At 47.4% G+C, this 121,896-nt stretch overlaps 1 protein-coding gene across 1 annotated transcript; it reads right to left on the bottom strand.

The window, feature by feature from the left end:
* Positions 1-2,196: 2,196 nt before the first annotated feature.
* On the bottom strand, positions 2,197-106,676 carry lpar3 (lysophosphatidic acid receptor 3). The gene is made up of 4 exons (XM_068036598.1): positions 106,394-106,676; positions 80,714-80,925; positions 78,212-78,966; positions 2,197-7,880 (listed from the first exon to the last, which is right to left on the bottom strand). Exons 3-4 carry the CDS (start codon positions 78,945-78,947, stop codon positions 7,570-7,572), a joined length of 1,047 nt encoding a protein of 348 aa, XP_067892699.1. The 5' UTR covers positions 78,948-78,966; positions 80,714-80,925; positions 106,394-106,676; the 3' UTR covers positions 2,197-7,569.
* Positions 106,677-121,896: the final 15,220 nt, after the last annotated feature.

Here is a 121,896-nt window from a genome sequence, read left to right as displayed (position 1 = left end):
GAAATGGGTCAGAAGACTCACTATCATCCAGCACGAGCATGCCGTTATGGAAGTGTCAAACCAGTGTGATGAATTTCTCTGGGCAGCCAAATTTCGCCATTACCTTCCCAAGGCCCTCTCGATTGACTGTGTTGAACGCCTTGGTCAGGTCAACAAATGTGGCGCAGAGGTCCACGTTCTGTTCTTGGCATTTCACCTAGAACTGGCTAACTGCAAACATCATATCAGCGGTTCCTCGTCCTGTTCTGAAACCACACTGACTTTCTGGCAGCAGATCCTGGTCAAGATGTTGCACAAAGTGGTTCAGAAGGACTTTGATGTAGATTTTGCCGGCGATGGAGAGAAGTGAGATTCCTTTGTGATTGTTGCAAGATTGACGAGCTCCTTTCTGCTTGTACAGGTGAACAACGGAGGCATCTTTGTATTCTTATGGGATGGTTCCTTGCTTCCACACAGACTGAAGGAGTTCAGTGAACTTCTTGACCAGGCATTACCCTCCAGCCTTGTAGACCTCAGCTGGGATAGAATCAGTTCCTGGAGCTTTGCCACTAGACAGGAGTTTCACAACTTTTGCAATTTCTAACAGCTAAGGAAGGTCATCAAGAGAACAGTTGATGGCAACCTGTGGCAGCCTGTTGATTGTTGTTTCATTATGGATGAAGGCCGATTGAGGATGTGGTTAAAGTGCTCTGCCCACCTTTCTAGAATTTGGGCTTTTTCTGTGAGCAGTGTTGACCTGTCGGCCATGAGGATTGTGATGAACCAGTAGACTGGGGCCCGTGGACACATTTCAGAGCATTGTAGAATCTCTTCCAGTCTTTGTGGTCGACAGATGACTGGAGTATGTCTGCTTTCTGATTTAGCCAAGTGTCTTGCATCTCTCTGAGCTTGCATTGGACAGTCCTGCAGATGTTTCAGTAGGCAGCATGCTTAGATAGCCATGAAATTGAGGTGAGCCCGACAGAGGTGATGTTTCTCCTTATGGTGAAGACACTAGGTAGGTCACAGCTGGAGTACTGCATGCAGTTCTGCTCACAGAACTATAGGAAAGACGTGGATGAGGGCACAGAGGAGATTTAGGAGAATGTTGCTTGGACTGGAGAATTTTAGTTATGAGGGAAGTTTACATAGGCTAGGGTTGTTTTCCTTGGACCAGAGGAGGCTGAGGGGAGACCTAATTAAAGTGTACAAAATTATGAGGGGTCTAGATAGAATGGATAGGAAGGCCTTATTCCCCTTGTTGAGTGGTCCATAACCTGAGGATGGTGAGGATATAGAACTCATTGCATGAAGGGGAGGTAGAGGCAGAAACCCTTAAGAAGTATTTGGATATGCACTTGAAATGCCGCAACCTCCAGATCGATGGACCAAGAGCTGGAAAGTGGGACTAGGCTAGATGGCTCCTTGTCGGCTGGTACGGATATGATGGGCTGAATGGCCTCATTCTGTGATGTAAGTTTGTATGATTCTAGGAGAATATTTGTTAAGATCTGGAATGCACTACCTGAAAGGATGATGGAATCAGATTCAATAGGAACTTTCAAAAGGCAATTGGACACGTACTTCAAGAGGACTCATTTGCAGGGTCATGGGTGTGGGGGTAGCAGGGGGGTGTGAGGTTCAATTGGATAGCTCTTTCAAAGAGCTGGAACAGGCACAATGGGCTGAATGGCCTCCTTCTGCATTGTATGATGCTTTAACTGAATCCAGCATTCTGGCCAAATCCACTCTTTCAGGTAAGGTATTCCAGGGCTGATACTTCACATAAATAACTATTTTGCGTGCTTGACCCTAAATTTGACCTTCACAGCTCTGAACGGCATCCTCTTGTCCCACATCCGTGACATATCTCAAAATATTTGTTTCCACCTTCTTTCTCTCCCCCATTAAGTAGCCTATCTGTCTCTCTAAAGGTCCCCTCTGATTTATCTCCAAAAGGTGGAAGAGCTCGAGCTCATTAAATAAATTCTCATAGCTCTTCTGTCTGGTACTTAGGGAGCTGAAAAGCCCTTGCAGAAAATAGCTCGAATGTTTTCCTTGGTTCATAGATTGATAATCACTCTCCCAACTCACTGAGTCACCCAGTCTTAATTCAAAGCCGCTGTCACACTGCAAAAGCCGCATCTTAATTGACACACAAATTATTTTCAATTGACATGACGACGAAAAGACACAAAAAGAACACAGATGATCTTTATTAGAAAGCCAGCTTTCAGACAAAACATTCAGAATGCACAAACGTTACGTGATTAAAAATAAAACAACCTAAGAATCAGACCTTTAAGCAAAAATCCATCTGTACACTTTGAAACAGATCAAAGAGTAGAAAGCTTAAAGTTTCACTGCCCTGATTAGATTAACGAGACAAAGGCCCAGATTTTTCTGAAAACAATGATAAAGCCACTGAACGAAACTCGCCATTATTAATCTGCAAGTTGTGGAGAGGAAGAGATACTCCGTGAATTGCTGAATGCCACAAGTTACTTGTCAATTGTACGGCTCCACAATCAACTTCAGGAAAACGGCATCTCGCCATTAACCCCCATCATGGGTTTCATGAATCTGCAGCATTTTGGCTTTAATTACTCATTACACTTGTTCCAGGAAAATCATTTCTAGTAATTAACAGCACAAATACCCTTTTTATGACATAGTAATTGTTAATGACTGCCAATCAACCTCTCTTGCTCAGAAAGTGAACAATTATAAGTGTGGAACAGATTTAACTGGCTGAATTTTATAAGCCCTCTAGGGACAGCAGGGTGGTAGAAGGGGCGATAAAATTGCAAGGGAAGGCAGGGGTGGAGTGTCCGTCATATTCCCAATGCCATTCAACTTAGTCTGGGGTGGGAAAGGCCGAGGAAAGCCTCCTACCCAGAGGCCAATTGAGGCCCTGGCCACTTAAGGGCCTCTTCCCGCTGCCACTGGCATTTTACCAGTGGCTTGGGGGCCCTCTGTCACATCAAGAGGCCGCTCAGTAATTCTAGGTGGCCTCTGTGTGGGCTGGTGGGGGGAGGGGAGGAGGGGACCCTCCACCATCGGCAATCTATGGTCCACGAAGGATCCCTGGCAGCAAAGCCTGCCCCTGTGCTACCACCCACCCCGCTGCCCTCAACTACCCACCCCTCGCTGTGACCAGCCTGACTGGCCCTGGCTGAGCCCAGCCACATGTACCTGCCTTCCAGAGCTCCATGGCTGCTCCGGGTCCAATGGACTGCTGCAGTTCCAGCAGTGGCCACCGCTCATGGTAGCACTACTGGGACTGCTAAGCTGCCAGCTCTCTGATTGGCTGGCAGCTCTTGGAAACGCAAACCCTCTCTTTAATTGCCCGAATGCCGTAACATACAGCAGGGTATCCTCCAAGCTCACCTTTTAGGCTTAGCGCGGGACCCCTGTCGGCTTCTTAAAATCCATCCCAACTTTTCAGCTCTGGGACCTTTCAAATGTTCTGATGAAACATTGGATAGAATTTGAGTAATTCCAGCATTTTCTGTTTTTATTTGAGATTTCCAGCACCACAGTATTTTGCTTTTGAATTGGAAGTGTGGAATCTCATTCCATCCGGTTGTGAATCATTTTAAATTTTAAAATATGTGTGATGGAAATCACGCCTGTCAAATGGAAACATATTAATTTTGTCATATGGGATTACTTGAACCTTTTTTACTGGACACTGCACATAACTTTTTTTTTAAAAACAGAGCTAACCAGCTAACAGCATGTTTGCACATTTGCATTCTGAGAAACAGTTGCATAGAGAGACAATGGGAGTGCTCATTGATTCAATTAACAAGACTGGTCTGGGCAATAATGTTAATCAACCTTCTTTGTCTGTGAAAGAGCCAGAACTCCACACCCCACCAAGAGTGTCTAGAAAACTTTAAAATCAACAACCCTCCCAGAAGCTGCTGTTTCACACAAAGAGAGGATGACATGACCTACCTGCCAGCCAGACTGGGGACTTTTTTGAATTGTGCCACTCAGAAAAAAGCAGACTGCAATTTGAACAGAAAGGAGAAGGAAGGTCTCCCTCTCTCTCTGTCTCTCTCTCCAGAAAAGTCCCAGGAAAGCCACAGTGGTAGATTCTATGCTTCAAGACTACAGACAAGCATATCTTCGGCCTTCTGGTACCAGTAAAGCAAGCTTGAAATTGTGCACCGGGCCCCAGCGAGAACTCCAAGATCTTAACTTCAATTGAGGACATTGTCACCCAGTAACTGAATTCCATTTATTACAAATCCTACTTTAACCACACCCCCAACTCTTTCTTCCCCTCTATATTGCAGGGCTGAATGGCCTACTCCTGCTCCTATTTTCTATGTTTCTATGTATCTATTTGTGTGTGTATTTATCTCGTATCAATGCTAGCGTGGTTGTGTCGCGTATTTTAGTAATTTTAACCGAGTTAGAGTCATCAGGTTAATTGGCTTGATTGGCACCCCAACTACAAACATTCACTCCCTCCACCACCGACGCAGAGTGGCAGCAGTGTGTACCATCTACAAGATGCACTGCAGCAATGCACCAAGGCACCTTAGACAGCACCTTCCAAACCCACGACCTCTACCACCTAGAAGGACAAGGGCAGCAAATGCATGGGAACAACCACCACCTGCAAGTTCCCCTCCAAGTCACACACCATCCTGACTTGGAACTATATTGCCATTCCTTCACTGTCACTGGGTCAAAATCCTGGAACTCCCTCCCTAACAGCACTGTGGGTGTACCTACCCCACATGGACAGCAGCGGTTCAAGAAGGTGGCTCACCACCAGCTTCTCAAGGGCAATTAGGGATGGGCAATAAATGCTGGCCTAGCCAGTGACATCCCATGAATGAATAAAAAAAACTTACATCTTTCTTGTTTAAACCTAAGAAAACATGTCTGATTGGTTCATTTGCAATTACAATTAGAGAGCAGTGAGCAAAGACTCACTGAGGTGGTAAGTTAAAATCACTGTGTTTTAAGAGATAAACCCTGTTATGGCCAAACCAGCAAAGGGGCAAAAGGGGAGCCTGAGACCCCCTTCCTGACCCAGTCGTAACATATGACAAATTTTAAATTTTTTCTCTTACTTTTTCTTTTTGTCTTATTTACTCCTCTTTCTTCCCTTCTCTTTATTTCCCTTTCCGCACCTGATTTCACAATGAATTCATTCTCTCTGATCACCCTTCATCTCAGTCTTTCCTCTATTTATTTCTCAATCCTTAAATCTCATTGGTTAAGGAGATACTCTATTGATTCCGTCATTCACTGAGGTCCCAGATATCCTGGTGCTCTCACTTGCCATCGTCAACTCGCACTTCCAACAAGTTTGCAAAATTACTTTCTCTCTTTCTACTGTATCATCTTTGTGGGCAAAAGATGTTTAAAAAATGTTTAAAACAAGTCTAACAATGCCTTGTACCCGCAAACTCTGGGCCAATGTTTGAGTGGCTCATATTTTGTGCCTTGTGGTGTCACTGATATGAGGCCGCCTGTGGTATGTGTTGATCAGATTGTGATACAGGAGTGTTCTCTCAGGGTGAGGTACCCATCCCTTCTTAGGTATGTGACTCCAATGAACTGTGGGGAAGGATAATACTGATCCTCCATTAATGACAGGCCAGCACGAATCTGTTCCCAGTGGGTGTACGGAGAGAGATCACAGGCTAAGAATACTCTGAACTGTAAGTTACATGCATATCATCTAACTGCAACTAAATCCTGATGCATTAACTGCATAATAAAAGCAAAATACTGCAGGTACTGGAAATCTGAAATAAAAACAGAAAGTGCTGGAAATACTCAGCAGGTCTGGCAGCATCTGTGGAGAGAGAAGCAGAGTTAACGTTTCAGGTCTGTGACCTTTCATCGGAACCGGCAAAGGTTAGAAAAGAATTAGGTTTTAAGCAAATGAAGACAGGGGGAGGCGGGGGGATGGGTGGTGGTGGTGTGGGGAAGAGAACAAAAGGGAAGTTGTGATAGGGCAGAAGAGATTAAATATCACAAGATAAAAATCTTTGTCCCATGACAGCTTTGTTATTCCCCCAAGGTTAGTGAGGAGGCCTTTGCCTTTGTCATTTCCAGGTGGTCCGTCCACTTTTATTCTTATTCAGCTTTTCTGTAGGGGTTTGATACAAGGCTACAGCATTTCAGGAGGCCATTAAGACCACATTGCTACAGGACTCATGTCACGTGTAGGCCAGACTCAGTAAGGATAGCAGATTTCCCTCCCTGAAGGACATTAGTAAACCAGATGAGTATCTGGTAGTTTCAGGCTCACTATTACAGTGCCTCGCATTTTATTCCCGATTTATTAATTAATTCCACCAACTGCAGTGATGGGATTTGAAGTGATGCCTCTACAGCATTTTCAGGATTACTAGTCCAGTCATATTACCACTAGACATTGCATTCTGTCTTCTGCCTAAACGTCTATAGCTCTATTCCAAACATTTGCCTCTTTTGGCAACAGAAAGTAATTTTTTTATATGAAGTAGATTTGCATATGCTAATGAGTGAAAAAAAACCTTTAAAATACTTTGCATTCATATACCAGCCTGAACTGGCTGCAAACAGATTAAAATTCAACAATTAATTTTGTACAATGGAATAACATAAAAATTAATCACATAGACATTGCCGTATCCAGTATAAAAAATGAACCCAAGCCTGCATTTTTTTAGTTTTACACATATAGCAGGTTACATGCTTTTTATGTCATTAAGCTAAGTGACTTGGCATAGCAAAACATCCCATAAATTTTTGCACTCAATACGTGCGGCCCCAATTGTTGATCAGAAAATGCAATTTTGCCGAGTCTCAGAGGCAGCAAACAATTTTCTTTTATTTGTTCTTGGGGTGTGGGCGTTGCTGGCAAGATTTATTGTCCATTTCTAGTTCCATTGAGAAGGTGATGGTGGGCCTCCTTCTTGAACCATTACAGTTTGCGTAGTAATGGTGCTCCCTCAATGATGGTAGGTAGGGAAATGCGGGATCTTGACCCAGCAGTGGGTTCTGTGTGCCTCACTATTATATGCTTTCTACACCTCTCTGGTGCTGTGTCCCACATATTTTCTTCATTTACATTGACCTGAGATGCACAGGATCATTTTCAAGTGTGTTTCTCAGCGTGACTGAAATATTTGAGAAGCACTTTATGGGCCCTATCTTTGTCAAGTTGAATAAAATGTAACCTTTTTACAAGCAATGCATCTGACCCCACCCAGTGATAAAAGTCACAAGTGTGTGCTTCAAGCCCATATGCTGACTGAGTGTACCACATCAGTGCGGAGAAATGTTCAACACAAGACTTAAAACTAAGAAGTCCTTTTTAGAAACAAAGGTGTACTCATTTCTAAAGAAGCAAAACAGGTCCCTGGTACAATTCAGCAACTCGATCAATTCTCCACCACTTAGCTATGGCATAATACTAAATTTCAACTGTGATTGCAAAACACTGTTTTACACCAGTCTCTCAGTCTAGTGGAATTGTACATGTCCTGCGAGTGAATTGAGAAGCTCTCCACAGCACTATGAACTCTGCAACACATTGGCGTGAATTGGTTTGTTAACACACCAGGCTCTTCAGAATCCCCTATGATAATGATTATTGGCCAAGTCAGCATTTTCCGAGATGACACTGTGCCTGGTTGAAGTGGACTTGGAAGCATCCTGCTGTGTTTCAACCTTGTTCTTGCTGCCCACACAAAGCATCTGCTTCATAGCTTGCCACATTTCATGATCCTTGTAGGAGTAAATGATTGGATTCATCAGGGAATTGATCAAAGCCAGTAAAAGCACCCACTTCTTTACAGCCAGCACCTTGCAGCTGGTACAGTGAAGACCATCCAGAAGAACCACAATCAGGCCTGGAGTCCAGCAAAAAATAAAAGCACCTGAAAGAGAAATACAACATAAGAATTTGCGTAATGCTTAATACTTCAGTCCAACACCGTACACATATCTCCCTGCAGAATTAATTTTAGGAGGGAGGGAGCGTTTTGTGACAAACAGAATTCCAATAGAACACCACCCACCACAACCTTCCACAACATTTGAAAGAAAAAAGGACTTAGATTTAAAACCTTCATCGTAGAATCATAGAATGATTCAGGGTACAAAGGGGCCATTCAGCCCATTTTGCTTATATTGGCTTTTTGAAAGAACTACCCAAATAGTCTCACTCGCCCTGCTTTTACCCCATAGCATTGCAAACGTCCTCCCCTTCAAGCATTTTATTCCATTTTCTTTTGAAAGTTATTATTAAATCTGCTTCCACCACCCTTTCAGCCAGGGCATTGCAGATCAAAATAACGTGCTGCATAAACAGTACTTTTTTCCTCGTATCGCCTCTGGTTTTTTTTTGTCAATGACCTTAATTCTGTGTTCTCTAGTTATCGACCCCTCTGCCACTGGAAACAGTTTCTCCTTATTTACTCTATCAAAGCCATTCATGATTTTGAACACCTCTATTAAATCTCTGCTCTAACAAGAACAATCCCAGCTTCTCTAGTCCACATAAGAGAAGTCCCTCATCCCTGGTACCGTTCTAGTAAATCTCCTCTGCACCCTCACCCTCTGCACGTCCTTCCTGAAGTGTAGTGCACAGAATTAGCACTTGCCTCGGTTTTGTAACCCTTAAAACCGTTGCCTAACAGAGATCTATCAATCGCAGTTTTGAAATTTTCAACTGAACCCCAGCTTCAACAGGTTTATGTAGGAGACAGTTCCAGATTTCCACCAGCCTTTGTGTGAAGAAGTGTTTCCTGACATCACCCTTCTAAACATTATGTGCCCTTGCTTTGGGATCTCCTACCAGAGGAATTACTTTCTCTCTATCTACCCTATTAGCTCCTTTGATCATCTTAAACACCTCAGTTAGATCACCCCTTCAGATCACTCAAGGCAATACAGGCTTAGACTATATACCTTTCCTCATTATTTAAGCTTTTGGGATTTGGAAGATGTGATGCTGAGGTACAGGAGAAGAGGCTGCAGGTTTGTCATAATTATTCAATAACAAAGGCAAACAATAAAGATAAACTTGCATCAAATGTCACACTTAATGGGAATGACGTTCATGCAGTTGAGTGAGTGAGTAGCCCTAGACATTGTATATTAACTACCTAATCTGAAGTTGGAAAGACAGCTAAAACTTAGTACGGCATTTAGCATTTCACAGCAGAGTACTTCAAGGCACAGTTTAAATTATTCTGTGGCATGAAGAATAATTTTGTAAAACCAAGTAACCACCAGGAAGGATTTCGAAATGTATTTAAAATTCATCCACTTTTACAATTCACCCAACAAGATTCAAGTATCCATGATTCACTTGTTAATGATGCTTTTGCACAAATGCGCTGGTGTGAATCAGTCTCACTTTGCGTGGACGTCACTGTTATAGCATTAATTTAGGGTCAGGGTTCCACCTAATTCAAGCAAAGTGGAGCGGGACTCCCTGGAGTCAGTCCAGGACCAAACTCTACACATCGGGCCGGAGCCAATACCATCTCGTACCAACACTAAACCTGTAGTGTAAGTGTACCTTATGATGCGCAGGGTCCGTATATCATAGAGGAGTGGGCTGCAAAGTGGTGCTTGAGAAAGACTGACAGCTGTACACTAGGTAAATGGTTGGAGCCTGCACGATTCTGGAAATTCACTCATTCCCATCATGAGTAGATCACACATTGAGATACACCAACAACTTTCATTAATATAGTCTCTTTCATGTAGTAAGACATCCCAAGGTGCTTCACCATGAGTGTAATCAGGCATTTTTGACATCGAGGCACATAAGGAGATATTAGGGCAGATGATCAAAAGTTTGGTCAAAGAGATACGTTTTAAGGAGTGTCTTAAAGGAGAATAGCTGGGCAGAGAGGTGGAGAAATTTAGGAAGAGATGTGAGCAGCGATGGCAAATCCAGAATACATTGCCCACTTCTAATCGCCCTTCAGAAGGTGGTGGTGAGCTGCCTTCTTGAACCGCTGCAGTCCATGTGGGGTAGGTACACCCACAGTGCTGTTAGGGAGGGAGTTCCAGGACTTTGACCCAGCAACAGTGAGTGAACAGTGAGTGGCTTAGAGGGGAATTTGCAGGTGGTGGTGTTCTCTTGCATCTACTGCACTTGTCCTTTTAGGTGGTAGGGCTCACGGGTTTGGAAGGTGCTGTCAAAGGAACCTTGGCGAGTTGCTGCAGTTCATCTTGTAAATGGTGCACACTAAGACAGTGGTGTAGGGAGTGAATGTTTAAAATGGTGGATGGGGTGCCGATCAAGTGGGCTGCTTGGTCCTGGATGGTGTCGAGATTCTTGAGTGTTGTTGGAGCTGCACCCATCCAGGCAAGTGGAGAGAATTCCATCACACTCCTGACCTGTGCCTTGTAGATGGTGGAGAGGCTTTGGGGAGACAGGAGGTGAGTTACTCGCCACAGAATTCCCAGCTTCTGACCTTCTCTTGTCGCCACAGTATATGACTGGTCCAATAAAAACAAGAAATGCTGGAACCACTCAGCAGGTCTGGCAGCATCTGTGGAAAGAGAAGCAGAGTTAACGTTTCAGGTCAGTGACCCTTCTTCGGAACTGACAAATATTAAAAATGTCACAGGTTATAAGCAAAGCTGTGACATTTCTAATATTTGCAAGTGCCAAAGAAGGGTCACTGACCTGAAACGTTAACTCTGCTTCTCTTTCCACAGATACTGCCAGACCTGCTGAGTGGTTCCAGCATTTCTTGTTTTTATTTCAGATTTCCAGCATCCGCAGTATTTTGCTTTTATTTATATGACTGGTCCAGTTCAGTTTCTGGTCAATGATAACCCTCAGGATGTTGATGGTGGGGGATTCAGTGATGATAATGCTGTTGAATGTCAAGGGCAGATGGTTAGAATCTCTCTCTTGTTGGAAATGGTCATTGCCTGACACTTGTGTGGTGTGAATGTTCCTCACAACTTATCAGCTATAGAGTCATTACGGCACAGAAGGAAGCCATTTGGCTCATCAAGTCCATGCCGGCTCTCTGTAGAGCAATCCATTCAGTCCCATTCCTCTGTTCTATCCCTGTAGCCCTGTACATTTTTTCTCTTCAGATATTTATCCAACCCCATTTTGAAAGCCACGGTTGAATCTTCCTGCACCACACTCTCAGGCAGTACATTCCACATCCTAACCACTCACTGTGTAAAAATGTTTCTCCTCATGTCGCCTTTGGTTCTTTTGCCAATCATCTTAAGTCAGCGACTTTTGTTTCTTGATCCTTCCGCCAATGGGATCAGTTTCTCTCTGTCTTCTCTGTCCAGACCCTCATGGTTTTGAACACCTCTATCAAATCTCCTCTCAACCTTCTCATCCCTAAGGAGAACAGCCCCAGCTTTGTCAATCTATCCATGAAATTGAAGTCTCCCATCTCCGGAACCATTCTCATGAATCTTTTCTGCTCCCTCTCCAATACCTTCACATCCTTCCCAAAGTGTGCTGCCCAGAAATGGAGGTAATACTCCAGTTGAGGCTAAACTGTGTTTTCATACCTGGGCAATTTTCCACATTATTGGGTAGATGCCAGTCCCCCAAGACATCAGCGATATCTGGCTACCCCTCCACAAGAAACACATCACCCCATCTGCTCTGCAGCCAAGAACAACAGTATGTATCAACTTATAATAGCTGACCAATCAGCAGCAAGAACAATAGCATGTGCCAAGCTATCACAGAACACAATTAGCTGACCAATAGCAGCAAGAACAAGAACATGTAATGACCTATCAGCAATTAGATCCCATCCGCATTCCCATTCACTGGGATCTTTTCAGAAGCAGTTCGTTTGGCAGATGTCAAGAGAAAGTCTTGCAGGAGCTTCTCAGGAGAAATGCTGCATCAGTGTCTCCAGTTCTTACAATGGATTCTCAGGCTTATTCAAAGAGGTGGGACAGTGTGAGCTGGTAGCCTCTCTCTCTTAGCCGGCTTACATCCCAACTGAACTCCAAATAATATCCAAAAACAAAACTAGCTCTTGACCACCATAAATTTAGACATGTCACTTCTCTGTAAGCAACTCTGATTATCAGCTGTTTACTTAGCTTAAGAGGTGTGACTTCCAGTCAGTGTTTTTAAACAAATTCCCAAGTGTTTTTCCAGTGACCCTTTTTGAACATGAATCCTCAAAAAATATTAAAAGTAGAAGCACCTTCGTAACACCGCTCTCACCATGAAAACCTTCAAACAACATTAAAATTAAATCAATTGTTATTGTAAATTTCTTACATAATTCAAAGGCAGAATAACAGAATCTAATCAGAATCAGCTTTAGCCTCCCATCCCTTGGGGAAAAAAAGGAGACATTTTATTCAATGCTGTAATTTAACTTTACGCATCTCACATCCTTTCATGTATGCACTTCAAAACTAACTTCAAGTTAGTGATGTGTTTTAATTACTATTCTGACAGATGCAGCGTAGAAATATAAGCCTTTCTTTCCTTTTAGTGTCTCTGGAACAATGTAGCTCAGAAACTTAGCAATCTGAACCCCACTTCTGTAGAGAGCTACAGATAGGATCAGAGCATAAGGGTTAACCATGCTTCAAGTGCAGTGCTCACACACGTGCCAGTAATCATGTTAGCCGCACTCTGTCTGTGATATCATTGCATTGGCAGCATTCTTTTTTTTTAAGATTGCTAAACTGACCAATGGTTCTAAAAAAAAAACAAGGGTTTCCTTGGTTCCACTAACCCTACAATTTTGCTTCCTAACACCCATTATTACACATCCCTATGCATCACTCGCTATTCTACAGAAACAACATCCTTACAGCCTCCGGGCTGAAGTGTGTAATGGCCTAAATTAACCTAAAATGTTGAGTCATTGAACGGTTACAGCACAGAAGGAGGCCATTTGGCCCATCGAGCCTGTGCCGAATCTCTGCAACAGCAATTTAGGTTGAATCCTGCTCCCCTGCTCTTTCTCTGTAGTCCTGCATTTTTTTCCCCTTCCCTTTTGAAAACCCTGATTGAACCTGCCTCCACCACACTCTCAAAGCAGTGCATTCCACATCCTAAGCACTCGCTGTGTAAAAACATTTTTCCTCATGTCGCCTTTGGTTCTTTTGCCAATCACCTTAAATCTTTTGGTTCTTGATCCTTCCGTCAATGGGAACAGTTTCTCTCTGTCTTCTCTGTCCAGACCCCTCATGGCTTTGAACACCTCTATCAAATCTCCTCTCAACCTTCTCTTCTGTAAGGACAACAGCCCCAGCTTCTCCAATCAATCCACATAACTGAAGTCCCCCATTGCTGGAACCATTCTTGTAAATCTTGTCTGTACCCTCCCGAAAGACTTCACATCTTTTGACAAAGTGCGATGCTCAGAATTGGACACAATACTCCACCATCATCAAATAGCATTATCTCTGTTAAATACTCTCTCGAGTTAACATGCATTCCCTAAATGTATCTTCTCCCTTGTTTTCTTCCCACTCCAGGGACAAGAGCACATGATCCAGGTTGGCACTTCAATGCAGCACTGAGGGAGTGCTGCACTGTTGGAGGTGCTGTCAGGCGGGTCTGCCTATTCAGGTGGATGCAAAAGATCACATGGCACAGTTCAAAGAGCAAAGATGTTTTCCAGGTTTTTTTATTCGTTCATGGGATGTGGGCATCCCTGGCCAGGCCAGCATTTATTGCCCATCCCTAATTGCCCTTCAGAAGGTGGTGGTGAGCTGCCTTCTTGAACCGCTGTAGTCCATGTGGGGTAGGTACACCCATAGTGCTGTTAGGAAGGGAGTTACAGGATTTTGACCCAGCGACAGTGAAGGAATGGCGATATAGTTCCAAGTCAGGATAGTGTGTGACTTGGAGGGGAACTTGCAGGTGGTGTTCCCATGCATTTGCTGCCCTTGTCCTTCTAGTTGGTAGAGGTCAAGGGCTTGGAAGGCACTGTCTAAGAAGCCTTGGTGAGTTTCTGCAGTGCATCTTGTAGATGGTACACACTGCTGCCACTCTGCGTCGGTGGTAGAGGGAGTGAATGTTCGTGGATGGGGTGCCAGTCAAGCGGGCTGCTTTGTCCTGAATGGTGTCGAGCTTCTTGAGTGTTGTTGGAGCTGCACCCATCCAGGCAAGTGGAGAGTATTCCATCACACTCCTGACTTGTGCCTTGTAGATGGTGGACAGGCTTTGGGGAGTCAGGAGGTGAGTTACTCACCGCAGGATTCCTATCCTCTGACCTGCTCTTGTAGCCACGGTATTTATATGGCTACTCCAGTTCAGTTCCTGGTCAATGGTAACCCCCAGGATATTGATTGTGGGGGATTCAGCGATGGTATTCTCTCTTGTTGGAGACGGTCTTTGCCTGGCACTTGTGTGGTGCAAGTATTACTTGCCACTTAACAGCCTAAGCCTGGATATTGTCCAGGTCTTGCTGCATTTTTACATGGAGTGCTTCAGTAGCTGAAGACTGCGAATGGTGCTGAACATTGTGCAATCATCAGCGAACATCCCCACTTCTGACCTTATGATTGAAGGAAGGTCATTGATGTCACAGCTGAAGATGGTTGGGCCCAGGACACTACCCTGAGGAACTCCTGCAGTGATGTCTAGGTGTCCTGGCCAACAGTCTTCCCCAATAAGCAGCATCCAAAACAGTTTATCTAGACCATTAGGTCTTTTGCAGCTTGTGGGAACTTGCTGTGTGCAAATTGGCTTGCTGCATTTGACTATATTTACAGCAGTGACTGAAGACACTGGGTTCTTGTTCCACAGGTGACAGACACCCACCCCTGTACCTCACCATTCTTCATGCTGGCTGTAGATGCTGCCTCTGTGAAGCACATTGAGTCTGAGCCAGCTCCTGTCCTCGCCTGACATGCACAGACATGCTTGAGTGCACACGTTCCAGCAGGACCCATAGTGCACAGCAAGCTCCCATAGGAAGCGATCTGACAGTATCTAGACAGTAATTAGAATGTCTACATTTTCTATCAATGTATCAGGTGAGGTGGTTAAAGATTGTTCATCTCGAAATTCCATTGATTTTGTTTCGAAAAACAAACCCAATTATAAAGAGGAAATTACTTGCCTTTTATTTAACCCCGTGTCTGATCTTGAGCCTATTGTATGATTGCCTTTAAGAGTAATGTACCTTTAAGATCGTAGTATGCTAATGAGCCAAGAACCAGTATGTAGTCATGTGACTACATGCCACACTCTCTCTCTGCTACTGTAACACCAAGAGGCAAGTCCTGCAAATCAGTAGCTCTGTACTGTACGTATTAGTTAGCTGTTTAATAAAAGTCTTCAAACAGCTTGAACTCCACACATCTCATTTATGTTGCATCAGAGCCTACTTCCCCTTGGCAATTAAAATTCTGTCCCACGTCACTCAATGTAAAGTTATTTTGAGGAAAAAAAAATTCAGATTGCAACTGAAAGGGAGTTGAAATATTAGCGTTAGCAAGTCTTGCTGCAATTACATAGAGATTTGGTGAGACTGCACCTGGAATATTGTATACGGTTTTGGTTTCCTTACCTAAGGAAGGGCATACTTGCCTTAGAGGGAGTGCAACAAACTAGATTGATTCCTGGATGAGAGAGCTGTCCTATGGGGATAGATTGAGTAGACCGATATTCCCTGCAATTCAGAAGAATGAGAGGTGATCTCATTGAAATGTAGAAAATTCTTAGATGACTTGCCAGGGTAGATGCTGAGAGATTGTTTTCCCCTGACTGGGGAATCTAGAACAAGGGGACACAGTCTCAGGATAAGGGGTCCGGCCATTCAGGACTGAGATGAGGAGAAATTCCTTCACTCAGAGGGTTGTGAATCTTTGGAATTCTCTACCCCAGGGAGCTGTGGATGCTCAGTCGATGAGTATATTCAAGACTGAGGTCAACAGATTTTTCGATACTAAGGGAATAATGGGAAGGAAAGAAAAAGAGGGGGAAAAGGAAGACTTGCATTTATGTAGTGCCTTTCACAACCTCAGGACATCCCAACGTTCTTTACAGTCAATGAAGTACTTTTGAAGTATAGGCATTGTTGTAATGTATGAAATGCAGCAGCCAATTTGCGCACAGCAAGCTCCCACAAACAGCAATGTGATAATGACCAGATAAACTGGGCTGAATTTTACAGCCCCTACGATGTCGGGGGTCTTAGCAGTGGGGTTGCCCGGAAACACGTCCAACAGAGGCCCACGACGGGCCTTGACGCCTGATATTGCCAATGGGGGTGAGGCCTCGTGGTGGCCCCCGCTGCTCGGCGATGGGAGCCCCATTTAAATATTTAAATTTATTTAAATAAATGAATTGATTACTTACCCTCTCCCGCCATCCATCCCGGAGTAATATTGATGCCGGTGGCCGGCACTCCTGCACCTTCGGATCCCTGTCGGGGAATCCGAGACAGAACTCTGGTGGGGAGGGGGGAGTGGGTAATTTTCTCAGTGCGGGGTGTGGGGGGGGGGGGGAGGGGGGAGCAGCATGAGAGTATTTTAATTGGTCTAGGAGGTGGTGGGAAGGGGTAAAGTTTAAAGTTGATGAACTTTGCAGGGGGTAAGGTCGGGAGCACAAGGTAAGTGTTTTGGGGGGAGTGGGGGGAGAGGGCAGGCAATTACTTCTATGCTAATTGGGGAGGGGGTTGGTGGGAGAGGGTCAGGATCACTTTATGTACTTTTTAAAAATCAGTATTCCTGTAAAAATTTTAATTAAATGGAAGGTCTCCAAGCCGTTTAAAAATGGTATCAGCGCCTGCACAAAGGCAGCTGACGCCATTGCTGGGGACGGACCGCCCGTCCCCTCCACGTCATCGGGTAGGGGGCAGTCTGCCCCCACCATTTAAAGGAGCCGCCGTGTTTAATATCACGGTGGCTCCGCAACGTGTGGTCCGCACGGGCAGACCACCATCGTTTTGTCCACCACCGAAATAAAATCCAGCCCACTGTTGTTGTAACATTGATAAAATATTGGCCAAGACACTAGGGACTACTCCCCTGCTCTTCTTCAGAATAGTGCCACAGGATCTTTCACAACTGAGAGGGCAGACGGGGCTTCCGTTTAACATCTCATCCGAAAGACAGCACCTCTGACAGTGCAGCTCTGCCTCAGTACTGCACTGGAGCGTCGGTCTAGATCTTGTGTTGAGGTCTCTGGAGTGGAACTTGAACCCACGACCTCCAGACTCAGAGTGCTTACCCACTGAGACACAGCTAACACAAAAGTGGAATTGAGGTTGCAGATCAGCAGTGATCTTATTTAATGGCAGTGCATGCTCGAGGAGCCGTACAACCTACTCCAGGTCCCTCCTTCTTATGTTCTTCATACTGCAACACTGTGCGCTGGGCAGTGTTTTGCTCTGTTCCCTAAACTTAATGGAAACCAAACTCTATTCGAAGCTATTGTGCGAATTTTGTTTTTTTTGAAAGCTGCTGAATTACTACGTTACAATGAGAGATTAAACAGAGGGTGGAATTCTGTCACCGGGGAGGAAGACCCAAAGTCAGGTTGAAAAGCAGGTGCATGTCTGCCCTGGCAGGCAGCAGAAGACGAAAGGGAATTTTATTCGGGCCGTCCAATTAACAGACAGTAGGCGTGGGAGCTGACCAATAACGGGGAGCGGGCATGGCAAAGTCCCAGCACCTGAGAAGGGGGTGCCATATTTGAAGGTGAGGCAGCACAGGCTGAGGATAGTGAAAGACAGGCCAGACAAGGGTGGCGGTAACGCAATGGCAGCTGCAAGAGGAAATGAGACCCATCGTAACTTGCAGTGCTCACCTCTAAGCCCTCAAACTCCCCTTACTCTGCATGTTTAAGATGCACCTCGGACAGACCCATCAATCTTTATGCCTCCGATGTGTTCGCCAAGTTTACCCAGCCTCCAGATTGTCACTGCCGCACTTTATTCACTCTCACCCCCACTGTACGGCCCGCAATGGCTCTTAATTGCAGCCAAGATTGACCTGCGACTGTGCTCACACCTCCTTATGGCTGGAAAGGCTCTGAAGCTCCGTTCTTCCTATGCACCGCTCAAAAAATCTGAAAATCTCTGGAAAATTCCCATTAATTGGTTCCTTAGCAGGCTCAATTGCATGGCTGCCACTGACAAGCACAGTCTTCACCCAGCAGACGGCCACCTCCGGGAAACTTCAACAGTGGCTGAAACACATCAGGCATCCATCCCGGCATGTTCCCCAGCCATTTTGGCAGCCCACCTGCCTCCCAGCTTGTCAATCTGGGTATGAATGGTTCTGACAAAAGGTCATCAACATGAAACGTTAACTCTGTTTCTCTCTCCACAGATGCTGGGAGACCTGCTGAGTATTTCCAGCAATTTATGTTTTTAATTAAATATGTGTTTGCCAACAACGCAACCAACGATGGGCCGAAGGGCCTGTTTCTGTGCTGTATAACTCTATGACTCTATGACGAGTTGGCACAGTACTAGCGCATGTGCAAATACAGCCTCATCCACTGAAATGTCACTGTCTGCGACGTCTCGGGCAGCTGCCAGTAATAAAGATGCCGTTGCTAAATTTATCACAAAGAACAAATTCAATCCAAACCCCCTCAATGGTTGCGATCGCCACCTCCAGCCCACCCGCAACAGCACCCTGCCCCTTTTTGCCATCGCGCTTCACTTTGCCGCTTCCTCCTGCACCCATCTGCTCGCCGCTCGCTCCCCGCCTCGCAGCTGCCGTCCCTCAGCCACTCCCCCTTGGCCGCTCGCTCCAAGTTTCCACCACCGCCGCCCCTCCGGCCACTTGCTCCAGGTCACTCTGTTCCCCTCCTCTCAGCCCCTCGCTCCCTACCTTGTGATTCGGCAGCTCATTCCCCATTGCTTCTACAGTCGGCACGGTGGGGGAGTGATCAGCTGAGGGGAGGGGCGGGGGGGGAGAGCAGTGAGACTGAGAGCGAGCGGCCGCGGGGGGATGGGAGGGGGGGTGGGGAATCAGCGAGGGCAGGAGCGAGTGGCCGAGGGGGGCGGGGGGGGGGGGGGCGGGCGTGGAGGGAAGTGGCTGAGGGAAGGCAGCAGTGAGGTGATGAAGTGGTGATTGAAGCAGGGATGGTGGGAGGGGGCAGGGGACTGTTCAGGGGAATGGAGATGGCTATTGAGGGGTGAGAACATCATTGTGTGGTGATGAAAATCTGGCAAACGTTCGCACATGCTGATGACGCCTGCGATCGCTCTGCGCGCACTCTGCCTTGTCAGGAATCACATTGTTTTATTAAGGCAGAGTGAAGCTAAATCTAACTGGACTCCCCTATGGTCTAGCTGTCGAAAGGAGTATCAAGCAATGACCCCAGCTTTATACCCGTGTCTCCTTTTGTTTGCTAACAAAGGAAAATAGCACCTATTCACAACACTGGGTTGAAGGGACGCTACCCATTCCAACAATTATTCATTTGAGGATATTTCAAGGGCAGGTCACTAGGTGGCACCATTGGTTCAATAGCAAATATCGAACTGACGTTTAAAATCAGGAGAAAGCACCAAACAGGCAAAGATTTTCATGTTGACCTTTTATCATCAAACCAAAGGACTGGACAGTCATGGCACCGGCTGACCGACACTCAGCTCCCAGGCTCCTTGCCAAACAGATTAAGAGAACACCAGAAGCAAAATGCACCAGATGCTGGACATCTGAAATAAAAACTGAAAATGCTGGAAGAAGTCCAATGCAACGAGACCTGCTGAGCATTTCCAGCATTTTCTGATCTCGTTAAGGCAATATCAGGTCGGAATCTGAGTCACTAAAATGGGCAGAGTGAAGCGAAACTAAATTGAACTTTCCCCAATATTACACACTGAGAAAACCAAATACTACTGAAGGTCTGTGTTCCAAAACATTCCAGGAAGCTGCTGTAACACGGATCTGAGCTCTTGCTACAAAGGAGCCCTGTGATACTGAAAATCGTGGAAAAAGTAGGGATCAAAGTAATAGCTCATGATGTGTAAAGATGGTTTCTGTATCTAAAAAGGAGTTGGGGGAGGGGATTAATCACCTTTGACCTGTGACCCGGGATGTCACTGAATATTTCACAATTTCCTGAAACAGGTACTCATTGATTCCTAGAGGAGGAAAGACAGAATCTTCATATCAGACCATCGAGGCAAATCCGTGTACCAAAGGATTTCAAATCAAACTTACCATGATGACAGCAAACTTGTGCTTAGATATGGAACAACCTGCATTTAGATAGCGCATTTCACAACTTCAAATGTCAAAATGACATATTTTTGAACTGCAGTGACCAATTCAATGTTGCAATGACACCCAATTTTCATACAATCAGAAACCACGGTCAGCAATGACCAGATAACGTATTTTTAATAAGTGACAGTGACTGTGGGATTAATACATTACTTCCCCGACCTTCTTTGAAATACTGCCACGGGATCATTGGCATCCATCCGAGAGGGCAGATGGGACATTGATTAAAGCCGTCACCCGGAAAATGCCACATCCAACAGTGCAGCACTCCCTCAGTACTGTCCCTCCGACAGTGCAGCACTCCCTCAGTACTGACCCTCCGACAGTGCAGCACTCCCTCAGTACTGTCCCTCCGACAGTGCAGCACTCCCTCAGTACTGACCCACCGACAGTGCAGCACTCCCTCAGTACTGTCGCTCCGACAGTGCAGCACTCCCTCAGTACTGTCCTCTGACAGTGCAGCACTCCCTCAGTACTGACCCACCGACAGTGCAGCGCTCCCTCAGTACTGTCCCTCCGACAGTGCAACACTCCCTCAGTACTGACCCTCCGACAGTGCAGCACTCCTTCAGTACTGTCCCTCCGACAGTACAGCACTCCCTCAGTACTGACCCACCGACAGTGCAGCACTCCCTCAGTACTGACCCAGCGACAGTGCAGCACTCCCTCAGAACTGACCCACCGACAGTGCAGCACTCCCTCAGTACTGTCCTCTGACAGTGCGGCTTTCCCTCAGTACTGCCCCTCCGAAAGAGCAGCTCTCCCTCAGTACTGACTCTCCGACAGTGCGGCGCTGCCTCAGTACAGATCCTCCGACCTTGCGGTGCTCCCTCAGTTCTGACCCTGTGAAAATGCAGCACTCCCTCAGTACTGACCCTTGGACAGTGCAGCAATCCCTCAATACGTACGCTCTGACAGAGCAGCACTCCTTCAGTACGGCCCCTCTGACAGTGCAGCACTGCCTCAGTACTGCCCCTCTGACATTGCAGTGCTCCCTCAATACTGCCCTGTGACAGTGCAGCACTCCCTCAGTACTGACCCTCTGACAGTGCTGCGCTCCCTCAGTACTGCCCCTCTGACAGTGCAGCATTCCCTCAGTACTGCCCCTCCGACAGTGCGGCGCTCCCTCAGTACAGATCCTCCGACCTTGCGGCGCTCCCTCAGTTCTGACCTTGTGAAAATGCATCACTCCCACAGTACTGACCCTCGAACAGTGCAGCAATCCTCAATACGTACGCTCTGACAGTGCAGCACTCCCTCAGTACTGCCCCTCTGACAGTGCAGCATTCCCTCAGTGCAGCCCCTCTGACAGTGCGGTTCTTCCTCAGCACTGACCCTCCGACAGTGCAGCACTCTCTCAGTACTGCCCTCCGACATTGCGGCGCTCCCTCAGTACTGCCCTCCGACAGCGCGGCGCTCCCTCAGCACTAACCCTCTGACAGTGCGGAATTCCCTCAGCACGGACACTGAATTTCAGCGCTCCCTCAGTACTGCCCTCCGACAGTGCGGCGCTCTCTCAAAACAAACCCTCCGACAGTGCGGCGCTCCCTCAGCACGGACACTGAATTTCAGCGCTCCCTCAGTACTGCCCTCCGACAGTGCGGCGCTCCCTCAAAACAAACCCTCCAACAGTGCGGCGCTCCCTCAGCACGGACACTGAATTTCAGCGCTCCCTCAGTACTGTCCTCTGACAGTGCTGCAGTCCCTCAGTACTGCCCCTCCGACAGTGCGGCGCACCCTCAAAACAAACCCTCCGACAGTGCGGCGCTCCCTCAGCACGGACACTGAATTTCAGCGCTCCCTCAGTACTGCCCTCCGACAGTGCGGCGCTCTCTCAAAACAAACCCTCTGACAGTGCGGCGTTCCCTCAGCACGGACACTGAATTTCAGCGCTCCCTCAGTACTGCCCTCCGACAGTGCGGCGCTCCCTCAAAACAAACCCTCCGACAGTGCGGCGCTCCCTCAGCACGGACACTGAATTTCAGCGCTCCCTCAGTACTGTCCTCCGACAGTGCAGCGTCCCTCAGTACTGACCCTGTGACAGTGCGTCGCTCCCCCGATACTGACCCTCAAACAGTGCAGCACTCCCTCAGTACTGTCCTCTGACGTTGCAGCACTCCCTCAGTACTGCCCCTCTGACAGTGCAGCACTCCCTCAGTACTGCCCCTCTGACAATGTAGCACTCCCTCAGTACTGACCCTCCGACAGTGCGGCATTCTCTCAGTACTGACCCTCTGACAATGCAGCGCGCTCTCAGTACTCACCCTCCGACAGCGCAGCACTCCCTCAGTACAGACCCTTCCACATTGCAGCACTCCCTCAGTACTGCCCCTCCGACAGTGCAGCACTCCCTCAGTACTGCCCCTCCGACAGTGCAGCACTCCCTCAGTACTGCCCCTCTGACAATGCAGCGCGCTCTCAGTACTGACCCTCCGACAGTGCAGCACTCCCTCAGTACTGACCCTCTGACAGTGTGATGCTCTCTCAGTACTGCCCCTCCGACAGTGAAGCACTCCCTCAGTACTGACCCTCCCACATTGCGGTACTCCCTCAGGACTGACCCTCCGACAGTGCAGCACTCCCTCAGTACTGACCCTACAACTGTGCGGCACTCCCTCAGTACTGTCCCTCTGACAGTGCAGCACTCCCTCAGTACTAACCTTCCGACAGTGCAGCACGCCCTCAGTACTGTCCCTCTGACACTTCAGCACTCCCTCAGTACTGACCCTCTGACAGTGCAACACTCCCTCAGTACTGCCCCTCTGACAGTGCAGCACTCCCTCAGTACTGTGCTTCTGACAGTGCGACGCTCCCTTAGTACTGTCCCTCCGACAGTGCAGCGCTCCCTCAGTACTGACCCTCCGACAGTGCAGTACTCCCTCAGTACTACCCCTCCGACAATGGGGCGCTCCCTCAGTACTGACCCTGCGAAAGTGCAGCGCTCCCTCAGTACTGTCCCTCTGACAGTGCAGCACTCCCTCAGTACTGCCCCTGCGAAAGTGCAGCGCTCCCTCAGTACTGCCCCTCCAACAGTGCAGCGCTCCCTCAGTACAGATCCTCCGACCTTGTGGCGCTCCCTCAGCACTAACCCTCTGACAGTGCGGAATTCCCTCAGCACGGACACTGAATTTCAGCGCTCCCTCAGTACTGCCCTCCGACAGTGCGGCGCTCTCTCAAAACAAACCCTCCGACAGTGCGGCGCTCCCTCAGCACGGACACTGAATTTCAGCGCTCCCTCAGTACTGCCCTCCGACAGTGCGGCGCTCCCTCAAAACAAACCCTCCGACAGTGCGGCGCTCCCTCAGCACGGACACTGAATTTCAGCGCTCCCTCAGTACTGTCCTCTGACAGTGCTGCAGTCCCTCAGTACTGCCCCTCCGACAGTGCGGCGCACCCTCAAAACAAACCCTCCGACAGTGCGGCGCTCCCTCAGCACGGACACTGAATTTCAGCGCTCCCTCAGTACTGCCCTCCGACAGTGCGGCGCTCCCTCAAAACAAACCCTCCGACAGTGCGGCGCTCCCTCAGCACGGACACTGAATTTCAGCGCTCCCTCAGTACTGCCCTCCGACAGTGCGGCGCTCCCTCAAAACAAACCCTCCGACAGTGCGGCGCTCCCTCAGCACGGACACTGAATTTCAGTGCTCCCTCAGTACTGTCCTCCGACAGTGCAGCGTCCCTCAGTACTGACCCTGTGACAGTGCGTCGCTCCCCCGATACTGACCCTCAAACAGTGCAGCACTCCCTCAGTACTGTCCTCTGACGTTGCAGCACTCCCTCAGTACTGCCCCTCTGACAGTGCAGCACTCCCTCAGTACTGACCCTCTGACAGTGCAGCACTCCCTCAGTACTGCCCCTCTGACAATGTAGCACTCCCTCAGTACTGACCCTCCGACAGTGCGGCATTCTCTCAGTACTGCCCCTCCGAAAGAGCAGCTCTCCCTCAGTACTGACTCTCCGACAGTGCGGCGCTGCCTCAGTACAGATCCTCCGACCTTGCGGTGCTCCCTCAGTTCTGACCCTGTGAAAATGCAGCACTCCCTCAGTACTGACCCTTGGACAGTGCAGCAATCCCTCAATACGTACGCTCTGACAGAGCAGCACTCCTTCAGTACGGCCCCTCTGACAGTGCAGCACTGCCTCAGTACTGCCCCTCTGACATTGCAGTGCTCCCTCAATACTGCCCTGTGACAGTGCTGCGCTCCCTCAGTACTGCCCCTCTGACAGTGCAGCATTCCCTCAGTACTGCCCCTCCGACAGTGCGGCGCTCCCTCAGTACAGATCCTCCGACCTTGCGGCGCTCCCTCAGTTCTGACCTTGTGAAAATGCATCACTCCCACAGTACTGACCCTTGGACAGTGCAGCAATCCCTCAATACGTACGCTCTGACAGAGCAGCACTCCTTCAGTACGGCCCCTCTGACAGTGCAGCACTGCCTCAGTACTGCCCCTCTGACATTGCAGTGCTCCCTCAATACTGCCCTGTGACAGTGCAGCACTCCCTCAGTACTGACCCTCTGACAGTGCTGCGCTCCCTCAGTACTGCCCCTCTGACAGTGCAGCATTCCCTCAGTACTGCCCCTCCGACAGTGCGGCGCTCCCTCAGTACAGATCCTCCGACCTTGCGGCGCTCCCTCAGTTCTGACCTTGTGAAAATGCATCACTCCCACAGTACTGACCCTCGAACAGTGCAGCAATCCTCAATACGTACGCTCTGACAGTGCAGCACTCCCTCAGTACTGCCCCTCTGACAGTGCAGCATTCCCTCAGTGCAGCCCCTCTGACAGTGCGGTTCTTCCTCAGCACTGACCCTCCGACAGTGCAGCACTCTCTCAGTACTGCCCTCCGACATTGCGGCGCTCCCTCAGTACTGCCCTCCGACAGCGCGGCGCTCCCTCAGCACTAACCCTCTGACAGTGCGGAATTCCCTCAGCACGGACACTGAATTTCAGCGCTCCCTCAGTACTGCCCTCCGACAGTGCGGCGCTCTCTCAAAACAAACCCTCCGACAGTGCGGCGCTCCCTCAGCACGGACACTGAATTTCAGCGCTCCCTCAGTACTGCCCTCCGACAGTGCGGCGCTCCCTCAAAACAAACCCTCCAACAGTGCGGCGCTCCCTCAGCACGGACACTGAATTTCAGCGCTCCCTCAGTACTGTCCTCTGACAGTGCTGCAGTCCCTCAGTACTGCCCCTCCGACAGTGCGGCGCACCCTCAAAACAAACCCTCCGACAGTGCGGCGCTCCCTCAGCACGGACACTGAATTTCAGCGCTCCCTCAGTACTGCCCTCCGACAGTGCGGCGCTCTCTCAAAACAAACCCTCTGACAGTGCGGCGTTCCCTCAGCACGGACACTGAATTTCAGCGCTCCCTCAGTACTGCCCTCCGACAGTGCGGCGCTCCCTCAAAACAAACCCTCCGACAGTGCGGCGCTCCCTCAGCACGGACACTGAATTTCAGCGCTCCCTCAGTACTGTCCTCCGACAGTGCAGCGTCCCTCAGTACTGACCCTGTGACAGTGCGTCGCTCCCCCGATACTGACCCTCAAACAGTGCAGCACTCCCTCAGTACTGTCCTCTGACGTTGCAGCACTCCCTCAGTACTGCCCCTCTGACAGTGCAGCACTCCCTCAGTACTGCCCCTCTGACAATGTAGCACTCCCTCAGTACTGACCCTCCGACAGTGCGGCATTCTCTCAGTACTGACCCTCTGACAATGCAGCGCGCTCTCAGTACTCACCCTCCGACAGCGCAGCACTCCCTCAGTACAGACCCTTCCACATTGCAGCACTCCCTCAGTACTGCCCCTCCGACAGTGCAGCACTCCCTCAGTACTGCCCCTCCGACAGTGCAGCACTCCCTCAGTACTGCCCCTCTGACAATGCAGCGCGCTCTCAGTACTGACCCTCCGACAGTGCAGCACTCCCTCAGTACTGACCCTCTGACAGTGTGATGCTCTCTCAGTACTGCCCCTCCGACAGTGAAGCACTCCCTCAGTACTGACCCTCCCACATTGCGGTACTCCCTCAGGACTGACCCTCCGACAGTGCAGCACTCCCTCAGTACTGACCCTACAACTGTGCGGCACTCCCTCAGTACTGTCCCTCTGACAGTGCAGCACTCCCTCAGTACTAACCTTCCGACAGTGCAGCACGCCCTCAGTACTGTCCCTCTGACACTTCAGCACTCCCTCAGTACTGACCCTCTGACAGTGCAACACTCCCTCAGTACTGCCCCTCTGACAGTGCAGCACTCCCTCAGTACTGTGCTTCTGACAGTGCGACGCTCCCTTAGTACTGTCCCTCCGACAGTGCAGCGCTCCCTCAGTACTGACCCTCCGACAGTGCAGTACTCCCTCAGTACTACCCCTCCGACAATGGGGCGCTCCCTCAGTACTGACCCTGCGAAAGTGCAGCGCTCCCTCAGTACTGTCCCTCTGACAGTGCAGCACTCCCTCAGTACTGCCCCTGCGAAAGTGCAGCGCTCCCTCAGTACTGCCCCTCCAACAGTGCAGCGCTCCCTCAGTACAGATCCTCCGACCTTGTGGCGCTCCCTCAGCACTAACCCTCTGACAGTGCGGAATTCCCTCAGCACGGACACTGAATTTCAGCGCTCCCTCAGTACTGCCCTCCGACAGTGCGGCGCTCTCTCAAAACAAACCCTCCGACAGTGCGGCGCTCCCTCAGCACGGACACTGAATTTCAGCGCTCCCTCAGTACTGCCCTCCGACAGTGCGGCGCTCCCTCAAAACAAACCCTCCGACAGTGCGGCGCTCCCTCAGCACGGACACTGAATTTCAGCGCTCCCTCAGTACTGTCCTCTGACAGTGCTGCAGTCCCTCAGTACTGCCCCTCCGACAGTGCGGCGCACCCTCAAAACAAACCCTCCGACAGTGCGGCGCTCCCTCAGCACGGACACTGAATTTCAGCGCTCCCTCAGTACTGCCCTCCGACAGTGCGGCGCTCCCTCAAAACAAACCCTCCGACAGTGCGGCGCTCCCTCAGCACGGACACTGAATTTCAGCGCTCCCTCAGTACTGCCCTCCGACAGTGCGGCGCTCCCTCAAAACAAACCCTCCGACAGTGCGGCGCTCCCTCAGCACGGACACTGAATTTCAGTGCTCCCTCAGTACTGTCCTCCGACAGTGCAGCGTCCCTCAGTACTGACCCTGTGACAGTGCGTCGCTCCCCCGATACTGACCCTCAAACAGTGCAGCACTCCCTCAGTACTGTCCTCTGACGTTGCAGCACTCCCTCAGTACTGCCCCTCTGACAGTGCAGCACTCCCTCAGTACTGACCCTCTGACAGTGCAGCACTCCCTCAGTACTGCCCCTCTGACAATGTAGCACTCCCTCAGTACTGACCCTCCGACAGTGCGGCATTCTCTCAGTACTGCCCCTCCGAAAGAGCAGCTCTCCCTCAGTACTGACTCTCCGACAGTGCGGCGCTGCCTCAGTACAGATCCTCCGACCTTGCGGTGCTCCCTCAGTTCTGACCCTGTGAAAATGCAGCACTCCCTCAGTACTGACCCTTGGACAGTGCAGCAATCCCTCAATACGTACGCTCTGACAGAGCAGCACTCCTTCAGTACGGCCCCTCTGACAGTGCAGCACTGCCTCAGTACTGCCCCTCTGACATTGCAGTGCTCCCTCAATACTGCCCTGTGACAGTGCTGCGCTCCCTCAGTACTGCCCCTCTGACAGTGCAGCATTCCCTCAGTACTGCCCCTCCGACAGTGCGGCGCTCCCTCAGTACAGATCCTCCGACCTTGCGGCGCTCCCTCAGTTCTGACCTTGTGAAAATGCATCACTCCCACAGTACTGACCCTTGGACAGTGCAGCAATCCCTCAATACGTACGCTCTGACAGAGCAGCACTCCTTCAGTACGGCCCCTCTGACAGTGCAGCACTGCCTCAGTACTGCCCCTCTGACATTGCAGTGCTCCCTCAATACTGCCCTGTGACAGTGCAGCACTCCCTCAGTACTGACCCTCTGACAGTGCTGCGCTCCCTCAGTACTGCCCCTCTGACAGTGCAGCATTCCCTCAGTACTGCCCCTCCGACAGTGCGGCGCTCCCTCAGTACAGATCCTCCGACCTTGCGGCGCTCCCTCAGTTCTGACCTTGTGAAAATGCATCACTCCCACAGTACTGACCCTCGAACAGTGCAGCAATCCTCAATACGTACGCTCTGACAGTGCAGCACTCCCTCAGTACTGCCCCTCTGACAGTGCAGCATTCCCTCAGTGCAGCCCCTCTGACAGTGCGGTTCTTCCTCAGCACTGACCCTCCGACAGTGCAGCACTCTCTCAGTACTGCCCTCCGACATTGCGGCGCTCCCTCAGTACTGCCCTCCGACAGCGCGGCGCTCCCTCAGCACTAACCCTCTGACAGTGCGGAATTCCCTCAGCACGGACACTGAATTTCAGCGCTCCCTCAGTACTGCCCTCCGACAGTGCGGCGCTCTCTCAAAACAAACCCTCCGACAGTGCGGCGCTCCCTCAGCACGGACACTGAATTTCAGCGCTCCCTCAGTACTGTCCTCTGACAGTGCTGCAGTCCCTCAGTACTGCCCCTCCGACAGTGCGGCGCACCCTCAAAACAAACCCTCCGACAGTGCGGCGCTCCCTCAGCACGGACACTGAATTTCAGCGCTCCCTCAGTACTGCCCTCCGACAGTGCGGCGCTCTCTCAAAACAAACCCTCTGACAGTGCGGCGTTCCCTCAGCACGGACACTGAATTTCAGCGCTCCCTCAGTACTGCCCTCCGACAGTGCGGCGCTCCCTCAAAACAAACCCTCCGACAGTGCGGCGCTCCCTCAGCACGGACACTGAATTTCAGCGCTCCCTCAGTACTGTCCTCCGACAGTGCAGCGTCCCTCAGTACTGACCCTGTGACAGTGCGTCGCTCTCCCGATACTGACCCTCAAACAGTGCAGCACTCCCTCAGTACTGTCCTCTGACGTTGCAGCACTCCCTCAGTACTGCCCCTCTGACAGTGCAGCACTCCCTCAGTACTGCCCCTCTGACAATGTAGCACTCCCTCAGTACTGACCCTCCGACAGTGCGGCATTCTCTCAGTACTGACCCTCTGACAATGCAGCGCGCTCTCAGTACTCACCCTCCGACAGCGCAGCACTCCCTCAGTACAGACCCTTCCACATTGCAGCACTCCCTCAGTACTGCCCCTCCGACAGTGCAGCACTCCCTCAGTACTGCCCCTCCGACAGTGCAGCACTCCCTCAGTACTGCCCCTCTGACAATGCAGCGCGCTCTCAGTACTGACCCTCCGACAGTGCAGCACTCCCTCAGTACTGACCCTCTGACAGTGTGATGCTCTCTCAGTACTGCCCCTCCGACAGTGAAGCACTCCCTCAGTACTGACCCTCCCACATTGCGGTACTCCCTCAGGACTGACCCTCCGACAGTGCAGCACTCCCTCAGTACTGACCCTACAACTGTGCGGCACTCCCTCAGTACTGTCCCTCTGACAGTGCAGCACTCCCTCAGTACTAACCTTCCGACAGTGCAGCACGCCCTCAGTACTGTCCCTCTGACACTTCAGCACTCCCTCAGTACTGACCCTCTGACAGTGCAACACTCCCTCAGTACTGCCCCTCTGACAGTGCAGCACTCCCTCAGTACTGTGCTTCTGACAGTGCGACGCTCCCTTAGTACTGTCCCTCCGACAGTGCAGCGCTCCCTCAGTACTGACCCTCCGACAGTGCAGTACTCCCTCAGTACTACCCCTCCGACAATGGGGCGCTCCCTCAGTACTGACCCTGCGAAAGTGCAGCGCTCCCTCAGTACTGTCCCTCTGACAGTGCAGCACTCCCTCAGTACTGCCCCTGCGAAAGTGCAGCGCTCCCTCAGTACTGCCCCTCCAACAGTGCAGCGCTCCCTCAGTACAGATCCTCCGACCTTGTGGCGCTCCCTCAGCACTAACCCTCTGACAGTGCGGAATTCCCTCAGCACGGACACTGAATTTCAGCGCTCCCTCAGTACTGCCCTCCGACAGTGCGGCGCTCTCTCAAAACAAACCCTCCGACAGTGCGGCGCTCCCTCAGCACGGACACTGAATTTCAGCGCTCCCTCAGTACTGCCCTCCGACAGTGCGGCGCTCCCTCAAAACAAACCCTCCGACAGTGCGGCGCTCCCTCAGCACGGACACTGAATTTCAGCGCTCCCTCAGTACTGTCCTCTGACAGTGCTGCAGTCCCTCAGTACTGCCCCTCCGACAGTGCGGCGCACCCTCAAAACAAACCCTCCGACAGTGCGGCGCTCCCTCAGCACGGACACTGAATTTCAGCGCTCCCTCAGTACTGCCCTCCGACAGTGCGGCGCTCCCTCAAAACAAACCCTCCGACAGTGCGGCGCTCCCTCAGCACGGACACTGAATTTCAGCGCTCCCTCAGTACTGCCCTCCGACAGTGCGGCGCTCCCTCAAAACAAACCCTCCGACAGTGCGGCGCTCCCTCAGCACGGACACTGAATTTCAGCGCTCCCTCAGTACTGTCCTCCGACAGTGCAGCGTCCCTCAGTACTGACCCTGTGACAGTGCGTCGCTCCCCCGATACTGACCCTCAAACAGTGCAGCACTCCCTCAGTACTGTCCTCTGACGTTGCAGCACTCCCTCAGTACTGCCCCTCCGACAGTGCAGCACTCCCTCAGTACTGACCCTCTGACAGTGCAGCACTCCCTCAGTACTGCCCCTCTGACAATGTAGCACTCCCTCAGTACTGACCCTCCGACAGTGCGGCATTCTCTCAGTACTGCCCCTCCGAAAGAGCAGCTCTCCCTCAGTACTGACTCTCCGACAGTGCGGCGCTGCCTCAGTACAGATCCTCCGACCTTGCGGTGCTCCCTCAGTTCTGACCCTGTGAAAATGCAGCACTCCCTCAGTACTGACCCTTGGACAGTGCAGCAATCCCTCAATACGTACGCTCTGACAGAGCAGCACTCCTTCAGTACGGCCCCTCTGACAGTGCAGCACTGCCTCAGTACTGCCCCTCTGACATTGCAGTGCTCCCTCAATACTGCCCTGTGACAGTGCTGCGCTCCCTCAGTACTGCCCCTCTGACAGTGCAGCATTCCCTCAGTACTGCCCCTCCGACAGTGCGGCGCTCCCTCAGTACAGATCCTCCGACCTTGCGGCGCTCCCTCAGTTCTGACCTTGTGAAAATGCATCACTCCCACAGTACTGACCCTCGAACAGTGCAGCAATCCTCAATACGTACGCTCTGACAGTGCAGCACTCCCTCAGTACTGCCCCTCTGACAGTGCAGCATTCCCTCAGTGCAGCCCCTCTGACAGTGCGGTTCTTCCTCAGCACTGACCCTCCGACAGTGCAGCACTCTCTCAGTACTGCCCTCCGACATTGCGGCGCTCCCTCAGTACTGCCCTCCGACAGCGCGGCGCTCCCTCAGCACTAACCCTCTGACAGTGCGGAATTCCCTCAGCACGGACACTGAATTTCAGCGCTCCCTCAGTACTGCCCTCCGACAGTGCGGCGCTCTCTCAAAACAAACCCTCCGACAGTGCGGCGCTCCCTCAGCACGGACACTGAATTTCAGCGCTCCCTCAGTACTGCCCTCCGACAGTGCGGCGCTCCCTCAAAACAAACCCTCCAACAGTGCGGCGCTCCCTCAGCACGGACACTGAATTTCAGCGCTCCCTCAGTACTGTCCTCTGACAGTGCTGCAGTCCCTCAGTACTGCCCCTCCGACAGTGCGGCGCACCCTCAAAACAAACCCTCCGACAGTGCGGCGCTCCCTCAGCACGGACACTGAATTTCAGCGCTCCCTCAGTACTGCCCTCCGACAGTGCGGCGCTCTCTCAAAACAAACCCTCTGACAGTGCGGCGTTCCCTCAGCACGGACACTGAATTTCAGCGCTCCCTCAGTACTGCCCTCCGACAGTGCGGCGCTCCCTCAAAACAAACCCTCCGACAGTGCGGCGCTCCCTCAGCACGGACACTGAATTTCAGCGCTCCCTCAGTACTGTCCTCCGACAGTGCAGCGTCCCTCAGTACTGACCCTGTGACAGTGCGTCGCTCCCCCGATACTGACCCTCAAACAGTGCAGCACTCCCTCAGTACTGTCCTCTGACGTTGCAGCACTCCCTCAGTACTGCCCCTCTGACAGTGCAGCACTCCCTCAGTACTGCCCCTCTGACAATGTAGCACTCCCTCAGTACTGACCCTCCGACAGTGCGGCATTCTCTCAGTACTGACCCTCTGACAATGCAGCGCGCTCTCAGTACTCACCCTCCGACAGCGCAGCACTCCCTCAGTACAGACCCTTCCACATTGCAGCACTCCCTCAGTACTGCCCCTCCGACAGTGCAGCACTCCCTCAGTACTGCCCCTCCGACAGTGCAGCACTCCCTCAGTACTGCCCCTCTGACAATGCAGCGCGCTCTCAGTACTGACCCTCCGACAGTGCAGCACTCCCTCAGTACTGACCCTCTGACAGTGTGATGCTCTCTCAGTACTGCCCCTCCGACAGTGAAGCACTCCCTCAGTACTGACCCTCCCACATTGCGGTACTCCCTCAGGACTGACCCTCCGACAGTGCAGCACTCCCTCAGTACTGACCCTACAACTGTGCGGCACTCCCTCAGTACTGTCCCTCTGACAGTGCAGCACTCCCTCAGTACTAACCTTCCGACAGTGCAGCACGCCCTCAGTACTGTCCCTCTGACACTTCAGCACTCCCTCAGTACTGACCCTCTGACAGTGCAACACTCCCTCAGTACTGCCCCTCTGACAGTGCAGCACTCCCTCAGTACTGTGCTTCTGACAGTGCGACGCTCCCTTAGTACTGTCCCTCCGACAGTGCAGCGCTCCCTCAGTACTGACCCTCCGACAGTGCAGTACTCCCTCAGTACTACCCCTCCGACAATGGGGCGCTCCCTCAGTACTGACCCTGCGAAAGTGCAGCGCTCCCTCAGTACTGTCCCTCTGACAGTGCAGCACTCCCTCAGTACTGCCCCTGCGAAAGTGCAGCGCTCCCTCAGTACTGCCCCTCCAACAGTGCAGCGCTCCCTCAGTACAGATCCTCCGACCTTGTGGCGCTCCCTCAGCACTAACCCTCTGACAGTGCGGAATTCCCTCAGCACGGACACTGAATTTCAGCGCTCCCTCAGTACTGCCCTCCGACAGTGCGGCGCTCTCTCAAAACAAACCCTCCGACAGTGCGGCGCTCCCTCAGCACGGACACTGAATTTCAGCGCTCCCTCAGTACTGTCCTCTGACAGTGCTGCAGTCCCTCAGTACTGCCCCTCCGACAGTGCGGCGCACCCTCAAAACAAACCCTCCGACAGTGCGGCGCTCCCTCAGCACGGACACTGAATTTCAGCGCTCCCTCAGTACTGCCCTCCGACAGTGCGGCGCTCCCTCAAAACAAACCCTCCGACAGTGCGGCGCTCCCTCAGCACGGACACTGAATTTCAGCGCTCCCTCAGTACTGCCCTCCGACAGTGCGGCGCTCCCTCAAAACAAACCCTCCGACAGTGCGGCGCTCCCTCAGCACGGACACTGAATTTCAGCGCTCCCTCAGTACTGTCCTCCGACAGTGCAGCGTCCCTCAGTACTGACCCTGTGACAGTGCGTCGCTCCCCCGATACTGACCCTCAAACAGTGCAGCACTCCCTCAGTACTGTCCTCTGACGTTGCAGCACTCCCTCAGTACTGCCCCTCTGACAGTGCAGCACTCCCTCAGTACTGACCCTCTGACAGTGCAGCACTCCCTCAGTACTGCCCCTCTGACAATGTAGCACTCCCTCAGTACTGACCCTCCGACAGTGCGGCATTCTCTCAGTACAGATCCTCCGACCTTGTGGCGCTCCCTCAGTACTGACCCTGCGAAAGTGCAGCACTCCCTCAGTACTGCCCCTCCAACAGTGCAGCGCTCCCTCAGTACAGATCCTCCGACCTTGTGGCGCTCCCTCAGTACTGACCCTGTGAAAGTGCAGCACTCCCTCAGTACTGTCCTCTGACAGTGCGACGCTCCCTCAGTACTGTCCCTCCGAATGTGCAGCTCTCCCTCAGTACTGTCCCTCTGACAGTGCAGCACTCCTTCAGTACTGACTCTCCGAAAGCGCAGCACTCCCTGAGTACTGGCCCTCCGTCAGTGCAGACTCCCTCAGAACTGTCCCTCCAACAGTGCAGCACTCCCTCAGAACCGGTCCTCCAACACTGCAGCACTCCCTCAGTACTGACCCTCCGACAGTGCAGCGCTCCCTCAGTACAGTTTCTCTGACAGTGCAGTGCTCCCTTAGTACCACCCCTCTTACAGTGTAGCACACCCTCAGTACTACCCTTCTGACAGTGTGACGCTCCCTCAATACTGCCCCTCTGACAGTGCAGCAGTCCCTCAGTACCGACCCACCGACAGTGCGGCGCTCCCTGAGCACGGACACTGAATTTCAGCGCTCCCTCAGTACTGTCCTCCGACAGTGCAGCGTCCCTCAGTACTGACCCTGTGACAGTGCGTCGCTCCCCCGATACTGACCCTCAAACAGTGCAGCACTCCCTCAGTTCTGTCCTCTGACGTTGCAGCACTCCCTCAGTACTGTCCTCTGACGTTGCAGCACTCCCTCAGTACTGCCCCTCTGACAATGTAGCACTCCCTCAGTACTGACCCTCCGACAGTGCGGCATTCTCTCAGTACTGACCCTTCCACATTGCAGCACTCCCTCAGTACTGCCCCTCTGACAGTGCAGCACTCCCTCAGTACTGCCCCTCCGACAGTGCAGCACTCGCACAGTACTGCCCCTCTGACAATGCAGCGCGCTCTCAGTACTGACCCTCCGACAGTGCAGCACTCCCTCAGTACTGACCCTCTGACAGTGTGATGCTCTCTCAGTACTGCCCCTCTGACAGTGAAGCACTCCCTCAGTACTGCCCCTCTGACAGTGCAGCGCTCTCTCAGTACTGACCCTCCCACATTGCGGTACTCCCTCAGGACTGACCCTCCGACAGTGCAGCACTCCCACAGTACTGACCCTACAACAGTGCGGCACTCCCTCAGTACTGTCCCTCTGACAGTGCAGCACTCCGTCAGTACTAACCTTCCGACAGTGCAGCACGCCCTCAGTACTGTCCCTCTGACACTTCAGCACTCCCTCAGTACTGACCCTCTGACAGTGCAACACTCCCTCAGTACTGCCCCTCTGACAGTGCAGCGCTCCCTCAGTACTGATACTCCGACAGTGCAGCACTTCCTCAGTACTGACCCTCCGATAGTGCGGCACTCCCTCAGTACTGTCCCTCCGACAGTGCAGCGCTCCCTCAGTACTGACCCTCCGACAGTGCAGCACTCTCTCAGTACTGCCCCTCCGACAGTGGGGCGCTCCCTTAGTACTGTCCTCTGACAGTGCGGCGCTCCCTCAGTACTGTCCCTCTGACAGTGCAGCACTCCCTCAGTACTGACCCTCCGACAGTGCGGCACTCCCTCAGTACAGATCCTCCGACCTTGTGGCGCTCCCTCAGTACTGACCCTGCGAAAGTGCAGCACTCCCTCAGTACTGTCCCTCCAACAGTGCAGCGCTCCCTCAGTACTGTCCCTCTGACAGTGCAGCACTCCCTCAGTACTGCCCCTCTGACAGTGCAGCACTCCCTCAGTACTGCCCCTCTGACAGTGCAGCACTCCCTCAGTACTGCCCCTCCGACAGTGCAGCACTCCCTCAGTACTGCCCCTCTGACAATGCAGCGCTCCCTCAGTACTGACCCTCTCACATTGCACCGCTCCCTCAGTACTGCCCTTACGACAGTGCAGCGCTCCCTCAGTACTGACCCTCCGACAGTGCAGCACTCTCTCAGTACTGCCCCTCCGACAGTGGGGCGCTCCCTCAGTACTGTCCTCTGACAGTGCGGCGCTCCCTCAGTACTGTCCCTCTGACAGTGCAGCACTCCCTCAGTACTGACCCTCCGACAGTGCGGCGCTCCCTCAGTACAGATCCTCCGACCTTGTGGCGCTCCCTCAGTACTGACCCTGCGAAAGTGCAGCACTCCCTCAGTACTGTCCCTCCAACAGTGCAGCACTCCCTCAGTACTGCCCCTCTGACAGTGCAGCACTCCCTCAGTACTGCCCCTCTGAAAGTGCAGCACTCCCTCAGTACTGCCCCTCCGACAGTGCAGCACTCCCTCAGTACTGCCCCTCTGACAATGCAGCGCTCCCTCAGTACTGACCCTCTCACATTGCACCGCTCCCTCAGTACTGTCCTCTGACAGTGCAGCACTCCCTCAGTACTGCCCCTCTGACAGTGCAGCACTCCCTCAGTACTGCCCCTCCGACAGTGCAGCACTCCCTCAGTACTGCCCCTCTGACAATGCAGCGCTCCCTCAGTACTGACCCTCTCACATTGCACCGCTCCCTCAGTACTGTCCTCTGACAGTGCAGCAGTCCCTCAGTACTGCCCCTCCGACAGTGTGGCGCTCCCTCAGTACTGACCCTCTGACAGTGCAGCACTCGCTCAGTACTGACCCTCCGACAGTGCAGCACTCCCTCAGTACTGACCCTCTGACAGTGTGATGCTCTCTCAGTACTGCCCCTCTGACAGTGAAGCACTCCCTCAGTACTGCCCCTCTGACAGTGCAACACTCCCTCAGTACTAACCTCCCAAAACTGCAGCACGCCCTCAGTACTGTGGTTCTGACAGTGCGGCGCTCCCTCAGTACTGTCCTCTGACAGTGCGGCGCTCCCTCAGTACTGCCCCTCCGACAGTGCAGCACTCCCTCAGTACTGACCCTCCGAAAGTGCGGCGCTCCCTCAGTACAGATCCTCCGACCTTGTGGCGCTCCCTCAGTACTGACCCTGCGAAAGTGCAGCACTCCCTCAGTACTGTCCCTCCAACAGTGCAGCACTCCTTCAATACTGACTCTCCGAAAGTGCAGCACTCCCTCAGTACTGACCCTCTGACAGTGCAGCGCTCCCTCAGTACTAACCTTCCGACAGTGCAGCACGCCCTCAGTACTGTCCCTCTGACACTTCAGCACTCCCTCAGTACTGACCCTCTGACAGTGCAACACTCCCTCAGTACTGCCCCTCTGACAGTGCAGCGCTCCCTCAGTACTGAACCACCGACAGTGCAGCACTTCCTCAGTACTGACCCTCCGATAGTGCGGCGCTCCCTCAGTACTGTCCCTCCGACCTTGTGGCGCTCCCTCAGTACTGCCCCTCCGACAGTGGGGCGCTCCCTCAGTACTGACCCTCCGACAGTGCGGCGCTCCCTCAGTACTGTCCCTCTGACAGTGCAGCACTCCCTCAGTACTGACCCTCCGACAGTGCGGCGCTCCCTCAGTACAGATCCTCCGACCTTGTGGCGCTCCCTCAGTACTGACCCTGCGAAAGTGCAGCACTCCCTCAGTACTGTCCCTCCAACAGTGCAGCACTCCCTCAGTACTGCCCCTCTGACAGTGCAGCACTCCCTCAGTACTGCCCCTCTGAAAGTGCAGCACTCCCTCAGTACTGCCCCTCCGACAGTGCAGCACTCCCTCAGTACTGCCCCTCCGACAGTGCAGCACTCCCTCAGTACTGCCCCTCTGACAATGCAGCGCTCCCTCAGTACTGACCCTCTCACATTGCACCGCTCCCTCAGTACTGTCCTCTGACAGTGCAGCACTCCCTCAGTACTGCCCCTCTGACAGTGCAGCACTCCCTCAGTACTGCCCCTCCGACAGTGCAGCACTCCCTCAGTACTGCCCCTCTGACAATGCAGCGCTCCCTCAGTACTGACCCTCTCACATTGCACCGCTCCCTCAGTACTGTCCTCTGACAGTGCAGCAGTCCCTCAGTACTGCCCCTCCGACAGTGTGGCGCTCCCTCAGTACTGACCCTCTGACAGTGCAGCACTCGCTCAGTACTGACCCTCCGACAGTGCAGCACTCCCTCAGTACTGACCCTCTGACAGTGTGATGCTCTCTCAGTACTGCCCCTCTGACAGTGAAGCACTCCCTCAGTACTGCCCCTCTGACAGTGCAGCGCTGTCTCAGTACTGACCCTCCCACATTGCGGTACTCCCTCAGTACTGACCCTCTGACAGTGCAACACTCCCTCAGTACTAACCTCCCAAAACTGCAGCACGCCCTCAGTACTGTCCCTCTGACACTGCAGCACTCCCTCAGTACTGACCCTCTGACAGTGCAGCACTCCCTCAGTACTGTGGTTCTGACAGTGCGGCGCTCCCTCAGTACTGTCCTCTGACAGTGCGGCGCTCCCTCAGTGCTGCCCCTCTGACAGTGCAGCACTCCCTCAGTACTGACCCTCCGAAAGTGCGGCGCTCCCTCAGTACAGATCCTCCGACCTTGTGGCGCTCCCTCAGTACTGACCCTGCGAAAGTGCAGCACTCCCTCAGTACTGTCCCTCCAACAGTGCAGCACTCCTTCAATACTGACTCTCCGAAAGTGCAGCACTCCCTCAGTACTGACCCTCTGACAGTGCAGCGCTCCCCCAGTACAGCCCCTCTGACAGTGCAGCACTCCCTCAGTACTGCCCCTCCGACAGTGCAGCACTCCCTCAGTACTGCCCCTCTGACAATGCAGCGCTCCCTCAGTACTGACCCTCTCACATTGCACCGCTCCCTCAGTACTGTCCTCTGACAGTGCAGCAGTCCCTCAGTACTGCCCCTCCGACAGTGTGGCGCTCCCTCAGTACTGACCCTCTGACAGTGCAGCACTCGCTCAGTACTGACCCTCCGACAGTGCAGCACTCCCTCAGTACTGACCCTCTGACACTGTGATGCTCTCTCAGTACTGCCTGTCTGACAGTGAAGCACTCCCTCAGTACTGCCCCTCTGACAGTGCAGCGCTGTCTCAGTACTGACCCTCCCACATTGCGGTACTCCCTCAGTACTGACCCTCCGACAGTGCAGCACTCCCTCAGTACTGACCCTCTGACAGTGCAACACTCCCTCAGTACTAACCTCCCAAAACTGCAGCACGCCCTCAGTACTGTCCCTCTGACACTGCAGCGCTCCCTCAGTACTGTCCTCTGACAGTGCGGCGCTCCCTCAGTACTGCCCCTCTGACAGTGCAGCACTCCCTCAGTACTGACCCTCCGAAAGTGCGGCGCTCCCTCAGTACAGATCCTCCGACCTTGTGGCGCTCCCTCAGTACTGACCCTGCGAAAGTGCAGCACTCCCTCAGTACTGTCCCTCCAACAGTGCAGCACTCCTTCAATACTGACTCTCCGAAAGTGCAGCACTCCCTCAGTACTGACCCTCTGACAGTGCAGCGCTCCCCCAGTACAGCCCCTCTGACAGTGCAGCATTCTCTCAGTACAGCCCCTACGACAGTGCAGTGCTCCCTCAGTACTGTCCTCTGACAGTGCAGAACTCCCTCAGTACTGACCCTACGACAGTGCAGCACTCCTTCAGTACTGTCCTTCTGACAGTGTGACGCTCCCTCAGAACTGTCCCTCCAACAGTGCAGCACTCCCACAGTACTGTCCCTCTGATAGTGCGGCGCTCCCTCAGTACTTTCCCTCCGACAGTGCAGCACCCCCTCAGTACTGACCCTATGACAGTGCAGCACTCCCTCCGTACTAAGCCTCCGACAGTTCAGCACTCCCTCAGTACTGACCCTCCGACAGTGCAGCACTGCCTCAGTACACCCCCTCTGACAGTGCAGCATTCCCTCAGTACTGCCCCTCCAACAGAGCGGCGCTCCATCAGTACTGTCCTCTGACAGTGCAGCTTTCCCTCATCACTGCCCCTCCGAAAGAGCAGCTCGCCCTCAGTACTGCCCCTCTGACAGTGCAGCTTTCCCTCTGCACTGCCCCTCCGAAAGAGCAGCTCGCCCTCAGTACTGACCCTCGGACAGTGCAGCAATCCTCAATACGTACGCGCTGACAGAGCAGCACTCCCTCAGTACGGCCCCTCTGACAGTGCAGCACTCCCTCAATACTGCCCCTCTGACAGTGCAGCACTCCCTCAGTACTGCCCCTCTGACAGTGCAGTACTCCCTCAGTATTGCCCCTCTGACATTGCAGTGCTCCCTCAATACTGCCCTGTGACAGTGCAGCACTCCCTCAGTACTGACCCTCGGACAGTGCAGCAATCCTCAATACGTACGCTCTGACAGTGCAGCACTCCCTCAGTACTGTCCCTCTGACAGTGCAGCACTCCTTCAGTACTGACTCTCCGAAAGCGCAGCACTCCCTCAGTACAGATCCTCCGACCTTGCAGCGCTCCCTCAGTTCTGACCCTGCGAAAATGCAGCACTCCCTCAGTACTGACCCTCGGACAGTGCAGCAATCGTCAATACGTATGCTCTGACAGAGCAGCACTCCCTCAGTACGGCCCCTCTGACAGTGCAGCTTTCCCTCAGCACTGCCCCTCCGAAAGAGCAGCTCGCCCTCAGTACTGCCCCTCTGACAGTGCAGCACTCCCTCAGTACTGACTCTCCGACAGTGCGGCACTCCCTCAGTACAGATCCTCCGACCTTGCGGCGCTCCCTCAGTTCTGACCCTGCGAAAATGCAGCACTCCCTCAGTACTGACCCTCGGACAGTGCAGCAATCCACAATACGTACGCTCTGACAGTGCAGCACTCCCTCAGTACTGCCCCTCCGGCACTGCTGTGCTCCCTTAGCACCGACCCTCCGACATTGCGGCGCTCGCTCAGTACTGACCCTCCGACCGTGCAGCACTTCCTCAGTACTGCACTGGACTGTCAACAGGGATTCTGTGCTTCGGTCTCTGTAGTGTGATTTGAATTTATTTAGGCAGAGTGCTACTCGTTGCACCATCGCTGACTCCACAGGAAACAAAGTTACCTGCTTCCATTTTAAAAGAAAATGAAACACTGCTAATTCATCGGACTAAATCCAAAATGGTGGTTGCATTTGACTTGCAACAGGGCTTCTTCCGTCGAACTAACTATGCGACACTAAATTTGAATAATTGTGGCTAATAAATCTCACCGTTTTCTTGCACAATATTGTTCCTGGGGAACTTATCTGTTGGCAAATCAAGGTCAGTGCCTTTAGTTGCTCCCTGCAAGAAACGCCCTCTGACTGAAAAGTTTTTGTGATCTATCCCTTGGCCTGTTACAACCTGTGTCAGGGAGACACCCATTATCCTTAACCTGTAAACTGAAACAGGTCGAAAACAGGTCAGCTGTCAACATCACAGTGAATTTTTTTTGGCTTAATTTCAAACAAAAGGCTAGACAAAGAGTCGAAAACATACAATGACTCATCACAGCTGGTTTGAAATGCTTCACTCAAATGACTTTGGAGGTGTAATCCTGTTGTAATATTGGTTAACATGGCATCCTATCTGCGCACAGCATGATCCCACCAAGACTGATGAGTTCAAAAGAGCAGTTGCATTATCTTGGACAAGGGACGGATGACAACCAGGACACTGGGAAAACTCCCCTGTTCTCAGGGAATTGGGAACAAGAGGAGGCCATTCAGCCCCTTGATCCTGTTCTCACATTCAATTAACTCATGGTTGATCTGGATCTAAACCCCATTCACTCTCTGTGACCCTTAATGCCCTTACCCAACAATAATTCAGCACTGCCAGTTTTGACTTTTTCAATTGACTCCTCCCCCCCAGCCTCTACAGCTTTTTGGGGGAGAGAGTTCCAGATTTCCCACTCCCCTCTGTGTGATGAAGTGTGGCCTGACATCACCCCTGAACGGCCTGGCTCTATGTTTAAGGTTATGCCCCCCTTTCTTTGGACTCCCCTCACCAGAGGAAATAGTTTTTCTCAAATACCCTATCAAATCCTTTAATCTTCTTAAATACCTCAATCAGATCACTCCTTAATCTTCTCAACCACAAGGGAACACAAGCCCAGTCTACGAAACTTCTTCAAAAGGTCTGACTTATAGAAAGGCACTTTTTTGTGGCTGTCAGAGATTATCTTTTTGAGTAAAATACGGATGAAGTCACGAGAAAGATGGGGTCTGACTTGTTTTAAAGCGATAGTCCAGCAGAGGGAAAATCTCTGGAAAGGCCTGCAAGGATAACTTCCAACGTAGTGACTGATTTTATCAGAAAATACACTTCAAAGTGGTGCCACCTGAATGCACCTTGCTGGGTGATTGAGTAAAAGGCCCGTTTTCTGTTTCAGAAACAACTTCTGTTGTAGGTTGTAACAACGACAACTTCTATCTAAATAACAACAATTTGCATTCATATAGCACCTATAACACAGTAAAATATCTCAAGCCACTTCACAGAAGCGAATATCTAACACCATTTAACACCAAGCCACATAAACAGATATTAGGGCAAGTGACCAAACTCTTGGTCAAAGGGGTTAGTTGTAAGGAGCTTCTGAAAGGATAAAAGAGAGGAAGAGAGGCTGAGATCTTTCGGGAGGGAATTCCAGAGTTTTGGGTCTCGGCAGCTGAAGGCAGAGCTGCCAATGGAAAAGAGATTAAAATCAGGGACGCTCAAGAGGCCAGAATTGAAGGAGTGCAGAGATCTTGGAGTTACAGGACTGTAATGGGTTACAGATTGACCTGGAAATATTACATAATTAAAAAATAAAATCAGAGCATTTTTCTTTTTGCCAATATATTCCTCCCAATTCTTGCCCTTCCTTCCTGTTCTAACCACCAGTCTCCAGTACCTCAACCATTCTTCATGTGAGAGTTGAAAGAGTGATAAGAGGTTATCGAAGCATGAGGGATAGCGCAGCTAAGCTCGATCCTGCTGAAATCCGCACTTCCCAGCAAGGGTCACTGGATGGGGATAAGGAGCGGGAAAGCCGGCTGATTTCCTTAGTCCAGCATCACCAAGGACACCCTAACTCAGATCAACTAACTCAACGTCGCCTTGGGAATCAAACCCACTACTGGTCCCCATGTCATACTTTGAAGGGGTGGGGGTGGCGTAGTGGTAATGTCGCTGGACTAGTAATCCAGAGCCCAGGCTAATGCTCTGGGGACATGGGTTCGAATCCTACCACGGGAGATGGTGAAGTTTGAATTCAATGAATAAATCTGGAATTAAAAACTAGACTAATGGTGACCATGAAACCATTGTCGATTGTTGTAAAAAACCCATCTGGTTCACTAATGTCCTTTAGAGAAGAAAATCTGTCATCCTTAGCTGGTCTGGACTACATGTGACTCCAGACCCACAGCACAGACTCTTAAAATGCCCACTGAAGTGGTCTTGCAAGACACTCAGTTCAAGGGCAATTAGGGATGGGTAACAAATGCTGGCCTTGTCAGCAACTCCCACAAAACAAACTTTAAAAAAGTTACACACTGGTGTTAGCAGCTGAGCTGTCAGGAACATTAGAGATAGTCTTTCAAGTATATTGGCATTTAAGAAGCTTACATATTAGAAATTATACCCTCCCAACCAAAATAAAATTAAAAGCAAATGTAAAATCTCAACAAGGAAATATCAACAAGCATAAAATCAAGGCTGACACTCCAGTGCAATACTGGGGAGTGCTGCCCTGTCAGAGGTGCCGCCTTTGAGATGAAACATTAAACTGAGGCCCTGTCTGTCCTCTGAGGTTGACACAAAGGATCTCATGGCACTATTTTGAAGAAGGCAAGTTCTCCCTGTGACCGTGTGGGTTTCCGCCGGGTGCTCCGGTTTCCTCCCACAGCCAAAGACTTGCCGGTTGATAGGTAAATTGGCCATTGTAAATTGCCCCTAGTGTAGGTAGGTGGTAGGAGAATGGTGGGGATGTGGTAGAGAATATGGAATTAATGTAGGATTAGTATAAATGGGTGGTTGTTGGTCGGCACAGACTCAGTGGGCCGAAGGGCCTGTTTCAGTGCTGTATCTCTAAATAAAAAATAAAATAAAAACAGGGAGTTCTCCCCAGTGTGCTGGCTGAAAATTATCCCTCAACCAACATCATTAAAAAACATTTTAATGGGTCACTATTTCATTGCTATTTGTGGGAGCTTGCTGTGTGCAAATTAGCTGCAATGTCTCCAGCATTACAACAATGACTACACTTCAAAAAGTAGTTCGTTGGCATTGGGACGGTTTGCGGTCGTGACAGACTGCTCCTACGTTGAGTGTATTTAAGGCTTAGGATAGACAGAATTTTGGTCTCTCAGGGAATTAAGGGATATAGGGAGTGGGCAGGAAAGTGGAGTTGAATCCCAAGATGAGCCATGATCGTACGGAATGGTGGAGCAGGCTCGACAGGCCGTATGGTCTACTCCTGCTCTGCTTTCTTATGTTCTTACGATGTAAATGGAATTCTTTCTTATAAAAACACAATGAGAGAGTGAGATTGGAATAAAACCCAATCTATACAGCATCTTTTATTGTTCCCTTGTGACCTGGGCTTTGTTTATTTAATTGTAGGTGGCCCAATTAATTTCCAACTCTGACAGGGCCTGGTTATTCTCAATCATTCCACTGCAATTTTATTGTTGGTTCACTCATACAATAGAATCTGGAGTGAAGAGAAAATGGTGTCACCCACCTCTGATGTTAAACACGTCAAATTTTGATGCTGGGCTTGTAAACTTCTCATTTTTAATGCACATGTTGAATATCAGAACAAGCAAGGTCAGGAAAAGGTCATTTCCCACATAGAGCCAATCACCCCCCACCCCCCGCACCACCCCGGTACCCCATCCAATTGATGTCCCGCTAATGTTTTGCCTCTACTGACAGTTTATTCCAAATATTTATGGCTCTTTTGTGATATGTTTATTAAAATGTTCTCTTCATTCATTTAAGCTTCCGTCCCCCGGTTCCATCACCTGCCTTATTTCAGAAATGGGGCCTGGAAATCCAGGAGGCCCACTTCGCCATGGCAACTATGGGCTATGCAGGAGTTGAGTGCACTGGCCCCAAGTAGTGATCCCGTGGTTAGAGACACATTCATGCAAGGTAGGTGGGGCCACTCACACATGAGCACTGGTGGCAGCTGACAGATGGTCACTTACGTTACCAAGGTTTTCAGTTTTATAGCGCCTTTCATTTAATTTTAAAAGTCCCAAGGCACTTCAGGACTGTTATCAGGCAAAGAAGTCCTGATCAGAAGACTTTTGAAAGGTGCTATATAACTGAAAACCTTGGTAACGTAAGTGTACATTAGTCACCAGGGCCGCAATATGGCAGAAGTGATTTCCGCTAAATGTTGAAAACTGGATTTCCTTACAGCCTGCCGTGCCACTCCCATTGAAGCAGCTGTTCACTGTGATTTTCCTCCATCCTCCTCCCCAGCTGTCAACTCCAGCATAGCCCATAGTTGCCATGGCGAAGTGGGCCTCCTGGATTTCCAGGCCCCATTTCTAAAATAAGGCAGGCGATGGAACCAGGGGACGGAAGCTTAGATGAATGAAAAGAACATTTTAAACCAAGTCTAAGAAGACGCCTTTTAGACGAGTGACCAAAAACCTGGTCAAAGAGGCAGGTCTTGAGGAAGGTCGTAAAGAGAGAGGTGGAGAGGTTTAGGGAGGCAATACCAGAGCTTAGAGTCCAGGCCGCTGAAGGCACGGCCGCCAATGGTGAAGTGAAAAGAGTGGGGAACATACAAGAGTCCAGAATTGGAGGAACACAAAGATCTTGGAGTTTTGTAGGGCTGGCAGAGGTGATGGGGACATGGAGGGGTGAAGCCATAGAAGGTTGGGAGTGAGGAAGGAGGAGAGGAGGGAAAGAAATGGAGGTGGCGGGAGATCTGATGACACCATCCCACCTCTGTACAGAGCTCATTCAGAAAGGGGGTGGATGCAAGAAAACTTGAACTTGTCACTAATGGATGAGGAAACAGTCCGAAGATGGTGGAGATATAGTGTAACTGGGTCCCAACCCAAAATGTGTTCCTGTCCATCCTAATTACACTTGAAATTTGGATCCATATTCTGCTTGTATCTTCCCCAAGCCAATGAATATTTTATACTTTCCATTCAGGTGCCTTCCCTTCAACTATTTCCAATTCTGTAGTTCTACTCAGTTAGATTAAGTCAATTGAAGTAATTCATCACACCAATAAAAAGAGATACAAATGTCATCTATCATTTCCAACAAGAGAGAATCTAACCATCTGAATCCCCCATCATCAACATCCTGGGGGTCACCATTGACCAGAAACTGAACTGGACCGGCTACATAAATACCGTGGCTACAAGAGCGGGTCAGAGGCTGGGAATCCTGCGACTAGTAACTCACCTCTTGTCTCCCCAAAGCCTGTCCACCATCTACAAGGCACAAGTCAGGAGTGTGATGGAATACTCTCCACTTGCCTGGATGAGTGCAGCTCCAATAACACTCGGGAAGATTGACACCATCCAGGACAAAGCAGCCGGCTTGATTGGCACCCCATCCACCATCTTCAACATTCATTCCCTCCACTACTGGCACACAGTGGCAGCAGTGTGTACCATCTACAAGATGCACTGCAGCAACTCACCAAGCCTCTTTCAACAGCACCTTCCAAACCCACGACCTCTTCCACCTAGAAGGACAAGGGCAGCAGATGCATGGGAACACCACCACCTGCAAGTTCCCCTCCAAGTCACACACCATCCTTGGAATTATATCGCCGTTCCTTCCTCATCCTTCCAGTCTGAAGGAGATTGGGGGAGAAAAGAGGAATTGCGAAAAGGAAAATGGAAGGAGAGAATAGAATGATGGAGAAAGGAACAAAAGGGGGAGTACAGGAAATGGAGTACAGAGAGTGTGGGAAGGAAAAAGTAGCAATAAGGAGAGTGAGGGAGAAAAAGAGGGGGAAGAGGCAGAGTGCAGGAAGGGGAAATAAAGGGGGAAGGCGGCAAGAAAAGAGAGGGAAGGAGAAGGGGGGGACGTGAGAGAGAGAGGAGGGCTGGAGGGAAGGCAAGGAAGTTAAGGGCAGTATAAGGGGAGAGAGGGAGTAAAAAGGGGCTTGGGCATTTTGGCATACAATATGCAACGATATTTGAACAAATTTACTGCCTGATGGAAAACTGATTTGATAAATTAACTGCAGTTTGATTTTCTACTCAACACAATGGCTTGTAGTAATACTGATAGATTTCTCAGGAGGCAACTACCCTGCACTATAGAGGGAGGGTGGCTGAAAGTTGCTGGTATCGATTTGTGCGTTATCTTCTTATGTTTTTCTTTCAGATCCAACAAATTGTCCCTTATGTAATATAAAAACAGAAAATGCTGGAAATAGCAGCATCTCTGAAAGAGAGAAACAGAGTTAACCGTTTGGATTTTACTGCCCCCTGAAAGGCGGAATGGGAGGCAGGGTAGGGGGGTGGTTGGGGGCCGATAAAATCGCAGGGAGCCTTGTCGGATTAGCTCCCACTCACCGCAGGGGCATTTTACCGAATTTCCAGAATTATAGGCCCAATTTGGGGTCGCCAGTGTAATGGAGGTGGCTTCCCAGCAACAGCCCTGTGGTAGGGGAAGGTTTCGTGGAACAAGGAGGGAACCACGGGCAGCGAAGGCAGTCCCAGTGATTTCCCCAGAAGGTTTTCCCCTCCGACGCTTGGCACCGTGACTTCCTTTCTAATTTTTCTTTTTTACTTACCTCCTATTGGCCCAGGTCTCTTGCATTCCTGAGCAGTGACCACCTCTCTCAATGTCACTGCTGAGGCTTCAGAGTTGCTGGCCCTCTGATTGCTCCCGCAGCTAGCAACCCACCCAATTGGATGGCGGGCCCACAGGCAGCCAATTAGGAGCTCCAGTCTACATTTTCTGTATTTACCTCCCCACTGAGAAGTGACCCAAGTGCATTGAAAAACTGTTATCTATCTTCTCTTTGCAAACTCAGAAGTTAACCATGTGCTGTCTAGCAGAAAATCAGTTCGGAGATGACAAGGAATCTTAACCAAAATCTCCCAAAAACTGTTCCAGAGAAGTGACACGAGACATCTTTTCTTCTTTTTCTTTCTTTTGGGCCTCCTTATCTCGAGAGACAATGGATACGCGCCTGGAGGTGGTCAGTGGTTTGTGAAGCAGCGCCTGGAGTGGCTATAAAGGCCAATTCTGGAGTGACAGGCTCTTCCACAGGTGCTGCAGAGAAATTTGTTTGTTGGGGCTGTTGCACAGTTGGCTCTCCCCTTGCGCCTCTGTCTTTTTTCCTGCCAACTACTAAGTCTCTTCGACTCGCCACAATTTAGCCCTGTCTTTATGGCTGCCCGCCAGCTCTGGCGAATGCTGGCAACTGACTCCCACGACTTGTGATCAATGTCACACGATTTCATGTCGCGTTTGCAGACATCTTTATAACGGAGACATGGACGGCCGGTGGGTCTGATACCAGTGGCGAGCTCGCTGTACAATGTGTCTTTGGGGATCCTGCCATCTTCCATGCGGCTCACATGGCCAAGCCATCTCAAGCGCCGCTGACTCAGTAGTGTGTATAAGCTGGGGATGTTGGCCGCTTCAAGGACTTCTGTGTTGGAGATATAGTCCTGCCACCTGATGCCAAGTATTCTCCGAAGGCAGCGAAGATGGAATGAATTGAGACGTCGCTCTTGGCTGGCATACGTTGTCCAGGCCTCGCTGCCGTAGAGCAAGGTACTGAGGACACAGGCCTGATACACTCGGACTTTTGTGTTCCGTGTCAGTGCGCCATTTTCCCACACTCTCTTGGCCAGTCTGAACATAGCAGTGGAAGCCTTACCCATGCGCTTGTTGATTTCTGCATCTAGAGACAGGTTACTGGTGATAGTTGAGCCTAGGTAGGTGAACTCTTGAACCACTTCCAGAGCGTGGTCGCCAATATTGATGGATGGAGCATTTCTGACATCCTGCCCCATGATGTTCGTTTTCTTGAGGCTGATGGTTAGGCCAAATTCATTGCAGGCAGACGCAAACCTGTCGATGAGACTCTGCAGGCATTCTTCAGTGTGAGATGTTAAAGCAGCATCGTCAGCAAAGAGGAGTTCTCTGATGAGGACTTTCCGTACTTTGGACTTCGCTCTTAGACGGGCAAGGTTGAACAACCTGCCCCCTGATCTTGTGTGGAGGAAAATTCCTTCTTCAGAGGATTTGAACGCATGTGAAAGCAGCAGGGAGAAGAAAATCCCAAAAAGTGTGGGTGCGAGAACACAGCCCTGTTTCACACCACTCAGGATAGGAAAGGGCTCTGATGAGGAGCCACCATGTTGAATTGTGCCTTTCATATTGTCATGGAATGAGGTGATGATACTTAGTAGCTTTGGTGGACATCCGATCTTTTCTAGTAGTCTGAAGAGACCACGACACGAGACATCATTCATCCAGATACCCAACTCTTCAGTCGTTAAGTCAATGTGACGCAGCATTGAAATCAGGTAGACTTAAAACTTGATGATCAAAATGCTGGCACATCTACCATTGGCATATTTTTCTTGTATCAATGTAGTCTTTTTTCAGCATACTCCTCTCTCTTTTTATAGAAGAAAATAATAAACTCATCATAAATATTGGACGTCCTGTCGCCGGCAAGTGCAAGCTCAGGACCAGCTTTTTACCCGACTTCGGGGACCCAACTCGCCTCCTAAAATTCAACCCCAATGTTTCAGGCCAAAAGAACTGGAAAAAGTTAGAGATGTAACAGATTTTAAGCAAGTAAAGAGGCAGGGAAAGGAGGAGGGAAGAATGTGGAGGACAGGAATAACAAAAGGGAATGTCTGTGTTAGGATGGAAGGCATGAGAGATTAAATGACAAAGGGGATGGTGGTGCAGGGTAAAAGGAGAAATGGGAATAGCAGGAATGTCACCGACAGCTGCCGTCTGAAAAAATTGTGGGGGGGGGCGGGCAGTGATTACAAACGGGAATTGTCGAACTCAGAGAGTAGTAGGGGCGTGGAACGCCCTGCCTGCAACAGTAGTAGACTCGCCAACTTTAAGGGCATTTAAATGGTCATTGGATAGACATATGGATGAAAATGGAATAGTGTAGGTCAGATGGTTTCACAGGTCGGTGCAACATCGAGGGCCGAAGGGCCTGTACTGCGCTGTAATGTTCTAATTCTAATTCTAATTCAGTGTTGGCTCCAGAAGGCTGTAAATTGCCTAATTTAAAAACACAGTGCTGTTCCTTATACTTATACCAAGCTTCACTGGATTAGAGCAGGAGGCCGAGGACAGAATTGACAGAGTGGGAGCAGGGCGGAGAATTAAAATGGCAGGTGATCGGAAACTCGGGGTCGTGCTTGCGGACTGAGCGGAGGTGTTCCGCAAAGCGGTCACCCAATCTATGTTTGATCTCCCCAATGTAGAGCAACCTGCATTGCAAACAGCAAATACAGTATACTAAATTGAAAGAAGTACATGTAAATCGCTGCTTCACCTGGAAGGAGTGTTTGGGGCCTTGGATAGTGAGGAGAGAGGAGGTAAGTGGGCAGGTATTACACCTCCTGCGATTGCACGGGAAAGTGCCGTGGGAAGGGGACGAGGTGTCAGGGGTGATGGAGGAGTGAATCAGGGTGTCGCGGAGGGAAGGGGAAGATATGTTTGGTGGTGGCGTCATGGAGGTGGCGGAAATGGCGGAGGATGGTACATTGAATGTGCAGGCCAGTGGGGTGAAAAGTGAGGACAAGGGGAACCCCGTCATTGTTCTGGGAGGGGGGAAAGGGTGAGAGCAGAACTATGTGAAATAGATCGAAAGTGACAAAGGCCCTGTCAACTATAGTGGGGGGAATCCTCGGCTGAGGAAAAAGGAAGACATATCAGAAGTGCTGGTGTGGCAGGTTGCATCAACGGAAGAGATAAAACTGAAAATGTTCAGGGAAGAAGTGGGAGGGCCCTCAGTCCTTGGCAGGACATCTCCCATTCATGATGAATTTCACTCTAAAAATGATCAGCTTGGCACATTGGGCAGCATGAATCAAAAGGTTTTGAGTTCAAGCCCTATTCCAGTATATGATTTCAGGCTAACTATTCAATATAGTGCAGTAACAGAGGAAGGGCTGCATCTGTAAAATGTCAAGATGGAAGTCCCATTCGTCTGTTCAGGAGCATATTAAAGATTCCATGGTACATCGTTAAAGGTTTGCATGTCCTCCCACAGCGTTGAGCAATATCCCTCCCTTAACAAACACCCCAAAACATTCATTTCATTCCTGCAACCCAACAGCTACCATATCTGCCTATGTAACCAGAAGCTGGGAAATTGAATTCAATATCTCGGGCAAGGATCAGTGGCTGCAATGGGATGATCTGTTGTCCTGGTGGAGATTGTGCTTTTTGTTGGACTAAGACAACCCACCAGAGTGGGCTAAAGCTCGCACATACCTTATTTTTGTTGCAATATCCATACAGAGGTTGGAGTATTTGCATCAATTCACTGTTATTATTCTTGCTGCTTTCACCTCTGTGATTCAAAACAGTTTCTGAGTCAAACTCAAAGCCATTTCATCCAGAGTTAACTCAGTCCACCTTCACAGTTACAGAAGGAGTAGGATGTGTTAATCCAGATCATAAAGGAGCCACTGTTATGCTCCAATATTTAGTTTCCGCTGTGCCTCAGTGGGCAGCTTTCATCTTTGAGTCAGAAGGTTGTGAGTTCAAATCCCACTCCAGACGCTTGAGCACAAAGCTCCAGGCTGACACTCCAGTGCAGTACCGAGGGAGTGCTGCACTGTTGGAGGTGCCATCTTCTGGATGTGACTTTTAACCAAAGCCCTCTCGGGTTGTCGTTAAAGATCCCTGGCACCAGTCTGAAGAAGAGCAGGGGAGTTTTCCCTGGTGTCCTGCCCAATACTTACACCAGATGATCTGTTCATTGTCACAGTGTTGTTTGTGGGAGCTTGCTGTGCGCAAATTGACTGCTGTGTTTCATTACAGCAGTGACGAAACTTCAAAAGTACTTCATTGGCTGCAGAGCGTTTTGAGATGTCATGAAAGCTGCTATATAAATGCAAGTCTTTCTTTCTTACTCTGTGAGTGGATGTGAGTCAGTGGGAGCATGCGATCCCACGGAACTTGGGGAGATACCTGTGGCAGACCCAGATTCATAATCCTTACTGTAAACCGTGTAGGGTTTGTTGAGACACTTGCAACACTCATAATGTGTTCCAATGGGTTAACAATTACCAGGATGACTCACCATTGAATGCTGTTTGCTAGCAGAACCTCCTCACAGCACAGCCTCCGCATTTTCAATTGTTTATGTTGTAATTTTCATTTGGTAACCAGTTTTTCCAAGTCGGAAAGGACAGCTTTCAGGATTAAATTTCACAGCGACAATCTGCTACATTACGTGAGCTAAGAAAGGGGGCCAGTCACAATGAGTTGTGTCGCTACCTGCTGTCCCTCTATCTGGCCTGGGAACTGGGGCTCTGTTTACCAAAATCTGTTTAAAACCTCCTGCCTCAGCAGATGGTCATGTCGGGTCTCTGCAAACATTTCAAATGGAGTTCAAAAGGTCCCCAGGCAGCTCTGTAGGCCACTCGTGAACACTTTCACTCAGTCAGAAGGTCATGTGTTCAAATCCTGTCCCAGAGACTTGAGCAGATAATCCCGGCTGACTCTCCCAGTGCAGTCCTGAGGGAGTGCTGCACTGTCAGAGGTGCTGTCTTCCAAATGAGACGTTAAACTGAGACCCCATCGACCCTCTCAGGTGGCAGTAAAAGATCCCACAGCACTAGTTTGAAGAAGAACAGTTATCCCAAGTGTCCTAACAGACAGATATCCCTCAGCAAGCATCAGTAAAACAAACTATCCGGTCAGGATCACATGGCTGATTACAGTGTGCAAACCGGAAGCTAGGAAAAGGTGGAGGGGTGGTTTTGTTAATTAATGATGGTATTAGCACAATAGAGAGGGATGACCCAAGTTCAGGAAACCAGGATCTGGAGGCGGTTTGGGTCGAGATGAGAAATGATAAAGGCAAGAAGTCACTTGTGGGAGTGGTGTACAGGCCCCTAACAGTAACCACACGGTAGGACAGGGTATAAAGGAAGAAATAATGGGATAAAAACAAGAAATGTTGGAAATACTCAGCAGGTCTGGCAGCATCTGTGGAAATAGAAGCAGAGTTAACGTCTCAGGTCAGTGACTCTTCACCAGAACCAGATTCTGATGAAGGGTCACTGACCTGAAACATTAACTCTGCTTCTCTCTCCACAGATGCTGCCAGACCTGCTGAGTATCTCCAGAATTTCTTGCTTTTATTTCAGATTTCCAGCATATACAGTATTTTGTTTTTATTTTAAGAAATATAGGAGCTTGTCTGAAAGTTACGGCGAAATCATGGGGGGTTTTAATCTACCTATAGACTGGAAAAATTAGATGGGCAAAAGAAGCCTAGATGAGGAGTTCATAGAATGTTTTCAGGATAGTTTCTTAAAACAGCACGTTCTGGGGCCAAAAAGAGAGCAGGCTATACTAGACCTGGTATTGTGAACAAGATACGACTAATTCATCACCTCTTGGTGAAGGCGCCCCTAGGCAGCAGTGATCATAATATGATTGAACTTTACATTCAGTTTGAGGGAGAGAAGAATAGGTCCAAGATTAATATTTTAAACTTAAACAAGGAAAATTATGAGGGAATGAAAGCAGAGCTAGCTAAAGTGACTGGCAAAATAGGTTAAGGGATGGGCCAATAGAAATGCAGTAGCAGACATTTAAGGGGATAGTTCAGAAAACACAGAATAGATACATTCCAATGAGAAAGAAAAATTCCAAGGGGAGAACTCACCATCCGTGGTTTACTCAAAAAATTAAAGATAGTATCAAACTTAAAGAAAAAGCCTATAATTGTGCAAAGATGGGTGACAGGTCAGAAGTATGGACAGAATATAAAAAGCAGAAAAGAACAACTAAAAGATTAATCAGGAGGGGAAAATGAGAGTACAAGAGAAAGCTGGCTAGAAATATAAAAACAGATAGTGTTTCTATAGGTATTAAAAAAGAAGAGTTAATAAAGTGTGCGTTGGTCCTATAGAAAGTGAGTCTGGGCAATTAATAATGGATTATAAGGAGATTACAGATGAACTGAACAGATATTTTACATTGCTCTTCACCTTAGAGGATACAAAGAACAAAGAACAAAGAACAGTACAGCACAGGAACAGGCCATTCGGCCCTCCAAGCCTGCGCCGATCTTGATGCCTGCCTAAACTAAAACCTTCTGCACTTCCGGGGCCCATATCCCTCTATTCCCTTCCTATTCATGTATTTGTCAAGATGTCTCTTAAACATCGCTATCATATCTGCTTCCACCACCTCCCCTGGCAGCAAGTTCCAGGCACTCACCACCCTCTGTATAAAAAACTTGCCTCGCACATCCCTTCTAAAACCTTGCCCCTCGCACCTTAAACCTATGTCCCCTAGTAACTGACTCTTCCACCCTGGGAAAAAGCTTCTGACTATCCACTCTGTCCATGCCGCTCATAACTTTGTAAACCTCTATCATGTCGCCCCTCCACCTCCGTAACATCCCAGAATTAGCTGTAAATCAGGAAATGGAAGGGAGGGTAGAACTGAAGAAAATTACAATCACCAAGTAAGTGGTGCTGAGCAAATTGTTGGAGCTGTGAGCTGACAAGTCCCCGGGTCCTGATGGACTTCATCCTAGGGCCCTAAAAGAAGTGGCTAGTGAGACAGTTGATGTGTTGGTTTTAATGTTCCAAAATTCCCTAGATTCGGGGAAGGTTCCATTAGATTGGAAAATAGGAAATGTAACTCCTTTATTCAAAAAGGGAGGGAAACAGAGAGCAGGAAACTACAAGCTTAACATCTGTCATAGGGAAAATGTTAGAAGCTATTATTAAAGATGTTATAGCAGGGCATTTATAAAATATTCAAGATAATCAGACAGAGTCAACATGGTTTTGTGAAAAGGAAATCCTGGTTAACCAATTTATTGGAGCTCTTTGAAGAAGTAACAAGTGCTGTGGATAAAGGGGAACCGATGAATGTACTGTACTTGAATTTCCAGAAGGCATTTGATAAAATGCTGCATCAAAGGTTACTGCGGAAAATAAAAGCTCATGGTGTAGGGGGTAACATTTTGGCACAGATAGAAGATTGGCTAGCTAATGGGAAACAAAGAGTTGGAATAAATGAATCATTTTCTGGTTGGCACAATGTAATGAATGGTGTGCTACAGGGATCAGTGCTGGGGCCTCAACATTTTACAGTTTATATAAATGTCTTAGATGAAGGGACCAAAGGTATGGTTGCTAAATTTTCTGATGACACAAAGATAGGTAGCAAAGTAAGTTGTGAAGAGGACATAAGGAGGCTTCAAAGGGATATAGATAGGTTAAGTGAGTGGGAAAAGATCTGGCAAATGGAGTATACGGTGGGAAATTGTGAAATTGTCCACTTTGGCAGGAAGAATAAAAAAGAAGCATATTATCTAAATAGTGAGAGATTGCAGAGCTTTGAGATGCAGAGGGATCTGGGTGTCCTAGTGCATGAATCACAAAATGTTAGTATGCAGGTACAGAACGTAATTGAGAAAGCTAATAGAATGTTATTGTTTATTGCGAGGGGAATTGAATACAAAAGTAGGGAGGTTATGCTTCAGTTATACAGGGCATTGGTGAGATCACATCTAGAGTACTGTGTACAGTATCGGTCTCCTTATTTAAGGAAGGATGTAAATGCGTTGGAGGCAGTTCAGAGAAGGTTTACCAGACTAATACCCGGAATGGGTGGGTTGACCTGGGCTTGTATCCGCTGGAATTTAGAAGAGTAAGAAGCAACTTTTTTTTTTGGAGATACAGCACTGAAACAGGCCCTTCGGCCCACCAAGTCTGTGCTGACCAACAACCACCCATTTATACTAATCCTACATTAATCACATATTCCCTACCACATCCCCACCATTCTCCTACCACCTACCTACACTAGGGGCAATTTACAATGGCCAATTTACCTAGCAACCTGCAAGTGTTTGGCTGTGGGAGGAAACAGGAGCACCCGGCAGAAACCCATGCAGTCACAGAGAGAACTTGCAAACTCCACACGGGCAGTACCCAGAACTGAACCTGGGTTACTGGAGCTGTGAGGCTGCAGTGCTAACCACTGCGCCACTGTGCCGACTGGATTGAAATATATAAGATCCTGAGGAGTCTTGACAGGGTGGATGTGGAAAGGATATTTCCACTTGTGGGAGAATCTAGAACTAGGAGTCACTGTTTAAAAAGAAAGGGTCACCCATTTAAGACAGAGATGAGGAGAAATTTTTTCTCTCAGAGGGTCGTGAGTCTTTGGAACTCTCTTCCTCAAAAGGCGGTGGAAGCAGAGTCCTTGAATATTTTTAAGGCAGAGATAGATAGATTCTTGGTACGCAACGGGGTGAAAGGTTATTGGGGGTAGGTGGGAATGTGGTGTTGAGATTACAATCAGATGAGCCATAATCTTGTTGAGTGGCGGAGCAGGCTCGAGGGGCCGAATGGCCTACTCCTGCTCCTAATTCGTATGTTCGTATACTGCATTTCCTACATTACAATGATCACTGCACTTGGATACAGAACACAGTACCTTAAAAGGTGGTGGAATCAGATTCTATAAGAACTTTCAAAAGGGCATGTATTTGAAGGGGAATAATTTTCAGGGCTATGGGAAACAAGGTGGTGTGTAGGACTACAGTGGTTCAAGAAGGCAGCTCACCACCACCTTCTCAAGGGCAATGAGGGATGGGCAATAAATGCTGGCCTGGCCAGTGACACCCACATCCCATGAATGAATAAAAAAAAATAGCTAGCACAGACTGGATAAACCAAATGGCCACCTTCTGTGTTGTATCGGTCCCTGCCTTGCTCGCAATATCCAAATAAAAACATTTCTGCAGAAAGAGCATAATTATCCATGGGGTCGCTGACACAATCTTTCACAATATGTACAGGAACAGGGCTGTAGTGTGTTAATATTTATTGTGGGTGGGGTGTGGAGGGGTGGTAATATTTACAGGGGGGGCGGGGCTTCAGAATGTTTGGAAATTGCTGGCTTGCGATGTTGGATTCGGGTCTCAGCGTGAGGAGTTGGCAAAGGGGAGGTGTGCCAGAGAGAGCGGAAATACATTTCAAATCATTAAATAAAACACCAGCAGTTCCTGTGGCCTGGTCACCATTTATAAATGCTCAAGGGAACATTCCAAAACTGTTTTATTTACAAGCGCTCGCATCTAGGCTTCAAGCTAAATGGCACAACAGATCCTTTTTAAAACACATGCCTAATGTAATTGCACAAAAGCGATCAGTTGGTCAAAAAATGGATGACTGTATAAAATTGCCGCCTCTGCAATGGTCACATGCGGGCAAAATGCGAGGGTTGAAGACAGATCTTGTAAACATACAGAACAGGCAGGGCCAATGAAAGACAGATTTACAGGGTGATGATTGCTTCTGCTGCCCTGTGCTTTGGCTAAGGTAAATAGTAACTGACTGCAGTGAACATAATCACGGTATTTACTTGCAACCAGAGACTCAGTGAAAGGATAAACTTTCTGAGGCTTACATTGATAAGAATAAGGCTTTCACCTTCCTTATACTGGAAATGGGATTAATCTACCATACAAGATCAGCAATGTAGCCTCTACACCAACTCTTTACAGAATTTAATGATCAGTCACAATTGACAAACTGATATGCCCACCAGTGGATCAGGTTTGTGTTCGATTACAGATCGGGTTTCCACTAAAATTAATTTACACAACCGCAAATATAAAATGTTCCATGAGCCAGCAGACTCTGGCAATATACTAGCATATTTGTACCAGCTGTAGCTCAGTGGGTAGTACTCTCGCCTTTAAGTCAGAAGGTTGTAGTTCTGAAGGTTGTGGGTAAAATGTTGGAAAAGATTATTAGAGATAGGATTTATAATCATCTTGAAAAGAATAAGTTCATTAGCGAAAGTCAGCACGGTTTTGTGAAGGGTAGGTCGTGCCTCACAAACCTTATTGAGTTTTTCGAGAAGGTGACCAAACAGGTGGATGAGGGTAAAGCCGTGGATGTGGTGTATATGGATTTCAGTAAGGCGTTTGATAAGGTTCCCCACGGTAGGCTATTGCAGAAAATACGGAAGTATGGGATTGAAGGTGAATTAGTGCTTTGGATCAGAAATTGGCTAGCTGAAAGAAGACAGAGGGTGGTGGTTGATGGCAAATGTTCATCCTGGAGTTTAGTTTCTAGTGGTGTACCGCAAGGATCTGTTTTGGGGCCACTGCTGTTTGTCATTTTTATAAATGACCTGGAAGAGGGTGTAGAAGGGTGGGTTAGTAAATTTGCGGATGACACGAAGGTCGGTGGAGTTGTGGATAGTGCTGAAGGATGTTTAGGTTACAGAGGGACATAGATAGGCTGCAGAGCTGGGCTGAGAGATGGCAAATGGGGTTTAATGCGGAAAAGTGTGAGGTGATTCACTTTGGAAGGAGTAACAGGAATGCAGAGTACTGGCCTAATGGGAAGATTCTTGGTAGTGTAGATGAGCAGAGAGATCTTGGTGTCCAGGTACATAAATCCCTGAAAGTTGCCACCCAGGTTAATAGGGCTGTTAAGAAGGCAAATGGTGTGTTAGCTTTTATTAGTAGGGGGATCGAGTTTCGGAGCCACGAGGTCATGCTGCAGCTGTACAAAACTCTGGTGCGGCCGCACCTAGAGTATTGCGTGCAGTTCTGGTCACCGCATTATAGGAAGGATGTGGAAGCTTTGGAAAGGGTGCAGAGGAGATTTACTAGGATGTTGCCTGGTATGGAGGGAAGGTCTTACGAGGAAAGGCTGAGGGACTTGAGGTTGTTTTCGTTAGAGAGAAGGAGGAGGAGAGGTGACTTAATAGAGACATATAAGATAATCAGAGGGTTAGATAGGGTGGATAGTGAGAGTCTTTTTCCTCGGATGGTGATGGCAAACACGAGGGGACATAGCTTTAAGTTGAGGGGTGATAGATAGAGGACAGATGTTAGAGGTAATTTCTTTACTCAGAGAGTAGTAGGGGCGTGGAACGCCCTGCCTGCAACAGTAGTAGACTCGCCAACTTTAAGGGCATTTAAGTGGACATTGGATAGACATATGGATGAAAATGGAATAGTGTAGGTCAGATGGTTTCACAGGTCGGCGCAACATCAAGGGCCGAAGGGCCTGTACTGCGCTGTAATGTTCTATGTTCTATGTTCTATATGAATCCCACTCCAGAGACTTGGTTTAGGGTTTGGTGTTTTGGGACGGGCCCTGATGTTGAGGTCAAATGGAGTTCCCGACCCAGCACTGTGTCGCCCCACACCCGACATTGATTTTGCCTGAAGTGGCCAGAGGGTGCACTTACTGCCCAATTAAGGGCGGCGGATGGGCTCTTGAAGCTGAAGAGCCAATAGGAGGCCCTCCAGCATGGAAGGAGCTGCAGCCCCCTGTTGCAGGTAAGGGAAAGAGAGGGCACTTCCATCTTGAGACTCCCACTCAGCACTTTTAAAACTTTTGAAAAAAAAAATTGGCCACAGCTGCCGAGCCACCATTGCGGAGTGGAAACTCCTTCACGGGGCAGCCCGTGGCCGCAACTGCGACCAAACAGGCGGGGAGGGCCTCAAAGTCTGACTGGAGCACTGGCTCCCCAGTCTGGTGCCGGGAGGCCACTTCCTGGCAGCTGCCGTGCTGCTGAAACCATGAGGGGCCTGCAGGCTGATCAATGATTCATGGCCTCAACTGACCTCTTAATGGCCTTAACTAGCTACCCGCCATTCTCTCCCCAATGCAGCCTTCCCGAAAATGGCCTGGGGCCAGATGGTGCCAATAAACCGGCACATGGTCAGCGGCACAAAATTACATGCCCCCCCCCCCCCACCCCACCTTCATTCCCGCCCCCATATTGGAGCGAAAATCCTACCCTTGAGCACAAAAAACAAGGCTGACACTCCAGTGCAGTACTAAGGGAGTGCTGCACTGTCGGGAGTTGTTGTCTTTCTGATGTGATGTTAAACCAAGGTCCTATCTGCCTTCGCAGGTGGACATAAACGATCCCCTTTTTGAAGAAGAACGGAACATTCTCCCTGGTGGCCTGGCCAATATTTATCCCTCAATCAACATCACAACACCAGATGAACAGATGATCGGGCCATTACCACATTGCTCTGTGTGTGAGCTTGCTGTGCACAAAATGGCTGCCATGTTTCCTGCATTACAACAGTGACTACAGTTCAAAAGTATTTCATTCACTGTAATGCACTTTGAGACATCCGGTGATTGTGAAAGGAGATCTATAAATGCAAGTCTTTTTTTTCTTCTTCTGCCCATTAAAAGAAATATTCCTTTATGCTTTTAAGAGTGGTGACCTGTTGAAAGTTTCTTAATACAGCTGAAAATGGATTTATCACCAAATATTTTTAGTAGAGGTGTCCGCCTGTGAGTAATCTAACATTAAAACTGGTGGAAGGATCAAGAACCAGAATGCACTTATTTAAAGTAACTGGCAAAAGAATCAAATGTGACATGAGGAAAACTTTTTTTTCACACAGCGAGTGGTTGCAATCTGGAATGCACTGCCTGAGAGGGCTGCAGAGGTAGACTGAATCATGGCTTTCAATGGGGAATTGGATAATTATCTGAAGAAGAAATGATTTGCAGGACTACAATGAAAGAGCATGGAGTTGGATTAGCTGAGTTGTTCTTGCAGAGAGCCAGCACAGACAAGCTGGGCAGAATGGCCTCCTCCTGTGTTGTAACCATTCTATGATTCTAAATCAATAAAATTAATTTTAAAAATCGTACTGTATTATTTCACAGTTTCATTGGGAGACACTACTCAGTTTCTTAGTAAATTAAATATTTAAGTTCTCCAATCGTTTATGAGGGTTTGACCGCTAGAACCCGGTTTGCACTGATACTATTGACATAAAATCTACCCCCGTGTGTTTTTACCAGTTGTTACGACCAGGTGAGAAAAGGGTCTAGGGCTCCCCTTTCAGCCTCTTCTTAGTTTGGCCATAACAGGGTTTAACTTTTAAAACACTATGTTTTTAGCTTCTCCTCAGTGAGTCCTTGCTCACTGCTCTCTAACTGTAATTGCAAAGAAATCAACCAGACAGGCTTTCTCAGATTTAAACAAGAAAGGTGTAAGTTTATTAAGCTTAAAATTCTAACTCAGTTAAATCTACTAAAAATACGCAACATGGCCACGCTAGCATGCATACACGATAAACACACACGCAAATTCAGACAGAAAAGGAAAAAGAATCAAAGGGGAAAGGTTTGAAGCAATAGCTGGAGTTCAGTTACTGGTTTTGGACTGGATGTAAAGTCTTAGATTGAAGTTAAGTCTTGCAGTTCTCATTGGGGCCCAGTGCACACTTTCAAGCTTGTTTCGCTGGTGTTCAGTCTTGAGGCTTAAGTTACTTCTGTGGGTCCCTGGAACTTTGTGAGTGAGAGAGAGACAGAGAGATGCTCTCTTCTTGAAGTTCAGTTGCAGACTCTTCCAAAACTGTTCTATGTCAGGCACAATTCAAAAAAACCCCAGGCTAGCCAGCAGCTTAGTCATGTGACTAGCTCCTCGTTTACAGCAGTCTCGCCTGCGAAATTGGTGGATTCTTTCCAGCTTACCAAACACTGTCAGCGGGGGGGCAGGGGGGTGCTGGCTCAATGACCCTCAATGTCTCTTGATCATCGTTATGGATAAAATCCATCCAGCTAATTGTCTTCTTCATTCAACTTTTTTTTAGAATGCAAATGTGCAGTCATGTTTTTAGCCACTGTTGTAGTCTTTTTTTAACAAGTTATTTAAAGTCCAGTAACAGTTCAAAAATAATGTTCCCTATGACGAAATTAACATGTCTCATTTTGGCAGGTGTGGTTTTCATCACACAGTATTCTGACTTTCTTTTTAAAATGTGCTGCAGATAAACTAGAGTTGCTAATGCCAGACTCTGTAAGCAGTGACCTGATACACTAGTTATAGGTTTATCTTATTGAAAGCAATTTTCGGAACTTCTTGTGCTTAGGTGGGTTCCTCTCCTGACACTGACTAAATGGCACTCTTTGTACATCAGGTCCCTACAGTGCAATGGGAGGCTGAACGTTCTTGGCTACACAAATGAAGGCAGAACATTCTGTCATTGACCACAAAAAGAAAACGGAATGAGAGAAAAAAAACTGATCAAAGCATAAGTGAAACGTCTTGTGCAGGAGCGTGAATTGGAGAGTTACCGAGCTAACCTCTACTTTACACTTATCACCAGGCCATATCAATAGTGCCCTTGTGTTCTGCAGCAAACTGGTTTTATGGAAAGTGCAGAAGATCTCCCTGCAGCCCTCAGGAATGATTCTGCAGAACGAGTTTTATCAGTACCCAACCCCCAACTTTCTCAATGAGAATCCCAAAGAATCCTGCACCATTTTAGGGAATGCGATCCACCCTTTTCTATTCTATAAAAATTACGGGCTGAATTTGACACCCCCCAAAGAGTAGTAAGGTGGCGGGGGAGGAGGGGGTGTAAAATGGAGCGGGAGGCTCGGGGGACCCTTCCCGACCCGCTCCCGCCTCCACCACCACTTTACGCAGGGCAGCGGTGGCAAGAAATGGCCCGCCTGCCACAGGACAATCAAGGCCATTAAGAAAGAGGGAAGGAAAATGGGAATTCGAATGGATGTCGGGCTGAATTTTACCCTCGGCGGTGGTCAGTTAAGGGCCTCTGCCGGCCACCACGGGGATTTTACCATTGGCAAGTGGGCTGCGCAGGCCCAAGAAAAGCTGCCTGACAAAAGAAGGTGGCTTTCTGTCGGCCTGGGGGAGGAGGGGGTCCTCATGATCAGGCACCCTGTACCCGATGGAGGGCACCTCCCCCCCCCCCACTGCTCCAACCTCCCCCAATACGCCCCCCCATCCCCCCAATCGACCACTCTTGCCTCGCCGGGGCCCGACCGATCACCCCCAGCGAGGCCCCAAAAACTTACCTTCGTACTGGGGCTCCCCAACATCTTCCTTCGGCTGGCTGGGTTGCAGTCCCAGCAGTGGCCACCGCTCCCGGTGGCGCTGTTGGGACAGCCAACTGCCAGCCCACTGATTGTGGAGGAAGTCCCGCCTTGGATCAATTAAAGGCCTGAGAACTGCAAAATGCGGTCCGGGTTCCCAGGCCAGGCGGAGGCGGGTTCGCCGAGGGTAAAATTCAACCCTACATCCATTTGAATTCCCATTTTCCTTCCCTCTTTCTTAAAGGCCTCCCAACATCCACCCACCATAAACATGAGGTCATCTGAAGCTCTGCTGCCCATATCCTAACTCACACCAAGCCCCGTTCACCCATCACCCCTGTGCTCACTGATCCACATTATCTCCCAACCCAGCTATGCCTCAATTTTAAAATTCTCATCCTTATTTCCAAAGCCCTCCAAGACCTTGCCCCCCCTCCATCTGTACCCTTCTCCAGCCTTACAATTCTCAAAGATCTCTGTACTCTTCCAATTCTGGCCTCTTGTGCATCCCAGATTTTTATTGCTTCATGATCGTCAGCCATGCCTTCAAAATTGCCTAGGCCTTAAACTCTGGAATTCCCTCCCTAAACCTCTCCACCTCTCTCCTCCTTTAAGACACACCTTGAAACCTATCTCTTTGACCAAGGTTTTGGCTGTCTGTCTAATATCATACATGGCTCAATCAAATTTTGATTAATGACGGTTCTGTGAAGAACCTTGGGTCATTTCACTATGTTAAAGATGCTATGCAAATACAAGTTATTGTTGTTGTTAATGGCATTGGCACTTGATGGTTCCAGTTCCGTGGTCACCGGTAGGTCACCCATACCATGGCCAAGTGTCAGTTATTAATGTTACTAAACTTGGCAGCAAGTTGTGAGAAGGCTGCAGAAAACATTGCAGCCAAGCCTGAGCGTACACACATACACACACACACTCTAGGACTTAAGCTTAGGCCAACACTTCAGTGCAGTAATAAGGGAGTTCTACATTGTTGGAAGTGCTATCTTTAGATGGGCCTAACCTAATGGTTATCATACTAGAAGCAACTCCCGTAGTCATGAGATAAAATCCTATTAAGGCAAGCAACTGAATTCAATTGTGGTCTAGTATAAGGACCAGTGACCAGGAAAACTATTGGTTGTAGAAAGAACTAATTCACTAATGATCCTGCTTGCTTTGGTCTCCAGTCCCAAATTACACAGTTAATGAATGTGTTCAGTGCAATAAATGCAGCCTTGCTGGAGTGGAACATTCAATTCAAATAGACACCCTTTACAATAAGGACAGGTTAAAAATAAATTCAACCCCTGGCTCATGAGCAGTTTCTGCAGAGTAATGGCACACCTGGATACTGAGTCACTTTAGTTTCAATTTGAAAAACTTGTAACTTGAATATTATCAAAAGTCTCCCCTTCTCCCCGCCACCAGCACCCACATTCCCATCACCGGGCTGCCCCCATTCTCAGGCTGCCCCCATCCCCGGGCTGTCACCATCCCGGGTTGTCCCCATTCCCAGGCTGCCCCCATTCCTGGCTTTCCCCCATTCCCGGGTTTCCCCCAGCCACGGGCTGCCCCCATCCAGGACTGCCCCCATCCCCGTCTTCCGCCATCCTCAGGCTGCCCCCATCCCCGGGCTGAGTGATGCAGTTAATCCGGAAGTTGTGTAAATGTTTCAACAGCAGAGAGGCTGAGATTGGGGTGAAGATAGACAATGGTACAGAGATGAAAGGAAGTGCTCTTGGTGACAGACAGGATGTAGGGATTAAAGCTCAGCTGAAGATCAAATTAAGAACCAATCGTCTGGGTTAGCCCAAGAGAATAGCCAAGGGGAGAGAGAGGGTCAGTGGCAAGAGAGTGGAGCTTGTGGCAGTAGGTGCAGACAATGATTCGAGCTAGAGGACCTTGTGAGTCATCTGGTAGCATGGAGGCAGTTAAGGAATTGAGAGAAGTAGTGGGTAGATAGCACTGGGTCTCCTCAGCGTACATGTGAAACCAGCTATTGACTCTGTGTCTGCAAATGATGTCACTTCGGACAGCAGGCAGATAAGGACTTGGAGGCTCAAGAAGGCCCATCACCACCAAATAGGAAGCTACAGCATGGGCAATAAATGCCTACCACACTCAATCCCAACAATTGTTATTTAATGCTTTCATGGGATGTGGGCATCACTGGCATGGCTCATCCCTAACTGCCCTTGAACTGAGAGGCAAGCAAGGCCATTTCAGAGCGCAGTTAAGACTCAATCACATTGCTGTGGGTCTGGAGTCACAGACCAAGTAAGGACAGCAGATTTCCTTCCCTACAGGACATTAGTGAACCAGATGGGTTTATGGCAATCAATTATTTCATGGCACCATTAGTGAGACTAGCTTTCAATCCCAGACCTTTTAAGTAATTAATTGAATTTAAATTCCACCAGCTGCCAATGTGGGATTTGAACTCACGCACCCAGAGCATTAGGCTAAGTTACTGGTTCACTGATATTACTGCTACACCACCATCTTTTCAGAGAATCCAGAGAAAGGGGGCCAAGGATAGATGTATTGGGGTGGTGGTGGGGGAGAGGTAAAGAGAAGGTATTGATGGAGATGCAATAGCTGGGTTCAGATAGATGGAATCATGCAAGGACAGTCTCACGGACTGGATGATGCAAATGAAGCATTGGAGGGAGGGTGACACGAGTAACTATATTGAAAACATTAGTATACCACAGTCAAGGAGCTGGTCATTTGGGATTATGACAGCAATTTTCGTGCTGTAAAAAGGATGGAAGCAAAATTAGAGAACGTGGAGAGAGATGGGCATGGAACTGGGGAGTAAATTACACCCTCAAAGGGGAGGTGGTGGCATAGTGGGTAATGTCACCAGCTTAGTAACCCAGAACCCCAGGGTATTGCTCTGGGGACAAAAACAAGAAATGCTGGATTCACTCAGCAGGTCTGGCAGCATCTGCGGAAAGAGAAGCAGAGTTAACGTTTCGGGTCAGTGACCCTTCTTCGGAACTCCTGCTCTGGGGATGTGGGTTCAAATCCCACTACAGCAGATGGTGAAATTTGAATTCAATTAACACATCTGGACTTAAAATCTAGTCTCCTAGTAGCCATTGCCAATTGTTATAAAAACCCATCTGGTTCACTAATGTCCTTTCGGGAAGAAAATCTGCTGTCCTGACCCGGTCTGGCCTACATGTGACTCCAGACCCACAGCAAAGTGGTTGACTCTGAAATGGCCTCACGAGCCACTCAGGTCAACAGCAATAGATACTGGCCTAGCCAGCGATGCCCACGTCCCACGAGTGAATAAAAACAAAAAAATCAAGAGGAAGAAAGGGTCACTGACCTGAAACGTTAACTCTGCTTCTCTCTCCACAGATGCTGCCAGATCTGCTGAGTATTTTTATATAAGAGCAAAAGGGTTTTGAGTTTTGTGTTTTGAAGGGCAGAGGGATAGTATCTTGAAGAAATGGTACCAGAGACTCAGCTAATACAGAGACCAGGAAAGATAGATGCTGCTGCACTCCCCTCAACTGCACCCATTTCCACAATAATTCTAGTGTTTGGCAAGAAGGACAAAACTGTAACAGATGTGGAAAGATCAAGCAAAGCTAACATCTGTTGCCATTTGTCACAGTTTTACAAAGTCATTTCCACTATTTTTGTTAATCTGGACATATTACAAACGTTTTCACTGACAATTATCAAGCTCCCTTTGAAGAGGCTGGGAATTGTGGAGTGCGGGTTGGTTGTTACGGTGAGAGCGAGCGAGAGAGAAAGCAAGTGTGAGAAAGGGAGAAAGAGAAAGAAAATAAACTTTCTTCAGCCATAATGCCAGCCATCTTGTATAGCGGACAAATCACATTCACATGGACGCACACACTATAAGTGGTGGGATGGCACGTCCCAAGAGAGAAAGTGGGGGACAGAGAGAGAGAGAGAGAAAAATGGAGGAGGACAAAGAGGATCCTAGGTCCAGGAAGATGTAAATATGAGGGAAAGTTCAGAAAGCTGTGGATATATTGTTCACTAAAGAGAGTAAGAAAGTCAGCAACCAGAGCACACAGATTTACAACAATTGGAAAAAGTATCAGGGGTGATATGATGCAAAACCATTTCCAATCAAGTTGTTGTGATCTGGAATGCGCTGCCTGAAAGGGCGGTGGAAGTAGATTCGATAATAACTTTCAAAAGGGAATTGGATAAATACTCGAAGGGTGTAAATTTGCAGGGCTAAGGGAAAAGAGTGGGGGAGTGGGATTAATTGGATAGCTCTTTTAAAGAGCCAGCACAGGTACAATGGGCCGAATGCCCCATCCCCATTGTACTGTATCATTCTAGGATTTCAGATCGATGTGAATGTAAAACAGGTTTCACTATTTCACACTTGCACCAGCTTTTTCACCAATATTAGTAACTGGAGGAAAATATTCTTTGGCTGATTTCCTTTGGAACATTCGATGTGATGTTTTGAAGTTGTCAGTATAACGGAGGGAATGCCTCAGAGAAAATGAATTGCTCCAGTGATTGATTCAATATCAAAAGGACAGAAGCCAAAAATGTAGGAGTTCGGACAGGTGGGAAGTCAGGCAAAACATTTTGATTTAAAATGTTGTGGAATAAACCAACAGGAATGCAGATCAAATCAATGATTTGGAGAGGCAAGTGGGTGTGTTATGGTTAGAAGAGTGATTTCCTTTTAATTGTTCATGGGATGTGGGCGTCGCAGACAAGGCCAGCATTTATTGCCCATCCCTTCTTGACCCGCTGCAGTCCATGTGAGGTAGGTACACCCACAGTGCTGTTAGGAAGGGATATGTTGCAAAGCCTGGTAGATGTAAAAGGAATGGGCTTGCCTTTTCTGTTCTTAAGAATTATGGGGTCTACTGTTCACTGCCTTTAATGCAAAAGCGGGGATTAAGCTGTGCTCCTCACTTTATATCCACCGCTAATTTTTCAGTAAAATTATTGATTATAATGCCTTAAAGAAAGGTCTCAAAGAGCTTCACAGGCAATGAATTCGTGTGACAGTTCTTATGCAGGAAAGCAAATGAAAATATAACAGCTCCAACTTATTTTGTTTTCTCGCCAATTCATTCTCAAATTTGCAACATCTTCTTTTCTCCCATAAGCTGTCAGTTTAACAAACTACTGATATGTTTCTCAAGTGAAAAAACCCAATATTAGCAACAGACCCAATACTGTTCCCTCTTGAAAAATTTGCAACTTCATTAACAGAGCGTGCCTTTCACTGCCTTCACGCCAATTAGATGAGCTTGTACTGTTTTCTCTAGGATGAGCCCCCAAACATTTTCCCCTCCGGAGGTAACATGCCAGGAATTCCCAGAACCATGGTTCTGAACTTGGTATTAAAGCTCTGGGTCACATTCATTATTTTCCAACCTCACCCCCACATGCTCAGTCACAGCCAGTGATCTGTGAAAAATTTCTACAACTGTATCCATAACTCCTACTTTTTCTTGTGATCTGTAACCTTGAGATTTGGTTTCCACGGTTACCATTGTTGATCCCTAGCCATAGTAATGGGAAGGGCTGTTAGGGAGGAATTAGGAGCAGTCAGGAATGTGGAAAGGAAGTTGGAGAGGATTATGACAGAAAAACACCAACACCTAGGTGAGAGCTCGTAAGTAAACAAACCAAAGTTAGCCTGGGGCTGAGAACCAGCGACAGGAATTCTGGGGACAAGGACTAAACCCTCAGAAATTGTATCTCAATTCCTCCAGCCAAAATGCACCTCCCCTTTAAGAGGTGAGGAGCTGCTATTAATTCATATCAGGAACACACAACAAAAACTTCTATCTATACAACACCTCTTAGGTAATAAAGTGTCACAGGGAACTTCTCAAGAGGGGTATAAAGCAAATTTGTCCGCAAGCCACATAAGGAGATTAGGGCAGACGGCCAAAAGCTTGATGAGAGAGGTAAGCTTTAAGAAGTGTCTTAAAGGAGGAGAGGTAGAGAAATACAGTTTTACACTGTAGGAAATATAAGAGGTTGAATCATAGAATCACTGAATGGTTACAGCACAGAAGGAGGCCATTCGGCCCATCGTGTCCATTCTGGCTCTCTACAAGAGCAAATCCCAGCCCTTTCCCATAGCCCTGCAAATTTTTTTCTCTTCAGATAATTATCCAATTCCCTTTTGAAATCCCCGAATGAATCTACTTCCACCAAACTCTCAGGCAGTGCATTCCAGATCCGAGCCACTCGCTGCGTAAAAATGTTTTTCATGTTCGCCTTTGGTCCTTTCGCCAGTCATCTTCAATCAGTTCCCTCTGGTTCTCAACTCTTCCACCAATGGGAACAGTTTCTCTCTATCTACTCTGCCCAGAGCCCTCATAATTTTGAACACCTCTTAAAGTCTATCACTATCCTCCTCACAGTTCACATTATTCCAAGTTCTATCATCTGCAAATCCTGAAATTGTGCCTTGCACACCCAAGGTAGACTTAAGGAGGGTCTTAAAGGAGGAGAAAGAGGAAAAGGTGAAGAAGTTTAGGGAGAAATTTCCAGAGTTTAGGGCCTCAGCAGCTGAAGGCATGGCCGCCAATGGTGGAGTGATTAATGCTGGGATGTGAAGATGCCAGAATTGGAGGAGCGCAGTTATCTCTGAGGGTTGCAGGGCTGCAGGAGGTTATGGGGAGGGGATGTAAATCAGCGAGCACAGAAGTGATGGGTAAATGGGATTGATGTGAGTTATGATACAGGCAGCAGAGTTTTGGATGATCTAATGCCTATAGAAGGTGGAAGATGGGAGGTCGGCCAGGAGAGCATTGCAGTAGTCAAGTCTAGAGGTAACAAAGGCTTGGATGAGGGTTTCAGCAGCAGCAGTGAAGGTGGGCGACGCTACAGAATTGGAAATAGGTGGTCCAATGATGGCGCGGATATGTGATCGGAAGCTCATCTCGAGGTCAAATTGACATCAAGGTGGCAAACGTACTGGTTTAGCCTCCGACAGTTGCCAGGGAACGGGATGGAGTTGATGGCTAGGGAATGGAGTTTGTGGCGGGGATCGAAAACAATGACTTTGATCTTCCCAATATTTAGTTGGAGGCAATTTCTGTTAATCCAGGACTAGATGTCGGACAAGCAGTCTGACAGTTTAGAGACACTGGAGGAGTCGAGAGAGTTGGTGGTGAGGTAGAGCTGGGTGTCATCGGCATACGCGTGAAAACTGACTTGCTTTTGGATGATGTTACTGAGGGGCAGCATGTAGGTGAGAAATAGGAGGAGGCCAATGATCCTTAGAGAACACCAGAGGTAACAGTGCAGGAGTGGGAAGAGAAGCCATTGCAGATCATTCTCTGGCTATGACTGAATAGAAAAGAATGGAACGAGGAAAATGCTGTGCCACCCAGCTGGATGACAGTGGACAGGGAGTGGAGGAGGATGATGTGGTCAACTGTGTCAAAGGCTGCACACAGGTCGAGAAGGACCAGGAGGGAAAGTTTACCTTTGTTGCAGTCACATAAGATGTCATTTGTGGCTTTGATAATTGTCTTTTCGGTACTGTGGCAGGGCAGGAAATCTGATAGGAGGGATTCAAACATAGAGTTCCGGGAACAATGGGAACAGTGGATTTGGGAGGCGACAACATGTTCAAGGACTTTGGAAAGGTAAAGGAGGTTGGAGATGGGGCGTTAGTTTGCAAGGAAAGAGGGCTCAAGCATGGGTTTACTGAGGAGAGGGGGACATCTGAAGGGGAGGGAGACATTAGCTACAGAAAACAAAACATTAATATCAGCTAACATGAGGGCCAGGGAGGGAAGTTGGATGGTCAGCACTTTAGTGGGAATAGAGTCAAGAGAGGAGGAGGTGGGTCTAATGGACAAGATGAACTCAGAGAGGGCATGAGGGACCTTGTGAGTTCTATGATGTTTACAGTATTTGTAAAATGAATCTACAGTAGGGGTATCCATAGGAATATTATGAAATTTGCTAATAATGATGATAAGCTGATGAACACAAAGAAAATTGAAAGTGTTCCAAGTGTTTAGGCCAATTAAATGGGCAAACTGGTGGTTAAATAGAAATATTAATTCATCGTGTCGAACTTTGCCTGAAACTTTTACTGGACATTGTTACAAATAACTTTTAAAAACAGAAGTTAGAGGCCAAGATGGCCACGCACAATTTGCATATAAAAAAAACAAAGGAGTAAGCTGATGTAATTAACCCAGCCTAGCCAGAACGATGGGGTGCTCTCTGATTCACTTACCTGGGATAACCTTATCATTGGGAGTCGTCAAAAGCTATCGACACCCATTGACTTTAATAGAGCCAAACTCCCTACCAAGTATGTTTGAACAGTTTGAGGAGAGAGCCTTGAATTTCAAAGACCCTTCTGGAAGATTCTCATTCAAACACAAAGAGGTGGTCCTTTCACATGACTGTTTGGGCCCCTTTGGAGATTTGTGAGTGGTGATTCAGAAGACAGACAGTAACTGAGATCCAGCAAGAGAACATCTCTCTCCTCTCTCCCTCTCTCCAGTAAAGTCCCAGAGAAACTAATAAGCTTCAAATCTACAGATCCTTACAGTCAGCAATCAGGAGACATGGATAAACCCCCTCTTCTGCCTTCCAGAACCTGAGAAGAAAGCCCGAACCATGCACATGGCCCAACAAGGACATTAGGATGACAACTTCAACTAAGGACTCTGGAACTAAGTTTCAGTACTTAAATTCCATTTATTACGGACTGTACTCCAACCTCCCAACTCAGTTTTTCTTCTGTAATCTACTTGTGTGTGTGTGGTTCTTGTGTGAATGTGGGTGTGGATGTGTAGCCTATTTTAGTAATTTTTAACCGGTTTAGAGTGATAAGGTTAATAAACTTACATCTTTCTTGTCTAAACTCAAGAAAACCTGTCTGATTGGTTCATTTGCAATTATATTTGAGGAACAGGAGCAAGTGCTCACTGAGTTGGTAAATTAAATCACTGTGTTAAACAAAGATAAACCCTGTTGCAGTCAAACCAGAGAAGGGATGAAAGGGAAGCCTGATACCCCCTCCTCACCTGGTTGTAACAGTGAGAATGTAATACAGGTACAAGGATGTTGATCCATAATAGTGCAGGAGACATTGTTGGTTAGCAATTCATCGAATACATTGATTCAGAAACAATCACTGGAGGAGAGCTGTAACCAGATCAATCAATAAAACACTGGAACACACCTTAAGGCTCATCACAACAAGCTATTTTATCTCTTATGTGGCTCCCTTAGGAAAGCATTGTGTAAGTTTGAGCAATGTACCTTTCAAAGGACATCAATGGTTCCATTCTTATCTATCCAGTTGTAGCCAGAGAAACACCTGCTTTGGCTTCTCTTCCCACTCCTGCACCATTACCTCTGATGACTCCCAAGGATTTATCCTTGGCCCCTCCTATTTCTCACCTACATACTGCTTCTTGGTGGCATCATCCAAAAGCACAGCGTCAGTTTCCACATATATGCTGACGATGTCCAAATCTACCTCAATATCAGCCCTCTTGACACCACCATGCTTTTTAAACCTTAAGCTCTGAGTAAACACTCAATAATGTCTTAGGGAGAAAAGGAGATGGAAAAGAAAGCAGAGTCCATGTCTTATAACTATTGAAAGGCACAAACAATAGGTGTCAGCTTTAGCTCAGTTGTTAACACTTTCACATCTAAGTCAGCAGGTTTGTGTTCTACTCCAGGGACTTGAGCACATAATCAAGGCCTACAGTTCAGTGCAGTACTGGGGGAGTGCTGCACTGTCAGAGGTGCTGTCTTTCGCATTAAACGTTAAACTGAAATCCCGTCCTCCCTCTAAGGTGAACGTAACTGATAGGATAGGACTTCTGAGAAGAACAGGGGAGTTCTCCCTGATGTCCTGGGGCCAAAATTTATCCCTCAATCAACATCACAAAAAAAAGATTATCTGGTCATTATCTTATTATGGGAGCTTGCTGTGCACAAACTGGCTGCACAGCAACTGCACTTTAATAAGTACTTCATTGCCTGTAAACAGCATGAGACATCCTGAGTATATGAAAGATGCTATTTAAATGCAAGACCTTTTTTCTTTCTAGTATACCAGTGAGCAGATTATTTAATTAAAGCTGCTCTCACAGAACTAAATGACACAAATACACTATTGAGGAACTCAGGCAAGAGTAGAGACCAAAATATTCACACCTCCACCGAGCAGGAAATATGTAATATAATGTATGCAGCTGGGCTCTGTAGATTCAACACATTATCTGGTTAAGAATAGGATGGAAGGTTTTGATGATCAAGTAAGCGTGATGGATAAAGCCTGTTTACTCTGTGGAATATGACGCTGGCTATCCTACCAGAGCCATTGGAAAGCCATCTTGTGAAATGACAACCAGTCAAGTTTACACAATGTAAAACTTTAAGGTTAGGCTTATACCCACATTTTCTGATATTCCACAATCACCATCTCCCCCTCACGTCCCCACCAGCAATCATCACAAACAACAATTCAGCCCACCAGCATTTTCCTTACACCAGTCAAAAGCAAACTAGCTCCAACTCTCTCTCTCTTAATGAACACTTCATTAAACTTGCACAAAACTATACCACTCATCCATGCAAACAACAGACCAATTTACTTTACACTAGAAATAAACATGGAAAATGCCGGAAATACTCAGCAGGTCTGACAGCATCTGTGGAGTGAGAAACAGAGTTGACGTTTTGAGTCAGATATGACTTCTTCAGAACTGAAGGAAGATAGAAACGTGAATGGGCATTGATGCGTGGGCGGCAGGAGGAGCAGGAACAAAAGGGAAGGTCTATGATAGAGTAGCGGGCAGGAGAGATTAAATGGCAAAGATGTCATGGAACAAAGAGCAAAGGAAGTTGTAATAGTTGTAGTAAAAGACAAAGCATTTGTCCAGAGGAAGTGTTAACGGCTGAATAACAAACCGCTGTCATTTAATCTCTCCCATCCTCTACCCTATCACAGACCTTCCCTGTGTTCCTCCACCCCCTCCCCCCTATCAAAGGCATAAAACCATCTCTACCTTCCTTCGGTCCTGAAGAAGTCATATCTGACTCAAAACATTAACTCTGTTTCTCTCTCCACAGATGCTGCCAGACCTGCTGAGTATTTCCAGCACTTTGTGTTTTTATTTCAGATTTCCAGCATCCGCAGTATTTTGCTTTTAATTTACACCAAGTTGTGTTTTTTGCTCTTCAGTTATTTCTCTTTAGGTCTCTCAGCGCTGGAGTGTACCATATTGTTTTTGCTTCTTACTCATGGTTCTATGTTTGGCTACAAATCTGACCAGGGAAGTGGCGGAGTCCCAACAGAGCCTGAAATCCAACAGATTTTGAAAATGCTGTTAGCAGCGAGCCCACAAAGCAAATTCAAAAATATAGGTGTGGGTGAATTGGAACAATTTGAATAAATGATCACTTTTATTTCAAAGTTATCAAAGCAGCCAGCTTTCGATATTTCAGTCGCATTTTTTTCCAAACATTTTTAAAACGTAAGCTGCCACAAAATGATACTATTTTTGGAGGCTCTGTGCACCTGATCTCTGGCTATCTAGAATGTTTTAAAAACTCATTGAAATGAAAGTCCTTATGTTGATCTGCCAACCACTTGGAGCCTGTGTCATTACTGGAAACATTCTCAGTTATCATAAGAGAAGTCCTTCAAAAATCAAATGCTCAGCAACAGTACAAGTGCAGTAATGCCCTGGAGATCAGCGCTCAGGCTAGAGACACAGTACGCAGCTTCCGATTTCAAGACAAATTGCATACCCGGGGATGGTGGGGGAGGTACGGGTTAGGGAGCTATAGATGGGTACAAGTAAGGAACATCTAGATTAAAAAATAAAAACAGCACTGCCAATGTCTGTCGATTTTTCCATCTCGCTTTACAGGAGTTCATCACAGTTATTCAATCCCAGCAGAAAGATCATTTACTTCTTAGCAATGTTTGAATAATTCAGCTGGATTTTATCTTCCCCTCCTCCCCCCTCCCACCTTAAACCCTTTCTAAAATGTCTACCAGTCTTCTCTCCATACAACCCTGCCTCAATGCCTCTGGTGAATTTCAGTACATCAACTCACCTAAGCTTGTCTGAACTGTCTTTCAACCTTTCCCTGTCAACCAACCACCAATCAAATAAGGTGCTATTGTGCTCCAGTTGCTCTGTACAGCCACACCCAGAGCAGATACATGTTCCAGCAAGGTAAGTTGTTAATCACCTCAGGTCCCATAATCTTTTTTTTAATTTCCAAAATATACTTTATTCATAAAAATCTGAAAAAAAAATACATTACAAAACAGTTCCAAACAGCACCAAGTCAAAAAATACAAACAGTGCAAAGGAGGTCAGTTTCCTTCAGTACAGGAGTGAGTTGCCTCACAACCCTTCCATTTCATTTTACATGCCATGTACATTTTACAGCAAACAAAAATTTTCCCGATACAGTTCCAGGGGTTTCCCATGGATTCAGCCCCTCAGTTCAGCTTGGTGGGGGGACCTTACACTGTGGTCTTTCCCCATTGAGCCTTTGCTGCAGCTGCCCCAAGCTTTAGTGCGTCCCTCAGCACGTAGTCCTGGACCTTGGAATGTGCCAGTCTGCAACATTCGGTCGTGGACAACTCTTTGCGCTGGAAGACCAACAAGTTTCGGGCAGACCAAAGGGCGTCTTTCACCGAATTGATGGTCCTCCAGCAGCAGTTGATGTTTATCTCGGTGTGCGTCCCTGGAAACAGCCCGTAGAGAACAGACTCCTGTGTTACACAGCTGCTTGGGATGAACCTCGACAAAAACCACTGCATCTCTTTCCACACCTGCTTTGCAAAGACACATTCCAAAAGGAGGTGGGCAACCGTCTCTTCCCCACCACAGCCACTGCGAGGGCATTGTGCGGAGGGGGTGAGACTTCGGGCATGCAGGAAGGATCTGACGGGGTGGGCTCTTCTCACCACCAGCCAAGCTACATCTTGGTGCTTGTTTGAAAGTTCTGGTGATGAGGTATTCCGCCAAATGACTTTGGCGGTCTGCTCGGGGAACCATCCGACAGGATCCACCATCTCCTTTACCCGTAGGGCCTTGAGGACATTCCGTGCAGACCACTGCCTGATGGATTGGTGGTCAAAGGTGTTTTTCCGCAGAAACTGTTCACGAAGGATAGGTGGTACGGCACGGTCCAACTGCATGGAGCCTTCCATGTCAATGTAACCAGGCCCATCCTTCGCAACACCGGGGACAGGTGGAACCTCAGCACGTAGTGACACTTGGAGTTTGCGTACTGGAGGTCTACACACAGCTTGATGCAGCCGCACAAGAAGGTAGTCATCAGGATGAGGGCGATGTTGGGTACATTTTTCCCGCCCTTATCCAGAGGTTTGAACATCGTGTCCCTCCAGACCCGGGCCATTTTGGATCCTCAGATGAAGCAGAAAATGGCTCGGGTGACCGCCACAGCGCAGGAGTGGGGTATGGGCCAGACCTGCACCACGTACAGCAACAACGTGAGTGCCTCGCACCTGATGACCAGGTTCTTACCCACAATGGAGAGAGATCGCTGCTCCCACATGCTCAGCTTGTGTTGTACCCTGGCTACTCACTCCTCCCAGGATTTGGCGCACGCCCCAGCCCTTCCGAACGATATCCCCAGCACCTTCAGGTAGTCTGACCTGACGGTGAAGGGGACAAAGGATCGGCCAGCCCAGTTCCCAAAGAACATGGCCTCGCTCTTGCCGTGATTAACTTTGGCTCCCGAGGCCAGTTCGAGCTGGTCGCAGATGCTCATCAGTCCGCGCACAGACAGCGGGTCTGAGCAGAAGATGGCGCCGTCATCCATGTACAGGGAGGTTTTAACCTGAGTGCCTCCGCTGCCTGGGATTGTCACCCCTCTTATGCTTGCATCCTTCCTAATAGACTCAGCAAAGTGTTCAATACAGCAAACAAACAAGACCGGGGAGAGAGGACAGCCCTGTCTGACTCCAGATTGGATCAGGAAACTTTCCGAATCCCACCTATTGATTGAGACTGCACTACTGATGTTTGTGTCGAGCAGTTTGATCCAATTGCAGATTCCCTCCCCAAACCCCATTTTGGAAAGCACTTCCATCATGTAGGTATGCCTCAGGTCCCACAATCACCTTTAGTTGACAAACCCATTGTTCACCCACTCAGACTGTTCACAAAGCATGATTTGTTTATACAAAGGTAAGGGCCACGCAACAAACTTGCTTCTTTTTTTCAAAATTACTCGTTCTCAGCACGCGGGCATCACTGGCAAGGCCAGCGTTCATTTCCCAAGGCTGAGTTTCCCCAAGTTTGACACGATTGAGTGGCTTGCTAGGTCACTTCAGAGGCAGCCAAGAGTCAACCACATTGGTGTGGGACTGAAGTCATGCCCCATATAAGGACAGCAGGTTTACATCTCTGGAGGACGTTAGTGAACCAATGGAGATTTATGGCAACTGCTTCCAGACTTCTTTTTAAAACTGATTTCAAATTCTCAAATTGCTATGGTGGGATTTGAATGCATGTTCTCTGGATTATTAGGCCTAGCCTCTGGATAACTGCCACACTGCTGTACCCATAGCAGTATCGGTGGAAGTAGATTTCGTAGGCACTTACAAACTTGCAGGATTTTAGGGGAAAAAAGCTGGGTTGTGGGATCAAATTGGACAACAACTTTCAAAGGGTACAAGAGTACAAGGGTACTAAGGGATGAGGGGATTGTCTCAGGCGAAGGGTTTGAGTAGACTAATCCTATATTCCCTGGAAATTAGAAGAATGAGAGGTGATCTAATTGAAATATATAACATTTTTAAGGGGCTTAACAGGGTTGATCCTGAGAATATGTTTCCCTTGGCTGGGGAATCTAGAACACGGGGTCACAGTCTCAGAATAAGGACTGATGTGAGAAGAAATTTCTTCACTCAAACAGTTGTGACTCTCGGGAATTCTTTACCCCAGAGAAGAGTGAATGCTCAATCGTTGAGTATATTCAAGACAGAGTTCGAAGATTTTTGGGTGCTAAGGGAATTGAGGGATATGGGGATAGTGCGGGAAGGTGGAGTTGAGGTAGAAGATCAGCCATGTTCTTGGTGAATGTCAGAACAGGTTTGAAGGGCCAAATGGCCTCCTCCAGCTCCTATTTCTTACGTTCTTGTGTTCAAAGAGTCAGCACAGGCACAACGGGCCAAATGGCCCCTTTCTGTATTATAAGATTCCACAACTCTAATAACTGATTGAATAAATCACCTACCCAGAACGACCACGATTGTCTTTATTAGCTTCATAGGCATCTTGCTGCGTTTGATGGAGCCAGTGGTGTGTGATGACAAGTTCAAGGTCTTCTTTCTTACATACATATAGATCCGCAAATATATTGCCACGATGATGCAAAATGTGGAGAGGTTGAATATAGCCCAGAATACCAAGAAACTCCTGCTGTAAATGGGGGCCAGTGAAGAACAGGTGCTGGTGTTACAGATGCAGTGCCAACCCATATTGGGGATGGTACTCATGAAAACAGCCGCTGCCCAAATAACCAAGATCAGACAACAGACTCGTCGCTTCGACAGGTTACTGTGCAGCATCATCTTCATGACAGAGAAGTATCGCTCGATTGCTATAACCAGTAAACTGTACATTGATGCACTGAAACTTACATCCAGCAGTGCCTGGCGTAGAAAATAACGGTGCACTGTCAGCGTCTTTGAAATCTGGCCAGTGTGAAACATCAAGAAGGTGTAAGCTAAGCTGGCAAAAATGTCTGCAGCCGCTAGATTTGCAAGCAGGTAGTAGAATGGGAAATGGAACTGTCGATTTCGGACCACTGCAATTATGATCATGGCGTTACACAGGAAGATAAGCAGACAGCAAATAGCACCAAAGACTAAAGCAATATAAAGGTCGGTCTCCGAGATACTTTCACTCGAGTCCTTGCTACTGAGGTTGTAGAAGAAACGCATAGTTTCATTATAGTAACAGATCGACATCCTCTCTTCAATTTTAAGTCTGTAAAAGGAGAGAATGCAAATAAATTAAATGTCAGGGTGGCTGGAAAAGGCCCTTCGAAATTTCTTTGAGGGACTCTCCAATTGAAAAACTTCCTTCAGTAAACGGGTAACCTCGTACAATATAAATAGCTGAAACGAGGAGACTATTTAGTGAAAGCTTTTCAGGAAAGTTTTTTTTTGTCTTGCCCTCGCTGCAGTCAGGACAAGGGATTATCTAGAGTAGCCAGTCCTCCAAGATTGCCCTGGAGTCTCCAGGAATTAAAAATAAATCTCTAGGACGATCCAGGAAAAAAATCGGAGGAACATTTAAAAAGTGTGTGCATATGAATTTTTCATTTGTGTCGAACATTTATCATTTCGAAAAATATTAAAAGTTTGTTTGACTGACAGTCGAGAATCACCCAATTGGGTAATTAAGAATCTATTTGCTTTCCAATTGTCCCAGGGAGGCGTGAGGATGAACATCTTGGGTGACCAATGGCAGCAGCGTGAGGATGGTCAAGTTGGAGGCAGCAGTGATGAAACCTCCAGGATTATGCCCAACACCAAAGTTGGCGATACCAGAGGGATCTGAAACCAGAGGATGGGGGTGTTCTCCTTCGAGAAGAGAAGGTTGACAGGAGATTTGATAGAGGCGTTCAAAATCTTGAGGGGTCTGGACAGAATTGATAGGGAGAAACTGTTCCCTTTGGTGAAGAAGTTGAAAACCAGAGGACTTTGTGAATGGTAAAAGAATCAAAGGCAACATGAGGAAAAATGTTTTTTACGCATCGAGTGGTTAGGATCTCGAGTGCACTGCCTGAGAGTGTGGTGGAGGCAGGTTCAATTGTGGCTTTCAAAAGGGGATCGGATAAGCACCTGGAGGGAAAAATGTTGCAGGGCCAACAGAGAAAGGGCGGGGGAAGTGAGACCAGTGAGAAATTAAGAGGGGCCTAGATAGAGTAGACAGGAAGGACCTATTTCCCCTAGCGGAGAGGTCAATTACCAAGTGGCACAGATTTAAGGTGATTGGTAGAAGGATTAGAGGGGACATAAGGAAAAACTTTTTTACCCAGAGTGTAGTGGGTGTCTGGAATTCACTGCCAGGAATGGTGGTGGAGACAGAAACCCTCAATTCTTTTAAAATGTACCTGGACCTGCACCTGAAGTGCTGTGACCTGCAAGGGTACAGGCCAGGTGCTGGATGGTGGGATTAGATTGGGAGGCTAATTTTTTCGGCTGGCATAGACATGACAGGCTGAATGGCCTCCTTCTGTGCTGCACTTTTTCTATGGGTCTATGGTTCTAGCTGTGTTGCTTTTGTGGACAGCAGAACCGGACACAATGGCTGGGATTTTATCCGGGCGACGAGGGTCTCGACCTCCGGCAAAAATGCCGCCAAGACCCCCGCATCGCCCCTTCTGTAGCAGCAGTTCATGAGGCTCACCACCACCTTAGGGGCAACTAAAGATGGGCAATAAATGCTGGCCTTGTCAGTGATGCCCATGTCCCATGAATGAATAGCAAAAGCAATGTGTTTCATTCTTAATGCCCTCTGATGTCGTTAACATGGTACATACATTATCTAGTGTCTATGCTGATAACATGGATAGGATGACCATTCACCCACAGACCCAATTATTGTCCAGAGGACAACAGAAATGTTCCGGCTTCCATTCCTCTCAAATTCAGGAGGCAATTATCACCTAAAATTAGAATCACAAAAGAATTATGGACATCTGGATGATGTATGTCCTGAACCTCACCTCAGAAACTAGTCAATGTCTTCAGGAAAGGAGTGAAAAATATATTAAGAGAGCGTTAATGAAGGTTTGCTTTCTGGTTCCTCTCCCTGATTCCTGTCACCATTTCAAATTCTGAAGACTTTGACACTTCATTCCATTCACTTGCAAGTCTCCTCATCTTAACTCTCGTTCATGACCAAAACTTGTCTTTGTGATTGTGACGAAAACCATATCTGCCAAAAAAAAAATGAGACATATTAATTTTGTCAGATGGAATTTTATTTTTGAACTGTTACTGGACTTGAAATAACTTGTTTAAAAAGACCACAAAAGTGGCTGAAAACATGGCTGCACATTTGCATTCTAAAAGACAGTTGCATGAAAAAGACAATGGGAGTACTCCCTGATTCAATTAGACAGATGGATTTTATCCAGAGTGATGATGAAGAGACATTGAATGTGTAAGAGCCAGCATTCCACCACCGCACGCCCCCACCCCCACCCCTACCCTCACTGAGAGTGAATAGTAAGCTTGGGGGAATCCACAAACCTCGCAGGAGAGACTGTTCCAAATTAGGAGCTAGTCATATGCTGGCCAACCTGGGGGTTGTTTGAATTGTGCCACACAGAAAGGGACAGACAGCAATTTGAAGACAAATGAGAAGGAAAGTCTCTCCCTGTCTCTCTCTCTCTCTCTCTCTCTCTCTCACGCAAAGCTCCAGGAACCCACAGAAGTAACTTAAGCCTCAAAACAGAAGACCAGCGAAACAAGTTTGAAAGTGTGTAATGGGCCCCAACGTGAACTGCAAGACTTAACTTCAATCAAAGACTGTACATCCAATCCAAAACCAGTAACTGAACTCCAGCCATTACTTCAAACTTTTCCCCTTCTTTCTCCTCCTCTGTCTCTATTCATGTTTGTGTTTATCATATATGCATGCTAGCGCAGTCGTGTTGCATATTTTTAGTAGCTTTAACTGAATTAGAGTTTTAAGGTGAATAAACTTACACCTTTCTTGTTTAAATCTGAGAAAACCTGTCTAGTTGATTTCTTTGCCATCACAATTAGAGAGCAGTGAGCAAGGACTCACAAAATTTAAACCCTGTTACGGCCAAACCAGGAAGAGGCTGAGAGGGGAGCCCTAGGCCCCTTTCTCACCTGGTCATAACAGTGATGAATTTATAACAATTTGTTTAGTTTTCAACCATAATGGTTCATCACTATGATTGCAGTTCCCACTACTTTCCATCTTTTTATTCGGCACGACAGTGAAGATCCCCTTCTGTCTGGTATAAGCTTCTGATTAGTTTACCAGTTACAATCAACAGGAAATTCCTAAGTCACTGTGTATTCCAGGAGGATTACTTAATGGTCTCGGTACACAACCTGACTCGTGTAGCGTGCAGCATAAAACAAACTGTGCTGGGGTTGAACATTTTTGCCTCAAACTCAATGTGATCTCATGGGACTGACAGTGGAAATGTTAAGAATCTTGTTCTTATGTGCGACATATACTGAACTTACTCCCTGCAGCTGACCATGAACATAGGGATGGGAAGAGGCCATTCAGCCCCTCTAGCCTGTTCTCCATTCAGTCAGGTCACGGCTGATCTGTATTATACCTCCAGCTACCTGCCTTGGCTCCACATCTCTCAATACCCTTGCCTAACTAAAATCAGAAAATTGTAGTTTTAAATGTTGATGTGCAGAGAGACTTGGGTGTACTCGTACAAGGAACAGAGAAAGTTAGCTTTCAGGTACAGCAAGCAATTAGGAAAACGAATGACATGCTCGCTGTTATTACAAGAGGTTTAGAGTATAAGAACAAGGAATTCTTGCTACAATTGTACAGGGCTTTGGAGAGACCACTCCTGGGGTACTGTGCATAGTTTTGGTCCCCATATCTAAGGAATGATATAATTGTCTGGGAGGCGGCACAGTGAAGGTTCACTAGATTAGTTCCTGGGATGACAGGTTGTCCAATGAACAAAAAACAAAGAACAAAGAACAGTACAGCACAGGAACAGGCCATTCGGCCCTCCAAGCCTGCGCTGATCTTGATGACTGCCTAAACTAAAACCTTCTGCACTTCTAGGGACCGTATCCCTCTATTCCCATCCTATTCATGTATTTGTCAAGATGCCTCTTAAAAGTCACTATCGTACCTGCTTCCACCACCTCCCCCGGCAGCAAGATCCAGGCACTCACCACCCTCTGTGTAAAGAACTTGCCTCGCACATTCCCTCTAAACTTTGCCCCTCTCAGCTTAAACCTATGTCCCCTAGTAACTGACTCCTCCACCCTGGGAAAAAGCTTCTGACTATCCACTCTGTCCATGCCGCTCATAACTTTGTAAACCTCTATCATGTCGCCCCTCCACCCCCGTCGTTCCAGTGAAAACAATCCGAGTTTATCCAACCTCTCCTCATAGCTAATGCCCTCCAGACCAGGCAACATCCTGGTAAACCTCCTCTGTACCTTCTCCAAAGCCTCCACGTCCTTCTGGTAGTGTGGCGACCAGAATTGCACGCAAAATTCTAAGTGTGGCCTAACTAAAGTTCTGTACAGCTGCAGCATGACTTGCCAATTTTTATACTCTATGCCCCGACCAATGAAGGCAAGCATGCCGTATGCCTTCTTGACTACTTTATCCACCTGCGTGGCCACTTTCAGTGACCTGTGGACCTGTACGCCCAGATCTCTCTGCCTGTCAATACTCCTAAGGGTTCTGCCATTTACTGAATACTTCCCACCTGCATTAGACCTTCCAAAATGCATTACCTCACATTTGTCCGGATTAAACTCCATCTGCCATTTCTTCGCCCAAGTCTCCAACTGATCTATATCCTGCTGTATCCTCTGACAATCCTCATCACTATCCGCAACTCCACCAACCTTTGTGTCGTCCGCAAACTTACTAATCAGACCAGCTACATTTTCCTCCTTTCTTCTTCTTTCTTTTCTTTCTTTTGGGCCTCCTTATCTCGAGAGACAATGGATACGCGCCTGGAGGTGGTCAGTGGTTTGTGAAGCAGCGCCTGGAGTGGCTATAAAGGCCAATTCTGGAGTGACAGGCTCTTCCACAGGTGCTGCAGAGAAATTTGTTTGTTGGGGCTGTTGCACAGTTGGCTCTCCCCTTGCGCCTCTGTCTTTTTTCCTGCCAACTACTAAGTCTCTTCGACTCGCCACAATTTAGCCCTGTCTTTATGGCTGCCCGCCAGCTCTGACGAATGCTCCTCCAAATCATTTATATATATGATGAAAGACTGAATAAATTGAGTCTCTGCTCTCTGGAGTTTAGAAGAATGAGAAGTGATCACATTGAAACATAAAAGATTCTGAAGGGCTGGAGAGGATAGACACTGAGAGGTTGTTTCCCCCAGTTGGGAAGTCTAAAACATGAGGGCACAGTCTCAGGATAAGGGGTTGTTCATTTAGGACTGAGATGAGGAGACACGTCCTTAATCAGAGGGTTGTGAATCTTTGGAATTCCCTAGCCTAGAGGGTTGTGGATGCTCCATCATTGAGTATTATCAAGGCTGGGATAGATAGATTTCTGGTCTCTCAGGGACTCATGGGATATGGGGTAGTGCGGGAAGGTGGAGTAGGCAGAAGATCAGCCATGATCATATAGAATGGTTGTATGGTCTACTCCTGCTCCTATTGCTCACGTTGTTATGTTCTTATTTTGACTGATGAGTGGTGCCATGGAATATCCACTCGTGCATAAGAAGTATTTCTACAATTAATTTGTTTCCCCATTTTGAAAGGCTTGTTCTCTAGAACTGCAGATAAATACAATGAAATTGAAAAGGAAACAGGGTGTTTTAGAACCTAAACTGCACAGCAAGAACTGCTTTCTATAGCATTTAATTGCATCAACACAGATTAGATCCCCAGGGCCCATTCATGTATCTTTGGCATTCAATCCTCTACCTTGTCAATCAGATGCAAGTTTAAACTGGATGTAATTTACATTGTGAAGTGGTAATTGGAGTAATAAGTAAGGGTGTTTTGATGTTCAGGGGGATCCACAGAGCATGGCCCACACACCCAAAATGACTGAAGATATGAGCGTTCACAAGAAAACCCCATCTGTGAAGAATTCATCCCCAACATTCCGAATCTCTTCTGTGATCAAGTTTGACGATTGAAGAGGTTGGATTTTTGCCTTTAGAAAGAGAAGACTTAGGGCAGACCTGACAATACTTTAACTAAACGTATTGGTCACAGAAGAATAATGCACTTCCAAAGTGTCAACTTGGCTCAGTCAACGGTACATTTGCCCACATCAGGGATTTTGGATATCGGGCTAGACAGAGTGGTGTCCAAATTTGCAGATGATACTAAATTAGACAGCATAGTAAATAATTCTGAGGATGAAAGAAATCTGCAAAGGGATATTCAAAAAATATTTCAATATAGAGCGTTAAGAGGCTACAGGATGCACGAACTAGATTATGATTAAACCATGTCAACATTTAAGACTAGGTTAGATAGTTGGTTAAAGGAAGGGGTAATAAAGGGAAATGGGAACTGGGTGAGCATTAGATTAGATGAGATTAGATTGGATTCGAACTACTGCCCACGTGGAGGATAAACACCAGCAAAGACTGGGTGGGCCAAATGTTCTGTTTCTGTGTTGCAATTTCTGTGCTATTCTGAGTCATAAGGTTGTGGTTTCAAACCCTACCCAGGATGTGAGCACGTAATCTAGCCTAACATCTCAGTCAAGTACTGAGGAAAGGCTGCACTATTGGAGATAATTGTCTTTTGGATTAATCCTAAGGCATGCCCAGTTGGATGTTCAAAGTCTCATGGCATAATTCTCGGAAGATAGGAGGCGCCTTCCTGAGCCAAAAACATCAAAACCAGAACTAGTTATTCATCTCACTGACAACTGTGGGATGTTGTCATTAACCACCCCAGGGCACTTCACACGTGAAAACCAGAAGAAAAAAAAATATATGCAGCAATTTTTTTATGATCTGTAATGGACTGCCTGAAAAGACTGTGGAAGTAGATTCAATGATAACATTCAAAAGGGAACTGGATAAATACTTCAAAAAAAGTATTTTCAGGCCATGGGGAAAGAGCAAGGGGGAGTGGGACTAACTGGATAGCTCTTTCAAAGAGTTGGCACAGACACAATGGGCCGAGTGGCCTCCTTCTGTGCCGTATCATGAGTTCGGAAAGACAACAAAAAGCTGCCTTTTTAAGCAAGCTTTAAAAATAGAGACTGGCATAATGAAGGAGATGAGGGAGCAAGTTCAGAGAGAAAAGCCAAATATCCTGAAATCGTTGCACTTCAAAGTAATTCATTGTCTGTGGTGCTTTGAGATATCTCTGAGATTAGGCACTACAAACATATTCAGATAATGTTCCTTTATCTCAGTATGGTGATGCAACCTTATATGTTGTATTCAGTGCAGTTCCTCTCCGACCATGTCAAAGAAAATGGTTACCAAATAAATGACTTGACCTCAAGCGCTTATAGAAGCATCAATCAAGATTGGAAACACACATTTTCAACAGTCAATACTTTCTCCTAAAATTCAAAGCAGATCACAGAGCTTCAATATATTTGGAATGGAGTGCACTTCCCTTCTGCAAAGATGTCTGAGACGGAGTTAGAATCCTTGGAAGATTTTTAGATTAGAGAACACTGCCTAGCACCTGACTTTATTTCCCAAATAAATCTCTGTTGAGATGGAATAACTAGCTCCTAGTAGTAAGACACAAGGCAGTAGTTGGCTAGAGTAATGCTGGTGACAGCATCAGCCAAGTAGATGAATAAATCACAATCACTAACACAGCTCAGAACATTGCACTTTTTATTCTTCAGCATGTTTACTTGTACATCGATGCAAAGTGTTTTCACTCAACTTTCTTTTTATTAGGTTTTCAGGAACATACACTTTATGAAGCTCTCATACAAACTGGTACACATTCCTGTGTGTCTCTTATGAAGCCATCAAACAATTAAGGGTGCATTCACATAGATTTCTTATGAGGCCATTATATACTTAGGCATACTAACATACACATTTTATGAAGTCCCCACACTATGTATCCTGACTGCAGGGTGACTGTAAGAGGAATGTATCACCACAGGCTGCTTACACTAGGAGCAATGAAGATCGAGACATCAAGACAACTTGTTTTGTCCCTGGGTTCTGGAGTTAGTTAGGGTTGACGAGGGGTCCTGAATACAGGTAGTCACATCATCTGGGTTGGTAGTGCTCATAGACATTGAGCAGGGTGATTAATGGTTTATATTTATGAAAAATTAATTCTTGGTATCTGGGCATTGCTAGCAATGCCAGCATTCATCACCCATCCTGTGCTCACTGGTACAATACATCCAGCAGTACCTCGACTGAAAGAATTCTGATCCTTGTTTTCAAATTCCTCCATGGTTTTGTCCCTCCTTATGCCCCAAACGCTGAAATTTGCTCCCTAATCCTCTCCTCCTCTCTACCTCTCTCTCTCCTCCTTTTAAGACACCCCTTAAAATCTACCTTTATAACCAAATATTTGGTCACCTATCCTATTATCTCTTTATGTAGCTCAGTGCCAACTTTTGTATGAAAGCATGCCTGTGAAACGCCATTTACTATAAAAGCACTATATAAAATCAATTGTTTGCTATTACTAATGCTCCTATTCAAATTCATTCATTTAGAAACACAGTTAATTACTTTTTTTCTCCGAAACTAATCGTAAATGTTCACTGAGTTAGAAGTTGCTAGTAACCTACATCATTCACTGTGGAGTTTCTGTATTACAGGTCTGTAATAATAAGTTTTGCAGGTCTCATTCTCTAAAGGAAACACTCTTCATTTCTTTTTCGAAAGTTTTGGAATACAGTTAACAATGAAGTAAAAAAGAAACCTCCTTCAATATTTACATTGTGCTAGTGCCACAGGAAAATAAAAGCTGTTCAAAAATGATACAAATGAAGAGGATACTGTTATATTCCAGAAAGCTGGATGGTGAAGGATAGAACTGGAGCCAACCTTTACACCTTTTTATAAGAATTTATTTGCAGAGATACACATTACAAACACACACCTCCTCCCCCAACTAAAGGAAATCCCATAGCTTACGACCTAGGCAGCAGAAGGCAGGGCCACCAATGGTGGAGCGATTAAAATCTGGGATGCTCAAGAGGCCAGAATTAGATGAGGGCAGATATCAAGTGCGGCTGGAGGAGATTACAGAGATAGGGAGGGGCAAGACTAGAGAGGGAGTTAAAAACAAGGATGAGAATTTTAAGATTGAGGCATTGTTTGACCAGGAGCTAATGTCAGTCAGCGAGCACTGAGGGGATGAGTGAACGGGATCTGGTGCGAGTTTGGACACGGGCGACAGAGTTTTGGATGATCTCAAGTTTACAGAGGGTAGAATGCGGGAGACCAGTAAGAGTGCATTGGAATAGTCAAGTCGAGAGGTAACAAAGGCGTGAATGAGAGTTTCAGCAGCAGATGAGCTCTAGACAGGGGTGAGGTCGGGCAGTGTTACAGAGGTGGGAATAGGTAGTCTTAGCGTGAATATGTGGTCAGAAGTTCATCTCAGGGTCAAATATGATAGTAAGATTGCAAACAATCTGGATCAGCCTCAGACAGTTGTCAGGGAGAGGGATGGAGTCAGTAGCTAGGGAACAGAGTTTGTAGCGGCTATCAAAGATGATGGCTTCAATCTTCCTAATGTTTAATTGGAGAAAATTTCTGCTCATCCAGTACTGGATCTTGGATAAGCAGTCTGATAATTTAGCAACAGTGGAGGAGTCGAGAGAGGTGGTGGTGAGGTAGAGCTGAGTGTTGTCTGCATACATGTAAAAACTAACACTGTATTTTCAGGTGATGTTGCCAAGGGACAGCATGTAGATGAAAAATAGGAGAAGTGAGGATAAATCCTTGGGGGACACCAGAGATAACAGTGCAGGAATGGGAAGAAAATCTAATGCAGGAGATTCGCCATCCATGATTCAATAGATAAGAGTGGGATCAATCTCACTAAACTGGACGATGAAGGAAAGGTGGTGGATGAGGATGGTGTGGTCAACCATATCAAAGCCTCTAGACTGGTGAAGAATACAAGGTGGTCGTGCACCATAAGCACAGTCACGTAGAATATCACTTGTGACTTTCATTAGGGAGGAGGAGGAGATTTGAAAATGGTACTTGAGGAGACAGAATCATTTACAATGAGCTATATGTGGGCCCGGAAGGGAAGTTGGCTGGTCGACCGTTTAGTGGGAAAAGGGTTGAGGGAGCAGGGGCGAGTCTCCATTTATGATAAGCTTGGGAGGCAGGAGGTAAGGAAGAAACTAGAGATAGATGCAGGGTTAGGTAGGAAATAAGGGATGTGGCAGAGACTGCTGAACAGATGGTCTCAGTCTTACTGACAAATAAGTTCATGAGCTCCTTGCACTTATTTTTAGAGGGTAGGTGGAGGGGGCAGCCGAGAGTTTAAGGAGACAGTAGGTAGCAGAGAAAAGAAGCTGGAAGTTATCTTTGCATTCCAGAATGATCCTGAAGCAGTGAGTAGTTTTGGCAGAGGACAGCTGGCCTTGATATTGCTTTATGTGGTCCAGTCAGATCTGGCAATGAATTACTAAGACAGGTGTGTGACATAAACATTCAAATCTATGCTCCTTGAACTTAAGGAAGTGAAGATGGTGAAGTGGTGGAAGGGCGGCGGGCGCTCACCAAGGGTAATAATTAGGGTGGGAGAGAGTAAGGATCTAACTGGGAACATGTACCATATTAATGAATGAACTATATTTGTTTGTTTGCAAGACACGTTATGTCAACATGGCTCATATGCATTGATTGTGCAAGACTGTACAATAGTGCATGTAATAGGTAAGTCTGTTTATCAATTCACAACATCCCATTAGTCTCTCGACAAAACAAGGAAAACCCAGAGGACTGCCAGCCACACAGGAAGAGCAGCATACAATTAGATATTATGTGTTATCAAACGATCTAGGCTATTAGTGACTATGAAGGAAAGCTCATTAAGGCCAAAGCAATCTGGATATTTTTGTTTCCCTGTCCATCTTCATGGCTATAGTCGAAACATACAGCTAAAGAAATGGTGAATCTAGGTACAAAGGATTGAAATTTCTCAATGTAATATGACAATTATTGTAAGCACTGCCAGGTGGTAGAAGATAACATGTAGCCAAAATGCCTAAGTTATTTCTTCCCAATGGTATTTGAAGGTACTTGATGCTAAACTTATCTTCAGGTGCCAATCCATTCTTGCAATGTAAGACACTGGGGGTCAATACCGTTTCAGTGTCGTGTTACCCATTTAGCACATTTCACCTATAGCTTATACGTCAGGAACTGGCAAATGCATAAAGCATAAATATTTGAGAAATATAAAATAAATTTGTGAGCCATGTGAATAAACATTTGTTAGTCATACCCAGCAAAGATTGAAGCCAGATTCCAGGTCAGTAGATTTCCGAACAGTCTGTTCTTTCACTCCACTACAAGTCGTGAGATTGGAATCTAGAAACCCAGGACAACATTCTAGGGTGTGCTTATGCTTTGTGTTCAATCCTAATACCATCAACTCTAAGGTGGTAGGTTTGGGGTTGACCAGCTAATGCATTTTCTGGTTGAAAGTAACATGTTATTTGTACCGTACTTTCTGCTCCAAGAATTTGGTCAGGTGTTCTGGTTGTGTGATCACAGTAAAGCACTTTGCAAGCTTTGTGCATTACAACATTTATCACACTTCAAAAGAACTTCATTGACTGTAAAATGCTTTCACACATCTTGAACGGCACGATATAAGTGCAAGCCTTTCTTTGTTTCGTGCAGTCCAGAATAGTTGCATCTTCCATAGTCTCTGCCTTCCCCCCTCCCTCCACCAAACAATAAAATCCAGTTGCAGGATGGTCCAGGAGAGAACAGTGGAACCAGTCCACATTTGTGGCAGGCAGTTATCTTTCAGTATGTTACTGTAATCTAACTCTATATTTATTTACAAGTGTATCATTGCTATAAAATGGGATAAGGTTTTTTTCCTCCCAGATGAACCACATTATCCTCCAATCTATAATACCAAGGAGAGAGTGTAATGTATCAAACAGGATATCCAACTGAAGTATCATTAAATTGAAACATTAACCAGACCAGACTCTTTCTTTCACAAGAAGCACCAACAATAAATGTGCATCGGAATACTTGGCCATCTATCTGAAGCAGATTGTAAAACTTTGCAGGAATTACAGCACCAATGGCATTTCAAATACAGGGGAATCCCAACAGTGTCATCCAAAAAGTCAGTGATTTGAACAGAAATTCTACTGTACTGATTTTCAGTTATGGCACTGGGATAATGACCCAGAGATCATGAGTTCAAATCAACATAGCAAGCTCTGAAATTGAAATCTGTTTTTGGGACATTGATTGAAGGATAACTATTAGCCAGGACACCCGGGCTAACTCCCCTGCTCCTCTTCAAAATAGTGCCATGAGATCTTTTACATCCATCTGACAGGGCAGGCACGACATTGGTTTATCTATCATCCACCAGAGAATACAGATGGGTTTAATGTCTCATCTGAAAGACAACACGTCCAACAGAACAGCACCAGAGTGTCAGCCTTGATTTTTGTGCTGAAGTTCTGGAGTGGGACTTGAACCCAGAGACTCAGAGACAAGAGTGCTACCAACTGAGCCACAGCTGACGCACAAATTCAATTGAGTTAAATAAATTTGGCTATTTATGGGCTGGCACCAAGAAATTTAACTGGCACCACATCAGGGGAGGGAACCTGCCTACATGTGACTCTGGCACCATACTAAGTGGTTGACTCTGAAGTCAAACTAAGACAATTACTACTTAAGCAACTAGAAATGTGCAATAAAAGCAGCCTTGTCCAGCATTGCCCAAATCCAGAGAACAACTATATAAAAAAGAAAATCAACCCTTGGACCACATGACCAACTAAGTAACATAGCAAAATCTGGACACTTGGTTCCCTGATTATTTTATTTTCACAAGTGTGGGATCTTGCAATGAGAAAACAAATAATTGTGACTCGCTTCTAAGACTCTAAACAATGAATACTGGAACTAAGGATGGTAAATACTTGGCTCTTTCAAGTGTCCATTTGAATGTGTTGAGCTTACAGTGTCAGATTGAAGTTAGGCAGATCGAAATCAGTGCTGAATGTTGTCACTGGGTCTGCAAAATGCCATGTTTTGAGAAGGTATGCCCCTGGTTCCCATTACAATCAGAATTAGGATCAAGCTTGATTTGTCCATTAATCAGAGATCTCAGCAGAAAACATCTTGAAGAATTTAACACACGGAGAACAGGGATATCTGGGAGTAATTATGGCGCAATAAAATCTGTGAGGGATTGGTTTACATCATAAACCATTATCACAAAATTACTCTAGAAGTCATTTAATATTGGGCAGGCACTGCTTTAATTAGTTTTGGAGACATTTTTATAATGCTAGTTATTAACAGATGCCCTCCTCCCCCCAGCCCCAACCCACATTGTTAATCAATGAAGGCACAAAGCAAGATTACCATTTTTTTCATTACTTGGAACTTACTGCAGAGAAACAGGCCATTCGGCCCAACTGGTGCATGCTAGTGTTTATGCTCCAAACAAATTTCATCTAACCCTATCTGAATATCTTTCTATTCCTTTCATGTGTTTATCCAGCTTCCCCTTAAATGTATCGATACTATTCACCTCAACCACTCCCTGTGGTAGCCAGTTCCACATTCTCACCACTCTCTGGGTAAAGAAGTTTCTCGAGAATTCCCGATTGGACTTATTAGTCACTTTTTTGGACTGCCCAATGAGTGGAAACATCTTGTCTATGTTTCCTTATCAAACCCTTTCATAAATTTAAAGACCTCTATCAAGTCATTTCTCTGCCATTTATTTTCTAAAGAAAAAAACACAAACCGCTTCAGTTTTTCCTGATGGTCATACCCTCTCAGCTGATCTTTGCCCAGTTCCCTCCTTCCTTTAAAGACAACTTTCTCCCTTCTTTATCTCCACAATTCTAAAGTGGGTGCAGAGCAGAGGGACCTGGGGGTATATGTGCACAAATCATTGAAGGTGGCAGGGCAGATTGAGAATGCGGGTACTAAGGCATTTGCGATCCATGGCTTTACAAATAGAGGCATAGAGAACAAAAGCAAGGAAGTTATGATAAACACTGGTGTGACCTCAGCAGGAGTATTGTGACCAGTTCTGGGCCCGACACTTTAGAAAGTATGTAAGGATGAGAGGGTGCAGAAAAGATTCACGAGGATGGTTCCAGGAATGAGGAACATCAGTTACATGGATAGGTTAAGAGGAGATTTAATTGAGGTGTTCAAAATCATGAGAGGTCTGCACACAGTAGATAGGGAGACACTGTTCCCATTGGCAGAAAGGTCGTTTGGTAGGACAGAACTTGAGTATTGCTGAAAATAGAGACATTTTGTCGCAGTGCAAAACGAAAGGCTTCAACAAAATGTCTCTATTTTCAGTAATACTCAACTCAGTATGTCTTATAATCCGATTAGTTAAACAATAGTCTAATTGAGGGTGTGACCAATGTACTTCTCTTTCTTTTGATATGTATTTAAATAATTCTGTTTGACTACCTTGGCATTTTAAAAACCGAGTTTAGCAAAGTTTACACACTTCTTTGGGTTGTCACACACAATAAGGAAACTTGTATTTGTACAGTCTTTAACACACCCTCAGAATGCTCCAAAGCCCTACTTGAAGGAGAGGAGGCAGCAAGCAGAGAATTATTTCCAGAACTGGAAGGACACTGATTTAAGGTGATTGGCAAAAGAAGCAATGGTGACATGAGGAAAAGCTATTTTTACACAGTGAGTGGTGAGGATCTGGAATGCACTGCCTGAGTGTGGTACAGGCAGATTCAATTATGCCTTTCAAAAAAGAACTGGATAATTATCTGAAGTGAAAAAATTTGCAGGGCTACAGGGAAAAGGCGGGGAAATGGGGCTAGGTGAGTTGCTCTTGCAGAGAACCAGCACAGGCACGATGGGCTGATTGGCCTCCTTCTGTGCTGTACCCATTCTATGATTCTATGAAAGGATTGGAGCTGTTGGGATATGGTTCCACATTTGGCTTCACACTCCAGTACCTTTCCAAAGTGTCCATTCTACACCTGTTATACTAGGCAGTGAGGATCAGCAAATTCTTTGACTGCAGCAGGAGCATTATAGCCATGTATGATCATGTCCTAGCCCAAAGTGCACACACACACACACGCTCGCACACCTAAAGCTGGTGCCATTGTGTAACCATCGGATGCTGCCAATCTGGCTAATTTTCTCAATACTAAAGCACCTAGATGAAATGTAATACTCCTGCTCCAGATTAAATAACAAAACTCAGGCCAGTGATTAAATCTCAGGCACTCCTAGATTTCACAGCTCAGCTGATTACTGTCATAACCAGTTGAGGTAGCAAGACTCACAAATGTGATTAAAAAAAAGTTTGCAGTTGATTTGCACGAATGCCGGTTGTGGTATGTACTAACTGGAGACTTAACTTGAGATTACAAGGACTAGTGTTAATACAAGCTCAACAACATACTTCAAACGGAGAAGACAGCATTAACCTTCTGCACTCATTTGGACAAACACCAATACCTTTTCTCATGGAATTACTGCATGTATATATTTCATTTTCTTGGCCAATATCATATTCCACAATTCAATTTGCCAATTGTGCTCAAGGCAGCTTTACATGAGTTGGTGCATGATTCTAGATAAGATTCATTTCAGTTTAATTACTGAGTTTAATTTTCAGTTGAATTACTGGGATGGAGTGGAGTTCTTAAAATGTATACAGGAGAACTTTTTAGCTCAATATGTAGAAGATCCAACAAGGGAGGGTGCAGTGCTGGACCTAATTCTGGGGAATGAAGCCGGACAGGTGGTTGATGTGTTGGTGGGGGTGCATTTTGGTGATAGCGACCATAACATGGTACAATTTAAGCTTGTTATGGAGAAAGAACTAGACAAGTTGCAAAAAAAGGTTTTGGATTGGGGGAGAGCGAATTTTAGTAAAATAAGGCAGGATCTGGCCAAGGTAGACTGGAAAGAGTTACTTGTCGGGAAATCCACAGAAGAGCAGTGGGGGAGATTCAAAAAGGAAATGGGGAGGGTACAGACCCAACATGTTCCCTCTAAGGTAATAGGTAGGAGCAACAAGCCCAGAGAACCATGGATGACCAGAAACATTCAGGGTACGATGAGAAGGAAAAGAGAGGTTTTTAGCAAATACAAGGACAGCAAATCAATGGAAGCACTAGTGGAGTACAGAAAGTGTAGGATGGAGTTTAAGAAAGCAACTAGGAGAGCAAAGAGGGGATATGAGAAAGCTCTGGCAGGCAAAAGTAAGGAAAATCCCAAGATATTCTATAAGTATATCAACGAGAAGAGGATAACCAGGGAAAGAGTAGGACCCATTAGGGACCAAGGGGGAAATTTGTGGGTGGAGCCAGAGGACATTGGTAGGGTGTTGAACGAATACTTCACATCTGTCTTCATCCAAGAGAAAGAGGATGTAGATATGGAACTTAGAGAGAGAGACTGTGAGGTTCTTGAGCAAATTGCCATAGGGAGTGACAAGGTATTGGAGGTTTTGCAAGGCTTAAAAGTGGACAAATCTCCAGGTCCGGGCGATTTGTGTCCCAGGATGCTGTGGGAGGCGAGGATGGTGATTGCAGGGGCTCTGACCCTAATTTTTAATTCCTCTCTGGCCACGGGGGAGGTGCCAGAGGACTGGAGAACAGCTAATGTGGTCCCCCTATTTAAGAAAGGTCGTAGAGATAAGCCAGGGAACTACAAACCAGTGAGTCTCACGTCAGTGGTAGGGAAACTATTGGAGAAAATTCTGAAGGAGAGAATCTATCCCCACTTGGAGAGGCAAAATTTGATTAGGAATAGTCAGCATGGCTTTGTCAGAGGGAGGGCATGCCTAACAAATTTGATTGAATTTTTTGAGCATGTGACCAGGTGTGTAGATGAGGGTAGTGCAGTTGATGTAGTTTACATGGATTTCAGCAAAGCCTTTGACAAAGTCCCACATGGGAGACTTATCAAGAAAGCAAATGCACATGGGATACAAGGTAACTTGATAAGGTGGATTCAAAATTGGCTTAGCTGTAGGAGACAGAGAGTGATGACAGATGGCTGTTTTAGTGACTGGAAGCCAGTGTCCAGTGGCGTACCACAGGGATCTGTGCTTGGTCCCCTATTGTTTGTCATTTATTTAAACGACATAGATGACTATGTGGGGGGTAGGATCAGGAAGTTCGGGGATGACACAAAGATTGGCCGAGTGGTTAACAGTGAGGTGGAGTGTCTTAGGTTACAGGAAGATATAGACAGGATGGTCAAATGGGAAGAAAAGTGGCAGATGGAATTTAACCCTGAAAAGTGTGAGGTGATACACTTTGGAAGGAGTAATGTGACACGGAAGTATTCAATGAATGGCCTGTCACTGGGAAGTTCCGAGGAACAAAGGGACCTTGGCGTGTTTATCCATAGATCTCTGAAGGCAGAAGGGCAGGTTAATAGGGTGGTGAAAAAGGCATATGGGACACTTGCCTTTATCAATCGAGGCATAGATTACAAAAGCAGGGAGGTCATGTTGGAGTTGTATCGAACTTTGGTAAGGCCACAGCTGGAGTACTGTGTGCAATTCTGGTCGCCACATTATAGGAAGGATGTGATTGCATTGGAGGGGGTGCAGAGGCGATTCACCAGGATGTTGCCTGGGATGGAACATTTAAGCTATGAAGAGAGGTTGGATAGGCTTGGGTTGTTTTCACTGGAGCAGAGAAGACTGAGGGGTGACCTGATTGAGGTGCACAAGATTATGAGGGGCATGGACAGGGTGGATAGAGAGCAGCTGTTCCCCTTAGTTGAAGGGTCAGTTACGAGGGGTCACAAGTTTAAGGTGAGAGGCGGGAGGTTTAAGGGGGATTTGAGGAAGAACTTTTTTACCCAGAGGGTAGTGACGGTCTGGAATGCCCTGCCTGGGAGGGTGGTAGAGGCAGGTTGCCTCACATCCTTTAAAAAGTACCTGGATGAGTACTTGGCACGTCATAACATTCAAGGCTATGGGCCAAGTGCTGGCAAGTGGGATTAGGTAGACAGGTTAGGTGTTTTAATGCATCGGTGCAGACTCGATGGGCCGAAGGGCCTCTTCTGCACTGTATTATTCTGTGATTCTGTGAACACTTGATGCCTGGGAAAATGTAATATGGTACCTAATTAATGAGATATTCATATTGAATAATAGGTGTGAACCTCAAGCCCCTTTTGCCCTTTCAACTATAAGATGTAGAAAACCATTCAGCCCACACATCTATATCCAGCCTAAAAAATACATTATATGCTGCGGAGATCCAGGGGAGAGTTACACTTTTGTCTGAATTTCTTTTCTAGGCATCCTGTTATGACAGATATCAAATGCCACAAAGCTCTGTGATATCATCACCGAAGGCTTAACTCATTGTGAAATAAATATGGCAACGCTTTTTTAACCAGAGAACTCAATATGTAAACAGATAGTACAGAGCTTGAATATTGCTGAAAATAGAGACATTTTGTCGAAGTGCAAGATGAAAAGCTTCGACAAAATGTCTCCATTTTCAATAATACTTGTATTTGTAAAGCCTTTAGATGCTCCAAAGCACTACTTGAAGGAGAACAGGGAGCAAGCAGAGAATTACTTCTAGTCCTTAGATAGAGAAACATGATAGCCAATGAGTGCACAGAAATGTCCCACAAACTCCAAATGAAATGATCAACTAGATAATCTGACTTTCTTGGTGTTGTTCATCCCTGATGTTAATCACTCCACCATTATAGTGGCTGAGCCTTCAATGGCTGAGACCCTAAGCTTTGCAATTCCCTCCCTAAACCTCTCTCCTTCCTTTGGACAGTCAATAAAACCTACCTCATTGACCGGGATCCGGATATCTCTTCCAAAAGATGGCACCTCTGACAATGAAGCAGTCCCTCAGTACTATACTGGTGTCAACTGAGATTACATGCTGAAGTCCTGAAGTGGGGCTCAAACCCAGAATCTGAATCACAGACTCACAGAATCGTTACAGTGCACAAGGAGGACGTAGCTGCTAGACTGGGTCTGCGGCAGGTGGTGTGGGAACCAAGAGGGAAAAACATACTTGACCTCGTCCTCACCAATCTGCCTGTCGCAGATGCATCTGTCCATGACAGTATTGGTAGGAGTCACCACCACACAGACCTTGTGGAGACGACGTCCCGCCTTCACATTGAGGATAACCTCCATCGTGTTGTGTGGCACTACCACTGTGCTAAATGAGATAGATTTCAAACAGATCTAGCAATGCAAAACTGGGCATCCATTCGGTGCTGTGGGCCATCAGCAGCAGCAGAGTTGTACTCAACCACAATCTGTAACCTTATGGCCTGGCATATCCCCCACTCTACCATTACTATCAAGCCAGGAGACAAACCCTGGTTTAATGAAGAGTGCAGGAGGGCATGCCAGGAGCAGCACCAGGCATACCACAAAATGAGGTGTCAACCTGGTGAAGCTACAAGCCAGGTCTACTTGCATACCAAACTGCATAAGCAGCATGTGATAGACAGAGCTAAGCGATCCCATAGCCAACGGATCAGATCTAAGCTCTGCAGTCCTGCCACATCCAGCCATGAATGATGGTGGACAATTAAACAACTAACTAGAGGAGGAGGCTCCACAAATATCCCCATCCTCAATGATGGGGGAGTCCAGCACATCAGTGCAAAAGATAAGGCTGAAGCATTTGCATCCATCTTCTGCCAGAAGTGCCAAGTTGATGATCCATCTCGGCCTCCTGCTGAAATCCCCAGCATCACAGATGCCAGTCTTCAGCCAATTCGATTCACTCCACGTGATATCAAGAAATGACTGAAGGCACTGGATACTGCAAAGGCTATGGGACCTGACAATATTCCGGCAATAGTACTGAAGACCTGTGCTCCAAAACTTGCCACACCCTGAGCCAAGCTGTTCCAGTATACCTACAACACTGGCATCTAGCCGGCAATGTGGAAAATTGCCCAGGTATGTCCTGTACTCAAAAAGCAGGACAAGTCCAATCCGGCCAATTACTGCCCCATCAGTCTACTCTCAATCATCAGTAAAGTGATGGAAGCTGTCGTCAACAGTGCTATCAAGCGGCACATGCTTAGCATTAACCTGCTCAGTGATGCCCAGTTTGGGTTCCACCAGGGCCACTCAACTCCTGACCTCATTACAACCTTGGTTCAAACATGGACAAAAGAGATGAACTCAAGAGGTGAGGTGAGACTGACTGCCCTTGACATCAAGGCAGCATTTGACCGAGTATGGCATCAAGGAGCCCTAGCAAAATTGAAGTCAATGGGAATCAGGGGGAAAACTCTCCACTGGTTGGAGTCATACCAAGCGCAAAGGAAGATGGTTGTAGTTGTTGGAGGTCAATCATCTGAGCTCTAGGACATCACTGCAGGAGTTCCTCAGGGTAGTGTCCTAGGCCTAACATCTTCAGCTACTTTATCAATGACCTTCCTTCAAACATAAGGTCAGAAGTGGGGATGTTCGTTGATGATTGCACAATGTTCAGCACCATTCGTGACTCCTCAGATACTGAAGCAGTCCGTGTAGCGATGCAGCAAGACCTGGACAATATCCAGGCTTGGGCTGATAAGTGACAAGTAACATTCATGCCACACAAGTGCCAGGCAATGACCATCTCCAACAAGAGAGAATCTAACCATCTCCCCTTGACATTCAAAGGCATTACCATCGCTGAATCCCCCACTATCAACATCCTAGGGGTTACAATTGACCAGAAACTGAACTGGAGTAGTCAAATACCGTGGCTACAACAACACGTCAGAGGCTAGGAATCCTGAGGCGAGTAACTCACCTCCTGACTCCCCAAAGCCTGTCCACCATCTACAAGGAACAAGTCAGGAGTGTGATGGAATACGCTCCACTTGCCTGGATGGGTGCAGCTCCAACAACACCATCCAGGTCAAAGCAGCCCGCTTGATTGGCACCCCATCTACAAACATTCACTCCCTCCACCGCCGACGCACAGTGGCAGCAGTGAGTACCATCTACAAGATGCACTGTAGCAATGCACCAAGGCTCCTTCGACAGCACCTTTCAAACCCACGACCTCTACTAACTAGAAGGACAAGGGCAGCAAATACATCGGAACACCACCACCAGCAAGTTCCCCTCCAAGTCACACACCATCCTGACTTGGAACTATATCGACGTTCCTTCACTGTCGCTGGTTCAAAATCCTGGAACTCCCTCCCTAACAGCACTGTGGGTGTACCTACACCACATGGATGCAGCGGTTCAAGAAGGCAGCTCACCACCACCTTCTCAAGGGCAATTAGGAATGGGAAATAAATGCTGGCCTAGCCAGCGACGCCCACATCCCATGAATGGATAAAAAAAAGATTGACAGGGCGGTAATTGGCCCGATTCGATTTGTCCAGCTTTTTGTGCACAGGACATACCTGGGCAATTTTCTACATTGCCGGCTAGATGCCAGTGTTGTAGCTGTACTGGAACAGCTTGGCTCGGGGTGCGGCAAGTTCTGGAGCACAGGTCTTCAGTACTATTGGCCAAATGTTGTCAGGGCCGATAGCCTTTGCAGTATCCAGTGCCTTCAGCCATTTCTTGATATCACGCGGAGTGAATCGAATTGGCTGAAGACTGGCATCTGTGATGTTGGGGACTTCTGCAGGAGACCGAGATGGATCATCCACTTGGCACTTCTGGCTCAAGATGGATGCAAATGCTTCACCCTTGTCTTCTGCACTGATGTGCTGGGCTCCCCCATCATTGAGGATGGAGACATTTGTGGAGCCTCCTCCTCCTGTTAGATGTTTAATTGTCTACTACCATTCACGACTGGGTGTGGCAGGACTGCAGAGCTTAGATCTGATCCGTTGGTTATGGGATTGCTCAGCTCTATCTACAGCATGCTGCTTACATTGTTTGTCATGCATGCAGTCCTGTGTTGTAGCTTCACCAGGTTGACACCTCATTTTTGGGTAAGTCTGCTGCTGCTCCTGGCATGCCCTCCTGCACTCTTTATTGAACTAGGGTTAATCCCCCATCTTAACAGTAATGGTAGAGTGGGGGATATGCCGGGCCATGAGGTTACAGATTGTGGTTGAATACAATTCTGCTGCTGCTGATGGCCCACAGCACCGAATGGATGCCCAGTTTTGAGTTGCTAGATCTGTTCAAAACCTATCCCATTTAGCATGGTTGTAATGCCACACAACACGATGGAGGGTATCCTCAATGTGAAGATGGGACGTCGTCTCCACAGGGACTGTGCGGTGGTCACTCCTACCATTATTATCATGGACAGATGCATCTGCGACAGGCAGACTGGTGAGGACGAGGTCAAGTCGTTTTTTTCCTCTTGTTGGCTCCCTCACCACCTGCCGCACACCCAGTCCAGCAGCTATGTCCTATAGGACTCAGCCAGCTTGGTCAAGAGCCACACTTGGTGATGGACTGATCTTAGTGGGCAGATTGATGTAATGTGTTCCAAGGTCTGAGACTCACTGCCACAATTGGACTCTGGGTCAGCTTCCACTTATGAAGCAGGTGGCTGAATTGTCAGTGCCCAGTGCCCAGTGCGGGTTCGATTGAGAGCCGTCCACTGTCTTCGAGTGAGGTTGAAGCTGGGGATCACTGCGGTTGGGTCAGTGATGAGGTGTTGCTTCTTTATGCTCCTTCTGACCCAGATTCAGTCCATCTGGATAATGTGTCAATACCACCTGCATGAATATTAGCTGCTGTTTCCCAGAATGGCCAACATCATTTTAATCGCCTTCTTGTGTTTTTCAAGTCCTTGTGAATGGGATGGTCAGTGTTGTTCATGATGGTTTACATCTCACGGAGCACAATGGTGTCACGGTGAATGACAGGCAGGGCAATGTGGAACAGGACTGGGAACCACTCAGATGGAGTGGAGTTAAGCATCCCTGATCCGGTCCTCACGGCAGCGTTTAGCTGTATGGCCACAATCTTTGTGTAGCAGCTGTAGGACCATGAGACAGAGCAGTTTTTGCGAATGGTAAGCTGTTTCCAGTGGCGTTCCACAGGGCTCAGTGTTAGGTCTCTTGCTGTTTGTGGTATATATTAATGATTTGGACTTAAATGTGGGAGGCATGATTGGGAAATTTGCAGATGACACAAAAATTGGTCATGTAGTTGTTAGTGAAGAGGATAGCTGTAGACTCCAGAATGATATCAATGGTTGAGTGAGCGGAAAAGTGGCAAATGGAATTCAATCCAGAGAAGTGTGAGGTACTGCATTTGGGGAGGGCAAACAAAGCGAGGGAATACACAATAAACGGGAGGATATTGAGAGGGGTAGAAGAAGTGCGAGACCTTGGAGTGCATGTCCACAGGTCCCTGAAGGAGGCAGGACAGGTAGATAAAGTGGTGAAGAAGGATATGGAATGTTTTCCTGTATTGGCCAAGGTATAGAATACAAAAGCAGGGATGTATTGCTGGAACTGTATAAAACACTGGTTAGGCCACAGTTGGAGTATTGCGTACAGTTCTGGTCACCACATCACAGGAAGGACATAATTGCTCTGAAGAGAGGACAGAGGAGATTTACAAGAATGTTGCCAGGGCTTGAAAGTTGCAGCTATGAGGGAAGATTGGATCGGCTTGGGTTGTTTTCCTTACAAGAGAGGAGGCTGACGGGTGAATTAATTGAGGTGTACAAAATTATGAAGGAGCCTAGATAGAGTAGACAGGAAGGACCTGTTTCCCCTAACAGAGAGGTCAATTACCAGGGGGCACAGATTTAAGGTGACTGGCAGAGGATTAGAGGAGACATGAGGAAAAACTTTTTCGCCCAGAGGGTGGTGGGTGTCTGGAATTCACTGCCAGGAATGGTGGTGGAGGCAGAAACCCTCAATTCTTTTAAAAGGTACCTGGACGTGCACGTGAACTGCTGTAACCAGCAAAGCTATGGACCAGATACTGGAAGGTGGGATTAGATTGGGCGGCTAGTTTTTTCTTCAGCCGGCGCAGACACGATGGGCTGAATGGCCTCCTTCTGTGCTGTAACTTTTCGATGGTTCTATGGGTCAGTATTCTGCAGCAGAGTACACTTGGGACACTGTTGAGGTGTGAAGTATTTAGGGGAGCTGATGACAACCCACACAGGGTCTCCCTGTGTGTGCTAGTTCATTGGAACTTGCCAGCTAAGGTCATCAAGATGATGATCAAACACCCTGAAGAGGCCTCCCAGTCTGAAAAGCACGAAGCACAAACTGTGCACAGATTCACCACTTATAGCTACAGTAAACGTCTTCCAGAAGCCTGTACATTTTGTTAGTGTGAAACATTGTGTACTGAAAGGGTCAGAGTCATTCCAGATACAGGACAATGAAGAAAGGAATCTTACTGGGATAGTTCCTGTTTGAGCTGTGTAGCTGTTGAGGATTGATGTGTATTTAATAGAGTTTTGATAAAAAGAAAAACCCGATGAAGAAATAAAAGCTGAAAATACTGTAACAGGTTAATTAGTAAAGAGAAAAGGTAGGTTAGGGTTTATGGTATAGACACAACAACTTAAATCCATATCGGGCCTCTAACATAGACAAACATCCCAAAGCACTTCACTGAAGCAGGAACAGAGAATAATCAACAGCACGCTGAAGGATATATATCGAATGACAGGTGGCTTAACAAAGGATCTTAAAGGAGGAAATTGAATGGGGAAAGGCTGAGTCAGCTGAGATTTATCAAAAAATCTTATTAAAAACATTTATTACATACATCCCTAAAACTGGAGCACACTAGGGTTCTAGACAACATTTATCCTCAACCAACATCACTACAGCAGATTTACTGGTCCTTTAACTCATTGCTGTTTGGTGGGAGCTTGCTGTGCACAAATTGGCTGGTGCATTTCCTGACATTTCAACAGTGACTGCACTTCAAAAAGTCCTTCATTGGGCATGAAGTAATTTATTGGTATCAGGAGGTCGTGAAAGGTTGCATATCAATGCAAACTCTTCCCTCCTTTCACAGATTTATTGGGATCATTAGGTGCAGCACCTTTGCTCTAATTGGAAGAATACTCAAGCTGTATAAAAATAAACTGAAGGGCTGGATTTTTTTTTAAAAGGACATGATTGAAGATTAAGGGTTTGAACGTTGTCAATTTAAAGCACAAACACACACACATATGAATTAGGAGCAGGAGTAGGCCACTCGGCCCTTCGAGCCTGCTCCGCCATTCAATAAGTTCATAGCTGAACTGATTACTCCATATTTCCACCTACCCCCAATAACCTTCCACCCGCTTGTTTATCAAGAATCTATTTACTTCTGCCTTAAAAATATTCTGACTCTGCTTCCACTGCCTTTTGAGGAAGAGAATTCCAAAGACACACTACCCTCTGAGAGAAAAAGTTTCTCCTCATCTCTGTCTTAAATGGATGAACCCTTATTTTAAACAGGGACCCCTAGTTCTAGATTCTCCCACATCCTTTCCACATCCACCCTGTCAAGACCCCTCAGGATCTTATATGTTTCAATCAAGTTACCACTTACTTTTCTAAATTCCAGGGGATACAAGCCTAGCCTGTCCAATCTTTCCTCCTAAGACAGCCCACCCATTCCAGGTATTAGTCTAGTAAACCTTCTCTGAACTGCCTCCAATGCATTTACATCCTTCCTTAAATAAGACCAACACTGTACACAGTACTTCAGATGTGGTCTCACCAATGCCCTGTAAAGCTGAAGCATAACCTCCCTACTTTTGTATTCAATTTCCCTCATGATAAACAATAACATTCTATTAGCTTTCTCAATTACGTGCTGTTCCTGCATACTAACCTTTCGCAATTCATGCTCTAGGACACCCAGATCCCTTTGTATCTCAGAGCTCTACAATTTCTCACCATTTAGATAATATGCTTCTTTTTTATTCTTCCTGCCAAAGTGGACAATTTCACACTTTCCCACAGTATGCTCCATTTGCCAGGGCTTTGCCCACTCACTTAACCTATCTATATCCCTTTGTAGCCCCTTTATGTCCTCTTCACAAGTTACTTTCCTAGTTATCTTTGTGTCATCACAAATTTAGCAAGCATACCTTTGGTCCCTTCACCTAAGTCATTTATATAAATTGTAAAAAGCTGAGGCCCCAGCACTGATCCCTGTGGCACATCAGTCGTTACATCTTGCCAACCAGAAAATGACCCATTTATGCCTACAGTCTGTGTCCTGTTAGCTAGCCAATCTTCTGTCCATGCCAATATGTTGCCCCCTACACCATGAGCTTTTATTTTCTGCAACAACCTTTGATGTGGCACCGTATCAAATGCCTTCTGGAAATTTATGTACAATACATCCATCGGTTCCCCTTTATCCACAGCACATGTAACTCCCTCAAAGAACTCCAATAAAATGGTTAAACATGATTTCCCTTTCAGAAAACCATGCTGACTCTGCCTGATTACCTTGAATTTTTCTAAATGCCCTGCTATAACATCTTTAATAATAGCTTCTAACATTTTCCCTAAGACAGATGTTAAGCTGACTGGCCTGTAGTTTCCTGCTTTCTGTCTCCCTCCCTTTTTGAATAAAGGAGTTACATTCAATATTTACCAATCTAGCGGAACCTTCCTCGAATCTAGGGAATTTTGGAAAATTAAAACTAACGCATCAACTATCTCACTCGCTATTTCTTTTAACACCCGAGCATGAAGTTCATCAGGACCTGGGGTCTTGTCAGCCCACAGCTCCAACAATTTGTTCAGTACCACTTCCCTGGTGATTGTAATTTTCTTGAGTTCCTCCCTCCATTCCATTTCCTGATTTACAGTTAATACTGGGATGTTACTTGTATCCTCAATAGTGAAGACTGATGCAAAAAATCTGTTCAATGCATCTGCCATCTCCTTATTATCCATTATTAATTCCCCAGACTCACATTTTTAGGACCGACACTCACTTTGTTAACTCATTTCTTTTTAAAATATCTATAGAAACTCAGTATCTGTCTTTATGTTTCTAGCTAGCTTTCTCTTGTACTCTAATTTTACCTTCCTTATCAATCTTTTAGTCATTCTTTGCTTTTTTTTAATATTCTGTCTAATCTTTTGACCTGCCTGCCAACTTTGCACAATTATAGGCTTTTTCTTTAAGTTTGATACTATCTTTGACTGTTTTGTTAACCACAGATGACAGGGCCCACCCTTGGAATTTTCCTTTCTGGTTGAAATGTATTCTGTGTATTCTGAAATATCCCCTTAAATGTCTGCCACTGCATCACTATTGACCTCTCCCTTAACCTGATTTGCCAGTTCACTTTAGCTAACACCATCATTTACAATTCTCCAATTTGCTTACTTTGTAAAACTCCTTAAAAGTTGTTGTCCTCAGTAATTTCACTAAAATCGGCGGCTGAAGTTCTGGGAATTCCAAAACCAAAAATTAATCTAAATGGAAGGGAAACGACAGTATTTAGGATTTCAGATTTGTCTGGGAAATCCCCTTTGCTGCTTTCTGACACTGCCCATCTGTAAACTGAAGAATAGACACTGCAACAAGCGCAGGTTCCAGTACACACCACATTCACTCACCTTCTCGGGGCACCTTGTAAAGTTGCAGCAGTTACTCTCAGGGTGACAACACACTGATCTCTGCTCTTGCAGCTTCGCGTTCGTTTATGTTCCGCCCCCTTGGGTTTTTTCTTAACAAAGTTGCGGAGTTACAAGTCTGGCTTTGTGCCCTGAACCCAGGAGCTCAGGGATAGGCTTTCTGAAACTTTGCAGACAAAACAGCTCCTCGCCAGGTCAGACCATCGGGGGTGGGACTTGTTCCACAGGTGAAGTCAGCCTGACTATACAAGAGGTACAGTTCTGTTTTCAGAAACTGTTGGGCAATTCACGAAGAGCTCTGTTGAAGCAAAGACGCGTCAGTTCACCAGTCGCTTCATTTCAGGGAAGTCAGTATAGCATTCCCCTTCATGTTAGGACAAGTTCAGACAGTTAGAGGAAGGGAGCGGGATACATGTTAAACAGGTCTGGAAATGCCTGCCAAGCCTGAAACCACCGTGCAGGTTGGGTGGGGCGTACAGTTCAAAATTTCCCAAAGAAATCTGACGGCTCCAGACCCTTGAGGGAGGTGGAAACGGTCAATTAAGCCAGGAATGCGAACATCTCTGCACTTCGTGTTGCATCTTGTCTGTTCCCACACTCCACCCAACATGTTCCCAAACATTTCCAGTTATTTAATTAAGTTTAATAGCTCTGGGGGGGGGGGGGGGGGGTGGGGGGGAGAGAGAGAGTTCCTTTCGTTCCTCTGCATGGGTGAAAATCAGATCAGCACAATTGGTAGGACTTTGATCCTAGACTTGGGCTAAGTCTGACCCCAGGACGTGACTTTCAAAAGGAAATTGGATAAATACTTGAAGGGGAAACATTGACAGGGCTACAGGGAAACAAGAGGGGAGTGGGATTAATTGGATAGCTCTTTCAATGAGCCATCACAGGAAAAATAGGCCAAATGGCCTGCTTATGTACTGTATGATTCTATGACAAAGTGGAGATGGCTGGAGATGACTGTGGATGCAGTGGATGACCTTGGTACCTTGAGTCTTAATGCTCCCAAAAACAGTCTTAGTGCTCTCAAGCGCTTTGTTTAGTTGCCCTTATTGCCATTGAATTTGTATTGAACTCTTTCACCCGCCCTACTGAGTAAGACTTCACATGCAAAGATAAGTCAATCCTAACTTACTGATGGGGAGACACATCAGCTACCCTCACCTAGTTTTGCCCACCTGCCGAGTAGGTTTGCCAGGGCGTGGCCGCTGTCACATGTAAACGACTATTTGGAGCCACAAATGAGTGTTCGGTGCCAGCGAGGACCAACTCCAAAGAGTGTGACAAGTCCCCCTTCTTCAGAGGTACTACCCCTCCCAGATGCACCCCATACACTTGCACATCAGCTGCAGGAGAAATGCCAGGAGTAGAACTGCAACTGGTACTCAACACTTATTTGATTTGACTAAAGCCTTTAACACAGTCATGAGGGCCTAGGGAAGATCATGGCAAAATTTGGCTGTCCAGAAAAATTCATCATTCTGGTATGGCAATTCCATGCTGTCGTGCTTGCTCGTGTCCTGTACAGTGAAGAGTCTCTGATGCCTTCCCTGTCACAAGTGGAGTGAAGCAGAGCTGTGTGTTAGCTCCTGCACTGTTCAAAATGATGTTCTTTGCCATGTTTTCTGAAGCATTCTGTGTTCGTGAAAGTGGCATCGACATTAGATATCACACAGACGGCAAAGTCTTCAATTTGAGGAGACTTCAAACCAAAACCAAAGCGTATGACCCTGTGGTTCATGACTTTCTTTTGACTGATGACTCTTCCCAAGATGCCTGTTGGGAACAAGAAATGCAACATAACATGGGCCATTTCTCATCTGCATGTGATAACTTCTGTCTGACTGTCAGCATCAAAAAGACAGAAGCCATGTACCAGCGTGCCCCACAAAAACAGTTTGTGAAGCCAACTGTTACAGCCAATGGCCAAAGGCTTGGAGCAGTCGACAGAATTATTTACCTCAGCAGCACCCTCCCCAGTGCAGTTCATATCAATGACAAAGTCAATGCCACAATAACTAAGGCCAGCGTTACCTTTTGGCAAGATTTGAAAAACAGTCTGGGAGCAAAGAGGAATTAGTCTCTCAATGAAAGTGAAGGTATACAGTGTAATAAAAGCAAAATACTGCGGATGCTGGAAATCTGAAAAAAAAACAAGAAATGCTGGAGTCACTCAGCAGGTCTGGCAGCATCTGTGGAAAGAGAAGCAGAGTTAACGTTTCGGGTCAGTGACCCTTCTTCGGAACTGACAAATATTAGAAAAGTCACAGATTATAAACCAGTGAGGTGGGGGTGGGGCAAGAGATAACAAAGCAGATTGGACCAGGCCACATAGCTGACCAAAAGGTCACTGAGCAAAGGCAAACAATATGTTAATGGTGTGTTGAAAGACAAAGCATTAGTACAGATTAGGTGTGAATACACTGAATATTGAACAGCAGCAAGTGCAAACCTGAAGAAAAACAACCTGAAAAAAACAGTGGGTAAGCAAACTGAACAAACTAAGATGAAATGAAATAAATGCAAAAAAAGATTGTAAAAAATGTAAAAAGGAATGTAAAAAAAAAAGGAAGAAAAAATAACTAAAAATGAAAGTAAAATGGGGGGCTGTCATGCTCTGAAATTATTGAACTCAATGTTCAGTCCGGCAGGCTGTAGTGTGCCTAATCGGTAGATGAGATGCTGTTCCTCGAGCTTGCGTTGATGTTCACTGGAACACTGCAGCAATCCCAGGACAGAGATGTGAGCATGAGAGTGTTGAAATGGCAAGCAACCGGATGCTCAAGGTCCTGCTTGCGGACTGAGCGGAGATGTTCCGCAAAGCGGTCACCCAGTCTGCGCTTGGTCTCCCCAATGTAGAGGAGACCACACTGTGAGCAGCGAACACAGTATACTACATTGAAAGAAGTACAAGTAAATCGCTGCTTCACCTGAAAGGAGTGTTTGGGGCCTGGGATAGTGAGGAGAGAGGAGGTAAATGGGCAGGTATTACACCTCCTGCGATTGCAGGGGAAGGTGCCCTGGGACCGGGACGAGGTGGTGGGGGTAATGGAGGAGTGGACCAGGGTGTCGCGGAGGGAACGATCCCTTCGGAATGCTGACAGGGGAAGGGAGGGGAAGATGCGACTGGTAGTGGCATCACGCTGGAGGTGGCGAAAATGGCGGAGGATGATCCTTTGGATATGGAGGCTGGTGGGATGAAAAGTGAGGACAAGGGGAACCCTGTCACGATTCTGGGAGGGAGGGGAAGGGGTGAGGGTAGAGGTGCGGGGAATGGGTCGGACACGGTTGAGGGCCCTGTCAACCACAGTGGGGGGAAATCCTCGGTTGAGGAAAAAGGAGGTCATATCAGAAGCACCGTCATGGAAGGTAGCATCATCAGAGCAGATGCGTCGGAGACGGAGAAACTGGGAGAATGGAATGGAGTCCTTACAGGAGGTAGGGTGTGAAGAAGTGTAGTCGAGGTAGCTGTGGGAGTCGGTGGGCTTATAATGGATATTGGTAGACAACCTATCCCCAGAGATGGAGACAGAGAAGTCGAGGAAGGGAAGGGAAGTGTCAGAGATGGACCATGTAAAGGTGAGAGAAGGGTGGAAATTGGAAGCAAAGTTGATAAAGTTTTCTAGTTCGGGGCGGGATCAGGAAACGGCACCGATACAGTCATCAATGTACCGGAAAAAGAGTTGGGGGAGGGGGCCTGAGTAGGACTGGAACAAAGAATGCCCGACATATCCCACAAAAAGACAGGCATAACTAGGACCCATGCGGGTACCCATAGCGACACCTTTTACTTGAAGGAAGTGCATGGAGTTGAAGGAGAAGTTGTTCAATGTGAGAACAAGTTCAGCCAGGCGGAGGAGGGTGGCGGTGGATGGAGACTGGTAGGGCCTCTGTTCCAGGAAGAAGCGGAGAGCCCTCAAACCATCCTGGTGGGGGATGGAGGTTTAGAGCGATTGGACGTCCATAGTGAAGAGGAGGCGGTTGGGACCAGGAAACTGGAAATTGTCAAAATGACGTAGGGCGTCAGAAGAGTCACGGATGTAGGTGGGAAGAGACTGGACCAGCGGAGAAAAGATAGAGTCTAGATAGGAAGAAATAAGTTCAGTGGGGCAGGAGCAGGCTGACACAATGGGTCTGCCGGGACAGTCCCGTTTGTGGATTTTGGGAAGGAGGTAGAAGTGGGCTGTCCGGGGTTGTGGGACTATGAGGTTGGAAGCCGTAGAGGGAAGATCTCCAGAGGAGATGAGGTCAGTGACAGTCCTTTGGACGGTGGCTTGATGTTCGGTGGTGGGGCCATGGTCCAGAGGGAGGTAGGAAGAGGTGTCTGTGAGTTGGCGTTGAGCTTCTGCAAGGTAGAGGTCGGTACGCCATACGACAACAGCACCACCCTTGTCTGCAGGTTTGACGACAAGGTATACAGTGTGGTTGTTCTTGTCACTTTCTTGTACGCTTGTGAGACCTGGACGGTTTACTCCAAGCACGCAAACAACCTACACCACTTTCTCATGACCTGCTCGTGGAGTCTACTCAAGATCAGATGGCAAGACAAGGTTCCTAATACTGAGATTCTTTCCCCGACTGACATGCCGAGCCGCCACACTCTGCTGAAGAGAGCTCAGATAAGATGGGCAGGACATGTTGGCAGAATGCCTGATGAGCGCTTGCCAAAAAAAGCTCTTCCACAGTGAGCTAACTGGAGGCAAACATCCACATGGAGGCTAGAAAAATCACTTCAGGGACACCCTGAAGAGTTTCAACATTACCCCTGAGACGCAGGAGAACTTCATACAGGATCGCTCGATATGGAACAGTCTCATCAGCAAAGTCGCCACCTCCTATAAACAGGGCAGAGTCGCAATGGCCAACAGGAAACGTGAGCTTTGTAAGTCCAGAGCCACAAGCACCTCTTCCACATCAACAATACACGTGGGCCCAACATGCAACAGATCTTTACGTGCTCAAATTGGACTGATTTGTCATCTTCAAACACATTGCACCTATTTCAATGAATTCTATTTGATGTCATAGGCATCTTCAACTGCAAAGGACAAGTAGCATTACTATGATTCTATGACAGTCTAGGCTGACACTCCAGTGCTACGCTATTAGAGATGCTGTCTTTCACTTGAGATGTTCAACAGGCCCTGGTCCTAAAAATCTCCTGGCAGTATTTTGTTTTATTATTCATTTGTGGGATGTGGGCGTCGCTGGCTAGGCCAGCATTTGTTGAACTGAGTGGCTTGCTCGGCCATTTCAGAGGGCATTTCAAGAGTCAACCACATTGCTGTGGGTCTGGAGTCACATGTAGGCCAGACCAGGTAAGGACAGCCGATTTCCTTCCCTAAAGGACATTAGTGAACCAGATGGGATTTTACAACAATTGACAATGGTTTCATGGTCATCATTAGACTAGCTTTTTAATTCCAGATTTATTAATTACATTCAAATTTCATTATCTGCCGTGGTGGGATTCAGACCCATGTCCCTAAAGCATTAGCCTGGGCTCTGGATTCCTAGTCCAGTGACATTACTACTATGCCACCATCTGTCTCTGGTGTCCTGGCCAGCATTCTTCAAAAGCAGCATAATTGGCATTGTATCTGATCTGTTGTTTGCGAGACCTTGCTACTTACTCTTTGCCCGTGGAGTTTGTCTACATAACGTGATAAGGTGCTACTTGAATGCAAGTTCTTTCATGATTTAAGATTTTGCTGGACACAACAAATGGTATTCTTTGCTTTAACTTCTTTGCCCTGAGAGTAATGAGAGTGTGGAATTCGCTACTCCATGGAGGTAAATAGCATAGATATATATAAAGGGAAGCTAAATAAACACACAAGAGAGTAAGAAATGGAAGGACATGGTGAGTGAGATGAAGTAGGGTGGGAGGAGGCTCAAATGCCGGCACGGATCAGTGCTGTAATGCCTTCATGATACTGTCACACAAGAAAGAAAGACGAACTTGCATCTATATAGCGCCTTTCACAACTTCAGGGTGTTCCAAAGCACTTTACAGTCAATCAGTTTCTTTTGAAGCATACTTACTGTTGTAGTGTAGGAAACGCAGCAGCCAATTTGTGCACAGCAAGCTCCCCCCTGAACAACAATGTGACAATGACCAGATCATCCGTTTAGTGGTGTTGATTGAGGGATAAATAGTGTCCAGGAGCAGGGAGAACTCCCCTGCTCTTTGAAAAGTGCCATGAGCTCTTTAATGTACACCTGTCCATGAAAGCAGTGGCATGTGCAATGATGTAACACTTACAGCGCTGTCTTTCAGTTGAGACATCAAACTAAGACTGGCGGCACTATTGTGAAGAAGAGCAGGGGAGGTCTCCCCAGTGTCCACCGCCATTTTTAAAGGGCTTTCAGCCCTCAATAACCATTAATATTTTTAAAGACACGGTGACTGTAAAGTTTGTAAAAATGAATAAAATAATCTTTCCATGCCCTCTCCCATCCCACCACCCCCCCCCAATGGCATTACACATCAGTCCTACCCGCAGCCCCCCACCCCCAGAATACCTACCATGAATATTTGACCTCTCCCCACCCCTTCCCCGGCAAAGTTTGGAACCTTTGTCCTTTACCCCTTCCCATCACCCCCTCAACCAATCCAAAGAATATCACCCCACTCCGCCCCTCCCTCACTGAGAAAAGTACCTCCTCCCCGCTCCCGACAGGCGTCGCACCTCATTTCCCCACACGGGGATTCAAAAGCACGGCATTGCCGGCTGCCGGAATGAAGATCTCAACCTGATGTCATAATCGCTGCGTCCTGCGTATTAGTTAATGATAAGGACCCATCTGCATGTTATAATGTGGGCCCCGTCGCTGAGCGGTGGGATGACTGCCACGAGGTCTTGCCGCTACCGTAGAGATCGGGACAGACCCTGCCGACGTCAGGGTTGGTGGCGGGCCTCATCCGTTGCGATCTTCATGCCCTCCCCACCACTGTTCCCAATGCAGGGACCCTTTAAAATCCACCCCTATTGTCCAGTTCTGGTAGTTAATGCATGTTCAATTCTGCATGCCTAACGGATTGACTGCTCCGAATGTTTACTGTGAGTAGGATTAAGAACCAAGTCAGTCTAAAAGTTAATCAGAAATGCAAAGAGGCATAATGACCTTGATCAAGCTAGTTTGCAATTTTTTCACCACAATATACGATAATGTGAGATGTAATTAAGATATGCTTACAGCGACTGTTGATCTTCAGACAGAGCTATATTAAAAAGGGCAGGCCCGTTCAATCAACATTACTAATCCAACAAACGTCCAAACACGGATTGGGCAGTCCAAGATTAAAGAGACAACCTCCTCACCACCATCGCACTACCCCCACCCCCCCGCCCCTGCCCCGCACTCGCAGGTCGTTCACAACTGCTGATATATGACGCCATAACTTCCATTTGCATTTATGTGGCACCTTCAAAGCAGTTCCGATTGCCTCAGCAGTGGTGATTCATGTTCTACAATCTTAGGGGACAGGTGTCATTGCTGCGTCCAACTGTCAGGAGCTGCCTGAAGATCGATCATTAAAAGTTTGTAGTTCCTAAAGGCTTTAATCTGAGGAAGCGGTGGAGTAGTGGTATTGTCACTGGACTAGTAACCCAGAGATCCAGGGTATTTCTCTGGGGATATGGGTTCAAATCCCACCACAGCAGAAGGTGGAATTTGAATGTAATTAATAAATCTGGAATTTAAAAGCTAGTCTAATGATGGCCATGAAACCATTGTCGATATGTTGTAAAATCCCATCTGGTTCACTAATGTCCTTTAGGGAAGGAAATCTGCTGTCCTTACCTGGTCTGGCCTACATGTGACTCCAGACCCACAGCAATGTGGTTAACTCTTAAATGCCCTCTGAAATGGCCGAGCAAGCCACTCAGTTGTATCTAACCGCTAGGAAGTCAATAAAAAGGAATGAAACTGGACGGACCACCCAGCATCGACCTAGGCACTGGAAACAACAATGGCAAACACAGCCTGTCGACCCTGCAAAGTCCTCCTTATAACCATCTGGGGGCTTGTGCCAAAGTTGGGAGAGCTGTCCCACAGACTAGTCAAGCAACAGCCTGACAAAGTCATACTCACGGAATCATACCTTACAGACAATGTCCCAGACACTGCCATCACCATGTCCGGGTATGTCCTGTCCCACTGGCAGAACAGACCCAGCAGAGGTGGTGGCACAGTGGTATACAGTAGGGAGGGAGTTGCCCTGGGAGTCCTCAGTATCGACTGTGGACCCCATGAAGTCTCATGGCATCAGGTCAAACATGGACAAGGAAACCTTCTGCTGATTACCACCTACCGCCCTCCCTCAGCTAATGAGTCAGTACTCCTCCATGTTGAACAGCACTTGGAGGAAGCACTGAGGGCGGCGAGGGCACAAAATGTACTCTGGGTGGGGGACTTCAATGTCCATCACCAAGATGGCTCGGTAGCACCAGTACTGACATATCTGCTAGACTGGGTACGCGGCAGGTGGTGAGGGAACCAACAAGAGGGGAAAACATACTTGACCTTGTCCTCACCAATCTGCCTGCCGCAGATGCATCTCTCCATGACAGTATTGGTAGGAGTGACCACCACATAGTCTTTGTGGAGACGACGTCCCACCTTCACATTGAGGATACCGTCCATCGTATTGTGTGGCACTACCACCGTGCTAAATGGGATAGATTTCGAACAGATCGAGCAATGCAAAACTGGGCATCCATGCGGTGCTGTGGGCCATCAGCAGCAGCAGAATTGTACTCAATCACAATCTGTAACCTCATGGCCCGGCATATCCCCCACTCTACCATTACCATCAAGCCAAGAGACCAGCCCTGGTTCAATGAAGAGTGCAGGAGTGCATGCCAGGAGCAGCATCAGGCATACCTCAAAATGAGGTGTCAACCTGGTGAAGCTACAACACAGGACTATCTGCATGTCAAACTGCGTAAGCAGCATGTGATAGACAGAGCTAGGCGATCCCATAACCAACGGATCAGATCTAAGCTCTGCAGTCCTGCCACATCCAGCCGTGAATGGTGGTGGACAATTAAACAACTAACTGGAGGAGGTGGCTCCACAAATATCCCCGTCTTCAATGATGGGGGAGCCCAGCACATCAGTGCGAAAGATAAGGCTGAAGTATTTGCAGCAATCTTCAGCCAGAAGTGCTGTGCTGATGATCCATCTCAGCCTCCTCCTGAAGTCCCCAGCATCACAGATGCCAGACTTCAGTCAATTTGATTCACTCTCCGTGATATCAAGAAACGACTGAAGGCACTGGATACTGCAAAAGCTATGGGTCCTGACAATATTCCAGCAATAGTACTGAAGGCCTGTGCTCCAGAACTTGCCGCGCCCCTAGCCAAGCTGTTCCAGTACAGCTACAACACTGGCATCTACCCTGCAATGTGGGAAATTGCCCAGGTATGTCCTGTACACAAAAAGCAGGACAAGTCCAACCCGGCCAATTACCGCCCCATCAGCCTACTCTCAATCATCAGTAAAGTGATGGTAGATGTCATCAACAGTGCCATCAAGCGGCACTTGCTTAGCAATAACCTGCTCGGTGACGCACAGTTTGGGTTCCGCCAGGGCCACTCAACTCCTGCCCTCATTACAGCCTTGGTTCAAACATGGACAAAAGAGCTGAACTCAAGAGGTGAGGTGAGAGTGACTGCCCTTGACATCAAGGCAGCATTAGACTGAGTAAGGCATCAAGGAGCCCGAGCAAAACTGAGGTCAATGGGAATCAGGGGGGAAACCCTCCGCTGGCTGGAGTCATACCTAGCACAAAGGAAGCTGGTTGTGGTTGTTGGAGGTCAATCATCTGACCTCCAGGAAATCACTGCAGGAGTTCCTCAGAATAGTGTCCTAGGCCCAACCATCTTCAGCTGCTTCATCAGTGACCTTCCTTCAATCATAAGGTCAGAAGTAGGGATGTTCGCTGATGATTGCACAATGTTCAGCACCATTCGTGACTCCTCAGATACTGAAGCAGTCCGTGTAGAAATGCAGCAAGACCTGGACAATATCCAGGCTTGGGCTGATAAGTGGCAAGTAACATTCGCGCCACACAAGTGCCAGGCAATGACCATCTCCAACAAGAGAGAATCTAACCATCTCCCCTTGACATTCAACGGCATTACCATCGCTGAATCCCCCACTATCAACATCCTAGGGGCTACCATTGACCAGAAACTGAACTGGAGTAGCCATATAAATACCGTGGCTACAAGAGCAGGTCAGATGTTAGGAATCCTGAAGCGAGTAACTCACCTCCTGACTCCCCAAAGCCTGTCCACCATGTACTAGGCACAAATCAGGAGTGTGATGGAATACTGTCTACTTGCCTGGATGGGTGCAGCTCCAACAACACTCAGGAAGCTCGACACCATCCAGGACAAAGTAACCCGCTTGATTGGCACCCCATCCACAAACACTCACTCCCTCCACCACCGACGCACAGTGGCAGCAGTGTGTACCATCTACAAGATGCACTGCAGCAATGCACCAAGGGTCCTTAGACAGCACCTTCCAAACCCACGACCTCTACCAACTAGAAGGACAAGGGCAGCAAATGCATGGGAATACCACCACCTGCAAGTTCCCCTCCAAGTCACACACCATCCTGACTTGGAACTATATCGCTGTTCCTTCACTGTCGCCGGGTCAAAATCCTGGAACTCCCTTCCTCACAGCACTGTGGGTGTACCTACCTCAGATGGACTGCAGTGGTTCAAGAAGGCAGCTCAGCACTACCTTCTCAAGGGCAATTAGGGATGGGCAATAAATGCTGGCCTGGCCAGCGATGCCCACATCCCATGAATAAATTTTTTAAAAATCACTGCCAATTTATATTACTGGCACATTTGGGGTATGACTGATACCAATAAATTCACTCTACATAGAGATGTAGTGAGCTGTGAAGAAGACTTGAAAAAAAATCATATGCTTGCCCAAGACTAAAGGACCATTGAAAAAATCCTGAATGATTTCTCAAGGTTAACTGGATAGCTCTTTCAAACAGCCAGCACAGGTATGATGGGCCAAATGGCTTCTTTCGGTGCCTTATCATTCTATGATAGGCTCCCCTCACACTAAAAGACCATTGCAAAGATTCTGATTTCTCTCAATTCCTGCAGGCCATCTACTTGCTCACGAGTGGAGCAATTTGCACCTTAAGGCGGTGGCTTCTTGCATTGAAGAAAGGAATTAGTCAATGAGTATGATGGTAGAACAGGACAGCATTTGCAGGTCCATCCATTGCTCAGATCTGCCAGGGATTTGCCAATAGATTTGAGCCTCTGTGGCAAGAAAGAGTGCCTGTAGGATTGATAGGGTGGACACTTTGCCTTAGGCATTCACAGACTCCCCAGAGGATCAAAAGTTATCTATAAAGGATTTGGGAAATGCTGAAAGTGCACTTCAAGATACAATAGCTTGGCTGCAACATGGCAGGACATCCTCCAAAGGCTTGCTAGGTCTTCTTTTTCTTTTGGGCCTCCTTATCTCGAGAGACAATGGATACGCGCCTGGAGGTGGTCAGTGGTTTGTGAAGCAGCGCCTGGAGTGGCTATAAAGGCCAATTCTAGAGTGACAGGCTTTTCCACAGGTGCTGCAGAGAAATTTGTTTGTCGGGGCTGTTGCACAGTTGGCTCTCCCTTTGCGCCTCTGTCTTTTTTCCTGCCAACTACTAAGTCTCTTCGACTCGCCACATTTTAGCCCCGTCTTTATGGCTGTCCGCCAGCTCTGGCGAACGCTGGCAACTGACTCCCACGACTTGTGATCAATGTCACAGGATTTCATGTCGCGTTTGCAGACGTCTTTATAGCGGAGACATGGACGGCCGGTGGGTCTGGTACCAGTGGCGAGCTCGCTGTACAATGTGTCTTTGGGGATATATATATATAGAAAATTCCAATTGACAGTAAGTACAGTAAAACAATGAAGAAAATGAACAAGTCGACACTGGTCACGATTGGTTTGTGTGAGGAAGAACTTTCCAGCTCATTTGATCTAACCTTTCTAGAAGAAGCAGCCCTACCATATTTCTGTGACAGCATCCAACTCCGATAAACCAGACCTGTGTGTTGACATTGGCCGTTCACCCTGGCAACCCATTCCAACAGTTGACCATCTTCTGTCTTGAGAAAACCCTTCTGAAATCTGTCCTAAATTTTCTGGTCACAACCTTGAACTTGTTGAAACCTGGTCCTGAGGGAGTTAGGGCTTGAATAATTTCACACTACACCACTGGCAAAAATCCTGCTTGCTTGTGCAACAATTAAATTCCCACCTTTGTTGTATATATATGCATGATACACCCAACCCAAAAACCACCATTTCAGGTAACTGAATCCATGTTCATGCATGATCTCATGACCAGTTCTATAGCATTTCGAATATAGTAAAACAAGGTATTTCACAGGACCATTATTGAACAAGATTTGACACCGAGACATAACAGATACCAGGACAAGGGAAGGGGGTGGCGTAGTGGTAAAGTCACGGGGCTAGTAATCCAGAGACAATGGGCCAAATCCTGGCAAAAGGGATTAGGTCGACAGATCAGGTATCTTTAATGCATTGGTGCAGACTCGATGGGCCGAAGGGCCTCTTCTGCACTGTATTATTCTGTGATTCTGTGACTCAGGCTTATGTCCTGGGGGCACTGGTTCAGCTGGTGGTATTTAAATTCAATCAATTAATTAAAATCTGCAATTGAAAGTTAGTCAGTAATGGTGCCATGAAACTATCATCAATTGTCATAAAAACCCATCTGGTTCACACTAATGTCCTTGAGGGAAGGAAATCTGCTGTCCTTACCTGGTCTGGCCTGCATGTGACTCCAGACCCACAGCAATGTGGTTGACTCTTGACTGCCCTCTGAAATGGCCGAGCAAAACACTCAGTTCAGAGGCAATTAGGGATGGGCAACAAATGCTGGTCTGCTAGCAATGCCCACATCCCACGAAAGAACAAAAAAAAGATAGGTTTTAAGGAAAGGTCTAAAGGAGGAGAGGTTTAGGGAGGGAATACCATTGCTTAGGGGCTAGCAACCAGAAGGAATGGTCACTAATAGTGGGCTGAAGGAAATCAAGAATGCACATGAGGTCAGAATTAGAGGAGTGCAGATTTTTCAGAGGGTTGTTGGGCTGGAGGAGATTACAGACATAGGGCGGGGTGAGGCCCAGTCTCATTTTTACTTGCCAGATGAGGATGAACATGGAATAAGTGTAAGATTTTTGTGTGTTTAGGTGGGATGTTGACTAGCTTTTGACCCACAAGGTACAAACTTTGGCTTCTTAGTCAAGATAGAGAATTTATTAAGTACAGCATGAATATACAAGCAATATTTAACCAACGGCAGTAGTCTTACAGCAGGATATAGGGTGTTCTCGGTCCTTGCCTTCTGAGCTGCTGTTTTCTTCCTAAAAATATACTTTATTCATAAAATTCTGTAAAAATACATTACAAAACAATTCCAAGTTGACATTCCAGAAAGTGCAAAAGAAATCAGTTTTCTTCAATACAGAACGTGAGTTGCCTCACAACTCTTCCATTCCATTTTACATGCAATGTACATTTGCATTACACAGCAAAGACATATTTGGTGTCTACAGCCCGAGAGGTTTCCCATGGGTCCAGCCTCTCAGGTCACTTTGGTGGGAGGACCTTACACCATGGCATTTCCCCATTGAGACTTTGCCGCGGCTGCCCCAAGCTTTAGTGCGTCCCTCAGCACGTAGTCCTGGACCTTGGAATGTGCCAGTCTGCAACACTCGGTCGTGGACAACTCTTTGCACTGGAAGACCAACAAGTTTCGGGCAGACCAAAGGGCGTCTTTCACCGAATTGATGGTCCTCCAGCAGCAGTTGTTGTTTATCTTGGTGTGCGTCCCTGGGAACAGACCGCAGAGCACAGACTCCTGTGTTACAGAGCTGCTTGGGATGAATCTCGACAAAGGTTCTGGTGACTGTAGGTTCGTTTCTTGAATCGATGTGCCCTGAATTGTCCCAGCAACTGTCTTTTATGGCCCCCTCTGAGGGTTCCTTCCATATTAGGTTATAGTCCGCCTTAACCCTTTGATTGGTCAAGTTTAACCTCACCTTCTTTACATTGTCTCTTCGTGATTAGGTTATTCTTTCTTTCTTTCTTTCTTTGGCCTCCTTGTCTCGAGAGACAATGGGTAAGCACCTGGAGGTGGTCAGTAGTTTGTGAAGCAGCGCCTGGAGTGGCTATAAAGGCCAATTCTAGAGTGACAGGCTCTTCCACAGGTGCTGCAGATAAAATTGGTTGTCAGGACTCATACACAGTTGGCTCTCCCCTTGCGCTTCTGTCTTTTTTCCTGCCAACTGCTAAGTCTCTTCGACTCGCCACACTTTAGCCCCGCCTTTATGGCTGCCCGCCAGCTCTGGCGATCACTGGCAACTGACTTCCACGACTTGTGATCAATGTCACAGGACTTCATGTCGCGTTTGAAGACATCTTTAAAGCGGAGACATGGACGGCCAGTGTGTCTGATACCAGTGGCGAGCTCACTGTACAATGTGTCCTTGGGGATCCTGCCATCTTCCATGCGGCTCAAATGGCCAAGCCATCTCAAGCGCCGCTGGCTCAGTAGGGTGTATAAGCTGGTGATGTTGGCCACCTTGAGGACTTCTATGTTAGAGATACGGTCCTGCCACCTGATGCCAAGGATTCTCTGGAGGCAGCGAAGATGGAATGAATTGAGACGTCGCTCTTGGCTGACATACGTTGTCCAGGCCTCGCTGCTGTAGAGCAAGGTACTGAGGACACAGGCTTGATACACTCGGACTTTTGTGTTCCGTGTCAGTGCGCCATTTTCCCACACTATCTTGGCCAGTCTGGACATAGCAGAGGGAGCCTTTCCCATGCGCTTGTTGATTTCTGCATCGAGAGACAGGTTACTGGTGATAGTTGAGCCGAGGTAGGTGAACTCTTGAACCACCTCCAGAGCGTGGTCATCGATATTGATGGATGGAGCATTTCTGATGTCCTGTCCCATGATGTTCATTTTCTTGAGGCTGATGGTTAGGCCAAATTCGTTGCAGGCAGCCGCAATCCTGTCGATGAGAATCTGCAGGCACTCTTCAGTGTGAGATGTTTACTGCAGCATCGTCAGCAAAGAGGAGTTCCCTGATGGGGACCTTCCGTACTTTGGTCTTCGCTCTAAGACGGGCAAGGTTGAACAACCTGCCACCTGATCTTGTGTGAAGGAAAATTCCTTCTTTTGAAGACTTGATCGCATGTGAGAGCAGCAGTGAGAAGAAGATCCCAAACAGTGTAGGTGTGAGAACACAGCCCTGTTTCACGCCACTCAGGATAGGAAAGGGGTCTGATGAGGCACCGCTATGCTGAATTGTGCCTTTCATATTGTCATGGAATGAGGTGATGATACTTAGTACCTTTGGTGGACATCCAGTCGTTTCTTGTCATCTGAAGAGACCACATCT

Source organism: Heterodontus francisci, chromosome 8 (genome assembly GCF_036365525.1).
Source record: "Heterodontus francisci isolate sHetFra1 chromosome 8, sHetFra1.hap1, whole genome shotgun sequence".
In the NCBI taxonomy this organism is placed as follows: Eukaryota; Metazoa; Chordata; class Chondrichthyes; order Heterodontiformes; family Heterodontidae; genus Heterodontus; species Heterodontus francisci.
Note: the sequence above shows the minus strand (reverse complement) of the source record. Positions and strands in the feature narration are given on the sequence as shown.

Bases quoted from the DNA above. Each gene is read 5' to 3' on its own strand.
- lpar3 (XM_068036598.1), bottom strand. From the start codon at position 78,947: ATGTCGATCTGTTACTATAATGAAACTATGCGTTTCTTCTACAACCTC. The intron at 7,881-78,211 runs GTAGGTGATTTA...TTTCTCTTTCAG, and splicing joins GACAATCGTGGTCGTTCTGG to GTGCTTTTATTTTTTGCTGG.